Source organism: Asterias rubens, unplaced genomic scaffold (genome assembly GCF_902459465.1).
Source record: "Asterias rubens unplaced genomic scaffold, eAstRub1.3, whole genome shotgun sequence".
Taxonomy (NCBI): domain Eukaryota; kingdom Metazoa; phylum Echinodermata; class Asteroidea; order Forcipulatida; family Asteriidae; genus Asterias; species Asterias rubens.
This window is the reverse complement of record NW_022985710.1, coordinates 47864-192042: the sequence shown is the minus strand read 5'-3', so window position 1 is coordinate 192042 and position 144179 is coordinate 47864. Positions and strand designations below refer to the sequence as shown.

Here is a 144179-nt window from a genome sequence, read left to right as displayed (position 1 = left end):
TTGTGTTCAACTTTAAAAATGAGGAGTGCGTTAAATCATTTTACCACAACTACAGACGTAGAGGGCGGCCTGTTCTTCATGTTCTACAATGAATCCGAGGGTACCGTCTTACATTCAACTAATTGTTGAAACAAAGCCCCCCCCCCCCCCCCCGATCACAACATTTCGCGATCTTCACGTTTAGGTTTTGAGTAACAGCGGCCTTGATGAACACGCTTTGTCAACAGAGTTCGGACCCTTGTCATCGTGCCGACAAACCTTTACCCGATGCTCAGCCGTTAGTCTCCCATGATACCGAGCGGCCAGAGATCGCTTGACCTCCCCGGGCGGCGGGCTGGCTTCCAAAAGCCAATGGACAGGGAGTAATACGGACCACCCACCGTAATTATAGCATGTCGCCATACTGCATGTCGAAAACAAATCCTTCGACTCAGGGCTGGGGTTTTAGTTGTCTCTTTAATGCGTCCAAATTGAAGATTACTTGAAATTAGTAATTTCATCACCATCAATGTTTTCTTCTGTCTCATGATAAATTTGGCGGGTAAATGCAACTTATTTTTAGAAGTTAGTGCTTGCTTAGGAGATTCGGCATAGATCTTCAGCGACAGGTAATTCCGTACGCGTACGGTTACAAAGCGAGATTAATCCCTAAATCTCAACCGTCGCCTCGGGCTCATGGACGGGGGAAGAACAGCAAGCAGATGTCATGGCTTTCTACCCGGGCATGATGCAGTTACACAATAATCATGTCTGACTTATTTTTTTTTAAATTTATTATTATTATTTTTTTTTTTTTTTGGGGGGGGGGTTGATCTTCCATTTTAATGAGCGTAGTGACTGCCCATAGTTTGCTGATTGTTTGTTGATACAGGGAATGTATCATTATGCGAACCCACGATGATTTTTAAATCATGGAACGCATTAAGGCATGGTGTACCTTCATTTTTGGGAACCGTTCGATTGTTTTAATCTACAATAAAACTAACACGCGAACTGGTTTCAAAAGGTGGCCGCGTTGTTGAGATATCGCCGAACGTACAAAGCGAATAATGTACACACGCAGGAAAAATTATTCCTCTAACAAACTAAGAAGCACTTCTGAAATTCAAAATAATTGTTGGCATAAAATCTTTATCTTTTTACGTAACAGCATTACCTCGAAGTGACAGTTTTTTTCCAAAAATTATTTCTACTATAGAAATCCACTGTAATTCACACCAACAGTTTTGACTGCCAGTATTTTTGAGTGATAACAAAAAACCAAATATTCCCTTTAAACATAATGCACTATATGAGGCAGTGTATACTATAGTTTCAGTTATTCAAACGATTGCTTCGAAATAACTTTTTTTTATGGCTCTTTCATATCGTAATTGTTTCATTATGTCAACAATAAATTAAAAACATAAAAGGTATAAACGGACGGGACAAAACGAAACAAACGAGTGCAGAAGGGAGCGATTAATTCCAGTAAAACAAAAAACTAATTCCGACCTATGATCAGGTTACCTTGTATTCCTATAATTAGTCCCGTTACAAGTTTCAGCTATTCCTTCCCGTAATCACACTAACATTTCAGTCATTTTGGACTTAATAAAAAATAATTGAATGTATCAAGTTTAGACTTCAAACCGCCGCGTGCCTGTGTGACTTGCAAGGTTTGCATCGCATGTCAAAAGGAACAGGTTACTGTAAATCATGAATCATGTACGAGAACATGAATTTGTCAAAAGAACTCTGGTATTGGTGTCACAACTCTTACCCGAACAAAAACCTGAATAACTTGTCCACCCATCCCTTTGCCACAGTGGTGTTCCGCCCCAACTTGACAACCGCGCACAAACTAAAGAATTTAAGTCATTACTTATGTTGTTAAAAAAAGAAAATGAAGAATGATTTGTCAATCCAAGTTGTAATTTTACGTTTACGCAAATTAGTCGAAAATAACATTTTATGAGTGACATTCGATCATGGAGCTATACCACTGACCTTAGCCCAATTAAAACCTAGACCTTGATTCAAGCCCCGTGCGAGGGGTTCCCCTAAGCATGGCCGCAGTCAAAATGTGGCTACCGTGGTTCCGCGTGCGGAACAAGGGGCCGATTTCACTAACGTCTATGTTTGCGATCATCGCTAACACACTTGCGATGAGATCACAAACCTCAAATCCATCGCAATTGCGATGTCGCTAATTCTGCGTTTCACTAAAGTCATCGCAATTGCGATGACATTGAAGGGAAATCAAGTTTTCGTACGAGGCTAATAGTAGTGACCTTTGACATCCCGCAACAAAATCGTCGGTCGTCGCTCGAAATGAAATGGCATTGTGCAGTTTATATGTAAATCGTTGTCATGTTGGTGCATACGAACTATTGTGGACGATGTTTAGGCATTCATTTACAAAGGGTTAAAGCATTTATAGGCCTATGGCCTCTATTATAATTTAAGATTTTAATAAACAGTTTTCGTAAATCTGTTGTAACGGTGGGATTGATGAAAATTTGACATATCTGTCTAATAATATAGCTTGCACCTGTCAATTTGCCAATACATTACACATTTTTTCTAAAAATGGTGGTTAAAATAATCGAACCCATATAGTATCTCCTTTTTACCGATATTAAGGGGCTCTTTGCTGCAGTTGCGTCGCTGATAGTTGTCATCGCCAATCTGAGTCTACCAGGTAAAAGACCACACGACTAAAATAATGTAGCGCCACTCATTTTACTCTAAATCACGGACAATTTATACGTCAAACGTACACCGCTATAACTATAAGCACGTAATGGCGCAATGTATCATAAGTTTGCGATGAACTTTTACTTTGTGACCACTAACATGTCATCGCAAGATTGTCATCGCTAAATAAACTTTGCGACGAGTATATCCATCGTTAAGTTTTAATGAAATCGTCGGCTAAAAAACCATCGCTAAGTTGGGATGTATTTTAGATTTAGCGATCGATTTCGGTGTTTGCGATGACCAAAACGCGTTAGTGAAGTCGACCCCAGATCGGGGGAATGCAGCGAATCACAAAACAATCTAGCGATGGCACGGGATTAGGACTTGGGTCAAGTCTAATTAAAACCCCGTTAGGCACCCCATAAATGATTCGATGGAAGCCTCTGTAATGTAGTATACAGTAATGACAACCATGTACATGTACAGCAAGATGTACCTGTCTTGGTTCCAGGCCCGGACGCCGTGAAAAACAGCCCGAAAGCCTAATATGTGGTAGTCTTGAAATCAAGTCGGTAAATTAATGCTAAGCGCGGTGTGGTCATGGGGACGGTACACCCATCCTCGATTCCTGTATGTGTGCGAGTCAGTGGCCACGCACTACCAACGACCGTTGCATGAATGTACAGTATAATTGCAATGTAACTGTTGCATGAACGGAAGTGTGTGTATTTATAACAAAGAGGCAGCGCCCAACGACTTGTCATCAAGTCTATCGTACGCGGTGATGAACCATGCAGGGCAAGGCTTCGATTGAGCTCCTTCGCACTGGGGTAACCGTGGCGCGAAAAATACCCCCCCCCCCCCCTCATTTCAAACCAAGAACACAAGGCGTCTTGTGTGAACGTCAATAAAGACCTTGGGCATCAATTAAGCACTCGGTGATTGAATTTGCTCATTAGCATCCACAGCAGATGTTTGGAGAGGGCTTGTCGATTAGACGGTATGCAGAAGTCTTAAAATAGATCGTGGGTGGGTGAAACAAAGGGTATTAGGCTACTGACGGGAAACATCTCTCTAAACGATCGCTGACATTCCTGACGTGGTATAATTATGAAGTGTGCATTCCGCGAAAAACTTAGTCAACAAGCTTCCCTTGACACTATACTCATCGTACCACCCACCCCCTCCCCCACCACACCCCAACATCCACCCACACTTAAAGACACTGGACACTATTGGTAATATGTCAAAGACCTGTCTTCTCTCTTGGTGTATCTCAACATAATTATGCATAACATAACAAACCTGTGAACATTTTAGATCAATCGGTTGTCGAAGTTGCGAGATATTATTTAAAAAAAAAAAAAAAAAAAAAAAATATACCCTCGCCACCATGGTCCACCGAAGTGGTGGTTTTGATGCTTGATTTCGAAACCTCAGATTTAGAATTTGAGGTTTCGAAATCAAGCATCAAAAACACACAACTTCGTGTGACCATGGTGCGACGAGGGTATATTTTTTTTTTTTTTTTTTTTTTTTAATAATATCTCGCAACTTCGACAACCGATTGATCTAAAATGTTCACAGGTTTGTTATGTTATGCATAATTATGTTGAGATACACCAAGAGAGAAGACAGGTCTTTGACATATTACCAATAGTGTCCAGTGTCTTTAAGTGTGGGTGGATGTTGGGGTGTGGTGGGGGAGGGGGTGGGTGGTACGATGAGTATAGTGTCAAGGGAAGCTTGTTGACTAAGTTTTTCGCGGAATGCACACTTCATAATTATACCACGTCAGGAATGTCAGCGATCGTTTAGAGAGATGTTTCCCGTCAGTAGCCTAATACCCTTTGTTTCACCCACCCACGATCTATTTTAAGACTTCTGCATACCGTCTAATCGACAAGCCCTCTCCAAACATCTGCTGTGGATGCTAATGAGCAAATTCAATCACCGAGTGCTTAATTGATGCCCAAGGTCTTTATTGACGTTCACACAAGACGCCTTGTGTTCTTGGTTTGAAATGAGGGGGGGGGGGTATTTTTCGCGCCACGGTTACCCCAGTGCGAAGGAGCTCAATCGAAGCCTTGCCCTGCATGGTTCATCACCGCGTACGATAGACTTGATGACAAGTCGTTGGGCGCTGCCTCTTTGTTATAAATACACACACTTCCGTTCATGCAACAGTTACATTGCGATTATACTGTACATTCATGCAACGGTCGTTGGTAGTGCGTGGCCACTGACTCGCACACATACAGGAATCGAGGATGGCTGTACCGTCCCCATGACCACACCGCGCTTAGCATTAATTTACCGACTTGATTTCAAGACTACCACATATTAGGCTTTCGGGCTGTTTTTCACGGCGTCCGGGCCTGGAACCAAGACAGGTACATCTTGCTGTACATGTACATGGTTGTCATTACTGTATACTACATTACAGAGGCTTCCATCGAATCATTTATGGGGTGCCTAACGGGGTTTTAATTAGACTTGACCCAAGTCCTAATCCCGTGCCATCGCTAGATTGTTTTGTGATTCGCTGCATTCCCCCGATCTGGGGTCGATTTCACTAACGCGTTTTGGTCATCGCAAACACCGAAATCGATCGCTAAATCTAAAATACATCCCAACTTAGCGATGGTTTTTTAGCCGACGATTTCATTAAAACTTAACGATGAATATACTCGTCGCAAAGTTTTATTTAGCGATGACAATCTTGCGATGACATGTTAGTGGTCACAAAGTAAAAGTTCATCGCAAACTTATGATACATTGCGCCATTACGTGCTTATAGTTATAGCGGTGTACGTTTTGACGTATAAATTGTCCGTGATTTAGAGTAAAATGAGTGGCGCTACATTATTTTAGTCGTGTGGTCTTTTACCTGGTAGACTCAGATTGGCGATGACAACTATCAGCGACGCAACTGCAGCAAAGAGCCCCTTAATATCGGTAAAAAGGAGATACTATATGGGTTCGATTATTTTAACCACCATTTTTAGAAAAAATGTGTAATGTATTGGCAAATTGACAGTGCGAAGCTATATTATTAGACAGATATGTCAGAATTTTCATCAATCCCACCGTTACAACAGATTTACGAAAACTGTTTATTAAAATCTTAAATTATAATAGAGGCCATAGGCCTATAAATGCTTTAACCCTTTGTAAATGAATGCCTAAACATCGTCCACAATAGTTCGTATGCACCAACATGACAACGATTTACATATAAACTGCACAATGCCATTTCATTTCGAGCGACGACCGACGATTTTGTTGCGGGATGTCAAAGGTCACTACTATTAGCCTCGTACGAAAACTTGATTTCCCTTCAATGTCATCGCAATTGCGATGACTTTAGTGAAACGCAGAATTAGCGACATCGCAATTGCGATGGATTTGAGGTTTGTGATCTCATCGCAAGTGTGTTAGCGATGATCGCAAACATAGACGTTAGTGAAATCGGCCCCTTGTTCCGCACGCGGAACCACGGTAGCCACATTTTGACTGCGGCCATGCTTAGGGGAACCCCTCGCACGGGGCTTGAATCAAGTCTAGGTTTTAATTGGGCTAAGGTCAGTGGTATAGCTCCATGATCGAATGTCACTCATAAAATGTTATTTTCGACTAATTTGCGTAAACGTAAAATTACAACTTGGATTGACAAATCATTCTTCATTTTCTTTTTTTAACAACATAAGTAAATGACTTAAATTCTTTAGTTTGTGCGCGGTTGTCAAGTTGGGGCGGAACACCACTGTGGCAAAGGGATGGGTGGACAAGTTATTCAGGTTTTTGTTCGGGTAAGAGTTGTGACACCAATACCAGAGTTCTTTTGACAAATTCATGTTCTCGTACATGATTCATGATTTACAGTAACCTGTTCCTTTTTGACATGCGATGCAAACCTTGCAAGTCACACAGGCACGCGGCGGTTTGAAGTCTAAACTTGATACATTCAATTATTTTTTATTAAGTCCAAAATGACTGAAATGTTAGTGTGATTTACGGGAAGGAATAGCTGAAACTTGTAACGGGACTAATTATAGGAATACAAGGTAACCTGATCATAGGTCGGAATTAGTTTTTTGTTTTACTGGAATTAATCGCTCCCTTCTGCACTCGTTTTGTTTCGTTTTGTCCCGTCCGTTTATACCTTTTTATGTTTTTAATTTATTGTTGACATAATGAAACAATTACGATATGAAAGAGCCATAAAAAAAGTTATTTCGAAGCAATCGTTTGAATAACTGAAACTATAGTATACACTGCCTCATATAGTGCATTATGTTTAAAGGGAATATTTGGTTTTTTTGTTATCACTCAAAAATACTGGCAGTCAAAACTGTTGGTGTGAATTACAGTGGATTTCTATAGTAGAAATAATTTTTGGAAAAAAACTGTCACTTCGAGGTAATGCTGTTACGTAAAAAGATAAAGATTTTATGCCAACAATTATTTTGAATTTCAGAAGTGCTTCTTAGTTTGTTAGAGGAATAACTTTTCCTGCGTGTGTACATTATTCGCTTTGTACGTTCGGCGATATCTCAACAACGCGGCCACCTTTTGAAACCAGTTCGCGTGTTAGTTTTATTGTAGATTAAAACAATCGAACGGTTCCCAAAAATGAAGGTACACCATGCCTTAATGCGTTCCATGATTTTAAAAATCATCGTGGGTTCGCATAATGATACATTCCCTGTATCAACAAACAATCAGCAACTATGGGCAGTCACTACGCTCATTAAAATGGAAGATCAACCCCCCCCAAAAAAAAAAAAAAAAAATAATAATAATAAATTTAAAAAAAATAAGTCAGACATGATTATTGTGTAACTGCATCATGCCCGGGTAGAAAGCCATGACATCTGCTTGCTGTTCTTCCCCCGTCCATGAGCCCGAGGCGACGGTTGAGATTTAGGGATTAATCTCGCTTTGTAACCGTACGCGTACGGAATTACCTGTCGCTGAAGATCTATGCCGAATCTCCTAAGCAAGCACTAACTTCTAAAAATAAGTTGCATTTACCCGCCAAATTTATCATGAGACAGAAGAAAACATTGATGGTGATGAAATTACTAATTTCAAGTAATCTTCAATTTGGACGCATTAAAGAGACAACTAAAACCCCAGCCCTGAGTCGAAGGATTTGTTTTCGACATGCAGTATGGCGACATGCTATAATTACGGTGGGTGGTCCGTATTACTCCCTGTCCATTGGCTTTTGGAAGCCAGCCCGCCGCCCGGGGAGGTCAAGCGATCTCTGGCCGCTCGGTATCATGGGAGACTAAACGGCTGAGCATCGGGTAAAGGTTTGTCGGCACGATGACAAGGGTCCGAACTCTGTTGACAAAGCGTGTTCATCAAGGCCGCTGTTACTCAAAACCTAAACGTGAAGATCGCGAAATGTTGTGATCGGGGGGGGGGGGGGGCTTTGTTTCAACAATTAGTTGAATGTAAGACGGTACCCTCGGATTCATTGTAGAACATGAAGAACAGGCCGCCCTCTACGTCTGTAGTTGTGGTAAAATGATTTAACGCACTCCTCATTTTTAAAGTTGAACACAATTGTTGAAAACATTTCTTTATCGGGGCAACATTTTTAAAGCCAAATAAAAGTTATATTTTTACCGTTCGGTTGTTTTAATCCTCTATCCATGTGTGACGGCCAGGTGTACACAAGTATTGGCCTATCGATAAACCATGGAGGAAGAAAATTTAAAACTAACCCGTGAATTTTCTTCTTTTTTAAATAATTTTCTATGGTAGCCTTATTTTGTTGCTGAAAATCATGAATGGTTTTATGTCCACACACGAGAATAATCTGCGAATGGAATACACAAATTGAGCCACGTTTTATGCTGAAACGTGCCTCGCCTCAGGAAAAATAAAATACATTGAATTCCCCGCTCTCTCTCTCTCTCTCTCTCTCTCTCTCTCTCTCTCTTTCTACAACCACATTCATAGACATTCATTTTAAGGGAGATGTTTCTCAAATCGGGATGACATCCTATGTACGTCCACTAAGATAAAAGACACTCAATAATGACCTCACTAATTTCTTGTCAAAGACACCCAGGACAAAAGCAATAAATTTCTTGACATGACAACAGTGCACGTGTGTATGGCTGCAATTTGTTATAGGCAGTTGATGTCGTTGATCTTTCGGGAGAAGCGTTCCGGCTCACCTCTCCCCTAACCCGCCGTTGCGGAAGCCCCCTGGTCCCGGGGAGCATTTTGCAACCAACCACCCGGCTCCACGTTCGGCTTGGCAGACCAAAGGCGGATGGTGTTATGAAATATTACTTGAACATAAATTTATATTACTCCCCGGTATATCAAAAATCATAGGACCTGACATCCCGTGAAAGGAACAGATAAAAAATGACTTCATGAAAGGAGACATTTAAAACAAAATGTGGACATCAGTTTTTAGAGATTGATAGTGAATCAAGTTGAACGGGTCAATGCTCTTGCCTGACGGTGTTTCTTGTCCCGGATTAATTTCATTTCGGAGCGAGCTTTGGTTGGACAATTTACTGTGTTAATTGGCCTTGGGCGCTCAACTTGCCGAAATTGTGTTTCAGAAGAGTATTTTGGTGATTATACATTAATATTTTCAATTGTGTTACCTTTGTAAACTTTATTTTGATGTGAAGTTGATCACGTGAAATTAACAGTCCCCTCAAATGGATTCATAGTGTTATGTATTGTTTTTCTTGTGAGAAAACAGAATGAAGCTCACATTGGCATCACTGACATGAAAGGGTTGTTCAAGACATGTTTTCTTTATAATTAGAGGGAAATTATTTATAAACAAAGAAGAAGTTTGAAACATAACTCGATAGAGACAATCCATGGTTAATCCCCTAAAATATGAAATGCACAAAGGGATATATCTTCGTGACTGTAATGGAGGAGTCATTCAAATTATCCAGTTTGTCTAAAACCGAATTTATTAAAAAGATATCAAATTAGGGGGTTACATTCTCGACTATAAGTATCTGTTTGTCGAGTATTTTGTCCAAGTTTTTTATTATATGCATGCCAACTGGTTTCAATTGTAGTTTATTTATCAGGAAGATTTGTTGTTTGATGTATATGTTGGGATACACCAAGTGAGAAGACTGGTCTTTGACAATTTCCTAAAGGCGTCTGTGCCTTTAAAGACACCGACACAGTGCAATGGAGCGCCAATCCTTGACTAAATTGCAATGTTACAGCCTGCCCCACCTACGTTCCGTTACTGCCAGGGATCAGCGACAAAAAACACGGCAAGATAGTTCAATGTTCAAATAACTGCTTAAAAAGAATTCTGATTTTCCATGTTTCTTTACCGCTGCCTTGTCGATAGTACACTGTCCCTTTAAAACAACCAAAGGCACACCACTGGCACGAAAAAAAGCTTGATCAAGTTGGGCGGTCACGCAAGGCGTTTGTCCGAAGCACAAACAAACACGGAAAGAATTAGCCAGGGGTTATCAATCACTGTTAATGTCCAAAGATGCGTGCCCCTCCCGCCCTGGCACGTAGAAAATTCGGCTCTCTGGCAACCAAAACAGTCGTCAAAAAAATGGTACATTTTATACGGGGGCGATGTTTCAAGCCCTTTTAGGTGCGTTGTTGTTTTGTGTGGTACGACATTTTCGTCGAGTGATTGATGAGTACATGGTATGGGGAATTCGTGACAGCATAGTGGTCATAAATAACGCTACCTTAATTGCAGCGGGCGCAGTCCGTGATGTCAGATAAGCCGGTAATAACTCACCAATAGAGGTCGCCCTCTGTTGGAGATGGGTAGGGATTGCATACGATCTCTTCGTCAAGTTGCATAATGATCAGTTTCGTACCCTTAAGTAAATCACGCACACACAATGTTCTTTGGCCCCTTTCGAAACAAGGAAGTTTTGGCTCCAGCTCAGGCTTGAGCGTCTTGAAATTTACGTTTGTTTTTTGTTTGTTAACTTAAATGTCTTCAAACAGGCAGACGGAGCCAAAGCCGGCGTGGTATGAGAGTATGTGACCACTGACTCGCCTCAATCTACGGTAGTGTAGATAACACTTGTAGTAGCTTATGTCGAAAACAATAAGGAGAAAAAAAGTTACAGTTACCCATGTATGATTTGAATAACAATTATTTATTTACGAACAAACTACTTTTGAGATAAATATTTTTCAAACTTTGATTTGTTGTTTGTAAAAGAAGTGTGTTTTTGAAGACATTACATTTCTTACTGTTTGCAAAAGCTTGGAACCTTTAAGCTTTATTCATAAGCTTTATTTATTTATTAACCTCTTAAATCTCAGTTTTGTGTTTGATTCCAAACCATGATAGAATTTTATAAAGTAAAAGTAAACCGATAGTTCCGTCTTCGGAGGGCTCCTGGTTTCGCCTGACGTACGACATACTGTTGTTCAACACAGACAGGAGTACGTTCAAGAATAAGAAAGTGGCCACGACCTGGAAGGTGAAAACCATGATGGGAGTCATGTAGCGGTCAACAGCGGCAAGCTCATCGAAATCATAGTCACCGAGAAATAAAATGAAGAGGGATTCGAAAGCGAACGCCATCGTGCTGTACGCTGCCGTGTGCGTCCCGAAGGTAAGCTGGAAGAGCACCGCGAACGCACACATGACAAGGCCGATATACGCGGCGAACGCCAGGGCGTCCTTGGCCGCCGAGCTTAGCACTGCCGTCAGGAGGTACGTTCGCGGATTGAGTCGGAGCAGATGAAGGAACTTGACCGTGCATAGGATCAGGAGTAGACCGAGAAGATACCTAAAGGTTTCCGCTATGGACGCTGCGTCCTGGAAGTTGACGAAGTCGCCCGGACGGGTCCGAAAGATTGCGAATAATTTCTCGGTGAAGACGTGTCTGTAGATGTAGACTACGATGATCCATAGACATGTTAAAATTATGAAGAGTTCCAGCCAGTTCCAAGCGGATTTCCAATAGCCACGCCCCTCCCTCCGGAACTTCATGACCTCAACGGCAGTGTAGAAGACCACGTACATGGAGAACAACATTTCGATGAATATAACAAACACTTGGTAACCTGCAACGTTCCGGTAGAATCGGACCGTCCGGATGAGTGTTGTTTTGATGAAGCCCCCACTGGACGGAATCTCTACCAAGAGCCGGATCACCGCGAAGAGGTTTGTGTTTGCATTGTAGACCGTCCATTCCACCGAGAGCGCCCTCGTGCGGGCATCGAGCCAACGCCCCACTCTCAAGCGCTCCAGAAATGATCTGGTTTCCGTCTCCTCCAGTCCTAGACTCGCCGCGTACCCTCCAGTGCCGTAGGATGTGATGTGACCCCAGATGGTGCTGAATATCTTCTCTTGGTACGCCCATGGGTCGAGTTTGTTGACGGCCGAGTTGGCAGAGTAGTTCCGTATTGCGTTGTGAAGACGCCACGACCCGTTGTACGAGTTGGTGTCTTCACTGTCTGAAGTGTAGCTGGGAAGGCATCCATCAATGATACCGAAAAAGGACGGGTTGACCTGACAGACATCTGAAACAGTTGGCATAAAAAGAAAAAAGACAAATGAAATGACATGCTACTGACACTGACATAACATACTACTCTCTCTGAATCCATGCTGATCAATGTTTCTTTCTTTTTTTCATTAAAACTTTTCACTTCAGATAAGCCTAATTGGTCAAGCATAATGACCCGAAAAACTGCATTGAACGGTGTGTGGGGCTGTGGAGGAGACATTAAACCAAATTGTAAGTGTTTTTTAATGTGTATTGTTGTTGTTTTATATTCACATTTTCTTTTAACCTACCAAATGCGTTTAAAGAATCATCCTATGTACGGTCCTGTATAAAAACGAATATTTACAACATTTAAAGGCAGGGGACACTATTGGTAATTACTCAAAATAATTATAAGCATAAAACCTTTCTTGGTAACGAGTAATGGGAGAGGTTGATAGCATAAAACATTGTGAGAAACGGCTCCCTTTGAAGTAACGTAGATTTTGAGAGAGAAGTAATTTTCCGCGAATTTGATTTTGAGACATCAGATGTCTCGAAATCAAGCATCTGAAAGCATACAACTTCGTGTGACAACTTCATTAATATCTCGCAACTTCGACGACCAAATGAGCTCACATTTTCACAGGTTTGTTATTTTATGCATATGTTGAGATACACCAAGTGAGAAGACTGGCTTCTACAATATTACCAATAGTGTCCAGGGTCTTTAAATAAAAAAAATAAAAATAAAAAAAAGCTATTGAAAGCACTGTTATACCTTCACGGACTCTCAGCTGGCGTAGACGGACTCCTCCGATGAGAAATGACATTGGTATAGGTGTGGTGTCTCCTTGGTAGAGTCCAGGTACCAGATCCACATCCGCCCATTCATAGAACCCGTTGTAATTGGTCACCTGAAACAAAGACAGTTATGTAGATAGTCCTAGCAGTTTGTTTTGCCACGCAATCAAAGTTGACGTTTGTATTGTTTTTCTTATGAAAATAGGCCGGTTTGTTTGTGATGGTGCTTGGCATAGCTTCTCCAAACATTAATTTTGTACAATGCCATCATTTCCCCAAGATCGTTTTGCATTTGAAAGATCTTTAAAACAATGCCTTATTTCAACCACATGTTAATGTCTCCGTACGCTTTGTTTGGACACACACCCACTATAGACTGGTCCCCTTGTCTTCATCCGCAGGATAGGCATTGGTCTTACAGGCCCAAAGATTTCATTGGATACAAGGACTTAATTGGATAAGTGACATCAGCTTTCCATGTGTTATGATTGGTCCGAGGTGATTGGTTTACATCTTCTCTCGTCTGCATGCTTCATGTGCTTAATGTGTGTACAAGCATGCAATGCGTGACGTCAAATGTTCAGGCTATATGACTATTATATAGCAACAATGTTAAAGGCAGTGGACACTATTGGTAATTGTCAAAGACTAGCCTTCACAGTCGATATATCTCAACATATGCATAAAATAACAAACCTGTGAAAATTTGAGCTCAACTGGTCATCGAACTTGCGAGATAATAATGAAAGAAAAAAACACCCTTGTCACACGAAGTTGTGTGTGTTTAGATGGTTGATTTCGAGACCTCAAGTTCTAAATCTGAGTTCTCGAAATCAGATTCGTGGAAAATTACTTCTTTCTCGAAAACTATGGCACTTCAGATTGAGCCGCTTCTCACAATGTTTTATACCATCAACCTCTTCCCATTACTCGTCATCAAGAAAGATTTTATTCTAATAAATATTTTGAGTAATTACCAATAGTGTCCACTGCCTTTAATGCATTATTTAGTTATTCATGGGTTAACATTTCAGTACTCTTTTGCAAAGCGGTCACCAAGGAGGTTATGATTACCGATTCAAATTCATCACTGCTGAAGAATACATCCTTAATATTCTGGGTGAGGAGATACGCGTGTCGGTCCGTCTGGTTGTACGCAATCACTATCACCAACCACATGAACATAATGTAGCCAAAGATCTCTCGCAAGAGGGCGTACATCTTCCGTTCCAATGCTTTACGTTTACGGCACGACTCCATCGAAGTTGCCGTCGGCGGCCTGTAGCGTGCGCCTTTCCACTTGCGAAGAAGCTGGTGGTAGACTTCTTGTGCGTTTTCTACACAACATTGAAACAAAAATACATCAAACAAACAATTAGTTGTACTGGCCCTTAGCCATGCGTGGTGCCATCAGGTACTTTTATGTGTCTGTTTTCAATTAAAAAATCAGTACTCCTTTTTGTTTTTTTATTTTTAATAAAAAAAAAAATCCAAGTTCCCTCACTACACCTGACCAAACAGCATGCCAATTGTCTTGTTACCTTCGGTGTTGTTTTTTACTAATTAAATCAATCGATGACCTGGTTTTCCCATAGAAATTAGTTTTCCCATAGGAATTGTACAGCAATTACCTGGCATTTGACCTAATAGTCACTACTAGGTCAAGTGAACCATTTGGTTTCAAGATGGCTTCTAGTTTACAGGGAAAGTTACTAGAATGTATTTATATTCGTGACAAGGGTATGTTTGGTTGGATTAAACGTAATTGTGTTCTCCAAAAACATTTGGTGTCACGCAGGGTAAATGTTTCGATCAATTTCCCATAATTGTCTTTTTCTTAGAAAAATCCAAGCGGTACATACTATTAGAATTGTTTTGTGGAGTCAATGGGAGATCTTGGAACGACGGCTGTGGCAGAAGAAAAGACGCAGATGTCAAAACCGGGACTCAAACCCACACTGTGCTGATCAGAAACACCACATGGGCCGAGTTCGGATGGTTTTATTTTGGGGAAGTCGAGAATAAGTAAGATGGTTTGTGGAACATTTTTTATTAGTCGTAAACCTGACGGTAGAAAGAGACGTAATTGTCGACCTATTTCTTTTGGATGACTATATTATTACGATTTTAACTTTAAACTTATCATCCAGTTTAATACTCATTCTCTTCAGTGCTGCCGCCATTTTGTTAATAAGCGTTGTTCTCGAAACCCCCGATGAAAGGTGATGTGTGATCTTGTTCAGAGTGTATTGTTCTCGGGTCGTGTCCTCGTAGTATGGGGCGTGAGAACAGTACACTTGGGACAAGAACACACCGCCCGAACTCAACCGTAGCAACGACATGTCACTGATTTTGTATGCTTGACATTTCTTGGGTCGGCTGCCAACAATTGTTCATGGCAAACTGATTCTAAATTATTGATTTTTACTTACCGATTTCAACGTCTTCCATGTCGTCACTGCCGTCCTCGTCTGCATCCCACTCCCTCATTACCATGGAAACAAAAGCAGCAAGGAGCAGCACCTTCATCGGCTGCGTGATGAAGATGCTCTGAAACAGCGATATTCCTAGAGACATTAACCAATCAATGGAGCGCTTTTTGCCGTACTTGAGCCCGTACAGCATGGTGAAGTAAGACGACACCAGAGTGGTTGAGATGACCAAAAACCATCCTATATAAATAAAGCCGTGAGGAAGACCGTTTGGAAGAAACGTGCACGAACAGCGTCCCTTCTGCGACTCCAGTTTGGAGTCGCCACTACCAGTGACAGCTGACGAACTCGGTGTGGGTACAGTCATTGTCGTCAGAACTATGGACCGTAGTTCCCGCCGAGCGCGCTCATATTGTTCGGCAGATGGGAATTTCTCCGGGGGTAGTACGTCAAGAGCATCCACAACCTCGTCCAAGTAGGAAAACAGGAACATGTTGGTGGTCAGTCTGTCGTGGGTGTTTAGTGACGAGTTGGGCAATAAGTGTTGATTTGAAGAGTGGGTCTGAGAGGGTGATCTGCTCTTGTTGCTTATTGTGTCCGAGGTGATGCTCGAGTACGGCGTGCAGGGACTGAATTCATCGATGTTGGAATAGGATAGGTGAACGTCGTCTTGATGAACAGGTGGAGCGTCACGACTCTCAGTGGACGGTTTGTGGTTTGTGTCCACGGCCCTCTTAACCTCACTGGGCTTCGAGGTCCGCCGAGCCGGCCGGGAGTACCTGAAGATCGCCACGATAAGCATGTTAATCGGGAAGGCGAGTATTGAGCTCTCGATCCCGATGAGGATCTCGGTGAACGTAATCCGGAACGTTCCGAGATCCATGACCTGTTCCGTCGGATCGTTAGGAACACCGTAGAACATGATACTGGTCAGCATGACGCACATCAGGAGTGACAGGCAGCAGGAGACTCTCTGCAGACAGGAGAAGTGACTCTTCGGTGGACGGTTGAAGATAGAGAACCACAAATGACCATCTTGGAAGTCCTTCGTGGCACGCGTCGAGAACAGATGCTTAAAGTCTTTCAAGTCTTCCGCACTTGCTGTTGGGAAGGTGCGGTCTATCAGGCCCTCGCCGATGTCAACTGCCAGCCACGAGTTGCACATGACGAACCAAGACTCGTCAAGCTCCAGGTCGTGGACGGTGATGCGACTTGCGTACCTGGATGGACGACACGGTGGAATAAGACAAGTTGAAGTGAAGAGGAGTGAGAAAGATGCAATAAACTCGTCATGATTGTAACCAATGTTGTGCTTGAAAGTGTGTCAATTAATAACGAACACACATAGACTTGGCTTAATCGAACTGTCCAACACCATATGCAAATACGGACTGCTTCGAGGGATATGGTTTTAAACCTCGGTGCGTTGTAACTCATGGTTTGTGCCTTGCTCAATGGCACAAATTTCATGGCCGGGATTCGAACCGATGTTCTGCTGCGGGCAACACCAGAGTTTGGGTCGGTGAACAGACCGCTAGGCCATGTAACCACACTAAACCAGCCCTTCGACTGGTCTACTTCAACAAGCAAGATGTATCGATATAAACTCACACCATAACTAGCAATGTTCTGCCATCTTTTTGCTATTGGAAGTTCGTTCTCTGATCTATCTTTTGTCAGAATAAAGCTGCCATGTCTTTAATCGTCTGTCCTTTTGTCTGCATGTCTGTCTACTGTTTTTGTTTTATTGATGTCTGTCTAGCTGCTTTTACAAGCTTCTACTTATCAAAACTGTCCCATATTCATATCCTGCTCACTGCTATTTGATGTTAGGTTTTTAGTTTTAAGTTTAGATATAAAGGTTGTTCATGTATCTGAATTGAAATATGAAAATGAATGTGAGATAAAGGAAGAAGTAGCGTACCATTCTGGACTGTCTCCGGCATTGTCGTGCCAGATCCTGACCTCCGTCACTTCACCGATGCTCTCCCGTGTCGTGATAATGAAGGAGTCTGCGCTGCCTCTCTGCATGACCTGACGACCCGGGGCGGCAAGAAGCTGAGGTCGGCTCTTGCCGTCTGAACCAACCAGGGTCAGGGTGGCGACGGCGGTGGTGCCGGCTCCCCTGCGCATGCCCGTCACGATGGTGACGTCATAACGGTAGTGGGCAAAGGGGTCGTTGTCTGCGAGGGTAATGACGCCTGCCTGTTGATTAAAAAAAAATGGAAACGGCGCACCATTATTTATTAGGTATGAAAATGTAAATGACCGCAAGACAATCTGTAGTTACAAATGTTTTCTTAAACCGTAGTTCGTTACACAACCCGTTACAATACCTACTTTACGTATTAATTTGCTGTATACCACACTGTTCCTAACTTCTAGTATACTACGCTCACGAACTATAAAACAGTTTGAGTTGGCAGGGCAAAAGGTTGTATACCCGCTGTATTGTTTATAACATAGACTGGTCCGCTGTCTGAAGAAAACTCCCGATTGACTCCCACACAAACGAGCCTTAGTATGTCGTATAAGGTATAAGAAATAATATTGTTTGACACACTAAAGACCCAAAACAGTACACTTACTTATGAGTCCGCCCTGTAATGGGGAAAACAATATCTGGACCATCTTAAAGACTGCTGGACTGCTATTAGGTAGTTGTATTATTAACGCCTGAAATGGACTCCAGAGCAAGTGAGGTTGTTATAATATAAGCACCTTTAGTTCATCTGCCTTGTCTCTCTTGCGAGCCCAGACAGCGACCAGCACGTAGGCCACCAGGATGCAACCGACTGTGGTGACGACGACGGGATTCTCCAGGAACGTCAGGAACAGCTTGGAGTCCTCCAAGAAGTTCACCTTGTTGGGCATGACGAGAAAGCTGGAGCTGAAGTACGTCAGGTGAATGCACAGACAATGTGTGACGTCAGGGGAGGAGAGTGGACCGACCTACAAAGGTGGAGAACATTTTGATTTTAGCTATGTTGTGTTGTTCAGATGTGTGTTTCTGTAGTGTCGCGTAAAGCTTTGTAATGAGATTGTTTGCTTCAAATGAACGGGGTTCATGCTGTCGTTTACCAGACATTTAACACACAGACAAGTCCCAGTACCTTGCATCCCATGGTACCCCACATTTCTTCATCATCGTCCCAGAACAAGCACTGTGAGCTGTAGACTCCCGTCGTAATAGTGATCGTCTCGTCAGGACTCGGTTCTTCATCGTCGCTCGTAGCTGTAGATTCATCCACCGAACACAAAACCTGGTAGATTCCTAGAGAATAAGAACACAATTTATGGACACGCTGTAAGGGTTTCTTTTTCCAATCTGTTTTTGGATAAAAGCAGTGATGGTTTGAGCCTCCGTGGTTTGAGGAAAGATCATAGATTGAATGTCAGCCGTGGAACTGTAGTGAATACAGCACATCACACTCTCTGGTTGACGGAGTCGAGCTTGTTGCTCACTCTACACACACACATACTGGTTTGTCGTGGCTGAGCGGATGAGAGCACCGGAATCAAGCTCAAGTGGGCTCGAGTCCCGGTCGTAACACTTGTGTCCTTTAGCAAAAGACACTCTTAACCATTATTGCTTCGTCCTTCGGATGGGACGTAAAGCCGTTGGTCTTTTGTGTCGTGTATTGGACATAAACGAACCAGGTTACACTTCCATAAAAAGATGGGGTGCATATTGCGCCCACAGGAAAAGGAGTTATACTTCAAAAACGTAGCTCAACATACCTTGTTTTCGTCTATGAGCGTCACGGAGTGACGGATGTTAGCACGATATAATAAGGGGGGTTCATTGCGTCGACACGGTTTAACACTGGGATGCCCAGATGGGTTTTAGTTTCTGGGATTTTGAAGCATCGTGAGACAGTCATTTCAGCTATATTGACCGCCGGGATGTAAAGTCCTCAACGAGTTTACATGTATTCGAGTAAATTGTCAAGTTTCTAAATTACCATTCTCTTGTAAATGGGTCCCGTCGATCATCCACGTGTAACTCTGCCTCAGTGCCCTCTCCTCGTCACCCGTAGGGAGTCGGTACCCTGACTCCCCCAACGGCAGAGTGGCGTTCATATAACAGTCGGCCCTGGTGATATTGCCCGCTGCCTCTGAACTATTGCCCTGGAATCGGAGGCAGCACGTGAGCTGGGTGTCCGGATCTGAAGGCAGTACCACGACACTAACGGTGGCGTTATTTGTGGTAGTGAATCCGAATGCGATGGCAAAGGTTGCGCTGCGATTCATGTTAATCTCCGTGTAGTTGATGCGGGCCACTGTGCGCTTGGGAACAAATATCTGGATCGCCTGCGGTAGATTGCGAACTGCGACAAAGAAATTTAAGTGTATTAGAGGGACATATTGATTGAAAAAGACCTTTAGCCATGCTGCATCCATCTTGGTCATGTTCCTTGTATCGATAACAATTATGAATGATAATAATCGTTTTGCAAATAGAAACCAGACTATTTTATTCCTCAGCATCAATTTGATTACGTTGATATCAATGGGAAACATTCAAAGATGGCTGCACCGTGATAAAGGGCTATAGTGAGTGACGAAAGCAGGGCCCGGTGCCATGACTCCGCTATCGTAAGCAAATAATCGGTACTTACGGCCTGTAGGCTAAAAATTGTGATTGACAGGCGCAGAAAGTTTGTGACAAGCAGAGCCGTGAATTTAGGGCCCGTTAGATATGGTTTTTTTTCTGCACCACCAACATTGCCACCGTCGTAGTTCTTAATGGAGAATTGGTGTTGCTAATTCGATACGAAAGATTAATCCTTAAAAGTATGTAATTATAAATACTTTTAAAGATTGCATTTATATACTAAAGCCACACACATTGCGGCCCGTTAAACAGACGGGGCTCGCCTTTGCTCTAGGGAATGTTCTGTTTTGTAAAAGTGGGCATGCTATCAAGTGCTGGAGGTGTGTGACTTTTGGGAACATTTTCGATCTGGCTGGAAGAGTTCAAATCGCAAAATCATCATTTTTTGTTTTTTGATAACGTAGTCACGATGACGTAAGCTCGACTCACCTTTGATTTCCTGGCGGTCTACCGTTTTTAACTGTAGTCCAACCACTTCCGATGTGACAACCTCCTTCCCCTCGGTCCAGACAAAAGGATCGGTGGCAAACTGCACCATCTGTAAAGGAATGAGGGGTGTGTGTCTCAATTACAAATTGTGGAAGCTGTGATCAATTTTTGGGGATACCCAAAGCGAGAATTCTGGTCTTTTAAAGTTTACCTAGAGTTTCTTCAGTGCCTTTAACAATGTACAGTTGTCTATCTGTTTGTACTAATTTCTTGTTGTAATGAGCGGTGGGTTATTTTTGTGGAAATCGCGCAATATAAGTCTCTAATTATTAATTTTGTGTTTACCTGTGTATCGATAGCATCGGTGTAGTTAGCGGGAAGACACGAATCTATCCCCGTTGTCTCCGGTAAGATAAACCCGATATTCTGATCCTCCGTCATCCCTATTGCCACCTTACTAAGGCTGTCCCGTTCCTGCCGTTGTGACGTCAGAGTCAGTGCTGGTGACTGGATCACTGTTGGTTGTTCGCCTGGCACTTTGCTGAAGATGAGGGCGTCTTGGACATCTTCGATGGCTGCTAAAGTCGCCTTGGCAACGACCTTACTCTGAGAGAAAGAGATGAAATCGCTTGGTAAACCCTAGAAGGGCTGGATATGTACTGTATAACATCGTATGCCATCTTGTATCTTTCGCAACTTCACACCACTGCGAGTTTTTCCAACCTTCGTTCAGGCGGCTTTTGTTACATTGTGTATTGATAACACCAACTATAATACCTGTACCACTTATAAAAAGGCATGCTTTACTCGGAACAATTTTATGAACTTCCCCCCTCAAAGGGTTAAAATAATGTCTTACTGGAAAGTGTAACTTCGTGTCAAGCTAGTTTCATGTTGTGATACTTAAAGGCACAGGCTCGTCATAAGGAGCATTTTGTATAAGAGCGCCTCTCTCATATCTATGAAAAGGTCTATATAGTTCGGGGGTATCGTTGTTTGTAATTACTGTTCTGGTAAGTAGAAACAACACCCTCTGTGTGGACAACGTAATAGGATGGCGACGACGACGAGCAAAATGGCTTCCTCCTCATTCAGAACATCACTCCATCATAGATTATTGAATGGTCGAAAATATGCGAGGCAGCTTTATATTAAATAAAAGTGTTTCTACAAAACGGAGTTCTGTACTTACTCTTTTCGTATACCAGGTCTAAGCAAAGCAACAAAAACTGCGCAATTCGACTTCAGGCTTGAATATGTCACGGGTGCGATGCGAACCCCTACCTTTTTTTTTTTTAATTACGTAATTACTTGGTTTGAATTGCATGGTTAGCGCCCTCTGCGGGCTGCTTCCCGCTAGTACTCATTCTGCTTTTGGGGCTGATGAGCGGTACTGACACGGTGGTACTGACGTGTTGGTGTATACTTGCCTAAAATATTCAAAATATTATTCCAATAGAACTACGAACTCCTGAGTCACTTTGATTGCCGTTTTTGTGCCCGTATTTATTCTGAGGGTTTAAACGTAAAGAATGTCATACCTTCTCCAGAACTTCCCTTTTCATCGCCTTGGTCGCATTAACATCGTCAGCGCCCTCATCGTCCAGCTTTGTTTCATTCGTAACTGGCACTTTTTTAGTTGTTTGGAGTTCGTCCACGCTGCTCACTGCTGCGTCGATGATGTTCGCTAAGCCTGAGACGAGATTCAAGGCTGCTGCGTCTATTGAACTCTGGCAGCTCTCGCACTCCGTTCTCTCCACGGACTGCTTCTTGAGGAAAGCTCCCATTTTGCCAAGTTTTGTTGCTGCCGTCAGCTAAACATTGTCATTAAGAATGGCAAATCCTTCTTTGAATACCGAACAACTATTGTTTTGGCAATCTACTGTTTTGAAATCGTCATGAGGTATGGAAATAGATGTGAGTTTAAATTGATTTGAATTTTATATTTCAATTAGAATTCAGATGATATTTTTCCATGTTGCATGAACATTCCCAAACAATACTTGGCCAAAGTATTGATTAACAGAATTAACCATAAACCCAAGTTTTTAACAAGCATAAAATCCAATAATTATGGAGCCACGTCTAGAAGCCGAGGTTTGTGGTGAGATAACTGATGGACGGACACATATAACGTGAACGGGAACAAGAACGTGCGGACAGACAATTTAATTGAACAAAGATAATGATAAAAGCAAATTAGTATACGTATTGTAAATAGAGTAAACTTGCTGACCACAAGCAGCAGTGAAAATGAACTTTGTCAGATAAAACGAAGAGAGATGACCTATTTTAAAATGGGTAAGAAAGTGAAACAATGGAGCAATGGTTGAAACATTTGACAATTCCAGACGTTTCCGCTTCCAATAGACCTTTATCACGGTGTGGCCATCTTGATTTTACTCCATTCAAACTCATTGTAACCAAACTGAGGCTGGACGAAATAATTGTCTGGTGCCATGTTTGCGCAATGAATGTTAGCATTCATTCCTGTTATTGGAAACAGGGAACATTTACTAATGGTGACAGCGTGGTAAAGCCCTTCACCATACGACTTCGGACAAACTACTACTTTACAACGATTGTCAGTCAGCAATGTTGTTGGGCATGTAGATTAATTCTCTCGTACTCTCTCAAGAGCGTTTTGAGTCTTCAAGAAAATGTGCTTTCCCCGTTAATTGTGACCAAAGTCCAACAAAACGAGGACCATTTACAAACAAGGACCAGTAATATTTTGACTTGCTCAGTGGACATTATAATGTATGCCAGTAGAGATCCTACCTGGATTTCTTGTGTAACTTCGGTTTCATCCTGTGTTATAGCCACTAGTGCATACGAAGTCTGCTGCAGTGAGATCACAGAATTTACCGGCATGTCAGCAATCGTGTTGACCGTAGAACTGCGGATCTGGTTAGTAAAAATAACAGAGTACATTCTCAAAAGAAAACTGGGCCATATTTTATAGAGCAGTTGTCGGCAGAAAAAATGTCGATTAACAATTTGATGGGAAGCGAAATTTATTGAGCATTATACCAGTGACAAACTGTATGTACATATCAAATGGCATTTTTACTTAGTTGCTTAACTTTAAGCAGCCCAAGGAACTAAGGGTAAGTATTGAGAGGCATTGGTGTATGTTAACAGCCCCTTATCCTGTGTTGTTCAACAACTTTCGCTGTGTAATAGATGTTCAATTTGCACAGGGGAAAAGGGAATTTGTGTTTGTTCTTCACCCATACACCGCTGTGTGTTAGCACTGTATACTCAGTACTTTCCAGAGTCCTGTGAACAAAATATCACTGCCAAAACATAGGATGCGAACTGCGGTACCCGCAGTCAAAACTTAGGATTCGACACAACAGCTCTCTCTTTACCAAGTAAGGTTTTAATGCTAACAATTATTTTGAGTAATTGCCTTTACTAGCTACTTCGCGAAAATATGGTCACATTTTGTATTCAATGTTGACTTGAATTAAAAAAATTAAAAAACAACTTTCATGTCGACTTTACCTCTTCACGCAGTGCCTTGTTCTGTCGGCTCTCCGTATCGTCCCCCGTGACATCCTCGCTGTCGAGGATAGACCCAACAGCTCCTATGATCTGCACGGCCGTCTGGAAGTCACCCTTGGCGATAACGTCTAGAAGCTCCGAGTCTGAGCCGCTCGTCAGGTTCAACAGGTTCCGGTTGGTGTCGATGTCACTTCCCGAGGAGAGGGACTCAGGAGGATGGACCTAGTGGTGGGGAAGCAAGCAGGATGACGTGAGTACACATTATACATCTGATGAGTTCGAAAATTAGTATTGCTGTCATTGATGAGCTCACGGGTGTTCTCAACAAAGCACCAGTTTAATAACAAAAGGGAGGTTCAGCTGCACTTTACGCGAGTAACGTGAACGTGGACGTCGGTTATTGTGTTGCTAAAATCTCTCATTTAGTGGTAAATCGTCATGAAGCATTAGGGAAATATGTATTGAAATGGCCACCAACAAACTGTAAATCCAACACAATAATACAGCAAAGAACAATGTAGCAAAATCGTTCTGTATAATTTACTTTGCAAAGGTACGTCGATTATTGATGATAATAACAGTAATAGCTATGATAGATAAAAGGCAATACATAACAATAATGACCGTATAGAAGGAGTTACGCATAATTGACTGTCTGCTTCGGAAAAGGTCCTATGAAAACTCTTGGTGGCGCGCTGTATTGCGATTTCGTTGTGCTGTGTTTTTAGTAACTCTGTACTTCTACGACAATAGCGTATAATGAATACTTAGTATTATGCTTTCTACACCTCGAGCTGGCTCAGGGTGGTACACGAAAGGGAATCCACTTTTGACAGGTATTTGCACGTTGTTGTCCAAGTTATTTAAGTGACGCATGGGAAATAAAATGATGTAACAATCTATAAATTGAAGCGAAGCATTTAGTTTTGTCTTTAAATCAAGATACCCAAGCCTACATTCGTATGGACTGTGAAATGGGTAACCATGTTTCAGCCCTAGGAGTAGGTGGCAACGGCCTCTGGAAAAAATAATTGTAGCCCACACCTTGAAGTGGCCTTCAGGCCTTGTGTGTCAGGCGACTTGCATAAAACAAAAACTCAACGGAAAAAGCAATCCATGAACAAATTGTTTGCCACCTGACGTTTTTAAACTACCAAAAATAAAGAGACAAACTAATTAGCCTATACGTTTGCAAGAATCAGTACATTTTACATTGAACTTTGACCCAAAAAAATGTTCAGCAATAGGCACAAAAGTTGTACAAATTAGCCATCAATTACCGTGACGTTCATCTTGAACTGCACTGTGGCTCCGTGTATGTCCGCTACGTCCACGACCATACCCAAGATGTATCCATTGTTGTGATCACCAAGGGGGAGGTAGACTGGGGGTGCGGTGGAGTCAGCCCCGCTGTAAAGCACAGGGTCTGGGAGAAACAGACAAACAACAGATAATGCTGACATAAACATAAATAACGCACGAAAATAACCTGTATATATAGCTACATTACATGCGAAGATAGCGTCTTCAGCATCTGCCTTGTAGAGGGCCTTGTTTATGTGTTACTTCTTTATTGTTATTGCTTTGTACTATGAAGTATGGAAATGATGGTGAGTTTTAATTGAATTGAACTAACTGAGAAAGCTAGTGCATTCTGCTATACCAGTCAGGCTGATGTAGTTGGTGATACCCACGCCTACATCATTAATGTGCCCCTCCTTAATGTGCCCCTGATGTGGAGATCGACAGCCCAAATCAGTTAATTCAACTCAATTCAATTATTAATTCTTTATTCATCATGTCCAGCATTGTCCAGCATGAAAATCACCTCATGCTGGGCACGATGAATAAAGAATTGAATTGAATTGAATAGAATTAACTGTCAATCCCTCACTATAAAAGTGGCTGTCCTGCTTTGTGAGTATGGCGATATATCATTAAAAAAAAACATTGGTTTATATGATGATGTGTAAACGACACTGACTATAATCGTTGTAATCGCTGAGCAGACGGCTGTTTACTGTAACTTGAACACATAAAACACTTCGTAGTCCCACATTTGCAGGAAATACTGTATGTTACAGCGCCAGGAGCGTCACTGGGTGATAGACATGTGCGCTATATAAGAAGCCACAATTAATTAATTAATTAAAATCCCGTCTTGGTATTTCAGATACGACCAGGCTTTTTTCATACGGACCTTGTTTTTTTAATGTTTTGCATTGATTCTTGTTCAACAACCTCATACCTAGGAAATGTAGAGACGCTTCCGTTTTCTCGGCTGCCCCTGGAATGCGAACAGTGTACTTCAGATACCCCTCGTCGTCCCAAAAACCTTCACAGTCCACGACGAAGTGCGTCTGCAGTGCGAACCCCTCGTTCGGGGTGAACTCGCAGGTACCGATTATGGGCGGGGCGTTCAGCTCGAAGGTGAAGTCGGCGAAACCGGGCGGGCTGTCGGGATGTGAACCTGGGCACATACGAAAGTCACTTTATTTTCATTCGTTGTTGGGGTCATTGTCAATCACTTTTTTAAAGTGAAATAATGAGACATATACGCTTAATTCACAGAACAAAACTAAACTATAACCACAAGTGATAGGCATTGGACAATATATTTCAATGCGGATTGTGTCTACGGCCTAGCATAAATCTCCTGGGAAAAAAACAATAAAAGTGTCAACTGGGCCGAATACTTGGTCATTGGCGTTGACTACTTCGTCCCTTATAGTAGTTGTAATTGAAAAGAGAACATACAATAAGATTCAAAAGCTGACAAGTCGTGTATACTTCAAAAAACAAACCTGTAGCCCTGATCGTTCTATCACTGTAGTCTCCATCTTCGAAGGTCCCGCCGATTATCGCGAGATAAGACGAGAACCGACCGGTCGTCGTCTTCCTTTCCCAATCGAAACCCTCATCAGGGACGTGATCTCGTGAGATTATATCCCAGTGGTAACTGACGGACGGGGTGGATGAAGACACAGCGAGTACAGCCCTCTCTCCTATGCTGAGTTTGTTCTCACAGTTGTGCAGACACCTTTTGGCAGAAAGTGAATGCATAAAATTATTAATAGCTGTACATCGTGGGTTTCGAATCCCACCCAAGTGATTTGCCTGTGGATTTGTTTAACAGAACCCGAGAAAGTACCGAGTATAATAAAAGCGATACAAGTCGGTGTAAGGTGAACCAATTATTCTCGTTATCCTCGATGCAAAACCAACATTAAATCAGCTACATCATTTAGTGTTAGGGTAGACAAATAATTGCCGTACTCTCTGAAAATTCCTTGGTCAAAATTAACCCGGATGCCGGTCCGCGGGCCCCTTGGAGCCTGACCCGTGTCTGGGTCAGTATATCCCCAAGTCTGTATCCTCACTTGATGTGACCCTACATAAGCAAACCTGTGAAAGTTTAAGCTCAATTGCTCATCGGTCAAAAAATAGTGGGGGAAACACCTAAAGGTTTGCACTGTTTTCAACCATTGAGATTTTGACTATTTCAACATGAGCTTCCCTACTATATGACAATATGTATACCACTGCTTAAAAATAAATTAGCTTGAAAAGTATTAATTAGCAGGATGCCAGTCCCAATTGTACTTGTGACATGGTAATGTGGTTTCTTTTGCTAGGTAACCTTTGTTCGGTTCGCTTAATTTTGTTTTGCATAGCTTGTTTACCTAATGCTTAGAATCGGTGGATCTTGCGCCACCACGGTGATGCGTTGAGATTTCGAGACATCGTCTCGTCCCTGTAAACTCACAGTTAGAGTGAACTCGTAGATGTCACCAGGCACCAGACTATTTGCAAGCATTTCGATCGATGGCTCGCTGTAAGGGAGACGATACCCGATATCGAAGCAAGAATCGGCCTCTGTAAACGGTTGAAAAAGGGATACACTTTAGTACACGAGGCAATATGCAACCATTTCCAGGCAATCTCCAAGAACATATTCACATAATCTATCGGAAATTTACAAACCTACTACTGCGCGGGCTGTGATTTATCGCGTCACCACGTGATCCTAAGTGCGCATTTGATTGGATTAAAGTTGTACCTAAAAAATAACTACGTAAACCAAACACTCTTCTGATTGCTTAAACCGCGGTATTTACATGTCAATCTTTTAAGAGTGAGTGGGATCTCCAGTAAACTTAGTTTACACTATTTTTTTTTCAACCGGACAGTCTGGCAACTCACTCTCAATGAGTGGAGTATGTGCACTCTTAGGAATTAATCAGAGAGTGCTGTTTCCTCATAATTGTCTGAGGACAGATTTGATAAATGTCTGCTGTAGTACCGAAGTGTGTTTATTATATGCGGCGCAACTTGTTGCCTCGTGTGACTTAAGGCCCTTTAAACCTTTAAACAAGTTGGCTTTTTATACTAGACAATCGGTTAGTGTCAAATGCCTGTATCCGCGTTTATGTAATCCAACAATTTGAGTCAAACTTTGTAACTTTCATCGTACACATGATGTGCACAACCTTTAACAAAATGAGATAACAGTCTGCCATAATTCTTATGTACTCAACAACATATAAATACAGATGAGACTAAATATTGTGCACCTTGTTCTTGGTTGTCTTGGTTGATGTCATCTACCTTTGAACAGTACCATGCGTACCTGAGGCCTCCTGTCGGATCACTTGGATTATCCGGATTATAGGAACCGGAACCATCCAGTAGTATGGAAGAGCTATATCCTGACCACGAAGAAAATAAAACAAAGAGTTTGTTAGAACACAGTGCCATTTGAATATTGGTGGAAAATGAATACTTGGCTCATGTGTCTTGTATGTAAGAATTATAAGTTTTTTCATAATTTCTGGGACGCAGCAAGCATGGTGTGGTATGCCGTGCGAAATGCTGATTTATCTGCTGCAGTAATAGCTGATCCATGGTGTATCCATGCGTTCGAGGCAATTGGGTGAAAATTACTTAACACACTGGGGTGATGGCCAATCTGGGCCCAATTTCACAGCGCTGTTTAACGGTAAGCAAATTTGCGTGCTTACTGTTGTAGCAGAAAGATTTGCTTAAGCCGTAGCGTATTTCACAGGTTAGCAGAAAAATTGGGCGGCCATATTGCGTATATTTTCATGCGGTAAGCACCGTAAGGTTAGAATGCCTTTTTTGTGCCTACGGTTAGCAGCGCTATGAAATGGAAATCGCACAGTAAGCACACAATTGGCCGCTAAGCAGTGCTATGAACTTGGGCCCAGTTGCTGATCTAAAAGCCAATACCTGTATAATGTCACAGATTGGCTGTTGCCAGCTCGGCGTGTGTATCCCCTTATGTTACTGAGTTCCCTTGTTGGGAATATCATCTAAACAAACAAACAAACAAACAAATACACAAACAAAACACGTACAAACAAACAAACACACCAAACAGTCGCATGCTGGCTGTGCCGAGATTCGAAGTTCAAAAAACTATTTAAAAACAGCCAATTCGCAGGGGCTGCCTACAGGCCAGACAACGGTTGTTGGCGTTGTGATGAAAAGGATGGGGATGGTGATGATGATGATGGTAATGTTTTAACTTGTATTGTCTACTTGTTTGTGGTTCGTCTGACGCCCGTCTTCTATACAAGCGCTGGTTTATTCTGACAGCCTCATACTCTCTCTTCATTTTGGTTTACATACGATTAATTTGTTGTATTCCATCATCTGTGCCTATGATTATGCTTATGGCAATATTTTGAATATTATGTTATTTCTTGAGAAGATAAACGTTAGCTTGAATTGAATTGAATTGATGGGACAAAACTCCAGCCACTGCTTACCGACTGATCGAGCAGATCCTCCGACGATAGAGACCTTCAGTGTACTCGGTTGCATTCGAACCCACAGGCGATCACACTCCCTCCCGACCACATAGCCGTGCCCGCCTGCCTCGACCGTCACGTCAATTTGCAGTACGTAAAGTCCGGGTTCGAGTACTCCTTTTGGGAGATCAATCACCGAGGAATCCGACGCGATCGTCGGCGGGAGTTGTACGGCGGTCTCGGTGCCGCCGGAATCAGATGACAGCACAGTCCACTCATTATGCACGGAGATCGATATGTTACATTCAATGTGTGTGTTGGTTTGGAATGATACGGGCACATGGCGCGGGACACTCACTGGGGATGAGTCGTTGGTCCTTCGGCCAGCGATTCGGGCTAGAGATGGATTGCACGGAAGATTGTCCGGGTCCTAGAAAACGATGTAATTAAATCAAATCATAAACCGACAGTAATAACATGCGGAACTTAACTTAAACAGATTGAACTGGAAAAACAACCTTTAAATTGTGGACAAGAAGTAAGTACACCTTGTTTTCATGAGGATTTTTGATGTTATGAATAACTATGATCTGTGAGCTTTTTCATTTGTAATTGCTTGTTTTTTAACTGGTATCAAACCGATCATTAATATTGTCCAAAATCAAATCACATTCATTTCCATATACTGTCAAAAACACAGCATTACAAAGTGAGTATACAATGTAAAAGTGAACAGAGTAGTGTAAGGTTTAAACAGTCAAAGGAAAATGACAGTATAGAGGTCGATTTGATCAGCCGAGTCGTGTAGTAATCAGCCTGTGGACAGACAGAGACAAGATAAGCGGACAAACAGAGGCGAACAAAAGAAACAAAGGAACTCATTTCAAACATCAACAACGCTTAATTAAAACAATTGAAAATCATTAGGATGTATAATACCACCACGAACATCGTTGTTAAACTTACAACTATAACAAAACTCCAGGTCACGTTGTTACTGTATGAAATCTGATTGGCTGCCACCACACTGACTGCAAATTCTCCCGCCATGGCGAATGACCACGTGGTCGTTGGGGTAGAGGTTGTTGTCTGGTCGCTCCCACCGAATCTCCATAGGAACTGATCTGCCGTGCCGTTCCCCGAGAGGGATGCGTTAAAGACGAGGGTCTGCCCAACGAAGAAGACGAAATCTCCGGGGTGGACTAAAACGTCACCTGTGAATTTTCAGAGACGGTACTCACAATGGCGTGAAATCTATGCAAGGATTGGCGGATGCATTTTCAAATCACATTCAACGTATCTCCTTTTATTTAGAAACATAAATAATTTCACGAAAATTGACTTTTGGGGCGCAAGGTCGCAGCAGACTGTAGATACATTGCTCTTGGTAATTTTGATACTGTAGTTTCTCTGATATATTATGTGTATTGTGTACTTAACTGTTTGTCGTGTCCATTGTATGTCTGCCCTGCTGTTTGCTTGCTGTCTCTTTGTGGATATTGCTTTTGCTCATCAAACATCCCCCGTACAGTTTTCCTGCTCACTCCACATCTTATTGTACTTATAGAAATAATGTGTATCTGAACCTTAATAATTGTAATCTATGACTTCCTTGAATTTTCAAATTCACAAAAGGAAACTAAGAAACTTCTACAATGTATTTTAATTTTTTTTTTGTATCGCATAATGCATTCTGGGGGTGTTATGGGCCACGCCTCTCCACCTCCTTCTTGCAAGGGAGATGTTAAGAAAATGTGTTAACATTCCTTAGTAAAACACATTCCTTGGTTCTAAATCTGAGTAGCAAGTGATTGAAAGTTCTATTGCAACTGCTGGTCATAGTGTGCAATGAATGGGAGACTTTCTGGGACGATAGAGGGCAGCAGACTTACCGGGTAAATCCGTTGTTCTCAGAATTATGCGCATGTTCAGAACTACGTAAACAATGGAAATTTACCCGGTATGTCTGCTGCCACCTAGCGTTGAAAAGTCTCCTATTGTGGCAACAAACATGCTGTGTAACCATGCTTTAAAATGTACGATGCGCGGCCCGTGTTGTCAGAACGAACATACCTGCTCTCTCTTCAGCAGCCACACTCAAGGTTAGAAGGGCTCCCTCTAGTGTTGCTGGTGGTTCACCTGTGCCTAAAAGGAACCCCAACAAATTGATATTGTTCTCATAATGTATGACACTATGAAGAGTACAAACGAGACAAAAGGAGACACTAACTGATGGCACAAAATTCTCGGTATTAGAATTTGACGTCTTGAAATCAATCATATGAAAGCGCACAACTTCGTGTGACAATGGTGTTTTTTCTTTCATTGTTATCTAGCAACTTCGATGACTGATTGAGCTCAAATCTTCATGTGTGATTCCTTATTTTATGCATATTTATTGAGATAAAGCAAATAAGAAGTGTTCAGTGTCTTTCAACGAACAAGAAATTGGCAATTAAAAAAACAAAGAGTTTTAATACAAAAGCCTCATGCAAAGTCGGCAGCACACATACAAGTAAAGTTGTTGACGCCATCAACACAAGTTGCTCCGTACAAACATGGATCAGGACTACAGTCATCGATATCTGAAGTAAAGAGATATGGCAAGAAGGCAAATATTAGAATTAGCTCTTCCATGATCGACCACCAAACCGACTTCATCCTGATTGTGTTTACCTGTTTCACAGTTGGTTCCAATGTAGCCTGCAACACACGTACAGGTAAAGCTGTTCACGCCATCCACACAAGTTGCTCCGTTTAGACATGGATCAGGAATACAGTCATCGATATCTGGAGTAAAGAGATATGGCAATGAGGCGAATTAGACTTAGCTCTTCAATGATCGACCACCAAACCGACTTCATCCTGATTTTGTTTACCTTAAGTTTAAGAGTAGCTCTTCCGCAATCGACAAACTAAACGATCTCATTCTGATTTTGTTTATACCTGTTTCACAGTTGGTTCCCATGTAGCCGGGAGCACACGTACAGGTAAAGCTGTTCACGCCATCCACACAAGTTGCTCCGTTTAGACATGGATCTGGACTACAGTCATCGATATCTGAAACAAAGAGATTAAGCAAAAAATTAACTTTAAGAACTAGTTCTTCCTCAATCGACAAACTAAACGATCTCATTCTGATTTTGTTTACCTGTTTCACAGTTGGTTCCCATGTAGCCTGCAACACACGTACACGTGAAGCTGTTCACGCCATCCACACAAGTTGCTCCGTTTAGACATGGATCTGGACTACAGTCATCGATATCTGAAACAAAGAGAATAAGCAAAAAATTAACTTTAAGAGCTAGTTCTTCCTCAATCGACAAACTAAACGATCTCATTCTGATTTTGTTTACCTGCTTCACAGTTGGTTCCCATATAGCCTGCAACACACGTACAGGTAAAGCTGTCCACGCCATCCACACAAGTTGCTCCGTTTAGACATGGATCTGGACTACAGTCATCGATATCTGAAACAAAAACGGTTGATTTAAAAGGAGGTTAAGATTAGCTCTTCCTCAATCGACAAACTAAACGATCTCATACTGATTTTGTTTACCTGTTTCACAGTTGGTTCCCATGTAGCCGGGAGCACACGTACAGGTAAAGCTGTTCACGCCATCCACACAAATTGCTCCGTTTAGACATGGATCAGGACTACAGTCATCGATATCTGAAGCAACAACGGTTGATTAAAAGGAGTTTAAGATTAGCTCTTCCTCAATCGACAAACCAAACGATCTCATTCTGATTTTGTTTACCTGTTTCACAGTTGGTTCCCATGTAACCTGCAACACACGTACAGGTAAAGCTGTCCACGCCATCCACACAAGTTGCTCCGTTTAGACATGGATCTGGACTACAGTCATCGATATCTGAAACAAAAACGGTTGATTTAAAAGGAGGTTAAGATTAGCTCTTCCTCAATCGACAAACTAAACGATCTCATTCTGATTTTGTTTACCTGCTTCACAGTTGGTTCCCATATAGCCTGCAACACACGTACAGGTAAAGCTGTCCACGCCATCCACACAAGTTGCTCCGTTTAGACATGGATCTGGACTACAGTCATCGATATCTGAAACAAAAACGGTTGATTTAAAAGGAGGTTAAGATTAGCTCTTCCTCAATCGACAAACTAAACGATCTCATACTGATTTTGTTTACCTGTTTCACAGTTGGTTCCCATGTAGCCGGGAGCACACGTACAGGTAAAGCTGTTCACGCCATCCACACAAATTGCTCCGTTTAGACATGGATCAGGGCTACAGTCATCGATATCTGAAACAAAAACGGTTGATTAAAAGGAGTTTAAGATTAGCTCTTCCTCAATCGACAAACCAAACGATCTCATTCTGATTTTGTTTACCTGTTTCACAGTTGGTTCCCATGTAACCTGCAACACACGTACACGTGAAGCTGTTAACGCCATCAACACAAGTTGCTCCGTTTAGACATGGATCTGGACTACAGTCATCGATATCTAAAACAAAAAAGGTTGATTAAGAGGAGTTTAAGATTAGCTCTTCCTCAATCGACAAACTAAACGATCTCATTCTGTTTTTGTTTACCTGTTTCACAGTTGGTTCCCATGTAGCCGGGAGCACACGTACAGGTAAAGCTGTTCACGCCATCCACACAAGTTGCTCCGTTTAGACATGGATCTGGACTACAGTCATCGATATCTGAAACAAAAATGGTTGATTAAAAGGAGTTTAAGATTACCTCTTCCTCAATCGACAAAATAAACGATCTCATTCTGATTTTGTTTACCTGTTTCACAGTTGGTTCCCATGTAACCTGCAACACACGTACACATGAAGCTGTTAACGCCATCAACACAAGTTGCTCCGTTTAGACATGGATCTGGACTACAGTCATCGATATCTAAAACAAAAAGATTGATTAAAATGAGTTTAGACTTAGCTCTTCCTCAACTGACAAACTAAACGATCTCTTTCTGATTTTGTTTACCTGTTTCACAGTTGGTTCCCATGTAGCCTGCAACACACGTACACGTGAAGCTGTTAACGCCATCAACACAAGTTGCTCCGTTTAGACATGGATCTGGACTACAGTCATCGATATCTGAAAGAAAAGATTGATTAAAAGGAGTTTAGACTTAGCTCTTCCTCAACTGACAAACTAAACGATCTCTTTCTGATTTTGTTTACCTGCTTCACAGTTGGTTCCCATATAGCCTGCAACACACGTACAGGTAAAGCTGTCCACGCCATCCACACAAGTTGCTCCGTTTAGACATGGATCTGGACTACAGTCATCGATATCTGAAACAAAAACGGTTGATTAAAAGGAGGTTAAGATTAGCTCTTCCTCAATCGACAAACTAAACGATCTCATACTGATTTTGTTTACCTGTTTCACAGTTGGTTCCCATGTAGCCGGGAGCACACGTACAGGTAAAGCTGTTCACGCCATCCACACAAATTGCTCCGTTTAGACATGGATCAGGACTACAGTCATCGATATCTGAAACAAAAACGGTTGATTAAAAGAAGTTTAAGATTAGCTCTTCCTCAATCGACAAAATAAACGATCTCATTCTGATTTTGTTTACCTGTTTCACAGTTGGTTCCCATGTAACCTGCAACACACGTACACGTGAAGCTGTTAACGCCATCAACACAAGTTGCTCCGTTTAGACATGGATCTGGACTACAGTCATCGATATCTGAAACAAAAACGGTTGATTAAAAGGAGTTTAAGATTAGCTCTTCCTCAATCGACAAACTAAACGATCTCATTCTGATTTTGTTTACCTGTTTCACAGTTGGTTCCCATGTAGCCAGGAGCACACGTACAGGTAAAGCTGTTCACGCCATCCACACAAATTGCTCCGTTTAGACATGGATCTGGACTACAGTCATCGATATCTGAAACAAAAAGATTGATTAAAAGGAGTTTAGACTTAGCTCTTCCTCAACTGACAAACTAAACGATCTCTTTCTGATTTTGTTTACCTGTTTCACAGTTGGTTCCAATGTAGCCGGGAGCACACGTACAGGTAAAGCTGTTCACGCCATCCACACAAATTGCTCCGTTTAGACATGGATCAGGACTACAGTCATCGATATCTGAAACAAAAATATTGATTAAAATAAGTTAAAGTCTTAGCTCTTACTCAATCGACAAACTAAACGATCTCATTCTGATTGTGTTTACCTGTTTCACAGTTGGTTCCCATGTAGCCTGCAACACACGTACACGTGAAGCTGTTCACGCCATCCACACAAGTTGCTCCATTTAGACATGGATCTGGACTACAGTCATCGATATCTGAAACAAAGAGATTAAGCAAAAAATTAACTTTAAGAGCTAGTTCTTCCTCAATCGACAAACTAAACGATCTCATTCTGATTTTGTTTACCTGCTTCACAGTTGGTTCCCATATAGCCTGCAACACACGTACAGGTAAAGCTGTCCACGCCATCCACACAAGTTGCTCCGTTTAGACATGGATCTGGACTACAGTCATCGATATCTGAAACAAAAACGGTTGATTAAAAGGAGTTTAAGATTAGCTCTTCCTCAATCGACAAACTAAACGATCTCATTCTGTTTTTGTTTACCTGTTTCACAGTTGGTTCCCATGTAGCCAGGAGCACACGTACAGGTAAAGCTGTTCACGCCATCCACACAAATTGCTCCGTTTAGACATGGATCAGGACTACAGTCATCGATATCTGAAACAAAAATATTGATTAAAATAAGTTAAAGTCTTAGCTCTTACTTAATCGACAAACTAAACGATCTCATTCTGATTTTGTTTACCTGTTTCACAGTTGGTTCCCTTGTAGCCTGCAACACACGTACAGGTGAAGCTGTTCACGCCATCCACACAAGTTGCTCCATTTAGACATGGATCTGGACTACAGTCATCGATATCTGAAACAAAGAGATTAAGCAAAAAAATAACTTTAGGAGCTAGTTCTTCCTCAATCGACAAACTAAACGATCTCATTCTGATTTAGTTTACCTGCTTCACAGTTGGTTCCCATATAGCCTGCAACACACGTACAGGTAAAGCTGTCCACGCCATCCACACAAGTTGCTCCGTTTAGACATGGATCTGGACTACAGTCATCGATATCTGAAACAAAAACGGTTGATTAAAAGGAGGTTAAGATTAGCTCTTCCTCAATCGACAAACTAAACGATCTCATACTGATTTTATTTACCTGTTTCACAGTTGGTTCCCATGTAGCCGGGAGCACACGTACAGGTAAAGCTGTTCACGCCATCCACACAAATTGCTCCGTTTAGACATGGATCAGGACTACAGTCATCGATATCTGAAACAAAAACGGTTGATTAAAAGGAGTTTAAGATTAGCTCTTCCTCAATCGACAAACTAAACGATCTCATTCTGATTTTGTTTACCTGTTTCACAGTTGGTTCCCATGTAGCCGGGAGCACACGTACAGGTAAAGCTGTTCACGCCATCCACACAAATTGCTCCGTTTAGACATGGATCTGGACTACAGTCATCGATATCTGAAACAAAAACGGTTGATTAAAAGGAGTTTAAGATTAGCTCTTCCTCAATCGACAAACTAAACGATCTCATTCTGATTTTGTTTACCTGTTTCACAGTTGGTTCCCATGTAGCCGGGAGCACACGTACAGGTAAAGCTGTTCACGCCATCCACACAAATTGCTCCGTTTAGACATGGATCTGGACTACAGTCATCGATATCTGAAACAAAAACGGTTGATTAAAAGGAGTTTAGACTTAGCTCTTCCTCAACTGACAAACTAAACGATCTCTTTCTGATTTTGTTTACCTGTTTCACAGTTGGTTCCCATGTAGCCGGGAGCACACGTACAGGTAAAGCTGTTAACGCCATCAACACAAGTTGCTCCGTTTAGACATAGATCAGGACTACAGTCATCGATATCTGAAACAAAAATATTGATTAAAATAAGTTAAAGTCTTAGCTCTTACTCAATCGACAAACTAAACGATCTCATTCTGATTTTGTTTACCTGTTTCACAGTTGGTTCCCATGTAGCCTACAACACAAGTGCAGGTAAAGCTGTTCACGCCATCCACACAAGTTGCTCCATTTAGACATGGATCTGGACTGCAGTCATCGATATCTGAAACAAAAAGATTGATTAAAGGGAGTTTTAGACCTAGCTCTTCCTCAATCGACAAACTAAACGGTCTCATCCTGATTTTGTTTACCTGTTTCACAGTTAATTCCAATGTAGCCGGCAACACACGTACATGTAAAGCTGTTCACGCCATCCACACAAGTTGCTCCGTTAAGACATGGATCTGGACTACAGTCATCGATATCTGAAACAAAAATATTCATTAAAATGAGTTAAAGTCTTAGCTGTTACTCAATCGACAATCTAAACGATCTCATTCTGATTTTGTTTACCTGTTTCACAATTGGTTCCCATGTAGCCTGCAACACAAGTACAGGTAAAGCTGTTCACGCCATCCATACAAGTTGCTCCATTTAGACATGGATCTGGACTGCAGTCATCGATATCTGAAACAAAAAGATTGATTAAAGGGAGTTTTAGACCTAGCTCTTCCTCAATCGACAAACTAAACGGTCTCATCCTCATTTTGTTTACCTGTTTCACAGTTAATTCCCATGTAACCTGCAACACACGTACACGTGAAGCTGTTAACGCCATCAACACAAGTTGCTCCGTTTAGACATGGATCTGGACTACAGTCATCGATGATTAAAAGGAGTTTAAGATTAGCTCTTCCTCAATCGACAAACTAAACGATCTCATTCTGATTTTGTTTACCTGTTTCACAGTTGGTTCCAATGTAGCCGGGAGCACACGTACAGGTAAAGCTGTTCACGCCATCCACACAAATTGCTCCGTTTAGACATGGATCTGGACTACAGTCATCGAAATCTGAAACAAAAAGATTGATTAAAATAAGCTAAGACTTAGCTCTTCCTCAACTGACAAACTAAACGATCTCTTTCTGATTTTGTTTACCTGTTTCACAGTTGGTTCCCATGTAGCCTGCAACACACGTACACGTGAAGCTGTTAACGCCATCAACACAAGTTGCTCCGTTTAGACATGGATCTGGACTACAGTCATCGATATCTGAAACAAAAAGATTGATTAAAAGGAGTTTAGACTTAGCTCTTCCTCAACTGACAAACTAAACGATCTCTTTCTGATTTTGTTTACCTGTTTCACAGTTGGTTCCCATGTAGCCGGGAGCACACGAACAGGTAAAGCTGTTTACGCCATCAATACAAGTTGCTCCGTTTAGACATGGATCTGGACTACAGTCATCGATATCTGAAACAAAAATACTCATTAAAATGAGTTCAAGTCTTAGCTGTTACTCAATCGACAATCTAAACGATCTCATTCTGATTTTGTTTACCTGTTTCACAATTGGTTCCCATGTAGCCTGCAACACAAGTACAGGTAATGCTGTTCACGCCATCCACACAAGTTGCTCCATTTAGACATGGATCTGGACTGCAGTCATCGATATCTGAAACAAAAAAATTGATTAAAGGGAGTTTTAGACCTAGCTCTTCCTCAATCGACAAACTAAACGGTCTCATCCTGATTTTGTTTACCTGTTTCACAGTTAATTCCAATGTAGCCGGCAACACACGTACATGTAAAGCTGTTCACGCCATCCACACAAGTTGCTCCGTTAAGACATGGATCTGGACTACAGTCATCGATATCTGAAACAAAAAGATTGATTAAAGGGAGTTTTAGACCTAGCTCTTCCTCAATCGACAAACTAAACGGTCTCATCCTGATTTTGTTTACCTGTTTCACAGTTGGTTCCCATGTAGCCGGGAGCACAGGTACAGGTAAAGCTGTTCACGCCATCAACACAAGTTGCTCCGTTTAGACATGGATCTGTACTACAGTCATCGATATCTGAAACAAAAATATTCATTAAAATGAGTTAAAGTCTTAGCTCTTACTCAATCGACAATCTAAACGATCTCATTCTGATTTTGTTTACCTGTTTCACAGTTAGTTCCCATGTAGCCGGCAACACACGTACATGTAAAGCTGTTCACGCCATCCACACAAGTTGCTCCATTTAGACATGGATCTGGACTACAGTCATCGATATCTGAAACAAAAAAGATTGATTAAAAAATGGTTTAAAACATAGCTCCTCCGTTAATCGACCAGCGATCTCATCCTAGTTATGTTTACCTGTTTCACAATTTGTTCCCATGTAGCCTGCAACACAAGTACACGTGAAGCTGTTAACGCCATCCACACAAGTTGCTCCGTTTAGACATGGATCTGGACTACAGTCATCGATATCTGAAACAAAAAGATTGATGAAAGGGAGTTTTAGACCTAGCACTTCCTCAATCGACAAACTAAACGGTCTCATCCTGATTTTGTTTACCTGTTTCACAGTTGGTTCCCATGTAGCCTGCAACACACGTACAGGTGAAGCTGTTTACGCCATCCACACAAGTTGCTCCATTTAGACATGGATCTGGACTGCAGTCATCGATATCTGAAACAAAAAGATTGATTAAAGGGAGTTTTAGACCTAGCTCTTCCTCAATCGACAAACTAAACGGTTTCATCCTGATTTTGTTTACCTGTTTCACAGTTGGTTCCCATGTAGCCGGCAACACACGTACATGTAAAGCTGTTCACGCCATCCACACAAGTTGCTCCGTTCAGACATGGATCTGGACTACAGTCGTTGGTGTCTAGAAACGAGGGAAACGAGTGGCAACTGTTGTTTATGTTTAAAAAAATGAATTTTGAATTTATGTTATAATAAATTTAATTTTGATTTGAAAAAATTTAATTGAAATAATTAAGAGCTTCATTTGAAGAGGTAATAACTATTATGAAAACTTTTTCTCAAATAAGTTGGTAACCAAAAAATATTTACAATGTATCTGTCACTGGGTGTACGTTTTTACTCTGAAATACCTGTCGGGGAAATTATTTTGTTTCTTCAGCTGAAAATGCTCAACGAGATACGAGATCAAAGAAAGAAGTTTCGACTCACAGTTGCAAAACTGAAACTCCCCTGTGCTGGCACTCCCAGTGCTGTAACCCATGTATCTGACGTCAAGGGGTGAAGGGTCAGACCAGCTCATGAATGACCCTTGACCATCCCTTCCAACAACCAATCTCCCTGTCGGATAGTTGTAAGTGAACCAGAATCCTCGGTACTCGGTCGTGCTCAAGATGTTATTGGTGTACACCTTCTCGAGGGCCTTCGGGCAGTTCGTGGCCGGACACCGTCGGATGAACGAGTACTTGTTGTTCACGGTGCCGAACACCAGCTCGTACATGACCGGCTGCTCGCTGCTCGTGTTGCTCAGACCGATGTACGCGTTCTGGCTTGCTTTGACGCGGAAGTGGATTTCGGTCATGTCGATCTCGGTCGGGAAGAACTGGTAGTTGAAGCTCGCTGGTGTTGTTCTATTGTCTAACCAGTCGCATGCTGTTTTTTCAACATAAATTGTATGCTCTTTTTGTTATAAGTGTTTTCCGAAAAAGACTAAACACATAAGTATTCAGCTAAAGCAAGAGTACAACTGTATAATCAACAATGTTTTCTGGGCTGTAATTTTTTATTGACTTGTTTTGTCTTTCCTTTTTTACAAATGCCACGGAAGACTTTAGTGATAAAAAAACTTGTGTTTGTTTCTGTTCCGGGCTGTTTCAATCCATCTATGTAAAACTATATAAATATAGGTATTTTGTTTTCTCTCTGTTTTGTTTGAAATACAAACAAATTTAAATGACAGGAATAACTCATACCTGGGGATGTCCGTATTTTGTCGTTGACTGGTTCACCTGTGACGAGAAGGAGTGAATTATTGATAAATTCGATTGTAATAAGAAGGGTTCACTGACGTACTGACTGGTTAAGGGGTGAAATAGTTCCGTTTGTGGTTAACACTACGAGGTTTAACCTGAAGATCTGAAGTCACACTTCGAGGTTTGTGAACAACGCTTGAGACCTGCCTCCAGACAGGCATGTATTTTCACATTTGGCGTACATTCATTCTTCATAGAGATACGCAGTCAAATTCTATTGCTGACGTGCCGGGAGTGTATCTGTATGGGCACGGAAAGCCCATGTCACTGCTCGATTTATCCAATGATAGCCTTGTATCCAATGGAATCACTGGATCTGAAAAACAGGTACCAGTCTTTATCCTTGCGGATAAAGACAGGGGTCCAGTCTATACGAGGTTTGGCAGTTTGAACCTACCTTCTTTTAATTTAAGCCTTTTGAACGCTAGGTGGCAGCATACATACATGTCCATTGGGTTCGTTCGTTTGGCTTCCCTTGGTCTACCCGCGGTGCTCTCGGGTGAGCCCCTGACAAGAGCTAAACGAACGACCACTCACCGCTCTCGTAGTGACGTCGTTTACCTGGCTGGGGGCCAGCCCCCAAGTGACCCACTCCACAAGCAGGGCACTGGGGGCTGACCTGGGTGAACCCCTGGAATGACGTCAAAAGCTATTCGAACGCACCGGGGCAGACTGGGGATAACCCAGGAGGCTAAACGAACGCACCCACTATTTACATCGTCTGAGCAGCTCACATTTCTAGAGCAGCAGGTTTACCTGGTAAATTTGCTGCCACCAAAAGACTCCCGTTGCTTTTCAGTTACAAAATATGCAGCTTGACCATAGGCAAAAGCTGTCATTTGGCCTAAAGTTCGGTATGTTATAAGATTAGACTTTGCGATAACATATTTGGAAAGATTTTGTTGTAGTAGGGTTGACATGACGTGGTTCACTATGGTTCAAACTCAGTGACTTTTCTGATTGGCTTAACCAATTGATTTTACTTACTTACTTACTTAGCTGCGTAGGGCTGGGTGTCCCTTGGCCTCCTTTGAGAACCGTCCCCATTCATGTCTATTTTTAGCTAAGTGCTCTGCCTCATGAAGTGGAATGTTGGCATCTTCCTAGATTTGCACCTTCCAGCGCAATGGTGGGCGTCCTCGTTGGCGTGGAGTGTGGAAGTCATTGTAGTAGACCAGGTTGGGTAGCCTGTAGACTGGCATTCTGATGACATGGCCAAACCAGTTCAGGCGACGTCTGGTCACTACATCTGTTATTGTTGTGTTCATGTTAAGTTGCCTGCGTATTTCTTGATTTCTCATTTTGTCTCTTAAAGAGACACCTAGTATGGAGCGGAGGCATCTCATCTCAAAGACTTCCAGTTTTTGTTTGGTGGCCTTTTTGAGAGTCTAGGATTCCGAACCGAAGGTTGCTATTGGGAGGATGAGTGATTTGTAAATTCTGGTCTTAAGTGATCTTGAGATGTCATGGTTTGACCAGATGGTGTTTTTTAGACGACCAAATGACCAGGCTGCAAGCCTAGTGCGCCTCTTCACGTCTTCTTCCATAGATGGAACATTGCTTCCTAGGAACACAAACTCCTGTACTTTTTCTATGGGAATGCCGTTGAGGGTGATGTCTCTCGGGTCGTCTGTCATAATTTTGCATTTGGCTGGGTTGATTTTCATGCCCCATTTCTTGCAGGCTTTGTCCAGTTCATCTGTTGCCACATGGAGTTTCTCGAAAACAAGATCCAGTAGGGTGGTGTCATCTGCATATCTGATGTTGTTTATGCACGTATCTCCCATTTGTACTCCTGAATCGAGTTGTCGGAGCCCTCTCATCACAAACTCAAGGAACAGGTTGAAAAGGACTGGTGATAGGAGGCATCCTTGCCTAACCCCAACTCCAACCTTAAACCACTCTGAAATTTTGCCATTGACGATTATTGCACACTTCGTCTGCTCATACATGGATTCGATGAGGTCAACCAGCTTACTCTCTACACCAATTGACCTTAAGCATTTCCAGAGTGCTTCTCGCCAGATGGTGTCGAAGGCTGCTTTGAAGTCCACAAAGTTCCAGTGGATGGGCACTCGTCGCTCTTTGGCTTTCTCAAATATCTGTCTTGCAATAAATACTGCATCCGATGTTCCTCGAGCTCTCCTGAAACCCATCTGCTCTTCTGTTAGGTGTGCTTCTATAGTATCTTGGATCTGATTGAGAATCATCCTACAGAAAACCTTACCCGGGATGGAGAGAAGAGTGATGGCTCTGTAGTTACCTGGGTCTAGCTTGTCACCTTTCTTAAATACAGGGGTGATCAGGCCTGCACTCCAGTCCTTCGGAACTTTGCCTTGTGTCCAGGCAGTGTTTATAATTAGAAGTAGGAGCTGGGCCATCGATGCACCCCCTGCTTTCAGGGTTTCAGCTGAGATTTTGTCCAGGCCACAGGCCTTGTTGTTCTTTAGTTTTTTGACCAATTGATCATTTTGATAATTATTGGCCTCTGAAATTGTTACGTCATGTGGTATACTCACAGCAGAAGTAGTTGATTCGATACACACCCAGTACGGAGCTCGCGTCATTGGGGTCATTGTAGTTGACGTACGTGTCACATGACTTACTGCCGCTGCAGGATTCTTCTACAAACTGGAAGTGCGAACACACGATTATTAGTTTAACTCATATGTAAAGGTATTTACTTGGTATGAAAGTACTTTTTAAGACAACACTAACCGGTTTGGATGCTTGGCTGAGATTGTTTAATAAACCTATTAATAAATGACGTCATAAAATATTGTGGAAGCGAAATTGTAAACCGTCATTGTCATGGCACGTTTTGGTTCATTAGTTGGTAGCAGCTGCATGTAATATGTTCGTAAAGCTCACGGTAGAGTTCATAATCGTGAAGGTCCAATATCAAATATTTATGTTGTACAATAAAGACATTCACTGTACAAACCTATAGGAATATCCAACATCCAAATTAGATGTACAAATAATATGTCACGTCCAATATTATCGAACTATTACATTCATACAGACTCGGGTATACCTGTTGAGCCCCGATAGATGTGCAGCTGTTCTGACTGTCCCACGGCGTTCCAGAAGACGTACACACCGGAAAAGTGATCTGGTTGTGGTTATGGAAGTATGTGTAGAGCGACTCGGCAATGTACGTGTACTCATCACTAGTTGGGCAGGATAACTGGGCGATGTCCTCGTAACACTCGAACTGACTGTCGACTTGATTATGGAATAACAAAAGTCAAATGTAATGCTAAATCAATTCAGCTTTAGTACTCTTTAAGCACAAATTTAGTTGGGCACCAGCAGCGGTGTGAACTTAAGAAATTTTGGCCGGTAAGCTGTCACTGTTGAGCAATACTTTTCTGTCTTTAGCAAGTTTTTGTGCTTACATGTTTTATGGAATTGAGCCCAGGGCCCACTTTCATAGCGCTGCATAGCGGCCGATTTTGTGCTTACTGTCCGATTTCCATTTCATAGCGCCGCTATCGTTAGCACACGAAAAGGCATGCTAACCTTCCGGCGCTTACCACACGAAAATAAATGACGTCACAACTCAAATCCATGGAAAACGCGCTATGGCCGACCAATTTTTCTGCTAACTGTTAACCTGTGAAATACGCTAAGGCTTAAGCAATTTTTTCTGCCACAGTAAGCACTCAAATTTGCTTACTGTTTAGCAGCGCTATGAAATAGGGCCCTGTTGTGATACTCTGTTCATCTGCTTTTGTACATTCGTGAGACTACAGTTTGTTTTGAGTTTGTCTTTTCTGAGTAGTAACTTTGTACTCTCTTTCTCGTCCTATAATTGCCCCGCTAATGATTCGTTTGTCTCGTGTCTTTGTACTAACTGTCTTTATCTTTGGTTTGTCTGACCCATGGTCTGACCTATGTGTTTTTCTTTAGTGCGTATAATTGCTTTGAGGCCCTTATACATGTACATGTAATTAAGTGTGTATATTGCACGTGTCAATCATTCTCTGTGTATAAGTCCGTTGACCCTAGTGGGCGGCGCTAATCTGTTATTCATGATCTAGAATGATCTGGGCCCAATCTCATAGAGCTGCTAAGCACAAAAAATTGCTCAGCATGACATTTTTGGCTTGATAAAAACAAGATTACTAACCAAATTTCCATGTGAGTTTCAAGATAAGCAAACAACAACCAAGCAATATGCAACAAATGGTTATTTGATTGGCAACTTACCAAGGAAGAAATCATTGCTTAGCATAATTTTTTTTATAAAAACAGGATTACAACCAAATTTCCATTTGGTGCATGTTGCTTGTTACTTGTATTTAGCCGTTGTTCGCTAAATCCTAAAAATCACATGAAAATTTGATTGGTAATCTTGTTTTAATCGAGGCAAACATGTTGTGCTGAGAAAATTGGTGTGCATAGCAGCTCTATGAAATTGGGCCCAGGTCACTGGACCTTAAATAAGTCCTTAACCACCTCTCTTGTGCGAAATTATAACCGCTACTTGGCTAAACCATCATCACAAGAACCATCTCTGCCCTTACAGGTACCCATTTACCCATGGGTGGAGAGAAGCAATTATAGTTGAACTCAGGGCCACAAAACGACGGGGATTCGAACCCACGCTCTGCTGAACAGAAGTAGCAGAGCTTGAGTTCGGTGCTCTTATCCACTCGGCCACGACACCCCAACGGTTCCAACGGTTTACATCCCAATGTCCATTCATACCTATTTCGATACCCCTATATTCCGACACCCCTAGAAGACGGTGTGTAATTTGTTCTAATACTTCCCAATCTCACCCCTTACCCTAATTTTTACCCTGTTATTATTATAGCGTGTTTTATCACCCATTTTTCAGAACCCTGACCCTAACCCTGTAGCGTGTATAAAATTACCCGTTTTCCGGAAAGGGGTTGTCTGAACTGGTCTAAACTGAGGGATGTCAGAATATTTGCTCATTTATAATGCAATGCCTGCTTTCTGCGTTCTTCACCGTAATATTACTGCTGTATAATGTTCTGTCCTATTTTGTCCATCGTAAATTCATTTGATGTGAAGGTATTTATTTAAGCAAATATATTTGTCAAGCAGCTTTTTTTCTGTTTAACAGCTATATTAAGATGTGTCCATCAGGTTGTTATGACAAGAAATTTAACTGTTTTCTCAGATCATAACATCCATTTTGTTTTCTCGACGCAAGAAATGTTCGCTTAGACGTATATTAAAGGGAACGTACACTATTGGTAATTGTCAAAGACCAGTGTTCTCACTTGGTGTATCTCAACATATTATGCATACAATAACAAACCTATGCAAATTTAAGCTCAACTGGTCATCGTAGTTGGGAGAAAATAATGAAAGAAAAAACATCCTTGTTTGACGAATTTGTGTGCTTTCAGATGGGAATAAAAGACTTTTTAGCTAGAAGTCTTTTATTATTTTAGTGAGAAATTACCTCTATTTCAAAATCTATGCTACTTCCGAGGGAGCCGTTTCTCACAATGTTTTATATTACCAACAGCATTCCAATGCTTGCTACCAAGTCAGATTTTAAGTTAATATTTGTTTTGAGTAATTACCAAACGTGTACCTTCCCTTTAAAAACTGTTAAAACGCACACATATAACACCATTAAATTGGGCCTCTTGGTGGCGTTTTGTTTTCACCTACCTATAACGAACTCGCCGTACAACACCGTCAACACCATAAAGCATAAACTCCATATAGATGTACAGCATTTCCACATGATTTTTTTTATGATAGAGCATTAAAACTATTAGTTAAGATGAAAAAGTCGGGCTAGATGTACTGAATATCCATGAAAGTAAAGTTGTATTTACTAATTTACCCATGTGTGTGAGTAATTCATTGTTTTGTTTTTTCGAACCGTTGGTTTACGCGCAAATCATGTGATGATCATATAGAACTAACATTTTGTATAAAAACGCGCTCCAGAATAGAACAACACAATCGCGCGAACCTTGTAAAGATGAGAAGTCTATTGTTGCGTCACAGTGTGCTGGTGTACGTCTCGCGCGTCTCATTTCGTGCTGTTAAAGTGCGTGATTTCCGTTTCATAGACCTTATGCATTGACGTCATCCAGCGGCCATCTTAGTGGAAAAACGGTGACGAAACATTCAAAACGCACAGATTTGTACACGCGGCGCACAGGATTAGCCAATGAACAACCTCCTTTTGATCTCTAGGTGAGGGCGCCCTACTGAAATGACGTCATGTGCATAAGGTCTATTAAAGACATTGATAACAGAGACATGCTCTAGTGAGTATTACCATTAAGCACAGATCCTTAGCTCAATGAATATTTTAAAGTAAACCATCAAAGTTGTGCATTACCATACCATAATATAGTAGAGATTAGAGATCAATAATAAGGTATACTCTCAGGACCACATTTTGACGGCGAGTGCGCACTGTACTGTCTATGCTACATAGTAAGTTGGGGTGATATGTTTATGGGACCTCTTACACGAGAATGGGACTTGAATCAAGTCTACGTTTCGTCCTGTTAAAGTGCGTAATTTTCTTTTCCGTCACACCGTTAATGTCATTGTTAATTATCACAAAAATACTTTGTATGCGTGCGTGGTGCGTTAGCCTAGGAATGAGGTGCATGAATTGATCTAAATAATAATAAAAGTAGTGCCGTTCAATTGGTGCATGTGGGTTACAGCCCGTGTTTATTACCTTTAATTTAAGTTCAAACGTAATATAGGACAAATTGTGAATGATAAAACCATTTTCATTTGATAGAAACTAATGTAAAAATAAAAATGTTGTATTTCCTAGGGGGTAACATGGCAATTGCTTATAAAGTTCATGTTTTCAACAGCAGAGTGTGGGTTTCATACCCACAGTCATGACATTGGTCTGCGCTTGATCGTAATTAGTGCATATTATTTTTCTTTCAGTCAGGATTCTAGTGAATGAGACACTTGCTTATTTGTACGGACTAGGTGAAGGCTGTATCCATATTTCAGCCAGCAGTAGGTGGCAACGTCTCCCTGGTAGAAGTTTTGTTTTGATCGACAGCCCAAGTTGAATATTAAGTATAGGCCTACGCCCTCACTTTGAAGCGGCCTTCCGGCCTTGAGATGTTGGGCGGCCTCTCATATTTGTTTGTTGAAGTACATTGTATTCTGTGAAACATAGTTTCCAATAAATCTGCCATTCATTCGTCGTGTGACCTGCGGCCGATTTCACGAAACGCTATGATTAATCCTAACTCGAGTTAGGACGAGTAACCCGTCCTAACTTAGGATGGGTTCAATGCGTCCTACGTACTTGGATACGGAACTGAACTCCGTACGTCCTAAGATGATTCCAAAGTTAGGAAAGAGTTTTGTGTAAATCGACGGCTGGGTCCAATGTCATGGCTTTGTTTACCGCAGAATATACTGCACTTACCGAGCCGAATAAAACACACCATTCTATGAGATATAGGTGCCAAACTCCGCGGTTAAGCAGAGCCATGAAATTAGTGGCCGACATTTTTCATTGTATCCAAAAGCAGTTTAAAGATGCTGATATTTATTGTACAAAATGGAACCAGACTACTAGCCCTTCAAGCCTCGGTTTGATAGCATTGATTTGAATGGGGTGTAATCAAGATGGTGTGGTAATGGTCTAGTTAGACTTTTACAATGCGGTTGTAATCATTTGTCTATGATTTAAACCAAAATGCCAAACCAATGCTTGACTGACAAATTTGTCTGGTTTCATGTTGTACTTGAAGAGTTGCTATTCGTGATTAGATAACAAAGGAGGACCATGACCTAAGGCAACGATAGCATGATTAAAGCCATTGGACACTTTCGGTACAAAAAAATAAAAGTTCACAGATTTACAAATAATTTACAGGGTGTACAGAAAGTAATGGTGAAAGACTTCTCTTGGAATATTATTCCATGAAATGCTTTACTTTTTGAGAAAACATTAAAACAGTATCAATTCTCGTTAGCGAGGATTGCGGATTTATTTTAAACGCGTGTCATGACGGCGGAACGTGCGGAAACAAGAGTGGGGTTTCCCTTCCCCTTATTTTCTCCCGTCTCCGATAACCGATTGAGCCTAAATTTTTACAGGTTTGTTATTTTATATATAAGTTGTGATACACGAAGTGTGGGCCTTGGACAATACTGTTTACCGAAAGTGTCACCATGAAATCACAACGGTGCAAAATGTCATAATACTTTACGCTAAAACAGACTCATTTATGTCAGAAATCAAGAAAAAAAAGTTAAAATCAGGCAAAATATCGTACATAAGTTGAAGTTGATGAAAAATGAGTTTAGAAAGATATATTTTTCAAAACGTTGATCGATTTGTTTGCGTTGAAGGGAAACATAATCATATTGGTGAATGCTTGTTTTTATTTAGTAATAATGTTTTTATCAATTTATTACTGTCAGATTGTAATTTTCAGCTTATATGTAATTATACATATTCAATGAAAACTATCGGGGATGTCACGGTCCAATAAATTCAAACTATTGCGATCAGCAAGACAAGTAACTGAAACAATTTGACATTGATTTTATGTTATATGAAAAGTAGTCGAAGCTTTTGAGACGATTTGTTTCATCTTAAAGGCAGTGGACACTATTGGTAGTTACTCAACATAATTATTAGCATAAAACCTTACTTGGTAACAAGTAATGGGGAGAGGTTGATAGTATAAAACATTGTGAGAAACGGCTCCCTCTGAAGTGGAGTAGTTTTCGAGAAAGAAGTAATTTTCCACGAATTTGATTTCGAGACCGCAAGTTTAGAATTTGACGTCTCGAAATCAAGCATCTGAAAGCACACAACTTCGTGTGACAAGGGTGTTTTTTTCTTTCAAAGTTATCTCGCAACTCCGATGACCAATCGAGCTCAAATTTTCACATTGTTATTTTATGCGTGTGTTGAGATACACCAAGTGAGAAGACTACCAAAGGTGTCCAGTGTCTTTAAACTGACGACGAATGATCGTTTTAAAATAGTAGACAGTAAAAAAATAATGTCTAACAACATGTAGAATCGCAACCACGATTTTGACTTGAAACTACGCTATTTAACATAATTGATAAACTCCAAAGTTTACCGATATGTCAGTCTATTTTGTTCCGGTCATTTCTATTCTGAAGAGGAGCTGAAACGTGGTGAGAAGCTAATGATGTCAGCAAGATCAGGCCGCAAGATCAGGCCGCATCACCAGTGCCTTCTTGGCACCCAGTCTGCTCATATTTATCGCATTATTGTCCCTCGTTGATGATGTCAGGGCCAGGGATGTATTTCTGTCTTTCTGTCTTCATGTGTTTCTTGGCCATCTTGCTGGGCGGACGGGGAAGATTCCTGGCACTTCTCTTCTTATCGAGTCCCGCATCTAATAAAACAGTGTCAAACGATAAGGATTATTTTCATTGGAGTGTATTGGGACCGAAAGTGGGATCAAATGATCCGTCTGAGGCCAAGTTGTGGTGAATATATCGCTTGTGTAACTGTAATTGTTTTTGTCTAGTGTTTTAATTGTGCCACTCAGGTTGGTTTAATGCCGTTTGGGGAAAATGAGGACTCGGCTTTCGTTGTACTCTGATATTATTTATTCTGCAAGTCTGCAAATGTAGAAGACGTAGGAAAAATATAAATGTTACTTAAACGTGTAGTCTCACATACCCTTGCATGAAACACGGTTTTTTAAATCGCATTGATCGTCACTACTTAGTGACGGATATGCGCGCTTTGATAAGAAGCCACTCTTATAATAATATAGTGTTAGTTCTAGGGTTGAATTTACCGGAACAGTTGAGTTCATCATCACCATCTGGACAACTGGAAACGCCGTCACATTTGAAGACAGACGGGATACAATACCCAGAGTTGCATTTAAACTCATCGTCATCACAGACTATAAGAATTGGATCAAACATAGAGTTTAATCAAATCATTAGTACTGACGAATGACATAATTATCATTCTCCTAATTAACGCAAGGCGCGAAATAACGTTCCAATTATGTGGCGCCAGAGCTAGTGAAAGCAAGTGCTTCATTCAAGGTTAATGCAAAAGATATCTCTTACACACAAACATTAAGGAGCGAACGATTTTTATTATAATGGTTATTATTATTTGTTCAAGTCTCAAGAGAAAACAAGTAGTTCATGACCATTTAAAAGACACTGGGCACTATTGGTAATTGTCAAAGACCGGTATTCTCACTTGGTGTATCTCAACATATGCATAAAATAACAAACATGTGAAAGTTTGAGCTCAATCGGTCGTCGAAATTGCGAGATAACTATGAAAGAAAAAACAGATGCTTGTTTTCGAGACCTCAAATTCTAAATCTGAGGTCTCGAAATCAAATTCGTGTAAATTTACTTCTTTCTCAAAAACTGTGTCACTTCAGAGGGAGCCGTTTCTCACAATGTTTTATACCACCAACAGCTCCCCTCATTTCAAAGTATAGTTTTATGCTAATAATTATGTTGAGTATTACCAATAGTGTCCACTGCCTTTAAACAATTTGTCGAATTTTGGCCGCTGTGGCAGGAGATTCTGCCCCCCCCCCCCCGACATTATGGCAAACTATTAACATGTACTTGTACAAACTACTTCTGATAGCGCCCTCTTGTGAATACTCCTCCTCCAGCCCATGTTAATTTCCCTGAATTCCCTGTGACATCGGCTCCAAAAAGCACTTGCGTCGTTTTCGACTGACTTGAGGTATTTGATCGAGCTTGGACCGTTTCTAAATGAATTACATTTATAAATACCTGAGACAGTTTCTCCTTTTTGATTGGCTGAGAGGATACCTCGTGGGGTGTTTAAACGGATGCTATACAACCACAGCCAGAAGTGTTTAAACACAGCATAGCATAATTATGTGTGGTCACTGAATCAGCATAAGCAGTATACAACTTGGATTTCTGACGTTATAACTTATTCATCACTTTGTATTTTAACCAAGCAAGCTGAATTTTTCCCCGAAAGTTTAAGGGTATCGAAGCTTGGTCAAACTTAGGGTAGTGTGTTATGATTATATTTGAGACAATTTATACATTTTTGATTTTATTAAAATGTTGACTGAATGCACTGAAGTGAATGTCGTCTGCGGCAGATTCATTTAGTCTGGTTCCCAACCTAGTCGCGCGATTAGCTGTTATGAGAGGCAGAAACAAGATGTTTAGTTTCCATGATTAAATTGGCCCATTAACGTGGATAGAAACGCGTAAATTGCGTATAGGAGTGACTAGCGGCGAGGGGCAAATATAGCAAGATTTCGTTCTCGAATGTACAGGGTTTTGTTTTACATTATGAAGGTAAAGTTATTTCGTCTCGGTAAAATTATCAAGAACCAGGCCTCGGCGGGTTTAAACCACAAGTTTAAAACCTCTTCACCATACATCGATTCCCTCAATTAATAATTAAAACAAAATAGTCATAATCGTTGTCAGAGTATTCAGTATGTGAATGCTATACTGGTAACCTATCGTTGAACCAGCTGTATCTTGAATTCAAATCCTGAATGATGATACAAAAGACGAGAAATTAGTTTTTAGTAGAATTTACCGTAATTACACCCGATTTCATCACCTCCATCTGGACAATCCTCCAAGCCGTCGCATTGCCATACAGCCGATAGACACGCTCCGTTGCTGCAGGTGAACTTATTCTCACTACAGTTACCTTTAGGGATGGATCAAACATGCAGTTAAAGAGAAGGTACACGTTTGGTAGTTGCCAAAGACCAGTCTTCTCACTTGGTGTAGCCCAACATAAGCATAAAATAACAAACCTGTGAAAATTTGAGCTCAATTGGTCATCGGAGTTGCGAGAAAATGATGACAGAAAAAAACTCCCTCGTTGGACGAATAATTGTGTGCTTTCAGATAGGAATAAAAGACTTCTTTCACAAAATCTATGCTACTTCAGAGGGAGCCGTTTCTAACAATGTTTTATACAATCAACAGCTCTCCAATGCTCATTACAAAGTCAGTTTTTAAGTTGAAATTTGTTTTGAGTAATTACAAAACGTGTACCATCCCTTTAAAGGCACTGGACACAATTTTGTAATTTGTATTACTGAACATAATATAGAAGACGGAGGAAAAAATATATGTTGACTCGTCTGCTATCAGAATAAGAATGACTTGATTGACTCCCCGCAGTAGTGCAGTTAAAAAAATCCTAACAGCGAAAGTAGTAGTCGAGCCAATGTTATGCATTCCGCCCAGTAGTAGCTAAAAAGCAGGACAGTTCTTTTAAGAACTGAGAAGTCTCATGAACAAAACTCTACCTGGCAAGATAATACACACATGGTGTGTAATACTGCAAACCAAATATAATAATATATTGATATCTCAAATCATATAAATTTAATAGGCATATAATGTAACTATACTTAAAAACATTTTAATTGGTGTTTTAACGCTGGCCAACTTTGAAAATCAGTGTTCTAATTGAAAGGTTTCCCTAGGGTAAGCAAGAAATGAATAAATAAAAAATGGGCGCAGTTCGAAAGAAAACTTATACTTCAACTCCAATTTATTTCCGCAGTATCAAAAATAACAGAAAGAAAGTGTCACCGCAAAACAAAAACCGACAAAAAAATAGTAGTCCAAATATACAAATAATTAAAAGTAATATTTATGAAGACTGCTGATAAATAATTGTCGACGTTAGGCCTCGCGTTCAAGCACTTTCGATGAATCTTTCGAAATCGCTACGCCGTTTTTCGACTGACGTGAAGTGGGTCGAGCTGTGCCTTTTCTTGAAACAAAAAAATTATAATTTGTAGTAAAAAATAATCACAATTTGTGCCAGAGAACTGGGAAGCTATCGTTGAACCAGCTCCATTTTCAGCTTGAGCTCAACTCCACACAATATGAAAGGAAAATGGGGGACGAGGGAGTAGTTGTGAGGGTTTCGTGGCCGAGCGGTTAAAAGCACCGAATTCGAACCATTAATTGTTTCGTCGTTCGGATGTGACGTAAATTCGTCGGTCCCGTGTGTTGTGTAACGCACCTAAAAGAACCCAGTGCACTTATCGAAACAAAAAGGGGGCTTCGCTCCGGTGTTCCTGGCTGGATTGGCAGTAAATTGCACCACAGTACATCATTAACCATTACATGGTGCTATGTTAAAAGAGTAGGTCTCATAATTCAAACGTAGTCCCACATACCTTTCATGAAGCACTTCATGTTAAAGCGCCCTCATCGTCACTGAGTGACAGATATGCGCGCTATATAAGAAGCCACTTTTATATTATATTATTAGTTTTAGGGTTGCATTTACCGGGACAGTTGAGTTCATCATCACCATCTGGACAATTGGCATAGGCGTCGCAAGCGAAGAAAGACGGGACACAATATCCAGTGCTGCATCTAAATTGATCGTCATCACAGACCACTGGAATGGATCAAACATAGAGTTTCGTCAAATCATTAGTACTGACAAAGGACATGATTATCATTCTCATAATTAACGCAAGCGCAATAGCGTTCCAATTATGTGGCGGCAGAGCTAGTGAAAGCAAGTGCTTCATTTAAGTTAATTTTGTAATGGTTTTTTTTTCAAGGAACAAGACAAAAAAAGTGAAAATCAGGACCATTTAAAATGTGTCGATTTTTTGGCCAGTGTGGCAGGAGCTTCTTTTCCCCAGATATTCTGGTCCCCCCCCCCCTCCCCATATGGCAAACTGTACAGCCAACTATATTGTCTGTCCGTACGTTCTTGTCCCTTTTTATGCTATGTGTGTCTGTCCCAAGGCATCTCAATATAAGCCTCGGCTTCAGATAATGCCTCCATACTTTATTATTTATTTTTCTCTGCCTCGTTAAATTAATAGCTTTGTTTATTGATTACTCCTTTACAAAAAAAAAATGTTGTACTGCTTTGATGAAGTATGGAAATAAATGTAAGTTTGAATGATTGAATGAATGAATAATATGTACAAACTACTTCTGATAGCGCCCTCTTTTCAATACTCCACATCCAGCCCATGTTAACTTCCCATTACGGGAAACGTTGCCTTGGATTGGGCAAGTTGGTATATCAAATGCGTTTGAAACCGTTTTTTATAAAATGCATATGGTTAGAAATACGTTTTAAAAGTAGAATATAACAATCCACACAAATATGCCTCGAAATCGCATGGTTTTCCCTGTACGTCGCGAACTATTAACTTGTTTTAGTCTATAAAATGGCCGACCGTGTTAGTTCACGACGTAAAAAGAAAACAACACATTTTCGAGGCATGTTTGTCTGGATCATTATATTCTACTTTTAAAACATATTATTTCTAACCATATGCATTACGTAACACACGGTTTCAAACGGTTTTCAATGACCAACCCGACCGATCCCAGACAACGTGTCCCTTTAATATTTCGAAACTGGTTGCGTCGTTTTCGACTGACTTGAGGTCTTTGATCGAGCTTGACCCGTTTCTAAATGAATCATTAATTAATAAAAACAAAACAGTCATTATAATCCTTGTCAGGGTATTGGGTGTGTGAATGCTATACTGGGAACCTATCGTTGAACCAGCTGTATCTTGAATTCAAATCCTGAATGATGAAAATAACAGATGAGACATTAGATTTTAGTACAATTTACCGTCGTCACATCCGATTTCATCACCTCCATCTGGACAATCATCCCAGCCGTCGCAACGCGAGATAGACCAGACACACGCTCCATTACTGCATGTGAACTCTTTCTCACGACAGTTGCCTATATGAATGGATCAAACATGCAGTTAAGGGCATTATCCAACATATTTTAAAGCAAAATAACTTAATTGTTAATTTTAACGAGCAATGAAGAGCTGTTGAAAGTATAAATCATTGTGAGAAATGGTTCCATCTTAAGTAACGTATTTTTTGATAAAGAGGTAATTTCTAACTCAAATAATAAAAGACTTCGGGCCCGAAGCCTTTTATAAGGCATCTGAAAGTGAAAGCACGTGCAACAAGGGTGTTTTTTTTCTTTCATTAACCTGTTTTGCAACTTCGATGACCAATTTGAGTCAAACTTTTCACAGATTTGTTATTTTATGCGTATGTTGATTTCATTGGTTGCAATAATTTCATTGGATAAACGTGCAGTGACGTAGGCATTCTGTATCTGTGTTTTGATTGGTCCGAGGTGACGTTTGGCAGCTGCACTTGCGTTCGTCTGCATATGAATGTAGGTGAAAGGTGAAGATGGACGGAAATTGACCTACACTAAAGGCCACTCTGGCGTTGTTCACGAGCCTCAAAGTGTGACTTCAATTGTTCAGGCTAGCCTCCTGAACATTAATCTATATTATTTTATTGATCAATGAGCCTAAACATCTGACGTCACATTTTGAGTTGCGGATGCAGACAGGGGACCAGTCTAGTGCGAGGCAGTCAAGTAGATTAAAACATACCGTAGGAGGGCGCGTTGTAGCGATTTACAACTGAGCGTATAGTACACTTTTCCACTATCGATCACTGACGTCTTGGACAAAGACCAGATTGTGTGCAACTCCACACATAATCTTCCTTAGTACAAGTTTTATTAAGGGAATAAAAGGGTTTTAAGTCCATTAGAGGTTGGATATGGGTTTTTAAAGTGTTTTTTTCTTCCCCTTGTTTTTGTAGTGTTTTGTGGGTGTTGTTTTTGCAAATGTTTTCTGACGTGGGTTCGAATCTCAAACGAGTAATTATGCCTGTGATTTTTTTCACAGAACTCGGGTAAGTACTGAGTATACAGTGCTAACACACATCGGTGTATATGGGTAAAAACCAAAATGAATAATAATAATAATAATAGCTTTATAAAAATAAAACATAATAAAAACGGAAGACGAGAGGGTAGTTTCAGGGGTGAATTTACCGTGACAGTCAAGTTCATCTACACCACCTGGACAATCATTCCAGGTGTCACATTGCCAATTAGCCGGGATACAATCTCCTGGGCTGCATACATATGCATCTCCATCACAGCCACCTGTAGGAATGGATCAAAGATGTAGTTAAACGCAGTGGACACTATTGGTAATTACTCCAAATAATTATTAGAGTAAAACCTTACTTGGTAACGAGTAATGGGGAGAGGTTGATAGTATACAAATATTGACTGCTTCGAGTGCTATGGTTAAAACTACGACACCCGAGGTGATCCCCGGAGCGTTCTAAGCCGAGGGAAAATGGAACGGTCCGGGGATCACCGAGGGAGTCGGAGTTTAACAATAGCACGAGTAAAAGCAGTCAATATTTTTTTTATAACACCCCCAACAGACTATTTATCATCCTCGTACACGTAACGCTCGTACGCGCGTTTCAGGTACACAGATGCACAACTGATTGGGTTCGAGGTGGGTGAAAAGACGTCTGGGTACTGCATGCCGTGTGATAGTCGTCGGACTATCACACGGCAAACGATGCACTATCACACGGCCGCCGTTTCTAGTAACCAATGAAAAGGCTGAATATTTGTAAGGGGCGTTATAATATAACACATTGTGAGAAATGGCACCTTCTGAAGTAGTTTTCGAGAAAGATGTAATGTTCCACGAATTTGATTTCGAGACCTCATAAATTATTTAGAATTTGAGGTCTCGAATTCAAGCATCTGCTGAAAGCACACAACTTGTGCGACTAAGGGTGTTTTTTCTTCCATTATTCTCTCTCAACATCGGCGACCAATTGAGTCCAAATGTTCACAGGTTCGTTATTTTATGCATATGTTGAGATACACCAACTGTGAAGACCTAGTCTTTGACAATTACCAATGGTGTCCAGTGTCTTTAAGTCAAAATATTAGTGCTGAAGAGATAAATGTCATACCCTTCAAGTTCATAGTTCAATTTATTTCCACTCAATCATTTAAAATTACAAGATATATCATTACATGAGAAACAAAACTGAATAGATTAAGTTGGGTAAGTCTCCTAAAAGCAAGCTTGTTGAGTGGAGAATCCCCCCCCCCCCGCCCCGAATTTGTGTACATTCATACGTATCTATATGAGAAAGAACAAGGCAAGAATAGGCTGAAATAATTGAAGGTGCAAATAACGTTCCCTCGTATAGAGTAGTCTAGTCAATCTCTATGCAAGAAATGTACACAATTGCAACAGAGATGTTTTTGTTTTGCGAGAGTCCCCTGATACCCTCCCAAACAACAGGGAAAAAAAACAAGTAGGGGGAAACACGAAGAATTTGCATTGACCGCTTATGTATTTCTTGTCACTAATGTACGAAAAAGCCCTGATAGTAGTTACAATGATATAAGTGACACTTCGTATCTGCATGCAAGTGTCTTCAGAAAACATCCCTAACAACTTAGTTATATAATCACAAAGTAGAAAAGAGGAAGTATGGCGCCTTTAAAAGAACAAACAAACAATCGAACGAAAAATCTGTGACCTGACCCTCCCCCCTTCGATTATGTGGAAAATGATTATACAGTACATACCAAAACCGCGTTCTTCATGACGACGTTGCATTCTCTTCTCGTGTTGTGCTGGCTTGCTCAAGCACATCCCTATGAGAAATGACATTGATATCAAAAAAACAAAGAATAATAATAATAATTATTCACACTGATGACTGTCAACCGATGAGGGCGGTAGGGGGTTCCTTGTGCTATTTAATTCAATGAACTCCAGCGTGTTCAACTTTAGCATGTGTGTCTAGGAAATACTTTTTTTTCTTCTAAATATTGTCAGAGTGTATCGGATTAAAATGTGGTAAGTTGTTCATTTCTGTATCTTTAACTTCAAGCCACTATTGGTGATTACTCCACAAAACATATCCATAAAAACTACTTGGTAAAGACCACTGAAGAGCTGTTGATATTATGAAATAGTTAGAAACGATATCATTTGAACTAAACGTAGTTTAGAGAGAGATGTGACTTTTCACCCAAACATTTGAATGGGAGAAAGGCTTCGGGCATACATGCAGCTTTCCTGCGAACATACAATATTCTATGCAACAAGCGTATTTCCTACTTCATGTACAACTTCGATGACAAGCCCAATTGTTTCATAGGTTTGTTGGTTTATGCGTTTGTTTGGATAAAGTGATGTGATGTAACTGATCTTTGACAATATACTACCAAAAGTATACCCGGCTGTTGGACTCGTTACTCGGATACCAAACTACCTAAAACTCAGACTAAAATACTTTCACAGGATGTCCAAAGCACCCGTAGTCGGGTACTATCGAACACCTTAGCACCCGGAAGTATTACCTGATATGGTGTCAGAGAGTGTCAGAGCAAAGGGAATCCCACAACAATTGTTATTCATGAGGCTTTTTTTTTTCTTTTCTTTTTTTAGGACAATGATTGATCATTGGTTACTGGTATAGAGTAAGAGCATGTCTATTCATTCGCTTTGTTTGCTACGTATCCCAAATGACAAAGTGGATACAATCATCCCCCACCAATGGCCTATATCACAGCCCCGCTTGTTAGTAATAGTAAAGATAACGACAAGAGAACTTACCGATCACCAGGGATCCTACCAAGAGAGCGAGGGCGAGGCGTGTTGCTTCCATTGTCAGATAGTTTGGAGCTTGTCTATGGCTTGCCTTCCACAGCAAAAGGATGCTCATATTTATAAGAATTCTCGGCGTGGGTGTCTGAAAACTTTCATAGAGAACAGGTGCACTTTTTTTGCATTATTCAAACTATTGTTTATGTTTTTCAGCGAATGGTGAGGTTGCACTTTCGGAGTTAAAAAACAAACTTTCAAAATGTTCTAAGTTTTGCTTTCTGTTTTTAACTATAGACACGAGGTTTGGATGATGAAGTTTGTATCCTCCATTTTGAACATCTGACCGCTTGCATCTTTACTCAGACAAGAAAAACAAACAAATTGTTATTAATATTTAAACTTTGTTGTATTGATACAAAAGAGGCAAAGTGACACTTGTTTCTTTTTCAGTTAACGAGGCGAAAAAGTAACCAGCAAAAAAAAAAGTCCGAACTTAATAACAAACTGGGGTTGGAGAGAACCAACATTATAAAACCTCTGATATAAGGTTTGGCGTTTTTGCGGAATGTTTAAATTTAACTCGACCTCTCAGCTTCAACAGAACTTGATTTTCTACACCTCACAAGGTACCCCCGGCAAAGATTTTGGCCCCACCCCCGGAAGTAAGTCTTTTTATACTCTCCCGGACTCACTGTCCCCGATGTGACCTCTTCCTAAAATGAAATTGATACTGCCAAAATTATAATTCAAACAAAGCGACGAAATGAAACAAACTAAAATTTAAACTAAACGTCAGATGTTTTCTGAAACAGTTTTTACTAAAAAGGGGTTGTGTTTGCTGTGAAGTCCTTAAAGGTACTGGCCACGTTTGGTAATTGTCAAAGACCAGTATTCACACTTTTTGTATCCAAACAATGCATAAAATAACAAATATGTGAAAATGTTGGCTCAATTGGTCATCAAATTTACAAGAGAATAATGAAAAACAAAAGTCCAGTGCCCTAAGATAAGTTTTTTTTTAAGATACAATGTTACCCTTATCACGAAGCATTTATTACACTCCGTAAAATGGAAGCAAAGATCTCGGTGCAACCCCTCCCTCCACATCACCTAGAATGTCCTTCTCGTGACCATGTGTCCTGAAATAAAAGTGATACTGAACAAAAAAAAATCAACAAAGCGACAAAATGAAACAAACTCACAATTAAAATAGGTAAAGACCAATGAATAAATAGATCAATAATATGCCATGTGACAAAGCCTGCAAACCAGAAACCATACAATCAGGGCACGTGTGAATGTGGCAGGATTGCCCCCGCCCCACCCACTGTATTAACTTTGCTCTATGGTTTTACATATCCTCTTTGGACATTTCTTGTGTTGTACATTTAGGGGAAATCCCGTGTTACATTCCCATTGGGGGACCGAATCTTGGACGCCGACAATAAGAACCACATTGGTTATCAACAAAAATTGCACCTTATATGGCTTTCTTGCTGCCGCTACATGAAGACAAACAAATCTCTCCTCGGTGTGTACGCATGCGATAAGTTATTGTGTGTACGTTTAGTTGTATCGTGTACGTACACGATAAGCTAAGACTTATCGTGTACGTGTTACACGAAATGAGATGTTGATATGTATGCATCGCTTCCGTGCTTTCTTCTTCATTGAAGGCACGTAGACACTTTTGGTACCTGTCAAAGACCAGTGCTCTCACTTGGTAGATCCCAACATTAATAACAACTCTGTTATTTGGGCTCAATTGGTCATCGAAGTTCCAAACAACCAAAACTTGTTGCACAACTTTGTGTGCTTATAGATGCACAATAGAAGGCTTCGTAAGGCTTCTTAAAAACTACACATTACTTCAGAGGGAGCCGTGTTCACAATGCTTTATACCACCAACTGTACAGCTCTCCATTGCTCATTACCAAATAGGTTTTTGTGCCAACAACTATTTTGAGAAATTACCAATAGTGTCCAGTGAATTTAAGGAACTGTGAAAGTAAAAGTGCAACAAGTTGGATAAGTGTAAAAATGAAACCGTGCACAGTCACAACTAGTCACAGCATAGAGTAAGGACAGAGGTCACAGCAATAACATCACTTCTTCCATGAAACTTGGGATTAATTAATTTCTTTTCTCGATCGGAGGCAAGATCATTGCCTCAAGTTCGCACATCGGGCTTTGGCCATTATATGCAAACAAACAGAAAAGTCTCACTTCTCTTATACAGAACAAACACAAACGGATGAGTATGCGTTTATTCCAATTTGCGTATAAATATCGCTTCATTCATGACTGACTTTATGTGTGAACTCCTTATGATCTTGGTTTTAATTTGACCCTGTCGAGTATCTCATTATTGTTTTTATAACATACCTCTTGCTTGTTCTGTGTTCTGGTTGACTGTAACACGGTCACATGGGGGTGAACTAATAATTATAGCCTCTCGCCTACTACTAGTGATCGCGCATGCATGTTTTGCGGGAAAAGTGCCCGGCGGGCACTAGTCTTTGAAACTAGTGCCTGGTTATAGCGCCCTCTCTAGACGTGAACAGCAACTACAAAACTTTCTTTTCTAGATTTCTGTTCTTATTAAAGTCATTGGACACTTTCGGTTAACAGCATCGTCCAAAGGCCTACACTTCGTGTATGACAACTTATATATAAAATAACAACCCTGTGAAAATTTAGGCTCAATCGGTCATCGGAGTCGGGAGAAAATAACGGGAAAACCCACCCTTGTTTCCACACGTTTCGTCGTGTCATGGCATGCGTTTAAAATAAATCCGTTCTCGATATCGAGAATTGGTTTTCTCAAAGAGTAAAGCATTTCATGGAATAATATTTCAAGAGAAATCTTTCACCATTACCTTCTGTAAACCCTGTAAGTTATTTGTAAATCTGTGAACTTAAAAAAAAAATCTGTTCCGAAACTGTAAAATGGCTGAAAGACAGAGGTGTGTTATAAAACACAAATTGATTGGCATAATTCGGTAACTAGTTTACGTTTATTCCCCCTCGGGTCTGTGAGTGACCAGGAGAGGAGCCATTTCCCTCGGCCGGTCACCCAATGTCCATCTGGGGAATAGAAGTACACTAATTACCTCATTGCATGTCAGTCAATATGTTTATAATAATCATCTTTACTTTCAGCCGGTGGCATACAAAATAAGGGTTCGCCAATATTTTAAAAACTTACATTGGCCTCATGACACCCTTTATTCCAAGCAAAAAGTTGATAAAGGTTGAACGATACAATCTCAATTGTCACTATGTACAAGTTGGGCCGATTTTAAGCACGTGATATCATATATTACGTGGTTCAATGGAAATAATCTTAATGTGGGGTTTTTAATGTTGGTTTTTCTCTACGTCAGTTTTTATTTTAGGTCACACTTTTTTTTTCTTCTTTTTTCTCCTGATAATAAAAACCTAAAAAGAAACAAGTCTCGCTGCGCCTCGTTTGTATCAATAAAGCAACTTTTGAATCAATTTTTGTCTTTTTTCTTTTCTTATCAGAGTAAATAAGCGAAAGACCAGATGTGCAAATGGAGGATTATACAATGTCAGTATCTTAATATCGTGGAAAAGGAAAGCAAACATATAAAATTTTGAAAGTTTGTTTTTGACAATTCGTTCAAATACTAAAATATTGTTTGAATAAACCAAAAATGTGCACCTGTTCTCTTTGACAATTTCCAGACACCCACGCCGAGAATTCTTATAAATATGAGCCTCAATTGCTTTGGAAGGCAAGCCATAGACAAGCTCCCAAACTATCTGACAATGGAAGCAACACGCCTCGCCCTCGCTCTCTTGGTAGGATCCCTGGTGATCGGTAAGTTCTCTTGTCGTTTTCGTTATACTAACAAGCGGGGCTGTGATATAGACATTTATTTTATCATGATGCAGCCATCCTGAACTTCTCATATTGATACCAATGTTACCAAACCGAGGATGATAGAACAAAATAGTCTGGTTCCTATTTGTTAAATGATTTTTAGAATTCGTTATTGTTATTCGATACGAGGAACAATGTACATGACCAAGATGAAGGCAGAATGATAATGATCTCTAGGCCATGGTGGGGATGGTGTTATCCGTTTTGTCATCGGGGATATTTACACTGTAAAAACTGTGCTTAGAGAGTTGAAACACATGATGAGTCCACTTATTTTAAATTATGTTAAAGGCAGTGGACACTATTTGGTAGTTACTCAAATTAATTATTAGCATAAAACCTTTCTTGGTGACGAGTAATGGGGAGAGGTTGATGGTACACAACATTGTGGGAAACGGCTCCCTCTGAAGTGCCATAGTTTTTGAGAAAGAAGTAATTTTCCACGAATTTGATTTTGAGACCTCAGATTTAGAACTTGAGGTCTCGAAATCAACCATCTAAATGCACACAACTTCGTGTGACAAGGGGGTTTCCGAACATATAGCCCATGCATGCAATAGCAAATGTTGATATTTTGCTCATGCAAAAGGCATCATGCCTAAATCCGTTCTCTGATTCAAAAGTTCGTGTGTTACTATCACCTAATTCGCTCAAACTTTAAGGGTAGGCCTATTGGTGTTTTTTAACAGTAATATCAATAGCTCTTCAGTGGTATTTACATATAGTTCGTTTTATGGAGATTAACTTGAGGGATAATTACCGAGGTGTATCTTGCCTTCAAGATGAAGTGAAAGAAAATAACAACCTTATTGTATTTGTTTGATTTATCAACATTATATATTTTTCTTCAAAGGGATGTGCTTGAGCAAGCCAGCACAAAAGGAGAAAAGAATGCAACGTCGTCACGAAGAACGCAGCAGTATGTATTTTTTTTTTTTTTAATAATCATTTTGTTTTAGACTTGAACTAATCATGGTGTTAAATGCACTGAGCACCTTTGGTAATTGTCAGAGATCAGTATTCTCACTTGGTGCATCTCAACATATCATCAATTAACAAATCTGTGAAAGATTTACTCAATTCGTCTGGCGAAGTTGCGAAGAGAACAATGAAAGAAGATAAAACACCCATGTTGCACAAGTGTGTGCTTTCACAAACAAAATGAAAGGCTTCAGGCCTGAAGTATTATATTATTTGATGGTGAGAAGTACCTCTTTCTTAAAAATGTCACTTCTCACACTATTTTATACTGCTCAACAGCTCTCCATTGCTCGTTACCGAGTAAGTTTTTATCCTAAACAATATTGTTGAGTATTACCAATTGTGTCCAGTGCATTTCAGTCACCACCATGTTAAAGGATTACTTTTTACATTAAACTTACACCGTTTTAAGATGATATAAGAAGGCTTCCTTTAAAATACTACTTGCTGAGGTGCTGTAGTTTTTTTAGGAATGAGTAAAACAATGTCCCGAAACAAAATACATCACATAAACTTTAAAATCGTTTATCTACACATGTATCTACAAGATGAAGGTTCACAAAGTAAACGTTAAATCAAAGAATGGTCAGTAAAAAATATTACAATAATAGAAAAGGAGATAAATAGCAACATTATTGAAAAAATAGGAATAGTAATAGTAAGTGTTTCGGCTGAATTTCACCTACTGAACAAGGAATTTCTTTGGAACAATAATATTATTCAAACTGGTACGTATCTTGAGAGAACACAAAAGTCAAGCTTGAGATATTGTGTGAAGGTGTACAATTATGGGGGACTTTGGAACGGAGGGTGGCAGCAGCCTTACCATAGTTCTGAGCATGCGTACAATACCGAGATTAATGGAGATTGCCTGGTAAGTCTGCTGCCACCAAGCGTCCAAAAAGTCCCCGTTGTACAAAACTCTCAAGACTGGGTTCGCTCGTCCCCAGCGCCTTTCTTTAACCAAAGGATGGGCAAACGGTCATTGGTTTAATAATGGGCAGTCCCATCATGCATCACACTCAACACTGCACCATATTTCTATGCACTGTACGCATACCGTACTTCCCGAACAAGAATCTGTTCAAGCGAGTAGCCCATCCCAGCTATCCTGGATAGACTGGCCGCTGGGGCCGACCGAAAAGACTGGGCTGATTTTTAGTACCATTATTTTAGCTCATATAAAAAAAACAGGGTTCGGTCCAACCCCGGGTCTGAAACGGTGCAAAGATCTCGAATTGGCACTGAGACCAAGTGATAATGGGTGTGGCAAAAATGTCGACATGATGCTTATATTATTTCAGAGGACATTTTTTGTGATTTTGAATTGTGTAATTTCAAATCAATTCAAACTCACATTTTTTCCAAACTTCATGAAAATATCACATAGCCATAATAATAATTTTTATTCATAATAAAAGGGATCCAATAATTAAAGCTCTTCCAGGCAGAACGGCCACTTCACTAATCAAGTATTGAGGCATCATCTAGCAGCCTAAGCTTGTGGTGAGATGCCTGATTGACATACGTACATTACATAAACACGAAAAATTACATTGATTTTATAGATATCTTCGCCTTTACCTATTTGCCATTACCACTTTGCTCCAAATCTAGTGAACTGTACTGGTGTGAATGAATTCCTGTGCATTTCTGGACAATGTATCTCGGGTAACTGGCAATGCGACGGGATGGATGACTGTCTAGATGGGGACGACGAATTTGGATGTTCCATCAACGAATCAACAGGTACCTAATAAGCGAAGTCGTTTTTGACGGGAAAGTTATTTAAAAGTAGTGTACACTATTGGTAATTTCCAAAGGCTAGCCTTCACAGTTGGTGTATACTCAATTATTTTGAGTAATTACCAATAGTGTCCACTGCCTTTAATCTCGTTTAAACGTATTTGTGTACCATTTAAATCTAACATTGATGTTTGTAAACTTCTGGATTTTTCTTAAATCAATAAAACAAAATCTTGACCCAGCCTCACGGTTTTGGAAAGACTAGAAACGCTTCTACCATTAACGGCGTGCGTCAAAATGGCAATGTGCTTAAACAAGAACAATAACTTTGCCTATAAACGAGAGAAATGACTGAAAACTAAAAAAAGACACGTTGCCATGTATCAGCCGATTTGATTGTATGAAATCGTTTGAAACCGTTGTTGTGAATAATGGTTAGCTCACTTAATTTCGAACAAAAGTGATTAACAAAGATTTGTAATGAACACCAAGTACTGGAAGTGCTTATTGGTGACCATCTCGACGAAGGTTTCACGTAGCTTTTTCGCCCACTAATGGATAATTATTGTACATCTTGCGTTTTGGGGAATTCATGTAGGTAGGGAGGTTTAAATGCATGTCATACTACGCGAGCAAATAATGTCAAACTTAGACGTCAGAAAAACAAGCGTTTTAGGTGACGTCATTACTTTAGGCTTATTGCTTGCTCACTTTATGACGTCTGCACGTACGTATCTGACGTGAACAATGTTAAGTTCACGTTATGATCAAAAATTGAGATACTAATATACAACACAATTTTCTGACGTTCACGCTTAGGCATTTTGCTCGCGTAACTTGCATGGCTAACGTGACCTCCCTTGTACACCGTAAAAACTGGGATGTTAAATTGATTCTCGTGGTATCTATAAAGGTGACAACACCAACATGGTGTTAATTTTACCTAGCGGGGGAAAAATAACACCATGTTGGTGTTGTCACATGTAGATGCCAGGAAGAATCAATATAACACCCCAGTTTTTGCAGTGTAGTATTTCCCCAAATCAGTACTGCTTTGACTTATAACAGTGTATGTTTGATTAATTCCTATAATAGGTACCTGTGAGGCTTGGAGTGAATACACATGCGATTCTGGACACTGTATCCCATCTTACTGGCAATGCGACGGCTGGACTGATTGTCCACATGGTGAAGATGAAGCCGGGTGTACCTACGGTAAATTCATCCCAAAAACTACTCTCTCGTCTTTATTTATTTACTTCTTTTTTTTAATATGCCTTCAATTTAGTTGTACTCGAGCTGCAGCTGGTACAATGGTATGTTCCCAAAACTCTGACAAAGAATAAGATTATTTTTATTAATATATGGAAAAGAAAAGTTGGTTAACTTGTTAGTCAGTCGAAAACGAACAATAAAAATAAAAAATGATTTCGAACTTATTGAATGGTTTGGCCCAAATTCGAGTCGTAAAGAATTAATTTTATTTGATTATTATTATTATTATTTTTTTTTTTTACCATTATAGTGTTTTTTATTCTTGTTGCCGATCTGTTTTGGGCCTTCCATTTAATGGGAGAGAACTATTTCAAATTACAGCTTCTGGGCTATTTTTTAAGACACAAAACACACTGTCCACAGATTAACATTAAATCAGAAATTTTGAAGATAATGATGGTAGAAACTTTCGAATAAAATATTACCTAATGAGGTGCTGTAGTTTTAGAATTAAATTAAACCAATTTCTTTGGGTTTTTTTTTCTAATCGATCTCATGTAAAAAATTGTGATCGATTTTTAAAATATTCTCAAAAAACTATTCTGTAATAATTGCCTGAATAGCATTTCCTCTTAGGCCTACTGCACGTCAACAAACACATCTGAAGCGATTTTTGCAAACAAAATAGGATCCAATCAAGATCTTCCAGTGAAAAACAAATTAAGATCGTCACTTCAGAGGGAGCTGTTTCTCACAATGTTTTATACATCAACCTCTCCCCATTACTCGTATTCAAGAAAGGTGTTATGATAATAATTATTTTGAGTAATTACCAATAGCGTCCACTGCCTATTCTCTTTGTAGAGCCGACTGGTGCTTACGACCAATCCAGCTACGATTTCTCCTGGGATTTCGGTTACAATTCTGAAGGTGGTTCTGAGTGGTGTGATTACCAGTGTTATTCCGGGGACTGCATCTTTTCGTCCTGGGTGTGTGACGGCATTACAGACTGTAGCCAAGGAGAAGACGAATCTCACTGTGACCGTGAGTACAAATAGTAATGACTTAAAGACACTGGACACTGTCTTCTCACTTGGTGTATCTCAACATATACATAAAATAACAAACCTAAGAAAATTTGAGCTCAATTGGTCGTCAAAGTTGCGAGATAATAATGAAAGAAGAAAACACCCTAGTCACACGAAGTTGTGTGCTTTCAAATGCTTGATTTCGAGACCTAATTCTAAATCTGAGGTCTTAAAATCAAATTTGTGGAATATTACTTCTTTCTCGAAAACAAGGTTACTTCAGACAGAGCCGTTTCTCACAATGTTTTATTCTATCAACCCCTCCCCATTACTCATTACCATGTAAGGTTTTTATGCTGATAATTATTTTGAGTAATTACCAACAGTGCCCACTGCCACTAAGCACAACAACAAATTGCTCAACAGAAAAAGGACCAGCCAATTACCATGGCACGTGTACAACATGTGAATGGTATCCGGCTTATTTTTGCTTTAGCTGGAAAGGTTTTTTAAGCATAATTATCTGCTTAGCTGTGAAATTGACCCGGAACCTGATTAATAACATTATAACCGGAATTGTTTTAAAAGAAACTCACCACACAGTTTTTAATAACAATAATCATTGTGTGATTTGAGGCACTGCGTGGTAAAGTGGTTGTATTAACGTGTTAAATTTTGAATGTGTGCATACTACTTGCTGTATGTAGATTATGGAGTATAGATTTTACGGAATTTTGGGAACTTCTCAGCTAGTTGTGAAAAGAAAACGTTCCTGTATTTGACCTAAGGTAGAAATTTGGCCGGGACCACTACTGTCACTGTAGTGATCGAGGGAGAAGTAAACTTAGTCGTTGTTAACTTCACGAAGTTCTTAATATTGGTCTAAATTATATCATTTTATTCCAAAACAAATCAGACATAATTGGAAGACTAACACGATTGTTTTGGTCTCCTCCCATTAGCCTGGTTCGTTCAGGACTTGCTGCATTACTGCCTCCTGTCCGACGTAGTGGTCCCAAGGTGGATGGCGTGTGATCGTATCACAGATTGTCCCTACGCTGACGACGAATGGCTTGGCTGCTATGGCATCCATGATGGTATGAACAAACACACTTCTTCATAATAATAATTAATAATGTTGATATAGCGCACGTATCTACCAACAAGGTACTCATGGCGCTTAGTATATACATTTTTACAGAAAGATAGGTAGTTGATGTTATGAATTCTGAGACCCAATAATGGGTGCGTTCGTTTAGCTCCCCTGGGTCGACCCCGGTGTGTGGCGTTTTTATTTCCAGGAAGAACGTGGGTAATTAGCTGCACACGTTCGTCCTGGAAATAAAAATGCCACACACCGGGGTCGACCCAGGGAAGCTAAACGAACGAACCCATATAGAAGCATTTTTGGGTGTACAAGGTGGTATGGCGCGTACAGCAGCCACTGCCATAAAGGGAATAGAATTTTAGCTGGGGTGGACAGAATCTCCTGCCATACGACCGGCACGTTAATCCGGACGGCCGTTGGTTCAAATCCCGCTCTTGTCAATTTGTTATTGTTTGTTCAGCCCTAAACCATTTCACTACTAAACGTTCTGAAATTTTCTGAAAATAAAATAATTCTCTCGGTTCAATGAATGGTCGCACTAGATGAATGGAAGTGCCTATAGACTAGCAAGCTTCGAAATCATCAATGGCCCTACGCAGTTTCTCGCATATTAAGCCCCTTTCACACGAGAGCAATTTAGCAAGGGTCACTTGCTAAATTGTAGCATGGTTGTAAGATTTTACAAAATGCATCGGTAGTTGAAACCACATGTAACGCTTTTGGTAATTTCCCAAAACAATTGTTAGCATACAAACGCACTTGGTAACGGCAAATGAGAGCTGTTGATAATATGATATGAATCACTATGAGAAACGGCTCCCTTTGGAGTAACGTAGTTTTTGAGGAAGAGGTAATATCTTACTCAAATAATAAAAAACTTAATTCCTGAGATCTGTGAAATAAGGCACCTGAAAACACTCAACATTAATGCAACACCGGGTTTTGTTTGTTACTTTCATGATTCTCTTGCAACTGTTTTGAACAATATGGAGTCAAACGTTTGTATTTTTCCAAGTGGGAATACTGATCAAAATGTAACCAGTGTCTTTAAACGCTAATCTTTGATAACCACAACCTGCACGAGCGCTTTCTAACCTTCGGAAAAGGCGCTATTTAAAGGCAATGGACACTAATTGGTAAATGTCAATAACCAGTCTTCTCACTTGGTATATCTCGACATATTTTATGCACAAAATAATAAACTGTGAAAGTTTGAGCTCGATTGGTCGTCGGAGTTGCGAGGTAACTATGAAGAAAAAACACCCTTGTCACACGAAGTTGTGTGCTTTCAGATGCTTGATTTCGAGACCTCAAATTCTAAACTTGAGGTCTCCAAATCAAGCTCGTGGAAAACTTCTTCTTTCTCTAAAAATACGTCACTTCAGAGGGAGCCGTTTCTCACAATGTGTTATACTATCAACCTCTCCCCATTACTCATTACCAAGTGAGGTTTTTTGCTAATAATTATTTTGAGTAATTACCAAGAGTGTCCACTGCCTTTATTAAATGGGATTATTTTTTTATTTTTTTCTATCAGACGGATGAATTTGTTCAAATTCTGATTTTTGTCATGGCCTTTTTTTTTCTTATAGGTTTTGGATTCGACAATAAGAAGAGGGGCGCCGAGAAACTGCCCACCCAGCTAAGCAAGATGGCCAAGAAACACATGAAGACAGAGAAGAGTTTGACCGAAGAGCAGAAACAACTGCTTAAAACCATCAACGAGAAACAGTCTGTGATGAAGAAAGGCAGACTTGGGGCCAAGAAGGCACTGATCGATGCGGTCTGATGTTGCTGACCACATCAGATGCGAAAGTTCCAGCCCCTTTTATTGCACCATAAAAATGACCGGAACGAAACGGACTGATGTATCGGTTCCCTTTGGAGTTTTATTTTAAATAGTGTAGTTTAAAATCGATTCCTTATTTTCTTTAAATATATTATTACGTCTTCCTTCCCTTTTAAATCATTCGTCGTAATTGTAATGAAACAAATCGTCTCAAAAGCTTTACCGCTCATAATATACATAAAATCGATGTCATCTGTTTTAGTCACTGTTACTTTATTGTGGATTGTACTCATTTTATGTTATTGATCAACAAAATATTGGATTTTGTTTCATATTAAGTTTCTGTTGAAAGACTAAATATAATAGATATATAAAGGTGTCAACAACACAAGCAAACCTGAATAACTACAAATGAATGTGATTATTATGAAATTAATGCTTTCTCCTCAATTTGATAATTGTTTAGAAAGGGATCTTTCCATTCTGACCTGACCTCGTATTGAGTGGGGTTTTTTTCTAGGAAGGAGCTGATCAGTTATTTAATCAGAACAACAATTAATTTTTCTCAACTTTTTGTCACCACAAACAGAGACAATATTGACTTTTACTGTCATTTTTCGCAATTTCCTAATTCGTTCAATAAATGAGTATTTTAGCGTAAAACGTAACGACGTTTGCACTGTTGTGATTTCCTAATGATGTTTTTCACTGCCTTCATTTTTTTGTTCTTCATTTATTTCATTTGTCGTTGATTGATTGATTGATTCTGGTTGCGAAGCCAAGGACTTCAATCACCGGGCCCCAATTTCATAGAGCTGCTAAGCACAAAAAAAAATGTGCTTAGCATGTGACTTTTTCTTCGATAACAACGGGATTACCGACCAAGTCCACAGTGATGTTCATGATAATCAAACAACAGCTGAATACCATTAACAAGCAATAATATGCAACAAATGGAAATTTGGCCGGTAATTCTGTTTTTATCAGGGAAGAAATGTCATGCTTAGCAATTTATATTCGTGCATTGTGCCTAGGCCTCTACTTGACTAGCGTTGCCACGCGTTCCCACAGAAAGGAGACGGTTTCAGTTTGTCTAGAGGGGGGGACACATAATGAACACAGGAAAAACCTTCGCACACACAGGTAGGGGAAAACGAATCAATTCACCTAGTGCCCCGGGGGGATTCGAACCGTGGTCCAAGAGGTTGAAGTTGAAGACCCTTTGCATACGTCACATTCTCAGAATGTCCCCTCACCCAAAAAGGCAAATCATACAACGATAAGGCTATAGCTGGGTTTTTGTTTGCATAAAAACTTGCGCGTAGTACCTCAACTTCATTCGGCCTGTTCATCTCGCGTTATGCAATAGATCACTTTTTGGTGGTTTTAATCATAACGTTTGGGAGACAGACAAGGTTTTTTTCTGATGACAAGCCTCGGTATGGAAGACGTGCAAGATGGCTGTAACATTTAAAAGGTCCATTTGATTTAACTGCATCGTCACGGCAAGACGTCTTGTTCGGGTTTAGTAAACTGGCCTCAATCAAATACTGCTTGGATGGGTTGCTGAACTTAATAATAATAATAATAAGACTTGGAATGCGCACATATCCACCCTGCTGGGTGTTCAAGGCGCAGTAAACCAGAAACAAAACAAAAACAAAACACAACACAAAGAAAAACAGACACAACAAAATTAGTCATTGAAAACCTGTGGCATAAGATAAGTTTTGAGAAGAGACTTGAATTTACAATAAATGCGAACAACGTAGGGGTGCTTCATCCAAAACGGCAAAATGTTGTAGCTTTTTTTGGAATATTATTTTCACGAGTCATTTTGTAATAAGTATCTGCTGTTAACTTTGTGTGGGAATATCTCATCACAGGATCGAGACAAAAAAAGAATTCCGGCTCGGCTATATTGTGTGAAAAGGGGCAATTTAAAAAGAAAGTTTGCCATCAATTTGACCAACACTAGTTGTTAGGGAGAAACTGCCTACATTTTCGTTTGATCTTTCTTGTGAAACTGTGTGCCATTGTCCATGGGTATAGACTTGATGTTCACCAATGAGGTTTAGGTTCAATCAAATGATAAGGGTTACACTCCATATGACTAAACCCCAACGCTCACATAACCCGATGTAATCCACATTTTTGTACAAAGGTGTTTCCATAACATCAGATATACAGCCCTTCCACCCCCAAAGTAGGACAATGGATTGTATAGCATTGTATCTTATAGCTTTAATCTCACTGCTTTCCCTTTGCACCTTATCTTATTCAATTCATAAAACAAAGGAGTATTGAAACCTGTCTCCAACACAGGACTTAATTATCCCCTTTTAAAATAAGCTGTATTGTCCTAATTTCTGTAGATTGCGTTTACTGGCAAACCCCCAACCACATTAATTAAGCTCGGTCAGGGACATACAAACATACGCCCGTTTGATGTAGCCGCTGCAGGTCATTGGCAGCCCCAGAACAAACCCGTGAAGATACCAGAGGCTGATGGCTCCTAGCCAGGTGATGATAAAAGGATACGAACGCTTCAATGAATTTTCACGTTATCAAAATGAATGAGTGCACAGATCATTCAGAAAGTTAGAGAAGAGTCGTTTTCACGGCACCAATAACAAATACCATGGAACACAATAGGGCGAACCTGTAAGCTATCTATACACACCATAGACCACAATAAACAATTACTGGGGTTAACAAGGCTGGTTGGCTTTTTTAGTCTTTTGATCAACTCATGGGTGTATTGAATGCATTTCGGAGAATGCCAGAGTTTTGGGAGAGCAGCACGTCATGGTTCTAGCCAGTTGCTCTGCTCTCATGATCAGTTGTTGGTTTATCATTATTCTGGTTTATCGCTCTGCATTCGTTGTTTCAAGCTTATCTGTACGTGATGTTGTCCATCAAGACGGAGCCGGTAGATGTACTAATGGGGGTCACGGAGGAAGATGACGGTGGGCAGAAACCGCATTGGGGGCCGTTGAGCTCGTTCAAGGACAGGTCCGATCTTCTCGTGCCAGCCGGGGCAAGCTCTAAGAAGCGTTCGGGAGCCAGGGTATCCACAAAAGGGATCAAACGGCCTGGCTACAGACGGCGGATCGTAGCGCCGTTCTCGTACGTGGACCTGATCAAAAATGCGATCAAGGTAAGAACGAATTGGTAGTTCAAGTTTATAATGAATGATGAAAGTCTACTGTTGTGCAGTTTGCACCCAATTTAGGCTCAAGTTCAAAAACACTTTCTTGTCGAATACATATCTTGGCAAGGTTGTATTTATTATTTGGAATTTCATATAATGTGTCTGCTTATTTTTGGTGTCAGGACACTTCGTACCATTAGCGGAGAAACTGAAAGTGTTTGTAGCGAGTCAGAGCAAACATCGCGCAGCCTGACGTTAAACTTGTACTTAGAGGTGACAGCGTGCACGGTATATGATTGGAGACTATTGCTTGTGTTTATCGTTTTCTTACAAACGCTCTTGTTGCGTAGCGGGGGGGGGGGGGGGGCAATGTTAATTTTGTGGTCCCCATTTTGGTGGGGTTCGGAATATTCAAGAATTATTAATTACACTCCTATGTACGGTGCCCCTTGCCCCCTCCCCCCCCCCCCCTCCACAGAAAGACTCTGCTAGTGGTCGGAACACCTGAGGCCTTTAACTAAATTTTTTGCATTTATACCGTCGATCCTTTTGGTTGTGGTGAGATGTTTGCAATAGCTAATTCTGTTTAAAGGAACACGTTGCCTTGGATCGGTCAAGTTGGTCTTTGAAAAGCGTTTTGTAACCGTTTGTTATAAAATGCATATGGTTAGAAAGATGTTGTAAAAGTCGAATACAATGATCTACACAAATTTGCCTCAATATTGCGTGGTTTTCTATTTACCTCGTCCAATAACACGGTCGGCCATTTATGGGAGTCAAAATTTTGACTCCCATAAATGGCCGACCGTGATAGTTCGCGACTAAAAAAGAAAACCATGCAATTTTGAGTGAAACTTGTATAGATCATTCTATTCTACTTTTAAAATATCTTTCTAACCATATGCATTTCTTTTATTTTATTTGGTTTTGTTTACATCTTTTTTATTTAATTTTTTTTTTTCCTTGTCTCTTATCGTTTATTCTGTTTATAATTTAATGTAGGCGTTTGCTTTTAAAATTTATTTTATATATATATTCACATTCGTTCATGGTGGTCCGTTTCTGTTCCCTATTTTATTTTACTTAATCTTCAATGTATGCTTTAATTTTCTTTCCTAAGACGATTCTATTTTAATTGTTAACTTTGTACATATCAGATTGTTTTTGTATAGGCTATATGAATTTTTCTAATTGATTTTTTGCGAAACAGGTCAACTCGTACCCAAGTCAACTCGTACCCAAAATATTGTACCCAAGTCAACTCGTACCTAGGTCAACTCGTACCCAGGTCAACTCGTACCCAAGTCAACTCGTACCGTACAACGTACGTTGTATGCCGAAACGGAGAATTTCCGTGCGACGTGATTTTGTAAGCGATAGGAAATAAAAATGATGTTCTACCATCATATGGAGCTCACTTTTATTAATAATAATCTCACGAATTTCGTTTTTAATAATGTTTGTTCATCTCATTTCTGCCTTTTTCCGCTAGGATATTCATTGCAGATATCCATTGTGGTTTCTTTTAAATTCCCGTGTTGAAGGGTCGCCGTGAAAGGCGTTGAGCAGATCAGATGCACACTAGTTCTTCGTTATCAAGGAGGTATAAATATTTCGACCTCCATGTTCATATGAGACCAATTATTTTCAATGAAAAAATATACTATGTATAAAACGCAACCCTTCATGTTTACCTTGGTGTTTTTCCTGTTAAAGTGTTCCCAAAAGAAAATTTCATGGTAAGAATTCATTCAATTCATTCATTTGCGTTATGTTCTGATTATCATTTTCCGATAACAAGTACATTTTAACAAATATACTGTTCCACTTTTTCCAACCAAAACACTTTGCGTAAGTTCTTATTATCTTTTTCCGAATAAAAAAAAACAAAAAATTCATTCTAACAAGCCTATATTAAAAAAAAAGTTCTCTGATTAATTTTCCCACCGTAGGGCCTAAGTAAAAAAAAACTGCAACATGAAAAAAAACCAAGAAAACAAAATCATTGCAGCAATGAATAGCTAAATGTATGACAGAGCATTGAGTAGGAATCGTTGTGTTGCTGGATTCGATCAACTTGTTGCAAAAGTGTGCCGACATTTAATTATTACAGAATATAAAGGGCCTTGTTTGAGGACCAGAAAAACTGCTGACTGCTGCTGTTTGTAATTCTCACCTAGCTAGCTGACCTTGGTAAGCTCATGTTATTTGACTTGTGAGGAAAGATTTCTACTTGAGAATAGGTCTACTTACTTTTTACCGGCAGTTACTTCTGAGTCTACCTAGATAGAATTATGAGGTTCGTTCTGCTATCGTTCATTGAGACTATTGACCCATTTCACCTGACTTCATCATCAGAATAATCTTGGATGCGCCATTTTGGTGGTCAATGTCAACTTGTGTTATTCAATGAAGTGCGCATTTTTAGGTGACGGGGCGTTTACACGTAAGCCTATTGACCACCAACATGGTGAGCGTGGCATCAGTCGCCGCGTGTGACGCACATGCAAGGGGTCAATAGCGAAACCTCAAACTGAGAAGTTAGTAAATCATGTTCATATTTAGGGTGTTTTTCTAGTATTAGGGAGTTGAACAAAGAATTGTCTAGAGTGGGGTTCAAATTATTTAGCCCTTCCTAGGCGGTTTCCTTTTTGTGTATATAGGCCTATACACCGGTGCAACCTTTGACTGCTTGCAGTGGTAAGGTTAAGGTCATTATTATAGGCCTACATGTAGCTAAGTACACATTGGAGTAATAGGGGCTTCCAGTGCTCTAGCTTGCCACTATGCCAGGATAATAACCTTGGTGTAGCTATGCTGCAAAGCCGAAAGAAATGTTGTATTGTTGTTCTCAGCATGGAGCTCAGTCACTGTGCTAGAACAGTTTTAGTGGTGACCGATAAATCAATTTTATTTTTATTCCACCAAGGGCCAACACAACTATCTGGTGGATGGTTATTTATGGGGTCACTGTTAAAGCAGTGCAAGCCACCAGGCATGCTTGCCAGGTTTGAAAACTGTTTAAACATTAAAGGCAGTGGACACTATTGGTAACTACTCAAAAAAATTATTAGCATTAAAACATTCATGGTTACGAGTAATGGGGATAAGTTGATGGCAATGATGGGATAAAACATTGTGAGAAATGGCTCCCTCAGAAGTAAATGTAGTTTTCGAGAAAGGATTAATTTTCCGCGAATTTGATTTCGAGACCTCAGATTTAGAACTTTGTGTGACACAGGTGTTTTTTTCTTTCAATATTATCTCGCAACTTCGACGATTGATTGAGCTAAAACTTTCACAGGTTTGTTATTTTATGCAAGAGAGATACACCAACTTCGAAGGATAGTCTTTGACAATTACGAGTAGTGTTGGACTGTCCAATGTCTTTAACTGTGTCTCAGACCATCGAGCTACTCACCAGACCATTGACAGTGGGCAGCTACTGTACAGTCCCAGTACAACATTATACAATTGTTGCACGCTGTGACGGGGTCCATGGCGTTTTGTACACCCGAGGGGGAAAATGGCACCTGAGGCGAAGCCGAGGGTGCCATTTGCCACAGAGGGTGAACAAAACCCATGGACCCCAGTCACAGCGTGCAACAATTGTTTTGTTATACCTTGGTAACATTGTTATTCCTCTTCTCGGAGTTCTGTTGTCATCTTCAAACATTATTAAGACAGAGCAATGCATTTAGTTTAATCATGTTTTAATAAGCAGACGAACAGTTCAAATAAGAAACAACTATTCACCTGTTCTCTCGAACCCTCGTGACAATATTTATCAGTACGAGTAGAGTAAAAAAAAATTAAAACATTTATTTGGGTGCGAGTTGACTTGGGTACGAGTTGACTCAGGTACGAGTTGACTCGGGTACAAGTTGACTTGGGTACGAGTTGACTTGGGTACGAGTTGACTTGGGTACGAGTTGACTTGGGTTTTTTGTATCCTTTCCTGTAATTGGCGGCTCGTCCGCTGTTGGTTTGGTCAATAAATATATATTCAAACGGTTTCAAACACTTTTTTATAAACCAACTCGTCCGATCCAAGGCAACGTGTTCCTTTAAGTTACCAGTTAAACTATGATATGCCTTGGTTTTAGAAGCCATTCGATTGTTTTGATCATTACAACAACTTAAGGGCTATCCCGAGGTGAACCTGGCTTTCCAAAAGGTGTGAGTGTTTTAGAGAAGTACTTTGCCCCATCTTTGCTGAAACAGCACGCGCGTGAAAGACTGCCATTGGCTGAGAGTCGTGGATGGGCAGCGCGTAACACGTGCACTTTCAAAGATGTTTTAAGGATGGTGGAATGACGTCATGTGCAATTCATCTAATTGGAAACCGAATACACAATCTAAGAAACGTTTCATGCATAGAACGTTTATTTTAAAGTGTTGGATTAAGGGAATCATTTTATGAAAGTGCTAATATAAACGTTGTTTATAGACAGCTACAGCAGCACTGTGCCTCTTACCAAGTATGTTTTTACTATCGATAGTTGTTGTGCAGTAATAATATTATCACCATAGGCATTAATTCATGCCTCACCCGAAATCGGTTGCACTAAATACCGACAACTCACGACAACAAAATGTTAAATGCTATGAGGAACATTTGAACATAAAGTCAACCGTGAATTATATTTAAAAGAGTCATATGCATCTAAACCACTTTTAAACTGTTTAAAAGGAGTGTATTTTTAACTGTAAAACAAGGGTTGTTTTACCCGAATTAGAAACGACCGGTTATATGGTGGTATAAGCTGCTTCTTCTTTTTTTGTAAATAGCTAAACAGCTACTCTGGAAGTATCAAGGGGCGATTTTATTATCATTGTCCAAAGTTACTTCGTACCTTGAAAAGGTACGAAGTGTCTTGGGAACAAAGTGGTAAAGGTACGAAGTGTCCTGACACCAAAAATTTGTTTCAAATCAATGAGAGCATATTGCTCCAAGATGAGAGACACATAGAATGGTAAATAATCATCCAGGTACGGCGAAAGACAACGTGGTGATTATAAACCGGTCGTTGCACACAAAATTGACAATTAAAATTATAAATTTTTCCACAGTTTGAAAGTGATTTAGACGCATAATATGACTCTTCTGCATAATTTAACGGCTGACTTTTGTTCAAATTTTCTGCAAAGCATTTTAAATTTGTTGTCGAGAGGGGTCATGAGTCGGTATTTAGTGCGATCCAGAAAAAAATGGGGACTTCTTCCCCATCATCTGTACATAAACCTGCTTTAAATAATGTCACGGAGTTCTTTCTGTTGTAAGTTTATAAAAAACAACAAATCAATTAAATAATCATTATAATTTCATTTCTTATTTTCATCAACAGTCGGCTCCAAACTGCATGCTGACATTGCGAGAAATCTTAAGCCACTTGGAGGAGAACAACGAGTGCTTCCGTGGTTCGTACGTCGGCTGGAAGAACAGTGTCCGTCACAACCTCTCAGTCAACGACTGTTTCGTGAAGCTACTCCGCCACAGCCACAGACCATTCGGTAAGGACAACTTTTGGGCCTTGAATCCAGACCATTCACACCCCGTGAGTTTCATGAAGACGCCTCCTAAGCTTTCGCCCACCACCTCTTCACCCACCACCTCTTCACCCTTTGATGACTCGACGCCGGCGTCCTACACACCACCTCAGACCGGCTCGCCTAGCCCTTTGAGCGGAGATGGCGACGAAACTGCAAGAACATCGCCCCAAATTATAGCCCATCCTCCTGTGGTGCAGTCAGAACCCGTTGACCTGAGAAAACGCGCTGACCCATTCGAGGAAAACTCAAACCGTGCAACAGGATCTCCGAAACCCCACGAGTCCCCCCGCCGAATCAGGACACCGACTGCAATCCACCGGGGAAACTCTCTGACGTTGGGGAACACCTTGCCTATATCTCGTTTCCTGAACTCACCACCACTCTCTCGGGGAGACAAATCAAATGAGCGAGACACATTTTGCCCAGTCTTAACCATGTCTTCTGCCACAAGAAGAAGTTCCGTTAGTACACCTACGTCACCACGTGCCACGGTACATCAGTCAACCAGCCCGCCCTTTGTTGACGATGCCATCGTACACCGAGCAGCGGCTGAGGCCGCCCCACACACGCCCGCCGACGAAGTGATGATGAAAAGTCTCTACGAACATTACTGGAACCGAGCTCTTCAGGAAAGACATGCCCTTTATTGTCAGCATCTTGCCATGCTCAAGGGCCGCCATGACAGGCTTGGTTACCAGCGATCTCCATCAGTGTGTGTTCCACCCACGTACCCACCCGTTGTATATCCAGCTAGGTCATTACTCCCAAACAACTACATGCCATACGGCTATACACCACTGACAACCATAGAAGGGAATTATTTATAACAGATGATAACAATTAATTTTCTTGTTTCATACTAAAATTGCATTCGAAACAACCCTTGTATTCCCAAAGAGAGGCATTACCTTTAGAACGATATCGGACACTTGGTAATAATAATTATTACTCAACAGCGTAAAACCTTACTTGGTAACGAGGAATGGGGGAGGTTGATATAGTATACAACATTATGAGAAACGGCTCCCGGGATTTGTTATCTCAAAATTCTGACGACCAATCGAGCTCAAATTTGGTTATTTTATGCATAATATTATGTTGATAAACACAAAGTGAGAAGACTGGTCTTTGACAATAATACCAATAGTGTCCAATTGTCTTCAAGTTGGACTGGCAGGTCAAGAAAGTCAGCAATAATTTTTACCACATGTCCAGTAAACCTGGTTGCCGATGAGGACACTGTTCCTAAAAGCTCTGTGAAATCTATACTCCAGGGGTTATATCAACATGTACATTATGATGCCATTATTTATTAAACAGCGGCTACACTGAGGATAATCTCAATATTTTAAATATTGCCCCCTTTTTGGCTGAACAGACATCGTAGATACCAATTTATAACCATTTTACACTTAAAATTTGCATGTTTTGGTATAAACAATTCTAGTCAAAAATGCACCTCTCCGCGCGGATTTTCAACCGAGAGTCAAAAAATGACTTATCTATTATAATGACGCCAGTGGCGATTTTCCCCTATTTGGGTTTGAACACAGCTCTCCAGCTTTGGCATAATATTTATTATACTTTTTGTCCAACTTCCGTAAATGTGTTTTCTCGTTTTAGGCCGATACTTTTTTTGTCAGCAATGACTCTTACACCTGAACACTATTGACTCAATTCCTAGCGGCTTTGAAAGTTGTTCATGCGGAATAGTTTCTCCGGAATACCATATTATTATCAATGTGTTAAAGGAAAGGTACAATATTGGTTGTCAAAGACCAGTGCTCTTACTTGGTGTATCTCATTAACATTATGCACAAGTAACAAACCTGTGCAAATTTGAGCTCAATTGGTCATCGGAGTTGGGAGAAAGTGATGAAAGAAAAAACACCCTTGTTGGGCGAATTGTGTGGCTCAGATAGGAATAAAAGACTTAATAATAAGTCTTTTATTATTTTAGTGAGAAATTACCTCTATATTTCAAAATCTATATGCTACTTAGGGAGCCGTTTCTCACACTGTTTGATACTTTTAACAGCTCTCCAATGCTTGTTACCGAGTCAGTTTTTAAGTTAATTTGTTTTGAGTAATAATTACCAAACATGTACATGTATACCCTTTCATCGCTCAGATGACTTTTCAACCAAGTTACTGTTTTTGTTTATAAATGTAATACATAGTCATGTCGTTGATGTTTGTGGAAGACGGACTTTTGTTTTGTGATCTTGTTTCTTTCTTTGTGTAGTGGCATAATTTATCGTAATGTTTGAAAGCACCACCGGGATGATAAAAAAAAATTGTTGATATTAATTGTTGATATTAATTGAATTAATAGCTAGCCTTGGCATAACATAAAGGGTAATAACAAAAACACGACGTGTAGCTCCCTCCCATTTTGAAAAAGGGAGGAGGGGCTAGTTTTTCAGGCTTTTCTTATTTCAAAACGTTCACCAGACACATTAAAGACTAAAGGCTGGGGCTAGGTTTTCAACTAGATTTTTGTTGTTGAGAGACTGCTAAAATTATTACAAGTGTTTTCATTTAGAAAAAGAAAGAAAAAAATAACAGGCGGCCTCTAAAAAGGAAGCGGACGGGGACGCTTAAAGGCAGTGGACACTATTGGTAATTACTCAAAATAATTATTAGCATAAAACTTTTCTTGGTGACGAGTAATGGGGAGAGGTTGATGGTATAATTGTGAGAAACGGCTCCCTCTGAAGTGCCATAGTTTTCGAGAAAGAAGTAATTTTCCACGAATTTGATTTCGATACCTCAGATTTAGAACTTGAGGTCTCGAAATCAACCATCTAAACGCACATAACTTCGTGTGACAAGGGTGTTTTTTTCTGTCATTAATATCTCGCAACTTCGATGACCAATTGAGCTCAAATTTTCACAGGTTAGTTATCTTATGCATATGTTAAGATACACCAACTGTGAAGGCTAGTCTTTGATAATTACCAATAGTGTCCTCCTTCCTTTAACATTATTTTATTTTCCTTATTTATTGATGTTGTTAATAACAGACTCCCGCTCCGCAAAGACAAGTCGGTGCGGCCAGAAGAGTAGATTATTTTGTTTCTTAGATTTAAATTTTGTAAAAATACGTAGTATCTGAATTGATTGGACGTTCAACGAATGTTTTCTATTAAAAAAGTGGTACTTATATGTACATTTCAATTTGAACAGAACACTTTCCGACCATGACGTGATTCATTACAAGTTATACTTTGCGCATGCGACTTTCCGTACAATTATTTATTTTAACACACGTCGGTGCATAGGTAAAACCAAAGTAAGTTTGTCATCCCAATGCAAGTATTACAACCTATTATATTAATTTCAGGTCATTAGAAAAAAAAAGCTGCCCGTTGTTACTGGACTTCGTCGTTACTCGACTGTTACTGTTAGCAAGCCATGGGCAACCCAGTCATAATACGAGGTGCAGATCGACTCATCACACATTTAAATTCCCTAGATAAAGTGTTGATAAGAACGACACACACATGTACTCCTTTATAGGACACTGACATCAATATTAGTAGGGCCCACTACTTTTAAGGACTCCCCCCCCCTTCTCACGGGTAGAGACGCCCACCTGAACCTTATGACTGTTCTTGTTCACACGCCAGAGGGCGCTGCAACCAGTTGCAGTTTGTTTATCGAGTTTTATATCTTGTTTTGACGTTTTACCACTGACTGGCTGGGTGGGGAGGTCGAGGTCCAGCCCACGGTCGGGTCAAGCTAGCTTGCACTTGCAGCCAGCGAGTCCAAATCTCTGTGACAGTGAAATCATTCCGTTCCAGGTATTATAATATTTAATAATCTATGTACTGTGTATAAGTTGTAGCCGTGACGTGACCAGGGCCTTGAGTTGACGGACGTGCTCCACAGGTGTTACACTTGCTTTAACTTGCATTATTTTTTACTAGTTACACTTCACCAGTTTACTGAGTGTTACACGGACGTTTACCATACCATGTGTATACGTTTTTGTTTTATTCAGCCTTTTACTAGAGCAGTAGGATGCAGACGAATGATTGTGTTCCCACCAGGAGTCGGTGCACAGTGTGACAGAGCATTGAGTAGGAATCGTTGTGTTGCTGGATTCGATCAACTTGTTGCAAAAGTGTGCCGACATTTAATTATTACAGAATATAAAGGGCCTTGTTTGAGGACCAGAAAAACTGCTGACTGCTGCTGTTTGTAATTCTCACCTAGCTAGCTGACCTTGGTAAGCTCATGTTATTTGACTTGTGAGGAAAGATTTCTACTTGAGAATAGGTCTACTTACTTTTTACCGGCAGTTACTTCTGAGTCTACCTAGATAGAATTATGAGGTTCGTTCTGCTATCGTTCATTGAGACTATTGACCCATTTCACCTGACTTCATCATCAGAATAATCTTGGATGCGCCATTTTGGTGGTCAATGTCAACTTGTGTTATTCAATGAAGTGCGCATTTTTAGGTGACGGGGCGTTTACACGTAAGCCTATTGACCACCAACATGGTGAGCGTGGCATCAGTCGCCGCGTGTGACGCACATGCAAGGGGTCAATAGCGAAACCTCAAACTGAGAAGTTAGTAAATCATGTTCATATTTAGGGTGTTTTTCTAGTATTAGGGAGTTGAACAAAGAATTGTCTAGAGTGGGGTTCAAATTATTTAGCCCTTCCTAGGCGGTTGCCTTTTTGTGTATATAGGCCTATACACCGGTGCAACCTTTGACTGCTTGCAGTGGTAAGGTTAAGGTCATTATTATAGGCCTACATGTAGCTAAGTACACATTGGAGTAATAGGGGCTTCCAGTGCTCTAGCTTGCCACTATGCCAGGATAATAACCTTGGTGTAGCTATGCTGCAAAGCCGAAAGAAATGTTGTATTGTTGTTCTCAGCATGGAGCTCAGTCACTGTGCTAGAACAGTTTTAGTGGTGACCGATAAATCAATTTTATTTTTATTCCACCAAGGGCCAACACAACTATCTGGTGGATGGTTATTTATGGGGTCACTGTTAAAGCAGTGCAAGCCACCAGGCATGCTTGCCAGGTTTGAAAACTGTTTAAACATTAAAGGCAGTGGACACTATTGGTAACTACTCAAACAAATTATTAGCATTAAAACATTCATGGTTACGAGTAATGGGGATAAGTTGATGGCAATGATGGGATAAAACATTGTGAGAAATGGCTCCCTCAGAAGTAAATGTAGTTTTCGAGAAAGGATTAATTTTCCGCGAATTTGATTTCGAGACCTCAGATTTAGAACTTTGTGTGACACAGGTGTTTTTTTCTTTCAATATTATCTCGCAACTTCGACGATTGATTGAGCTAAAACTTTCACAGGTTTGTTATTTTATGCAAGAGAGATACACCAACTTCGAAGGATAGTCTTTGACAATTACGAGTAGTGTTGGACTGTCCAATGTCTTTAACTGTGTCTCAGACCATCGAGCTACTCACCAGACCATTGACAGTGGGCAGCTACTGTACAGTCCCAGTACAACATTATACAATTGTTGCACGCTGTGACGGGGTCCATGGCGTTTTGTACACCCGAGGGGGAAAATGGCACCTGAGGCGAAGCCGAGGGTGCCATTTGCCACAGAGGGTGAACAAAACCCATGGACCCCAGTCACAGCGTGCAACAATTGTTTTGTTATACCTTGGTAACATTGTTATTCCTCTTCTCGGAGTTCTGTTGTCATCTTCAAACATTATTAAGACAGAGCAATGCATTTAGTTTAATCATGTTTTAATAAGCAGACGAACAGTTCAAATAAGAAACAACTATTCACCTGTTCTCTCGAACCCTCGTGACTTTCGCACAGCGCTTGAAATCGACCAATGGTGGGAACGATCAAGGTGATGTACACCGGTGTACATCACTTTTCATGTTACCCAGCGCGCTGTGCATTACGCGTAGCGCGCATCTTTAGCCATGATACATGCGTATTTGTTGCACGGCACGTGATTGGTTCGACCAATCAAACTTCACAATTTGTACAGAGGTATAACAAGTACAAGTGTGCTATCCCAAAACCACATGTAACATGGTTCCAGGTACAGTTGGGACTAATCTTTACTTGGGACAAGAAAAAAAAAATGACTGGCTGCTGGGACAAAACGGACTCTGATGCTGCCTTCTGCTCTAGGACAATCAAGCAGATGCAATCTATAAAAAAACCTATTAAAACAAACACTGATCGTTCCAAACCAAAGTGCTAGAATGTTTTCTGAACTGCCTCTAGGGGCAACCTCGATGGTCTTGCTAGAAAAGGGCATGAGTTAAAACCCCCAATGAGTAATACACATGCCTGGGATTTCTTTTCACTGAATTCTGGAAAGTACTGAGTAGAGTCGATGTGATATGTGACGTTACATGTTTACAAAAGAGCCACAGAGCCTGGACTTCCTGCAGGCATGATTTGTACACAGCTCAATGAAAAAAAAAATAAAAAATGTAAAAGATAATTTTATAGAGATTACACTGTCCAATTCTTATCAACTGTTGATATGATGAAAGGGGGCTCATCTCAAAAGAAGTCCAGATTTTACTTTCATAACTCTTGGATTTATGTGGAAGTTATGACACAAAATGTCAACTTTCCCATATTATTACCAGTGTAGTACAGTGCCTGCCAGAATACCCAAATAATGTACAAGGTCACACTTATTGTAAACAGAGTTCACATGGTCTATATGCGATGGTAACACACATTGGTGTTAATGGGTTAAACCAAAATTAATATTTCTTACTGTTGTTTCTTTGACAGGCCAACACAATGCATCAGCTCGGTAGAGTACGTCTTCAGATGAAGGGATTACGATGTAGTAATTACCTCATGGGGCTCATTCGTCAATCGAGTCCTTTCAGTGGTGAGGTCAATAATGATTTGTTGGGAATTTCCGTTTGTCATGGTGTTTTCATTTAAACGTCAGGGGTGGATTTTACAAAGAGTTAAGACTAGTCTTACCTCAAGTCAGACGAGTTACTTTAAGTAAGTTTTTGATATCTCCTAGTACTAGTCCTAAGTAAGGACTATGTTCTTAAGTTCTTTGTGAAATCGCCCCCCCCCCCCCCCCCCCACCCCCGGACACCTTTGGTAATTGTCAAGGGCAGTGTTGTAGCTAGACCAGTTTGAGTGGTGGGCTCTTAATCCAATTTAGTCCACCCCACCAAGGGCGAGCGATTCAACAAAAGTAAAGTCATGTTTAGGTACCTGTATATGGGGCAATCATTGCAAAATCAAGCATCTGAAAGCACACAACTTTGCGTGACATGGGTGTTTTTTTTCTTTCATTGCTATGTCGCAGCTTCATCGACTGTTGAGTTAAAATGTTCACAAGTTTGTTATTTTATGCATTGTTGAGATAAACCAACTGTGAAGACTAGTCTTTGACAATTACCAATAGTGTCCAGTGTCTTTAACTCTGTTTGTATGGTCTACTAAGTATTATTATTCACATTAGGTTCCAGTGTCTTTAATAATTGAAACTAGACAAAAGGACGCAATATTTTTCCTCTGCAATCATTTCCTAACCATCTTAACACCACATTTTATTGATTTTATTGTAGTAAGCAGTCAGCACTCCAAAGTGCCTCAAATGCCTGAAATTGTTCCCCTTCCTGACACAGACTTTAAAGCAACAGAGTATGAGGTAAGTTTGTACATTGTTGGCTCATTCATGTCAGGTGCTTTTTCCCTGCCTGTCACCTTTTCTTATTCACATTTAAAGCCATTTGACACTTTTGGAACAGAAACAAAATTAAAAGTTCACTATTTTACTCCTGGCTCCGATGACTGATTGAACCTAAATTGTCACAGGTTTGTGTACACAAAGTGTGGGCCTTGGACAATACTGAAATACCGAAAGTGTCCAATGGCTTTAAGTCTGAGATGTTATAAAACATGGACTGGCATAATTTGGTAAATAGTGCATGCCTATCCATCCCCCTTGGGCCTGTGACCGACCAGAAGAAGGGCCTATTTCCCTCTTCTGGAATAGACATGCACTATTTACCAGTCAATACAATGTACAGTCGACTCCCGTTATTACGAGCTCGCATGTTACGAGGTTCCGGTTACTACAAGGTTTTTTGCCGGTCCCAAACTGCCCCATGCGTGTTTCAATGCATTAAAATACTGATTATACAAGCACGGTAGTAGCGACAACACGGTTATAACGAGGTACTTTGGCCGACCCATTACGAGCAAAACATTGTTAAAAACCCTTTAATAACGAGAACAATACAAAAACCAACAAAGGAAATACCTGTACAGACTGTAAAGTTGTTATTTGTGGCTTTTACAAGACATACAAAAGAGATGTTTTGTTAAGTGGACGCTACCGCTAATCCAAAATCGGGAGTCACGATGGAGTCGGCAATTGTTAATTCCAAACTCTGGACAATGGAGGGATTATGTGGTTTCCATGGTTCAACAAACAATCCAGAAATCTTTAGAAAAGATACCGTTCCACTGAGTTTATAAGCGCACAAGCATTTTCAGAAGAAAGAAACCACCCTCAAACTTGCAAGCAAAACTAGTTGCGTGATCAATAGTATTGAATGCAAAGCAATATTTTACCTGGTATCCCACACTGGCAAAGAACCATCTAACATGGCACAGGTGTTTACCAATGAAAATGAAGAGTCTGGTTTTTTGTTAACTGCTAGCTGCGACTACGTGTATTGCACCTGCCCACACGTGCATAAGGAATACAAAACTGAACAGCAAGATCTTCCCTGGTATCTCGCGTTAGCAATGAAACATCTATTATTACACTAGTGGTTACCAATGAAAATTCAGCTTTTATTTTATTGACTGCTACGTGCGAAGTTTTTCACAGGGTGTGCAATACAATTGCAGCAGCAAGATTTTCCTTGGTATCTCGCAGTAGCAATGAACCATCCAGCATTAAACAAATGGTTACCGACTCTATTTATTGCATTGGCAATAAACTGCCGGCGACCAAAGTTTTGCAAGGGAAACTTCCCAAAACATGAACGCAAGTTAAAATCTCACACATTTTTTCAATCTTGTAAAGTGTTAATTGACTTTAAAATTGAATTTAAAACTAAACTAAATTAGTTAAAACAGTTTTTATTAGCCCAATTTTGTGCTTGTTTGTGCAGTACATCGCACACACTACTCTATGCACACAGTAGTCAATTGCAGCTCTGCTATGCATCTGTGTACACACGTGGGGCCGTTATGTCATGTACACAAGTACACGTGTTGTGTGCATGCACAGTGATGACGTATGTATCTATATTTAGCGCGCTGCGTTTAAGACGAGATTCGGATAATACAAGGAAAATGGGACAGCTTGGCGGACCTCGTATTAACGGGAGCTGACTGTATGTGTATACTAGCCGCCTAGGCCTACTCCTCTTACTCCAATTTCTCTTCCTGTATAGGGTATGTCTTATGATGATGCAAGGAATGTACGGACAAACAACATTAATCCAGGTATCTTAGAGTATTACAAGAAACCATTAATGTTCCACCAGGGTTACATGCAGTGGCTGTTTGACTCGGACGGCAAACGTTATCTTGATTTGTTCTCAGGAATCGTCACCGTAAGCGTTGGGCACTGTCATCCGTGAGTTGAAGATTTTATTTGAAAGTTTCATTTTGAAGTAACAAGTAGTGAGCTTCAGCTGAAACTGACCGAGAAAGCACATTATAGTACGTAGTTAAATTTGGGGTCAAGAGAAAATTAACAAGAATGGGATGTGAACCTGTAGTCTAAAGTGTATTAACCGGTTCTCGATAGAGTTATCTGCATTGTACACAGTCAAACAAGAGAGGTTTCACAACACTACGGATACAAAGCAAAAACGGATGTGTCAACACTTTGTGTGTTTATATTCTTTGCGTTTATATTCCGTGCAACCACTGCTTTCTGGTTTTGTTTGAACGTTAACAACGGATACGAGAGCTTTGTTAATGATTTAGTTGGAATTTTGATCTAGATTTAATGATCGTTTGGATTCTGAACGACTTGTAGGCCAGTGCACCCGGCTACAATTTGTCCATCAGAGGCCATTTTTGGCAGTTTTTCTTGGGGAAAAAAAGCCAAACAAGTTTCCTGGTTGCCTATCATCAAGTTGTTAACCCAGAATACATTTTTTATTTTGCACATCACTCATGGTTTGCTTTCCACAGCCAGCTGAGTGACTACAGGAGAAATACAGACAAGATTGTGTTTCACCACTTTGTTTAGTGCATAAGATGTTCGTTTTGGGGTTCGTTTCTTGTGAGGTTGTTTTCTAGTTCCTAAACTGCCAACTTGACAATGAAATTCGAGTTGGAATTAAGACACTGGACACTATTGGTAACTGTCAAAGACTAGTCTTCACAGTTGGTGTATCTCAACATATAAAAATTTGAGCTCAATCGGTCGTCGAAGTTGCAAGATAATAATGAAAGAAAAAACACCCTTGTCGCACCATGGTCACACGAAGTTGTGTGCTTTCAGATGCTTAATTTTGAGACCTCAAATTCTAAATCTGGGGTCTCGAAATCAAATTCTTTGAAAATTACTTCATTCTCGAAAGCCGTTTCTCACAATGTTTCAAACTATCAACCTCTCCCCATTACTCATTACCAAGGTTTTGTGCTAATAATTATTTTGAGTAATTACCAATAGTGTCCATAGCCTTTGGTTGGTCGACTTTTTTTGTGGAAAAAAATTATCTCTGCTGAGTGAGCTGTAGAGGGCACACTTTGTCGTGAGTTTTCTTTCAATTGGGTCTCATTAAAATTTGAAGTGAGTAGCCAGAGTTTCCTAATAATCCTGATGATAACCTTTCTACTTATAGTCTGTTTTCAGATTTATTTTTACCTTTGGGAAAAATCACAAATATTTAGTTACATATATGTAACTTATATAGTTTTTATATTGATTGTGTTTACTTGTAATTTGGCCAGTGGATGTCAAGTTTCTACGTTTTTAACGTGGACAATAAAATGATTCTATTCTATTCTATTCTATTCCATTATATATGGCCTTAAAAGTGTATTAGACTATCACTTGTACATACAAGTAGGTCAGCCCGCGACTTAATAGAGTATTACAATTTTTTCCAAAGACCAAATATTATACCTGCCCAGTGCTGTTTATCAAATTCAAGAAATTGAAATAACCTTTAGACATGTTAGAAGTAGTGATAGTAACATTTTTGTACTTTTTTTTTGTATTTTCTGCTGTTTTATTTCAGCAAGGTGAACAAGGCTCTACATGAGCAGATTGATAAGATATGGCACACCACTAACATCTACATGATTCCAGCAATCTATGAGTATGCAGAGAAGCTTGTTGCTAAAATGCCTGGAAACCTTAAAGTGAGTATTTTTGTTTCACTACAGAAAGAAATTGACATGGTACACATGCCTCTTATTGCCCGAATTCTGCGCTAACTGTGTAAGCAAAAAATGCCTACTAACTTGGGACTATATAGACACAAGTGCGAAAGCAAAATTTCCTGCTAACTTGTGAAATACATTAGGCGTACTGCTCTGTGTTCCAGTCACTCTACGGACATTTCTTTTTTCTGTACAATAGAAGGCAAAGTACATGTACACTGTATACTTTTGGATTTTAGAACTGTCAATTTTGTTTTAATCCTATATAAATGTAGATATATATACACTTAAAGGCAGTGGACACTATTGGTAATTGTCAAAGTCAAGCCTTCACAGTTGGTGTATCTCAATATATGCATAGAATAACAAACCTGTGAAGATTTGAGCTCAATCGATCATCGAACTTGCAAGATAATAATGAACGAGAAAAACACCCTTGTCACACGATTATGTGTGCGTTTAGATGGTTGATTTTGAGACCTCAAGTTCTAAATCTGAGGTCTCGGAATCAAATTCGTGGAAAATTACTTCGTTATCGAAAACTATGGCACTTCAGAGGGAGCCGTTTCTCACAATGTTTTATACCCTCAATCTCTCCCCATTACTCGTTACCAAGTAAGGTTTTATGTTAATAATTATGTTGAGTAATTACCAATAGTGTCCACTGCCTTTAAAGTAACCTTTGAAAGTTTCACTTTATAAGGTGGTCACACTTTTGGGTTATCACTGAAAATCCAGAATGAAGTATACAGGTAGAATAATCAATAGGAATAGGAACACACATTCTGAGAATTGTTTCTGACGGTAATGCTTCGTAGATTCAAACCTTGGGGCATAAAAATGTGTATTTTTTTACATAACCACATCACTTTTACATGTACGTGATGTAAGTGAAATTTTTCTCACATTGTTTGTACTATCGAAAGCTGCTGTAGGCCTCTAAACCAAACCAATTATAATATAGCGATGCCTATAAAAGACATTGTAAGACATGGCGCAAGTTTTTCTCAAGTCATTATATCAACTTCATGTATATGAGGGCTTAGTGTTGATCCTATGGGTAGTGTCACACAAGGCAATTTATGGGCAACCAGTTCCAGGCAATCTCCAAGAAGAAAAGGCATTCCAATTTGAATGTTCAAATTTTTCTTTTGTGGATCGTAAGACAATGTTTTAAAGGCAGTGGACACTATTGGTAATTGTCAAAGACTAGTCTTCACAGTTGGTGTATCTCAACATATACATAAAATAACAAACCTGTGAAAATTTGAGCTCAATCGGTTCATCGAAGTTGCGAGATAATAGTGAAAGAAAAATAACCCTTGTCACAAGAAGTTGTGTACGTTTAGATGGTTGATTTCGAGACCTCAAGTTCTAAATCTGAGGTCTCGAAATCAAATTCGTGGAAAATTACTTCTTTCTCGAAAACTATGTTACTTCAGAGGGAGCCGTTTCTCACAATGGTTTATACCATCAGCCTCTCCCCATTACTCGTCACCAAGAAAGGTTTTATGCTAATAATTATTTTGAGTAACTACCAATAGTGTCCACTGCCTTTAAAATTGACTTGTGTGCTACCATAGAGGAAGGACAGAGACCTCTATGGTGCTACCAAAGTGATTCTGTAGCATGCACTACAGTTGATTGCCTCCAAGTTGCCTGCAAAAGTTGCCTCGTGTGACAAGGCCCAGTTTTCTAAAAAATTCTTGACTTTGTGTCTTTGATTCTAGAATGTTTACTTTGTGAACAGTGGCACTGAAGCAAACGATCTGGCAGTGACTATGGCCAGGCTACATACAGGTGCATATGACATCATTAGTTTAAGGTAAGCGTTGACAGGTGCAACCCTAGCGCTGTGGACCATTGGGTGGCAAGGGAGGCTAGTGCTTGAAGCGCTCGCCTCTCACCGCTGTGGCTGTGGGACGGTTCCTGAGCCCTTGGACACTTTCGGAACAGAAAAAAAAAGTTCACAGATTTACAAATAGGTAATGGTGAAAGACTTCTCTTGAAAGATTAGTCCTTGACATACTTTTTAGTTATTTTTGCCAGAGGCTGTTGCCACCTACTCCAAGGGCTGGAACAGGGTTACCCCTTTGACAGTCCATACAAATGTAGACTTGGGTATCATCAGTCCGAAGCCTGGCCGGTAGAGCAGAAAGCACTACCTCCCCAATTTTACGTAGCAAGTGTCACGACCAGGATCCAAACCCACACCCTGCTGATCAAACACCAGAGTTTGAATCGGGTGCTCTCAACTGCTCGACCATGACACTGCCACAGTGGTTACTGACTGATTCACATGCTTTCTTTACAAACTGAGAAGGGAGTAACCCAGTTTCGGCCCTATGGTGGCACTTGCCCCTGGTAACAATTGATTTTGGTCGACACCTGTAGTCGGTTAAGTGAAGTGCTTGAAGTGCTGACTGGCCATTGTGATGATGGCTGTTTTTTTTATTAAACATAATTATAACTAGACATTAAGTGTTTGTGAACAAACACGAAGCTGTTCCGTGTTGTTTTGCTTGGATTATGTGCTTCATTGCCCAAGGAATATATAACTGAAAAAAGGTTTCAAAAAAGTTGTGTAGCTCTTGTTATAAGGTCTTACTTCCCGGTTGACTCGTAAGTAAAGGTCAACATGGGCCCACAGCTACCAAAGATTAATCTGCAATGCCAAGGAGTCTATAAAATCGGTTGTGTAGATCTTGATATATAGTCCCACTTCCGGTTGACCCAGAAGTAGAAGTCAACTTGGGGTCACAGTTTTCCAAAGCTAATATTTATTGCCTTAGAGTCTATAACTGAATTTTGAACATTAGCTTTGTACTTTTTTAGATACGGGCTCACTTCCGGTTGACCCGGAAGTAAAGGTCAACATGGGGTCAAAGTTGTTTCAAACTAATCTTGAATGCCCAAGGAGTCTATAACTGAACAAAAATTGATAATCTGTTGTATAGTTCTTGAGACATGGTCCCACTTCCTGTTGACCAGGAAGTAGGGTTTTTTAAAGTTAATATTTTATGCCTAAGGAGTTTATAACTGAAAATATTTTGAAAATCTGCTTATAGTTCTTGAGATATGGTGACACTTCCAGTTGACGCGGAAGTAGAGGTCAACTTGAGGTCACAGTTTTTTCAAATTAATCTCCAACCCCCAAGGAGTCTTTCAGAACAAACAGTTGAAAATTCGGCCGTGAAGTTCTTGAGATATGATGCTGCAAAGATTTCCTAATTAATATGCAAATGAGGGTCACTGGTGGTTAATTAATAAATAATTTTAATACGTTTTATGATAGGAATTAAGCTAAACATCCTAAAGCTTCCATTTGATATTATTTTACGTGTTTAAAAACACATAATTAATTTGTAGGATACTCCTTTATTGAGACATTTCAATTGCACGATTTCTGCACCGTAATGTCTGTATCTGACTCTGTATTTGTATGTGTACGTCACAGAGACCAAAACTGTCATAAAATGTCAAGCTATAATTTCCCCTATAGAACACGGCCCAGTTTTATGGCTCTGTCTGCTTCAACCAAACTCTGCCCATTTATTATACAACCACCATTCTCCGCTTACTGTGCAGGCACTGAAATATCTATGCAACTAGTTCAAAGCAAAGATTACATATGATAAGTTTCCCCGCGCACAAGCAAAAATATCCCTGCTAAGCTGTGAAATATGCTTTATGTAAGCGATAATATCCGCGCTTCTGATGTGTCAATTCTTTGCTTACGCAGTGAAGCAGAGTCAAATTGGACCAGTTTCACAAGATTTCCCCTCATGTACTAACAATCTTTTTTGACTTTACATGTTTGAAGTGTACATGTAGGCCTTACCAAACCTACTTACAGGGCAAAATTTCATGGTTCTCATGACCACCAAAGTCTGCGCTTACGATCACCATTTTCCGCTTACTGTAATGTGCAAGCTTGGAAAATAATGTGCGAGCTTGGAAGCACACAAACAAAAGAAATCCCTGCTATAAGCAGTCTATTTCGCTTGACGTAAGCGAAGAATTCAATGCTTCTGCAGAGCACTGAATCTTTTTCATTAAGCAAGTTCCCATCATGACTCGACTAGTCGCACCTCAAGCCTAACTACGACACTTGTCGAGATAAAATACAGATTCTCAAGATTTGTACCGCTATGTGCCGCAAAGGGCAATATTAATTATGTTGCGAATGGGTGACTAGTGAATTTACTACTCGACTAGTCGCACCTCAAACCTGACTACGACACTTGTCGAGATAAAATACAGATTCTCAAGATTTGTACCGCTATGTGCCGCAAGGGCAATATTAATTATGTTGCAAATGGGTGTGACTAGTGAAATTTACTACTCGACTAGTCGCACTTCAAACCTAACTACGACACTTGTCGAGATAAAGTACGGATTCTCAAGATTTGTGCCGCTATGCCGCAAGGGCAATATAAATTATGTTGCGAATATAAGCAACACAACTGGTTCACCAAACAGGTAGTCGGGACAAATTTTTAATTATGTTGCGAATGGGTGTGACTAGTGAAGTTTACTACTCGACTAGTCGCACTTCAAACCTAACTATGACACTTGTCGAGATAAAGTACAGATTCTCAAGATTTGTGCCGCTATGCCGCAAGGGCAATATTAATTATGTTGCGAATAGTAGTAAGCAACACAACTGGTTCACCAAACAGGTAGTCAGGACAAATTTTGTAGTCGATGTGTGGACACGATTATAACGGAGTAGAGAAAAACAGTAGTCGAGACTCAAATAATAATTTGTAGTCGCGACTTTAACACTAAAGCACACTAGTCGCCCCTGCCTACTTTTGTCACAAGTAAAGCACGGTTTTTCCTGCGAATGCAAATCAAATTTTTAAGTCACTGTTTTCGCAGTGAAAGTTTCGCAGGAGTTGAGCACAATTAGTCAACTGTAGCAAATTTTTTGATGCGAATTGTGACGTGAAGAACACATTCCCTGCTAAGCTGTAAAATACGCTTAGCGTAAGCACAGTTCCCTGATTACGTAAGCACTGCGATTCTTTCCTTTTTCCTTTAAAAGCCATTGGCCCAGGACCAAACTACATAATAGCTTTTTAAACACAAAATCAGCTTAACCATGCCTCATGTTCAAGTTGTGAATCCAGGTGTTCTGCTCAATTTCTGCAATTTTGTAAAGCAAAATGTTTTGCCTGTTTATTATCAGCAGCTCTATAAAACTGAGCCACTCAACCACCAGAGAACTGCAGCATAATAAAATCTCTGCTTTTGTATTCCTGTCAAAGAGTTTTTGTTTGTCATGGTCTAATTTCCGAACGTAACGCGAAATACTGGAATTAGTTTAGGCAAATGGTCCCCGGCGCGAACAAGGTGACTTTACCCGTAAATATTTCCAAATCCCGGGCGGTCTATTTTCGTGGTCCACGCTCGTCGCCTGAAATGAACCTGGTCCACGACGCACCATGCTCAGGCTTGTCAAATTTTGGGAACAAGTTTAGACTTGTGCTAGTCGGTGACCGTAAGAAATCTATGTATATTGAAAAAAAAAACGCAATAACACCGGTCGAAAATGGGATAAGGACTTGGTCAAGTTAACAGTTTTACAATTTTGACAATTCAAATCAAGTTTTACGCCGTACCCATGATCTTTGAAAAAACTTCCCCGGAAATACAGGTTTTTTTAAATAATTACACTGTTTCTATAAGTTGATGCTTTTAAAATGACCATCAATAAAATATATCTTAATCTAAAGCAGTTTTGGGAAGTGTACAACATGTAATTCAATTTTAATCGAATAAATTATGTTTCCGAAAGCTGGGTTTGTTTACACTTCAAGAGCCATTGCACAAAACGTGCAATACATGACGTCATGGTGACGTCGTCCAGAATTCTATGTCGGAAATCACATAAACAGGACCTGACTAGTGTAAAGCTGAAAAAAGTTTCAGGATTGGCGGTCTACTTTTTGAGATATGGTGTTAACTCGGTTTGCTAATTAAATACTCATAAGCTTAATTAAGGCTTATTAATTAACAATTTTAATATTTTTTACGATAAGAATTAAGCTTATGTTCTAAGCTTCAATTTGGTATAATAAACTCACTCTTTCGTATTAGGCTGCCGCAAAAACGTGTACAAACGCTATGGGATTAAGGGAGAAACAAAGAATAATAATAATAGTAATATAAATAATAAAAATCTCGACGAAAACAATACCTGTTCCGACGGACGGTCGGAACAGCTAATAATATTTAAAGGTCATTGATTATTTTGTTCTTCATTTCAGGAATGCATACCATGGAATCAGCCCTAACCTTCTAGGTTTAACATCCCTCGGTAATTGGCTTTATAATGTTCCTGGTGGGTATGGATATCATAATGTAATTAATCCTGACCCATTCAGAGGGCCATGGGGAGGGGCAAACTGCAGAGACTCTCCTGTCCAGGTGAGAAAGTGTTGCCTTTTTAAAGGCAGTGGACACTATTGGTAAATACTCAAAATAATTATTAGCATAAAACCTCACTTGGTAACGAATAATGGGGAGAGGTTGATAGTATAAAACATTGTGAGAAACGGCTCCCTCTGATGTGATGTAGTTTTCAAGAAAGAAGTAATTTTCCACAAATTTGATTTCAAGACCTCAAGTTCAGAATTTGAGGTCTCGAAATCAAGCATCTGAAAGCACACCACTTTGTGTGACAAGGGTGTTTTTTATTTCATTCATATCTCGCAACTTCGACGACCAATTGAGCTCAAATTTTCAGAGGTTTGTTATTTTATGCATATGTTTAGATACACCAAGTGAGAGTACTGGTCTTTGACAATTACCAACAGTGTCCACTGTCTTTAATTAATTGTTGGTATCCCCTTGTTGCAATAATTATATATTTATACGTCAGTGGCCTATAGTACTAATACAATGTTCTTCATGGGGTAAATTTCATGGCATCTAACAGTGTTGACTCCACGCATGCACCAGTGTGACATGCCTAGACGTATACCATGCACGCCATTTTCAGAGTCAAATTGCACTGGTGTGCACGTAATGGTGCAATGCAAAGAATGCGCATCATGCTAAATAACCAGGACTCAAAATGTTGAAACTGGACCACAAGCTATGTGCATCGATGCTTCTGGGGATTAAGAATATACTTTGGCTTTTGCTGTTATACCGATGTGAATTTAGCACTGTACTCAGTACTTTTTCCAAGTTCTTAAAAAAAAATTTAAAAAAAAAAGGCAATTCAATGGGTTTTTTTCTTTTACAGAACTTGTCAAAAGTATTGAGTTTACAGTGCTCAATAAAACACATCAGTGTGAGGGTTAAATCCAAATTCAATTCACTTGTTATTTTCCACATCATTTTCTTGGGGACATTATAGAATGTTAATAGAAAAAAAGTCTGGTTTTCCACTAAAGTGTTTCTTGTACGTACGTCGCATCCTGTTAGAAGGCCTTTACTCTCACCATTGATTGTTTCTTCCTGTAGACGATAAGAAATTGTCATTGTGCTGCCGGTCAGTGCTACGCCAAAGACATGTACATCGATCAACTTAAAGATCTCCTACGATTCTCGGTACCTAAAAAAGTTGCAGGAATGTTTGCGGAAAGTATTCAGGTATTTGAAACATTAATGTTTCGTTGCTGCAAATATATCTTTGCCTTTTTCACTGTGTCGTACTTACAGGCATGCAACTTTTCCTCGGATAAGCTGATTTCCTCTTTTTTTAATCTCAGTTTTGACAATCAAAATTGAAAATTATTACACAAAATCGTTGACATTTGGTTATTTCACTCTTTTTTTGTGAAGTTACAGTTGCATGTCTGTACTTAAGAGCCAGGTTTGACCATTACCGGTAAAGCTTGCCAGGCTATCTAGAATAAAGTTTGAGTAGCCAGCCAGACTGCCTTAGAGTCAATTTGCCTCAGAGTCAAGTCTGACTAGCCTGAAGGGCTACCTATGACCCAAGTTTAACTAGCCCACCAGGCTACAGGAGAGTAAAATCTGACTAGCCCTCTGGGCTACCTAAAAAATCAAGGTTAACCAAGAGCCAAGTACAAGTTGCCCCCAGCTTTCTGGAGTGTTGTGTCTGGTCACTGACGTAAATTTTGTTTCTTGAGTGGTGTTTTCACATTCAGTTTTTAGAGACTAAATCAAACTTATTGGTAGCAGCAATGTAAATTAAATCCCTTTTTGAAAGAATTTACAGTTCTGATTTGAACTAGGATAAAGATAAACAGTGCACTCTTTCAACCAAACCCATATTTTTGTTTTCTTACCCAGGGAGTCGGTGGTGCAGTCCAATTCCCTAAGGGATACATAAAAGAAGCATTTGGATTGATCCGGGAAAAGGGGGGACTGTGTATATCTGATGAGGTGCAGACGGGCTTCGGTAGGACTGGTGAACACTTCTGGGGATTTGAAGCACATGATGTGACACCTGACATAGGTACGATTTTGTTACCCATATTTTGTACATATGTGGTTTCACAACATGAACACGCTCTGACATTTTGTAAAGTCCTGAACGATTGGTTCTCTCTTTATTTGTTACATAATTAAAATTATTTATGACATTCGTTAAAAGAAACCATCCTTCCAACATCATGCATGAAACAGTTCTCAGTTTCAAAATGGTTGGGGTAAAACAATTGGCAAACAATACTACTTCTAATAAGGAATCATAAAAATAGTTGAAAAATGCTGTCAACTTTAGCAGTGCTTCTCATCATGTAAGTTTTTATGGTCTTTTAATTTTTAAAATAATATTAGCACAGAACTTTTGACGGGTGCCGAGGAGAGGTTGTTAGTATAAAACATTGTGAGAAAAGGCACCCACTGAAGTGACTAAGTTTTCCGAGAAAGAAGTAATTTTCCACAAATTTGATTTTGAGACCTCAAATTTAGAATTGGAGGTCTCAAAATCAACCAACTATTAAAAAAAAAGCACACAACGTCGTGTCACAAGGGTGTTTTTTCTTTATTATTATCTCGCAACTTCGATGACCAATTTAGCTCAAATTGTGGCAGGTACAGTGTATGTTATTTTATGCATATAGTGAGATACACCAAGTGAGAAGACTGGTCTTTGACAGTTACCAATATAGTGATCAAGTGTCTTTAAAGATAAATATTTAAGTACATTTTAATGAGATAAGAGGCTTGTAATTAGTTCCTATATATTCATGAGGACTCTATCCGTTTTGAAAATAAGTGCATCATAACATTTTTTTGTGATATTGGAGTTTCTATATAACACGGTAACCTTCTTCCGTTTTGTTTCCTGCAGTGACTTTAGCAAAAGGCATCGGCAATGGCTTCCCACTGGCTGCAGTGGTCACCACTCCAGGTAAGAATTTGAAGTCTGGCAGGCACTCTGAGCAGCTCAGTGAAACCAATCTCCATCCACCCATCCACCCCCACTCACACTCCACTGAGTGAGTAAAGGTGACTGGAAAGGTGTAGCACATACATGTACATGTCACCTGGTTACATTCGTAATTTGTAGAAGGCTCTTAGTATTACTTAACTTTCGGGTCTTAATTGTATATACATATATTCAATCTGTTTGTACATTTCTGGCAGGCCTTTTTTTTTTGTTATTTTTTTATCAAATGCTCACTTTGTATTTTCTATTGTAAAGCTTTTTGAGAATTATTGTAATATTTTTAATCATTGTAAATTATGTCGCAATTCAGCGGTATGCTGCGATGACATTTTTAAATAAATAAACCATTTACATTTATAAACTATTTATATATCTGGGTTAAAAGATAAAAAAGGGTTTCTTTGCAGAACACGATTTTTAATTCCGAGCTTTTGTGTTGATGGTGACTAGCTGTCAAACACACAGCTGGTTGTGAGTGTTAGGGAGCTTTCGGTGAGACCTGCGCCCAATTTCATAGAGCTGCTAAGCACAAAAGATCAGCTCAGCATGGAATTTCTGCCTTGATAAAAACAGGATTACCATCCAAATTTCCATTTGTTGCATATTGCTTGTTATTGGTATTCAGCTGTTGTTCGCTTATCCTGAAATTCACGTGAAAATATGGTTGGTAATCCTTTTTTAATCAAGGCTCAGGTTATCGGTAAGCAAATTTTCATGCTTGCTGTAGCAGAAAAGTTTGTTAAGGTGCAAGCAAAGGTGCAAGTGTATTTCACAGGTTAGCAAAACAAAAATTGGGCAGCCATATTGCGCATTTACTGTGGATTTGCATTGTGCGGTTAGTATGCCTTTTTGTGTGCTTACAGTTAGCAGCGCTATGAAGGAAATCCATAGTTAGCACAAAATCGGCCGCTAAGCAGCGCTATGAAATTGGGCCCTGCATGGGAGCCGTTCTGCTGCCTCAAAAGCGCTCAACCTGGATGATATAAACAATCTCATCAGACGGGTTTAAAAAACAAAGAGAGTGTAAAAATGTTCCATTTCCATGTTTGACTTTCACTTGAAGTTTTGGTCTGTTATCTTATTTCATCATAGAAATTGCCAAGACGCTTAAGTCGGCCCTGCATCTGAACACATATGGAGGCAACCCACTTGCGGGAGCCGTTGGAAAAGCTGTCTTAGAGGTATGGTCAGATGGTTAGCCTTCCTTTTTCCTCCAATGTTAATAATAAAATAATAATAATAATAGTGAAACTTATAAAGCGCACAAATCCATAAAAGTGCTCATGGCGCTTAACTACAAACAATAGCATTAAAATAATATACAATAAGAAAAATTAAAACGTAAACCTAAGTTGAGAGATACCTAGAACATGTGGTATAAAATATAATAGTAATAAAAAAGCAAATGCAATATTTAAAAAACTATCAATACCATCTTGTTTTTAAACTATGAGTTCTTTTTTTGCAAAAAATAGTTATTGGTCTGACATTCCCACCCCTAGCAGTGTCTTTCTCAAATTCTAAATGAATACAAAACACACAAGAAAGGGTATAAAGAGTAACTTATGGGGTTGAATGATCTGAAGGCGCCTTATACACAGTTTCTCCCTACTCAGACGAAAAGTCACTGTATGGTCTGTGCATTTTTTATTTTGACTTTTTTTTTTTTTTTTATCTTGCAGGCCATACTTTTTATGGAGGCAATAGCCTCTCCTTAAGGCCATGTTTTGTGTTTCTATTTGTAAATATCTTCTAACCAGATGCAAGATATAAGAAATAACAACAAATGGTAAGCTTGCAGGTACAATCATGTGTTAAATATCTTATGGAGGAGTGTTAGCTCTGAAAAGAGCTGGTGGGGTCTTGACAGTTCAAACAGTATCTCTCTTCGTCTTCAGGAGAAAAGAAGAGGAACAGAGCTTACTTTTTCAGATCCAGCACTCCTTCTAAAAGCGAATTACACTCGATTGTACCCGCAGGTTCCCTATTAATAGTCTTTTCTTATTTCAAACACCACTAAGCTAAACATGCTTTACAGAGATTTTCTCTTAATAAAAATGTTTAATAATTTATTGAATTCATATTGGGCTCACTCCAGGACCAGCCTGTTCGAGGGCGCATGACAGTAGAAACGCCATTAGAAAATTACACAAAACAAGTTTAAAGGCAGTGGACACTGTTGGTAATACCTCAAAATAATTATCGGCATAAAACCTTTCTTGGTGACGAGTAATGGGGAGAGGTTGGTAGTATAAATCATTGAGAGAAACGGCTCCCTCTGAAGTGCCATAGTTTTCGAGAAAGAAGTAATTTTCCACGAATTTGATTTCGAGACCTCAGATTTAGAACTTGAGGTCTCGAAATCAACCATCTAAGGCACACAACATCGTGTGACAGGGGTGTTTTTCTTTCACTATTATCTCGCAAGTTCGATGACCGATTGAGCTCAAATTTTCACAGGTTTGTTATTTTATGCATATGTTGAGATACACCAACTGTGAAGGCTAGTCTTTGATAATTACCAATAGTGTCCACCGCCTTTAAGTACACCAGTGAAAATAAGCAAAATAAAAATTAAAGCCTGCAACTCTCTTTTAATTCTGGATTTTCCCTAAAGGTGATTGAAGAAGAGAACACCCAAGGAATCAGCCAAGACGTCGGCACCTACATGCTGCTGGAGCTAGCCAAGATGCGAGATGAGTTTGAGATTGTTGGAGATGTCCGAGGCAAGGGTCTCATGATCGGGGTTGAGATGGTGACTGATAAGGTATGATTAGGGAGGGATAACGGATGGTTCTGCGATGGTAATGACGACATTTGGCGTCATCTGCACATGCGTCGGCTTTAAGGACGGTCATCCCTCATTTTTGGGATGACTATTTGTTGTACTGAAAACGACGTTTGGCTGAAAAACCGTCGCAGAACCATCCATCGTCAAAAACGAAAACCCCCTATTGAGAAAACTGTGAATGCATAAGAGTTGTAGGAGTTTTAAAATATATTAATATATTGTTGTAGATACAGGCCTCTAAAAAAATCCCAAAACACAAAAAGTTAATTTGAAAAGGGGCTTAGTTTTTCAGGTGGTCATATACATTTAATGGTGTTGTAAAATTTAAGGGTTAAACTCACTGGAAACATTTGGTAATTGTCAAAGACAGTCTTCTCACTTGGTGTATCTCAACATATGCATTAAATAACAGCCCTGTGAAAATTTGAGCTCAATTGGTCAGGGAAGTTGCCAGATAATAATGAAAGAAGAAAACAAACCTGGTCACACGAAGTTGTGTGCTTTCAGATACTTGATTTCGAGACCTCAAATTCTAAACTTGAGGTCTCGAAATCAAATTCGTGGAAAATTACTTCTTTCTTGAACACTATGTGACTGTAGAGGGAGCGGTTTCTCACAATGTTTTATACTATCAGCAGCTCCCCATTACCGGTTACCAAGTAAGGTTTCATGCTAATAATTATTTTGAGTAATTACCAATCATGGCAATAGGTCCACTGCCTGTAAGGAGTAGGATTCTGTTCATGCCAATCATAGGGAATTATTTTTCATTTATTTTTTGGCAAAAGCTGAGACAAAGCTTGCCAAAGTTTTTCCAGAAAACCCCTAAACTATTGATATCCACTGTACTGTATAACCAAGTTAGTTGTTTTTGCCATAAATTTGAAGAGTGGTTACCAAACGTTTACCTACCCTTGAACTAAAAAATTCTCTTCCCAACTCATTTCTAATTTAATTTATGTTGGATCCGCAGGAATCGAGAACACCTCTTCCACCAGACCAGATGGGACCAATATGGGAAGATGCTAAGGATATGGGCGTCCTCATTGGCAAGGGAGGTATCCATGGAAACGTAAGTTCTCAGACATCCATCGGACTGATCATCAATCAATCTATCAGTCAATCAATAGATAGATCGATCAATCAATCAGTCAATCATATGAAAAGTTGTTTATAGAGCGCCAAAATAAAGTATGCGCGAGCTTTAAGGAGCATCTTGAGTGAGCTTGCATTTCTAAAGAAAAGAAATACAAAACGGTCTTCCGCAACACCAATATCTTGCATATTGACCACTGAGGAATGTCATGACAGAGTAGATAGACATCATAGAGTGATTGCGGCCTCATACCCTATTTGTTGAACGACAATGCAATCTTGACCCTTCACAAACTGGAGCAATAACTTGACAGAAATCGTCTTAGGATTTTCAAACTTAAACATGTTAAATAACAATGGTTATAAATTGTAGGGTTGCGAAATTCGCTCGGTCCGTTATCGCATGACCATAACCCTGTCATTTTGAAATGTCCCTTTAAGACCTCTTTGCCTGTAAACTCATTTATTCCCTTAGTAGTGGTGACTTAAAGCCATTGGACCCTTTCGGTAAACAGTATTGTCCAGGGCCCACACTTCGTGTATCACAACTTCTATATCAAATAACAAACATGTGAAAATTTAGGCTCAATCGGTCATCGGAGTCGGGAGAAAATAACGGGAAAACCCACCCTTGTATCCGCGCGTTTCGCCGTGTCATGACATGTGTTTAAAATAAATCCGTAATTCTCGCTAACGAGAATTTATATTGTTTTACTGTTTTCTCAAAAAGTAAAGCATTTCATGGAATAATATTTCAAGAGAAGTCTTTCACCACTACCTTCTGTAAACCCTGTAAGTTATTTGTAAATCTGTGAACTTTTTTTTTTTTTTTTCTGTACCGAAAGGGTCCAATGGCTTTAAAGACTATAATAGCCCAGTTCATACTTGCAGTCAGATTTGGATGTCACAAATTCGCAACAAATAATTTGCGTCAAAATTTGTATCTCAATCACAGAAAGTATGAACCAGGCTTAACAGTTGAAAATTCTAAACAATGCTTTGTTATGTTTATCTCATGACACACAGGTGTTCCGAATCAAACCGGCCATGATTATCAGCAAAGAAGACGCAGACTTTGGTCTGTCCGTCCTGAGATTAGCTCTGCAGAACCACTTAGAAAGGAACACCTGAAGATTCTTCAACAGTCGGCCGTCTTCCTCAATGGGACCTCAGGTACAAATTATCTCAGTTTTATTTGATCACCGCCTTATATGATTCCAATGTACACTTGTTTTAATGATTATAATTAAGGGAATGATGGGGTAGCGCCAAGTTCTTAAACTGCCGTGTTAAACCGGCAGGGTCGTTGGCCCAAGCTGAAGGCGAGGGCCTCTAACGCACGGCCACGACCCTGCAAAGTTTTAAACAGCAGTTTAAGAATGAGACACTACCCATCTTTTTTTTCCCATTCATGAATGCAAGTTATTCAATTCACAAATTATTTGTTGATATTTTTGTATTTTTATGCTAGTATGAACAAAAAGCTTTATGCTATCGAAACCTGCTGGTACTTCTTTTTAACCAAATAGGCTTGTATTGCTGTTAATTTTACGAATGACTACCTTCAATCTCTATGTATAAATAATTAGGTTTTATTAAATTATGGTGCCTTTCTATAATATTAGTAGTATTTGAATTGAATACTGCACTTTGCATTTGACATGTTTTTTTTCCAGTATTATTGTTTCTATTCCTATAGCCTGGTAGCTTTTACTAGCTTGAAAAACAACTCCCATATTCATATATAAATGCAAATAATATGGTAGATTAAAATTGTATTTTTCTATGACTGACAGAAAACTTTAGTAGTAGATAGCACCTTTGCATTTTAAAGTACTATTTTTTTCCTTCTAATAATTGTGTCTGCTTATTTCTAAGGCATTTCTATTGAGGCAAATTATGCTAGAATACTGATTTGTGTTGAAAAAATTTAAGGTCACAAATTTTGATGACTATCAAACTTGATAATTATGTCAGTTTCATTGAACAAATTGTGACAGTGGCCTTTCTAAATGCATTCATATTTTATCATTTGTAATAAAAGGAGCACTTTTGAGCCACAGAGTGCTTATGTGCCACTGGGATTTCATTTTCCTCAGTTGGACCAGATCAGATGTCAAAAAGTGGTTTTGATTTCAACGTGTAAAATGCATTCTATCTTTTGTTTACATCTCACACATAGATTCTGGTTATTATTTTGTTTTACTAAATGCAATGCATTATTGATTTCAACAATAAATAAAACACACTTCTCAACAATTTATTCATCCTTTTTATTTGTTTATTTTATACTTCAGGCCTAACCGTGACAGATCAACCATTTACCTCGATTCATTTTTGCTTTTATTTCTTATCGGGCAGGTGCAGGCCTTGTTTGCCCCCTTGTGATTTTATCCAATTTTAGCCCATTAATTTTGACCAAAATGCAAGGCTTACCCTTGTGATTTTATCCAATTTTAGCCCATCAATTTTTACCAAAATGCAAGGCTTACCCCTTGTGATTTTATCCAATTTTAGCCCATCAATTTTGACCAAAATGCAAGGTATACCCTTGTGATTTTATCCAAGTTTAGCCCATCAATTTTGACCAAAATGCAAGGCTTACCCTTGTGATTTTATCCAATTTTAGCCCATCAATTTTGACCAAAATGCAAGGCTTACCCCTTGTGATTTTATCCAATTTTAGCCCATTAATTTTGACCAAAATGCAAGGCTTACCCCTTGTGATTTTATCCAATTTTAGCCCATCAATTTTGACCAAAATGCAAGGCTTACCCCTTGTGATTTTATCCAATTTTAGCCCATCAATTTTGACCAAAATGCAAGGCTTACCCCTTGTGATTTTATCCAATTTTAGCCCATCAATTTTGACCAAAATGCAAGGTATACCCTTGTGATTTTATCCAATTTTAGCCCATCAATTTTGACCAAAATGCAAGGTATACCCTTGTGATTTTATCCAATTTTAGCCCATTAATTTTGACCAAAATGCAAGGCTAACCCCTTGTGATTTTATCCAATTTTAGCCCATCAATTTTGACCAAAATGCAAGGCTTACCCCTTGTGATTTTATCCAATTTTAGCCCATCAATTTTGACCAAAATGCAAGGCTTACCCCTTGTGATTTTATCCAATTTTAGCCCATCAATTTTGACCAAAATGCAAGGCTTACCCCTTGTGATTTTATCCAATTTTAGCCCATCAATTTTGACCAAAATGCAAGGCTTACCCCTTGTGATTTTATCCAATTTTAGCCCATCAATTTTGACCAAAATGCAAGGCTTACCCCTTGTGATTTTATCCAATTTTAGCCCATCAATTTTGACCAAAATGCAAGGCTTACCCCTTGTGATTTTATCCAATTTTAGCCCATCAATTTTGACCAAAATGCAAGGCTTACCCCTTGTGATTTTATCCAATTTTAGCCCATCAATTTTGACCAAAATGCAAGGTATACCCTTGTGATTTTATCCAAGTTTAGCCCATCAATTTTTTACCAAAATGCAAGGCTTACCCCTTGTGATTTTATCCAATTTTAGCCCATCAATTTTGACCAAAATGCAAGGTATACCCTTGTGATTTTATCCAATTTTAGCCCATCAATTTTGACCAAAATACAAGGCTTACCCCTTGTGATTTTATCCAATTTTAGCCCATCAATTTTGACCAAAACGGAAGGCTTACCCCTTGTGATTTTATCCAATTTTAGCCCATCAATTTTGACCAAAATGCAAGGTATACCCTTGTGATTTTATCCAATTTTAGCCTATCAATTTTGACTACAATGCAAGGCTTACCCCTTGTGATTTTATCCAATTTTAGCCCATCAATTTTGACCAAAATGCAAGGCTTACCCCTTGTGATTTTATCCAATTTTAGCCCATCAATTTTGACCAAAATGCAAGGCTTACCCCTTGTGATTTTATCCAATTTTAGCCCATCAATTTTGACCAAAATGCAAGGTATACCCTTGTGATTTTATCCAATTTTAGCCTATCAATTTTGACTACAATGCAAGGCTTACCCCTTGTGATTTTATCCAATTTTAGCCCATCAATTTTGACCAAAATGCAAGGCTTACCCCTTGTGATTTTATCCAATTTTAGGCCCATCAATTTTGACCAAAATGCAAGGTATACCCTTGTGATTTTATCCAATTTTAGCCCATCAATTTTGACCAAAATGCAAGGCTTACCCCTTGTGATTTTATCCAATTTTAGCCCATCAATTTTGACCAAAATGCATAGGCTTACCCCTTGTGATTTTATCCAATTTTAGCCTATCAATTTTGACTACAATGCAAGGCTTACCCCTTGTGATTTTATCCAATTTTAGCCCATCAGTTTTGACCAAAATGCAAGGCTTACCCCTTGTGATTTTATCAAATTTTAGCCCATCAATTTTGACTACAATGCAAGGCTTACCCCTTAAGATTTTATACAATTTTAACCCATCAATTTTGACCTAAATGCAAGGCTTACCCCTTGTGATTTTATCAAATTTTAGCCAATCAATTTTGACCAAAATGCAAGGCTTACCCTTGGTGATTTTATCAAACTTTTGTCATTTACTATTTGACCAAAATGAAAGGCCTACCCCTTCTTTTTGCTGGTGATTTTATCCATATGAGGCCAACAAATTGAAGAGCTACATGTATGTTCCCTTTAACCTACACAGTAAAACTTGAATCAAGAATGTACTTGGATGCTATTCAATAGACCCTTATACATTGTCACCATCTTGGTCATGCTCCCTGTGTCCAATAATAATCAAGATGACCACAACGTGATAAAGGTCTGTATTGCACTGTTCTACAATACAAAAATAATTTGTATGTACATTGTCCTCGCATATCCGGAAGACTCTTCTTTACAAACAATGGTGGAGAAATAAAAACTGAGGCCCGATTGCTAGACAGGTTATTTTGACGAGTTCAAACTCACGCAAGATGTTCCAAATTATGTTATCAATGTCATTATACACCGTTAAGGGGGGGGGGTAGAAAGGGTTTTGTTCAAGTCCTTCCTTAAGCCTTCGATTCAATGACAGACGATCGTTCAATCTTGAATCAGTCCTCCATCCTTGAAGCTCTTGACTGGATGTTTCCTCAGCTCATCATCTAAGATGCTGCTCTTGTATACTCCTCATCTTCAGTCCCTCCAGGTTATCTCCACTTCATCTGTCCGATATCTAAAGAAAGTAAACAAAGTCTTTCACTGAAATCCAAGGGTACACATTTTACTTTATCGCAGGCCTTAAGCCCGCGAATGCAATGCAAAATTTTACAACACAAATTTGCAACAGGTATTTTGTAACAGTTAACTTGAGCTCAACTCCTGCAAATAATTAGCAACAGATAACTTGTGCTTGACTCCTGCGAAACATTTGCTGCAAAAACAGCCATGTGAGGTCAAAATTAGTATCGCATTTGCATAGAGTAGGAACCTAGCTTAAAGACAATGGACACTATTGGTAATTGTCAAAGACCAGTCTTCTCACTTGGTGTATCTCAACATATGCATAAAATAACAAACCTGTGAAAGTTTAAGCTTGATTGGTCGTCGGAGTTGCGAGATAACTATGAAAGAAAAAAACACCCGTCACACGTAGTTGTGCACTTTCAGATGCTTGATTTCGAGACCTCAAATTCTAAACTTGAGGTCTAGAAATAAAATTTGTCTCAAAAACTGCGTCACTTCAGAGGGAGCCGTTTCTCACAATGTTTTATACTATCAACCTCTCCCCATTACTCGTCACCAAGTGAGGTTTTATGCTGATAATTATTTTGAATAATTACCAATAGTGTCCACTGCCTTTAAATCACTCCACTGCAGGAGAAAAGCCTATTCACCAATTCACCATTTCACTTTATCCTAAGCTGTCTGTTGCCATGTAATGCCCCATCATCTGTTTTGTCTAGCGCTTTTTTTTCCTGTTAGGTTTCTTGTCCAGTTAGTTGTTTTTTCTGTCCACTTCTTTTCATACCCCTTTGCTGGGTGACCTGCTAGGTGACCCACATACCCTTGGGCAGGTCACAAATAAATACCAACTCTGTAGTTTTTTTTTACTTAAAGCCATTAGACACTTTCAGTAAAAAGTAATGTCCAAGGCCCACACTTTGTGTATCACAAATTCTACATAAAATAACAAACCTGTGAAAATTTTGCCTCACAAAATTGGAGTCGGGAGAAAATAACATGTCATGTCGTGTCATGACATGTGTTTTAAATAAACCCATACATGTGTTTTAAATAAACCCATACTTCTCAACATAAAGAATTTATATTGTTTTAATGTTTTCTCAAAAAGTAAACTATTCATGTAATAATATTTCAAGAGAAGTCTTTCACCATTACCTTCTGTAAACCCTGTAAATTATTTGTAAACTGTGAACTTTTATTTTTCTTCTGTGTCGAAAGTGTCCAATGGCTTTAAATTTGAAAGAGCATGAGGTATTAACAACATGGCAGTGTATTACAGTGACGTATTTATACTTTCTTCCACATACCTTTGAGTACACCAAGTTTCCTCTATGGGTGTAGTCTGACCGGATTTAAACATCTCCCAGCCAGCTTGTGCAATCATCGCTCCATTGTCAATGCAATATCTAGGGAGAAAAGTAACAGGGTCGAAGCAAAGTCCAAGACAGACATCATTTTGGGATACAAAGGCCAACAAACTTGAAGTACATTGCCCCAGATGATCGGTTGCAGAGATGGGAAACAAAATCATGACTGAAGTCGCTCTGGAATTATCAGTCTTGATAACTAACATACGATGATCACTGCTTTAGTTTTCTACCACTGTGAGCGAAACTTACATTGTAAACAATGTGATGACAAATTCAAAATTGGTCTGCCAAACCAGGCAAGAACCAAATAGAGAGAAGACAAGGAAAGATTGCTTCATTTTTGTATTTGCGAGGAAAACCTCAGTGATTGCAGAGAAAACTCGTGCTGTTAGGCAAGGACTGAAAACCCAATCAACATAGTGCCCCCGGGTCCAAGAGGTGGAAGGCAAGTAATGATACACTAACCGGACCGCCAGATCTATATCGTGCTCAGTCACAAACAAGCTGATTATAATAACAATAATGCAAGAGTTCTTTATAAAGTGCACATTCCTAGACAAGCCATGCAACTGTAACTTCACCAAAAAAGAGGAAATTACCAAATGTCAATGATTTGAACAGTATTTTTCAATACTGAATGATAACATTGAAAATAACAAAAGAGGAAATCAACTGAACCAAAGGAAAAAGTTGCATGTCTGCTAGACAGTAGATCAAGACGCTGATCAAATATCCGACTTGCCTTTCATCAGTCGCACAAACCACTGCTCCCCTCTCTTCAGCCATGTCTCTCATCATCTGCTGTAACCTTTCATTACCTTGAAAGATAAAATTAAAAATGTGGAAGATTTAAATTGAAATAATTCTGAACGAAACTAATCGACCCTTTGTGAAACCCCTGGCTTGGGCTCCAGCTCTCATCTGTTTGAAGCTTTGTACTTATAGAAGCAACCATCAAAATAACTGATGGCGCCTGTGGTTTTAAAAAGAGCCTTAGACAGAGCTAGCTGCAAACTTTCCCTGATTCTACAGAAAGTCAAAAGTTCCCTAAACAAACTAATCTGTCCATGTTCTGATGAAAAGTTTTGACAACCTTCCTGATTATGGATTTGTTTTCCCTATTGTATTAAAGACACTGGACACTATTGGTAATAGTCAAAGACCAGTCTTCTCACTTGGTGTATCTCAACATATGCACAAAATCAAACCTTTGAACATCTGAGCTCAGTTGGTTGTTGAAGTTGCGAGATTATAATGGAAGAAAAAAAACCTTGTCACACGAAGTTGTGTGCTTTCAGATGCTTTCATTTTGGGACCTCAAAATCTAAGTCTGAGGTCTCGAAATCAAACTCAAATGTTTCAGTGGAAAATTACTTCTTTCTCGAAAAATAGGTTACTTAAGAGGGAGACGTTTCTCACAATGTTTTATACTATCAACGGCTCTCCATTGCTTGTTACCAAGTCAGTTTTTATGCTAACAATTATTTTGAGTAATCACCAAAGGTGTCCAGGGGTGGCTTTCACAAAGGTAGTCCTAACTTAGGACTAGTCCTAGGCAGTGCTAAGAGATAGGACCAGTCCTAAGTTAGGACCAGTAACTCATCCTAACTTAGGACTGGTCCTATCTCTTAGCATTGCCTAGGACTAGTCCTAAGTTAGGACTACCTTTGTGAAATCCACCCCAGTGCCTTTAAATGTTATCTCCCCGCTTGCTAGTTGGAAACAATCTCTCTGATTGCTAGATGTAAATGTTGGCGGCTCTGCTGTAGAGGCCGAGTGCTAGGTTGATTGCTTCTCATCTTCAACATTTAGAATAATTAAAAAACAAGACTTTTAAAAGCAGTGGACACTATTGGTAACTACTCAAAATAATTACCGGTATTATCAAAAAAAAACATTTCTAGATTACAAGTAATGGGGAGAGGTTGCTGTATAAAAACTGCTCCCTCTGAAGTGAAGTAGTTTTCAAGAAAGAAGTAATTTTCTACGAATTTGATTTCCCTCCCTCAGACATGTCAGATTTAGAATTTGAGGTGTAAAAATCAAGCATCTGAGAGCACACATCTTCGTGTGACCATGGTGCAACAAGGGTGTTTTTTCATTCGTTAGTACATGTATCTCGCAATTTCGACGACCGATTGAGCTCAAATTTTTTACAGGTTTGTTATTTTATGCATATGTTTCGATACATCAACTGTGAAAACTAGTCTTTGACAATTACCAATAGTGTCCAGTGTCTTTAATGGAGCTGTTATTTTAAGAAGTGACTTACATCCGACACCGCCAACTATGAGAACTTCTCTTGAGTTACAATGTGCCATGGCTCTCTCTGTGATCTCAACCAGCATGGCAAATAACGTCTCCTGTAAAATAAACAAATCGGAGAGTCAAAATGTTCAAAGTGGCCTTTCCAAAGATTGACTTCATCCTTTGCGCTAAACCCCTCATCAAGTTGTAGTCAAACCAGTTGTGGGTGAGTCGAAACACTTCCATTTGTAGTCCATCAATACAGTTTTGATTTGAAATCAATGCCTGATGAAGGACTATGAATAATCAAAAATGAGCTGGTGTGGTCTCCAAACTTAAAATCTGTCTTTAAAAAATGTTTTTTTTTTTTTTTAGTGCCTTTACATGTGCTATACATATAGGACTATCATGTGGGTTGTGATCTTGGCCTGATCCATTAAAGGAACACGTTGCCTTGGATCGGTCGAGTTGGTCTTTGAGATGTTGTGAAAGTAGAATACAATGATCCACACAAACATGCCTCGAAATTGCACAATTTTCCTTCAGCCTCGTCGACAAACACGGTCGGCCATTTATGGGAGTAAATTTTTGTATTCCCATAAATGGCCGACCGTGTTAGTTTGCACAGTAAAAGGAAAACCATGCAATTTCGAGGCAAATTTGTGTGGGTCATTGTATTCTACTTTTAAAACTTCGTTCCAACCATATGCATTTTATAAAAAACGGTTACAAATGCTTTTTATAGACCAACTCGTCCGATCCAAGGCAATGTGTTCCTTTAAGCGACCACTAGACACAATACAGCGATCCAAGCAAAACATCAGTTTGAAAAAAAAAAAAACATTTCAGTTTCTTGTGGATTTAGATTTTCCTGTGGATGACCCTATCTTGTGGATTTTTCTCACAACAGACGTCTTGGACTGCTCCATGCAACACACACACGACATAATGCAGCAACAAGTCGTAAATTTTTGTTAATAATTATTAACTATTCAGACACATGTGCTGACTTTTTCAGCACATATTATTCACAGTTGTGATTGGCCAATGGTCAAAGGGAGGCGGAGTTAAATTGGATCAGTCTATTAACTTAAATGGGGTGAATTCCTTGTTTTGATAAACCAACCTGCAGTGAGAAGCAGAGATCCTCTGGAGTGCATTGACCAGACTTCAGCTTCTTGTGAGCAATGTCCTGCAAATCAGAAATTAATGTTTATTAGGAGAAATTGTTTAATCAAGTCCTCTGGTGGAACCCGCCGGGAAGAGGGAGGAGAGGCCGACCTAAATTTAACTGGCACCAGACCATCCAGCGGGACCTTCATAGGGTCAATAAAGGCTGGAGCAAAAGTCGGGTCACTGACTGCTGACCGATCTGCCTGGAGAGCGTTGACTGCCTCATGCGTTGGGTGACGCAGGAGCTTCTAAAGCCCGGTTCATACTTCCCGCGAATGCAAAAGCGATACAAATGTTGACGTCACAAATTCGCAATGAATAATTCGCAGCAGTTCAGCTCTGCTCAACTCACTTGCGAATATCACTGCGAAAGGATGGTTGTGACGTCAAATTCACATCAAATTCGCTACGCATTCGCATTCGCATGAAGTATGAAACGGGCTTTAGTCTAAGTCTTAATTGCTTTAACATCACAAGGCAGGATTGGCACTTCAATGTGAGGACTAAAATTAACTGATTTGGGCTAAAATTAACTGATTTGGGCTAAAATTAACTGATTTGGGCTAAAATTAACTGATTTGGGCACAAATTAACTGATTTAGGCTAAAATTAACTGATTTGGGCACAAATTAACTGATTTGGGCACAATTTAACTGATTTGGGCTAAAATTAACTGATTTGGGCTAAAATTAACTGATTTGGGCTAAAATTAACTGATTTGGGCTGTCGACTCAAACTGTTGCTGAAACAAGGTTACCCCCTAACTGGCCATACATAGGTCAGCGGACCACTGTTAAGGGAGAACACTGATAACGGAGCTGGAAATAATAAGCATACAAGGGAGAGGCACAAACCAAAGCACAAGACAAAAATCAGTTGCGTTGGTTGAATAAGGGAATCAATGTGTGGTGAAGAGGTTATCAATTAGTGGTTTAAACCCAACGAGGCCTAGTTCTTGATTATTTTTCCGAGATGAAGTTGAGGTAAATTATCAAGAACCAGCCGTCGATTTCACAAAACTCTTCCTAACTTAAGACTAATCTAAGAACTTAGGACGAGTCCCAACCCTGCACTGTAGCATGCAGACCTTTAAGATTAGTCCTAAGTTAGGAAGAGTTATTTGTCCTAACTCAAGATAAGACGAGTCCTAACTCGATGGCAGGCCTCGACGGGTTTAAACCACTAGTTGAAAACCAATTCAACACACTTTCATTCGCATTCATAAATACCTTTTCGGTCAAAAAACATCAACACTTTTGGTCAAAAAGTAAAATAAATGCAAAAATTATAATTGTTCAATGATTTCTTTCAACACAACACCCCTCCAGCTATGAAATGGTAAGGCCCTCCTCCGCCCTTGGGTAAACAACTCCTTATACGGGAATGCTGTGCGCGTCGTGGTGTGGCACAACTTTCTTATAAGCACAAGTGCAAGGTCACGTGTAACGCCCATGTTTCAACACTTTTTACTAGTCATAAACAAAGGTTAATACACACTCACGTGACGCGCTCTCCATCAATTGGAATAGCGAAACTGTCTGAGGTATTTATGAATGTAGGTTTATGTCCCACTGGGGACAAAGAGGTTTAAGTACAGTGTAAGATAAGTAATGTGATTACCTCGATGAAGGACAAGATGCCAGAAAAGGAAACATCCATGCCTTTGACTGTGTAGGGAAGCTCTATAAACTTCTTGCCTCTATCAAAACAAAAATAAAGATCAAACATTTTTGAATAAATTAGAGACACAGTGAGGTCTGCTTTGCTCGATGGTTCTAAGTAAAGTTTTCAGGCAAAGTTTTCTTCACCGTGGTCATCATTCTGCTAGAAAAGTCAACTGCATTGGACTGAGAATTATATTTAGACCACACCTGTATATCAAAATGTCATACCTCCTGCACTTTCATGTTCGACAGTCCAGACTCCAAACACTGCCTCTAGGTTGAATTGACCTTTAATGCGACCACAATATCATTTGTTACAATTTCCCCGTCAGTTTTCCTTTACAGACCATTATCGGCCTTCAATAAGTACATCTGCATCCCACGTTGCTTCATAACCATTTATGTTTAGGTCATTGTCATCCTTTATATTTTACTTACTTTTTGGCCATTTGTTCAATGTTGAAACCAGGACTTGGATCATTTGATAACTGCAGAAAGACCACACAAATTTTTTTTTTATAAGAATAACTAAGTTTTATGTGATTGAGGAACTGACTTTTTTTGGACTCCTTAAAGCCATTGGACACTTTCGGTAAACAGTATTGTCCAAGTCCCACACTTCGTGTATCACAACTTATATATATAATAACGAACCTGTGAAAATTTAGGCTCAATCGGTTATCGGATTCAGGAGAAAATAACGGGAAAACCCACCCTTGGTTTCTGCACGTTTCGCCGTGTCATGACATGTGTTTAAAATAAATCCGTTATTCTCGCTATCGAGAATTGAAATTGTTTTAATGTTTTCTCAAAAAGTAAAGCATTTCATGGAATAATATTTCAAGAGAAGTCTTTCACCATTACCTTCTGTAAACCCTGTTAATTATTTGTAAATCTGTGATTGTTTTTTTTTTTTTTTTCTGTACCGAAAGTGTCCAATGCTTTAAAGATTAGTGCATGCAGATCAAATTCACTCAGAAGTCGGTTTAATTTGTGAGTGATAAGATCAGAACCCAGGGGCTAAAGTCCTTGCTGACAAACAAGTCTGAGACTAGGATCCAACTTGAGGGAGGTATACTAACCCAAAGTGGCCGGTGGGAATCCACAGACACTGGACACCTTTGGTAATTGTCAAAGACCTGTCTTCTCACTTTGTGTATCTCAACATATGCATAAAATAACAAAACTGTGAAAATTTAAGCTCAAATGCTCAAGGAAGTTGCATGATAATAATGAAAGAAAAAACACCCTTGCCACATGAAGTTTTGTCCTTTCAGATGCTTGATTTCAAGACCTCAAAATCTAATTCTGAGGTCTAAAAATCAAATTCTCGAAAACTTTGTCACTTAAAGGCTGTGGACACTATTGGTAATTACTCAAAATAATTATTAGCATAAAACCTTCCTTGGTTTGGAGTAATGGGGAGAGGTTGATGGTATAAAACATTGTGAGAAACGGCTCCCTCTGAAGTGACGTATTTTTGAGACAGAAGTAGTTTTCCACGAACTTAATTTCAAGACCTCAGATTTAGAACTTGAGGTCTCGAAATCAAGCATGTGAATGCACACAACTTAGTGTGACAACGGTGTTTTTTCTTTTATTATTATATCGGAACTTCGATGATCGATTGAGCTGAAAGTTTCACAGGTTTATTATTTTATGCATACGTTGAGATACAGCAAGTGAGAAGACTGGTCTTTGACAATAACCAATAGAGTCCAGTGTTTTTAAGAGGAGCCTTTTCTCACAATGTTTTATACTATCAACCTCTCCCATTACTCGTTACCAAGTAGGGTTTTATGCAAATAATTATTTTGAGTAATTACAAATAGTGTCCACTGCGGTTAAAGGATTTGGGTACTTTTTCAAAATGTCCATAGATTAACGTTAAACTTACAGGGTTCGAAGATAATGATAGTAGAAAGCTTACCTTCAAATATTACTTACTGAGGTGCTGTAGTTTTTGAGAAATGAGTAAAACAATGTCATGAAAATATGTTTGTAAATGATTAAAATAATTTTTCGTCTCATGAGACGAAAATTATTTTCATGACATTGTTTTACTCATTTCCCAATAACTACAGCACCTCAGCACGTAATATTTTCAGGGAAGCTTTCTACTATCATTATCTTCAAACTGTGTAAGTTTAATGTAAATCTGTGGACATTGTGTTTTTTGTCCTACAAAAGTTACATAGACCCTTTGAAGGGCATACTTTCGTACTCTAATGCGACTGCAGATAAAGCCAGGTTCATACTTCCTGCAAATGCGAATGCGAAGTGAGCTTTGACATCACATGGCCGTTTATTTCTAGAAAGGTTTAGCAGGACTTAAACTCATCTCTACACTTCCAAATTATTTATTGCCTTTATGTGACATCAAGAATTTTATCGCATTTGTGTTTGCAGAAAGTATGAACCAGGCTTTAGTCGTATCGCATTTGTGTTTGCAGAAAGTATGAACCAGGCTTTAGTCGTATCGCATTTGTGTTTGCAGAAAGTATGAACCAGGCTTTAGTCGTATCGCATTTGTGTTTGCAGAAAGTATGAACCAGGCTTTAGTCGTATCGCATTTGTGTTTGCAGAAAGTATGAACCAGGCTTTAGTCGTATCGCATTTGTGTTTGCAGAAAGTATGAACCAGGCTTTAGTCGTATCGCATTTGTGTTTGCAGAAAGTATGAACCAGGCTTTAGTCGTATCGCATTTGTGTTTGCAGAAAGTATGAACCAGGCTTTAGTCGTATCGCATTTGTGTTTGCAGAAAGTATGAACCAGGCTTTAGTCGTATCGCATTTGTGTTTGCAGAAAGTATGAACCAGGCTTTAGTCGTATTGCATTTGTGTTTGCAGAAAGTATGAACCAGGCTTTAGTCGTATCGCATTTGTGTTTGCAGAAAGTATGAACCAGGCTTTAGTCGTATCGCATTTGTGTTTGCAGAAAGTATGAACCAGGCTTTAGTCGTATTGCATTTGTGTTTGCAGAAAGTATGAACCAGGCTTTAGTCGTATCGCATTTGTGTTTGCAGAAAGTATGAACCAGGCTTTAGTCGTATCGCATTTGTGTTTGCAGAAAGTATGAACCAGGCTTTAGTCGTATCGCATTTGTGTTTGCAGAAAGTATGAACCAGGCTTTAGTCGTATCGCATTTGTGTTTGCAGAAAGTATGAACCAGGCTTTAGTCGTACACTTGTTTTTCCTGTCCTATATAAATATTAGGGACAATTCTATGTCCGCTTTGTCTCAGTGTACTCTTAGCAGTCTTACCTTGAGTATCCTTGCAAACCTGTCCAAGCAGTTGCCAACGGCGATGTCGATGGTTTCTCCAAAGATGCGATATCTATGCTGTGAGTAAGCAATCACCTGAAATGCAGAATGGAAATATTCAAACATGTAATCTTAAAGATGCTAGGTCTCATTTTCCAAGTTGTTGTTTGATATTTTTAATAGAACCGAAATGAATGAATAAATGAAAAATTCAGATTGAATCTTGAAAGCAGTGCACTCAAACTGAATTAATGTTCATTCCACACATCAGGGCATAAGATGAATGAAACCCATTTACACTTTATAAATCCAAGCAATGTTAAATAAATTGGGGCCATACAAAAACAAACTTACTAGAGCGGGGCTTGAACCTGCAACCTCCAGATTAACGTGCCAGCGCTCTACCAACTATTTTTTCACTATCTTTGTTCAGGGGTACCGGTCAGAGGCCGTGCAACCTATACTTCTGTAAAATCAGGGCTCACACTCAAATATAGGATACAACATGTACAACCTGGGAAGTGGCATGCCAGTGCTCTACCTACTGAGCTATCTAGCGCTATGTTGGCAGCCCCCATATTTTTTCGAGGAAGCCAACCATCTTAATAAGACTAAACCTACCTGTGTGTTGCCGCCACTGACATACAACACTGTTGGGTTCTTAGAATCAGTCACCAGTCGTCCCATTTCTATATCTGATATCCTGGAGTTAAAGAAAATTGTCATAAATAACTCACAGACCAGAAGCAGGAGTCAGAAACAAAAACCGAAGCGTGGGTCAATGATCGGTCATTACATAATGGCTTTCCAATAGTACTTTGTGCTTTGCTGTATCAAAAAAATACAACGAGCCAGAAAAAAATTGCAAAAGTCAGTGAGAAAACAAGAGTTTCATTGACAGAACAATTTGTTAATAACTAGGAAAACAATTGTTTTTTGTCTGAAAATACTCCCAGCAGGAAAAGGATCCCAAAGCAAACAGGTTTTTATAACAAAACTCCTACCCCTGTATTTGTTTGTATATAAGGAGTTCTCTTGATAATCCACGGCACCAACAACAATTGGCATGTCGCCCTGTGCTTTAGCTGTGGTACCCTTTGCAAAGTTCAAATAAAAGTTTCACATTTTTCCTCAACTACATAGCCCTTAAGTAGGATTTGAAACTTTGCATGGTGGAAATACGATATAGAAAGATTTGCGGTAACACCATGTAATGACTATCTCTAATGAGTTGGGGTGGTTCTGAAAAGAGCCGTTGGTTTTAACTCCCTTGAACTACATGGCCCTTGAGCAGAGAAACATTGCAGTAACCCTTGAAAAGATAAATTCAAGGCATGTTTAAGGATACGTCCGATGCAATGGTTGACTCCTATGATGGGAACATCCCAAAGCTGAGCGATAGTTCTTGCTACGATGGCAGTTGAGATTAACGGTGCAGCCATACCTGGTCCTGAATAGGGTTTTTTTTTTTTTTTGGGGGGGGGGAAACATCGAGATTTGTTGAGTAAGTTGAAGGTGGCTGAGGAGGGGGAGGGAGTTGGATGGGCTTGAAGGAGGATCAATGAAACAGTACCTGATTCTGTTTTGGAATGAAGACAAATAATCTTAAAACCCCAGTGGTTACAGGATCAGCATTGTATGGGAATTCATGAATGCGACCAAACAGATTAATTCAAGTCATGTTTGGTACTCACAAAATGGATATTACGTATTTCCACAGATCATCGGTTACGAAGATGGGGGACTTAAATGACCGAAGTCAAAAAGGTTCTGTTCGATCTAACTAACAAGCCCGCAATGCCATTTTTCTGCCAAGGTCTGCTGATAGTAACAAAACAACATCCTAAGTCAGGAAGATATCCAGGTATTGTAGCATTAACACCTGTAACTAAAGGGACGTGTTGTCTTGGATCGGTCCATTTGGTCTGTAAAAGGTATTTGAATCCGTTTTTGGGGGAAATGCATCATAGAAAATGTTTTAAAAGCAGAATATAATGAACTAACACAGCACTTCAATTTTGTGGAGTAAAAATTTTGACCAACCGTGAAGATAAAGGAAAACCACGCAATTTTCAGGCATATTTGTATGAATCCTTATATTCTACTTTTAACACTTCTTTCTAACCATATGCATTTTTTATAACAAACGGTTACAAGCGCTTTTCATAGACCAACTCGCCCGATCCAAGACAAAATGTCCCTTTAAGTATTTGTTGTGTCAGACCTTTTGTGTAGCAGACGCAGTCAATGTCACTTGGTGTCAGTCCTGCCTCCTCCATACACCTACAGATAAATGATAAAAGCATCACACAAAAAAAGATTATAAGCCGTAAGAGATGTTAGTTCAGATTTTCTTGTGACAGAGTGCAGGGACATGGCAAAGCTTTGTCACAAGAATTTCTGAACTAACAGTTGGTGAGCAGGACTATTTGTTGACATTCTTCACAAGTTTTTGAATCAAAATATCACTTCAGACAAGTTTAGGATCTAGCAGAACGCTACTTGAAATTTACCCTTTAAAGCCATTATACACTTTCCGTAAACAGTATCGTCCAAGTCCCACACTTAGTGTATCACAACTTATATATAAAATAACAATCCTGTGGAAATTTAGGCTCAATCGGACATCGGAGTCTGGAGAAAATAACGGGAAAACCCACTCCTGTTTTCGCGCGTTTCGCCGTGTCATGACATGTGTTTATAACAAATCCGTAATTCTCGCTAACAAGAATTTACCAGTATATTGTTTTACCGTTTTCTCAAAAAGTAAAGCATTTTATGGACTAGTATTTCAAGAGAAGTCTTTCACCATTACCTTCTGTAAACCCTGTAAATTATTTGTAAATCTGTGAACTTTTTCTTTTCTTTTTCTGTACCGAAAGGGTCTGTAGTGTTCACGTGATCACACTGTAATACATGTAATGTTATACATTTATGCAAATGAGTTGGCCTCGTGTAAGAGTACACGGAGAGAGGGTGGAAAACCGAGGAACAGAATAAAGACACATGTTGATGCACATAAGATTGAATTCGTCTATAGTATTGGTTTAATCCGTATGTCTAGTAAGACTCTACAGGGTCCAATGGCTTTAAACCTCTAGAGGTAAATTTTCTTCAAACAGCAGAAGTTTTATAAATGGTCATGCGCACCCACTAAGAGTGCAATGTGCACTGGCTGCACGCATAAAAGGGTGCCTCTGGCAGCCTTCCACATCAACCTATACAAGACAACGGAGCACAGGGCTCAGCTGGTCTATTCCGGAGGGAGAACAACTGAAGGGCCTGGAGAAAAACCCAAGCAGAAAATCGACGCACAATTCTACTCACATGGCCTTAGCTGGGTATCGATCAGGGTCACATTGGTAAAAGGCAAGAGCTTTATTAACATGTTTAACTTTAAGGACTAGCCAATCACCCCACCCAAAATGCTCTCGGTAGCATATGCATACAGATACAGTTTGTTTTAAAAACATTATTATTCCTAATAAGGTTACCTTTTTAAAATGTCCATAGCATGGGCTTGATGGTGTCGAGCAGTTTCCCTTGGCATAAAACCTGAATGATGAGACAAAATAACGAAATAGACAATGTGACAACATTTAAACAACTACGTAGCACAGTTTGCACCAACAAACACATTAGTGCTAATACATGCAGGGGTTGGTGATTTAATTATTGAAAAAGAGTCTTCAGTTTAGATACATTTTGTTTTAAGAGCACCGGACACTATTGGTATTTACTCAAAATAGTTGTTTTCAAAACAGCTTTCTTGGTACCGAGCAATACGTAGAGCTGTTGATAGTGTAAAACATTGTGTGAAAAAACAGTACCCTCTGAAATAATATAGTTTTTGAGAAAGAGGTATTTTCTAACTCTAATAATAATAAAAGACTTCAGGCCTAGCCTCACAACTACTACCTAAAAGGTGTCCAATGCCCTTAAGGCCGAGTAAAAAAAAACATGTTTCACGTCCGGGTTTTTCAAAAAAAGGAGGAAGAGGGGCTTTTTATTTTTTATTTTTATTTCAAGATGGCCGCCATTCTTTGTTAAAATGTCAAATATCCATTGTTTTGTCTACTGCTGAAATACACAAAACATAAATGAAACAATTTAGTCGAGGCATTCAGACAAGACATTCAGATTGTATTTGCTGTAATCATTTAAAATAACCCTATTTAAAAAAACAAAAAAAAATAATGTGCATAAAAAAATAAAATAAAAAATAAAATAAAAAAGGAGGCGGCCTGTAAAAAGGAAGCGGGCGGGGACGCGAAACATGTTTTTTGTTTTACTTGGCCTAACACAATTGGACAACATTGGTAAACATCTCCCTGCATCGTCACCCTGCTTTTTTAAGTGGTGATGCTTGGTGAGCTGGAAAACACAGTCTAAACAACTTAAACACTGAAGACAAAAAAATTATCTCACCATGTCCTGGAGGAGAAATGAAAGTGTGTCTTGGGTTAGACAAGACGACTCCGTCTCTGACAATCCCAATACCCAACTTGTTAGCACTGCCCTCAAACCCTATGACTGTAGGCATTGCTGAGGCTTGGGATGAGTTCTGATGTCACTGCTGAAAACTAGGGAGAAGACTGAACTAAAGCCTTCACATGTAAAACATAGTAAGAACATTTCAAAACAATATTTGTAAAATTTTGTGGATTATAATACAACCTCATGACATAAGATCATAAAGATAAAGAAAGCATAGAAGAACTGCAGCCGATTTCTGGAACGGTAGGATTAAAATAATACTATCTCGAGTTAGGACGAGTAACCCGTCCTAACTTAGGATAGGTTCAATGCGTCCTAACCTATATGGATATGGAAGTTAACTCGTCCTAAGACCCAAGTCCTAAAAAAGATTAACCCTAAGTTAGGAAGAGTTTGGTGAAATCGACGGCTGGTAATGCTACGCTCGGTTAGAACTTCTTTTCATTTTACCCCTGTCTTTCAGAAGGGAAATTTGTGATCTTATTCTGTTTTTTAAATGTAAACACGGTCAAATTTACATAAATCTTGATAGATATGTAAGTTTTAATGTCACACAGGGCCGTCCTGCCACTAGACTGTCTTCTGATCCCTTCAAGTTATCAGTCCCATAAGTCGTTTTATTTTCAGCGGATTGTCCCCATGTGGAACCAGCTTCCGCTGTCAGTCAGATCTAATGTGTCCTTGTCATCATTCAAGTCTCGTCTGCTTCAATTTTACATGGACAAGTTTGTACCATTGCTCTTGTTGTCGTCTGTAATTGTCAATCCCGCCTTCAAGCGCCCCCTTTTTTCTTTTCTTTTTTCTTTTTTTTAACTGTTGGGTGGGTTTCAGGGGACATTCTTTGTGGCAGGACGGCTTTGTAGAGGTGCTGGTCACCTGTTCCTCCTCACCAACCACTGGCTTAGTATTTTTAAGCTATTTTGATTCATTGTTTCTTTATGTATCGTCTTGTATATTTATATTGTTACGCCAGTGGAAAGTCTAATAAAACTAAAACTAACACTGGTTAACGGTAACCTTCAGTTCATATCTCTCTACATGCAATGCAAGCACACAACACTAACACATATAAAGCATTAAAGCCATTGGTAATTATTGGTTAACTTTGACCAGCGGTTGCGCGCAGAGCATACCAGGTGGGAGCAGTATAGTTCTCATCATTATTATCAGAAAGGCGATTTCCATTAAGGATTCTGAATGGTCATGATGATGAGAACTAAAACAATATTTGCAAATTTGTTTTTGTAGACTAGTCTAACACAACTCAATAAAAAAAAACTTATTACATAACATACGCCAGTGGTGCATAAACATGATCCGTGATCGAGGGGCCAAAAGTTTTGAATATGATTTTGTCAATGATGACCTTTGCTGGTTCAATTCAATCATGGATACAAACAAAATCCTATTCACTATCAAAAGGTCAAAGCAGTATTTTTTCCCCTTCCTTATATTATAGATTAGTTAGAGAAAGGGCCGGAAAAGTTTCCGCATGGCACCACCACTTTTCCATTCGATATGAAATAATGTAGATATCCCTTTTTGTAAAAATGGGTGAAAAGGTGGTGACGCATAGCACATAGCCTATCGTATACGGAAAGATATCGGTGGCAACTTATCATGCTTGTCCACACTGACTGAGTGGCTCTCTCTCTGCCTGCCCTGCTGCCTGCGGGTCCTACTACTTGCCGTCAACTCGCCGTCAACTCACTTGCGCCGTCAACTCGCCGTCAACTCCTCCAATATACATTTGTAATCCACAAAAGAAGCATAGAACTGTAAAGTATCAGCTCAAAGAGCATTCGCGTAAGTTTTAGGTCATATTTCGGAATAAAAATTGATTTTTTTTCTCGTGAAAAAAAATTCTCGAAGCCAAAAAACTGTCGGCCGCCATCTTGCTTTTTCACAATGACTAGTCTTGGCCCAAGATGTCAATGATTGGTACTTTTTTTTTATCATCACAAACAAAGTCGTTTTTGTGAATGAATTTGTACCGAAAACCATGAGAAATATGTAGTTTAGCCCAGACTTAACACTTCCGTGCCCCCTTTTTATAGATTTTTCATGTAAATTTAATGAGTTGACGGCACGAAAATGAGTTGACGGCGAGTTGACGAGTTGACGGCAAGTAGTAGGACCGCTGCCTGCACAAACACAACACTCACCTGCAGTTCTCTTTTCATTTGATTTGATTTTGAAAGCAGATCTCGCTATAATTCGATATACACTTTAATATTGGACTCAGTGCAGATCACTGTATATACTGAGCCTCATTTTTTAAAATTAAAAACAAAAATTAAACTTACTTTTTATTCAGTAAACGATGTGTGTACCATCAACGACATGTGTACTGCTGTGTGCACAGTTAATTACATGCAGTAAGTTTGTTGTGTTCGCCAAATGCAAAGGCGCCACCAATCGACAGATCGCTGCCAAGGCTCGCTACAAAGCTTTGAGCAGTCTGACGCTCGATCCTGTCATTTGCCAGTAAAACCCGATGAACATTCGGCTTTCTCACACTTTTAAGTCACTTGAAATGTATGCTTATTAATTTAACTTACTAGACGTGATAAACTCTCAGTTCGTTTTAGGGATTTTTTTCTCTGCTGATAAATAATTACCCCGCCTTTTTTTATGTGAGCGCTACAGCGCCCTCTCTGTTGGCTTGATAGAAGCCACACCCTATTTCAATTCCCTGTGTCCGAGAACACTATCATTGTTTCAACAAACCCCACAATTTTGTTTTTTTTAAACGGTGAGAAGGGCTTCAAATTGTCAGCTTAGGACATTATTAAATAGATTAGGGCAGTTCTGGCATGAAGTCCTAGCCTGCAAAGAAAACTGAAACCTTTGGTGAACATCCAATTATTAATTTTGTCGTCTTTAGACATTATTTTTATTTATAATTATTGTGCGTGGGGTGATTTATTTTTTTTACTTTTGGGGGGAGGCTGGGGTATATCTGGAGATTATTTATATTCCGCGAAATAAAAAATCTTTTTCTTCCCATAGTGTTTTTTTTTTACAGTGCATCGTACTCTCTATAACTGCGAAAACTAATTGACCAAAAGTTGTTTTTAAACTCAACGGAAATGCACATGATAACTATTTTTGTTCAACAAAACACTACTAAATATTTTGTTTTAACTGTTAATAATCTAAACATACTTGTCTTAAGCAGTATAATCTTAATAACCCTCAATCAAGTCAAGCCGCTGACAGCTGTCCCTGACTAATTATTGGTTTTCATCTGCACATCTGGGGAAAAAAATCCACTGGACCTGTTATTTCAGTTTAGCTTGTACTGGGGCATCTGCCATCACCTCAAAGTGGAACCGTAGACTTTGGCGCCCATTTTTAGTCTGGGGTTAACAAAATATAGCTGGTTAGTCCATCAGTGCGTGTCTTGGAGATTGCTGTCCATAACAGATTGCTGTTTTGTTTAGAAAAAAAAATAATTTTCTTCTTTTCTTTCTTCCAAAATTAAATAAATACCATCCACATCTCCTCAGGATTCTTATTGCATCCTTAGAAAAATTAATTAGAAAAAGCAAAAACAAAAATTAATTTTTCATAATTTTTGAACTCAATTATTGCGGAAAAAACACAGGACCAGCAATCATCATGCCACGATTGCACGTTATAAAAACTATAGAGGGCGCTTTCCAGGAATAGTCATCGAAACGGTTCAGACCTAAAACCTTTCTCAGAGTCAAATTTGTTGGTGAAAAAAATACCTCGCTCTCTTAAACTATTTCAAAGGGGTGGTTTTCAACTATTATTCTTATTACTGAATTAGTGTCGAAGTTACCAAATTCATGTTTGAATGAAATTATAAAGAAGTTCGATTTTCACTTATTGTGTATAATTCATACCAAAGTTAAAGGCAGTGGACACTATTGGTAAATACTCAAAATAATTATTAGCATAAAAACCTTTCTTATTACGAGTAATGGGGAGAGGTTGATAGTGTAAAACATTGTGAGAAACAGCTCCCTCTGAAGTGACGTATTTTTTGAGAAAGAAGTAATTTTCCACAAATTTAATTAAGACCTCCGATTTAGAATTAATTTTTGAGGTCGAAATCAAACATCTGAAAGCACACAACTTCGTGTGACTATGGTTCGACATGGGTGTTTTTTCTTTCATTAATATCTCGGAACTTCGACGACCGATTTAGCTCAAATTTTCACAGGTTTGTTATGTTATGCATAGTTTTGTTGCGATACACCAACTGTGACGACTAGTCTTTGACAATAATACCAACAGTGTCCAGTGTCTTTAAACAGACGAAAGCAAAACTTGTGGAAGCATTCCATTCTAGCAACAGGAACGAATACAACGAAATAATTATAATTATAAGTAAACTGCTCATTCCAAAATCTGAATAGTTACACTTTTTTTATTTATCCACTTTAGAATAAAATTACAACTCGATTAATTTTAACTTTCAGTAGACGTCATAAAGAGTATTTCTCACGGGACAAAATTACAGGCAACCACTTCTAGCAATCAGTTTTTTTTGCGACAGTCAGATACTTGCAGGAAAAACATGTATACTGCAGTACCACCATTATGAAGTGGGAAGTTGGTTGTCGGTAAAATGTGTGTGAAAGGCATTAACAGCTAAAACATAATCATTTCAATTTGACAAAAATAATAATGATTATAATTTATTGTCATTTTAATAGTAATGTCGCCCCAATTAAAGAACATTTTAAACTACCGAATTCTAGTCAATCAATTCGATTCAATTAAATTTACTATTTATAACTTGGTGAAACAAGGCGCATACTAAACACAATTTAAGTACGAAAAACTAATATTTGAGTCAAACACAATCATGAACTTGCCAAAGTTTTAGCAAAAAAAAAAAATTAATTAAGAAACCGTGGCGCGGTCGTAGCCATGTGCGTCTTCAAGCGAAAACTCTCAACAAATAATTAGTTTTAGGCGGAAACAAAGAATAATAATAAAAACAATAAAAATCTAGACGAAAAAAACCTGTTCCGACTAAAACCTGTTCCGACGGTAGGTCGGAACAGCTAACAACACCCTTGTCACACGAAGTTTTGTGCTTTCAGATGCTTGATTTCGTGACCTCAAAATTCTAAACTTGAGGTCTCGAAATCAGATTTGTGGAAAATTACTTCTTTCTCGAAAACTACGTCACTTCAGAGGGAGCCGTTTCTCACAGTGTTTTATATCATCAACAGCTCCCCATTACTTGTTACCAAGTGAGGTTTTATGCTGAGTTATTTTTAGTTATTACCAATAGTGTCCACTGCCTTTAAAGGGGACTGTACAAAAGTTCAATTAAGGACTGTGGCTGTGCATGAAATTATGAAATTATAGAGTTCATAATTCAATGCTAAAGTCACTCAGCCACAGACCGTAATGACCTTGAAGACTGACCCTCTTTAAGTTTTAAGAAAAGTCCTACTTAAGTGGACATTTAAAACAACTGCCCACAAAGTAAGTCTGCAGATGACCCTTATAGCCGAATGTCAAGTAGTTGAAGTTATGACAGCCTCTCATCGAACCAAGTAACATAGATGAAGATCTTCCGGTAGACTTGTAGTAGTCCGTCGTCAGCTCGATGAAAACACCACCATTATCAGCCCCAAAGAGTTGGCTGCCTCAGGTATCTTCAGGTCATCTTCAAAGCCTATAGGTGAAATCACATCTTTTATCAATACCATGAGAACAAACTAATATGATTTTTTTTCAGTTTAGTTTTAGCCAGTATGATGATGACACAGCCCGTAACAATAGTTTGTGTTTTTTACCACTTTAAATAGGTATTGTAATACTTATTTTGTACCACTTAGTCAGTGTTTGTGCCACTTATTAGAGATTCAGAAGTTTGATAATTAATTCGAAAAAATACCGTTTTTGTTGTGACAGTTTTTCACATGGTTCTGAAGTTTATTTGAAAGAGTCCATGATGGAGATACAATCTAAAATGGTTTGTAACCCATCTCTCTTTGAGTTTATTATGTGGTTCTGAAACCATCCGATGGTTTATTGACATTTCGTTCAGATGCTCCAATTGTCTTCAGAAGTTTTACTGGTTTTATGCTTACAAAGTGGACACAATTGTTAGCCTAAGAGCGTAAGAGCAATTATAAGTGACTCATGTAAAAGTAGTTTAAAGCTTTTCTCCGACTCGAGGCCATCAGTGAAGACAGGTTTTCAAGTTGTCATTCAATCTTGAACTTACCATGTATCCCAGTAGATGTTCACGTCCACAACATTCACCATACACACTACAGTCTTGGCTGGACGAACTCCTCAGCAATTGGCAAGAGGAACTCATCAGCTGTAAAAATAAAAAGATGATGATATTCATGGCTTGACTATACCAAACCAAAACAAGTGTAATGTGTTGGTTTTTAATTAAATTAGGGCCGTGTCATACAGGGCAAAGAGTTCAAGGCAATCTTAAAGTTAGAAGAAAAGGCATTCACACTGGAATACCTTTTACGTCGTGTAGCAAGACTTTTCCTTGTACACACTTTGTTTGTTGTTGTTGTCGCATTTCACTTTCTCTATGGGTTTGAGAACTGCATGATTTTGCCATGAAGTAGAAATAAGTCTCAAAATGCAGCTGGCTTTGTGGAAATCGGAAATATCAATCCTGCCAACTTACCAAGCGTCCTGGTGGTGTATTTTTATTGCCAATGTCACTCGCCGATGCACACTGCACATAATCTACGTAGAGCAACTTTGGTCAAAGGCCTTTTACGGCAGCAGAAACTGCTGAGCTCTGAAAAACAAGAAATTACAATAACATTTATTTTCTTTTCCGGAGGGATTGAGCACCACTATTAAAATTATTGTCAATCATAAAAAGTTCTCTATGTAGATTTGAATTTAAACTACTTCTGTACTCCACCAAAGTTGTATTAAGTGAACGGAACGTCCATGTTTGTTTTCCACTCTCTTTCTTCTCAAGTAACCAGGTGATTTTTCTGTGCTGAGAATTCTGCAAATTATTGTCCTTCAAGGCTCGAGCGTTAATTGCTTCTAAACGATGTATCATTTTTTGTTCAATGGGTTTATTTTGTTGAAAGAAACTGTAAATAAATTGTAAAGTTGCGGGTGCAAGAATTTGTAATTCTCTTGTGAGGGAGTGTTGGCTCTGAAAAGGGCCGATGTGGTTTAGACATCATTTTGAACAGTCTTCTGGGTCTTATATTCTGCTGTTACTTGTACCAAACATTGAGCAATTTAGGTCAAAGGCCTTCGTGACAGCAGCAAAGGCTGAGCTCTGAAAAACAAGAAATTACAATAACGTAATTGTAATGAGCTATCTATAATTTGAAGAATGAGATTGAACTTTTCAGGAGGGATTGAGCTCCACTATTTGTCTTTCATAAAAAGATTTTCCACTCTCTTTACTCTCAAACAATCAGAAGATTTTTCTGTGCGGAGTAAATTTCTGCAGATTCTTTGTACTTGAAGGCTCATTGCTTTAAAGGGTTTTATTTTGTAGAAAGAAACTATAAATAGATAGTAAACTTGCGGGTACAAGAATTTGTGAATCTCTGGTGAGTGAGTGTTGACTCTGAAAAGGGCCGGTGTGGTTTAGATATCATTTTGAACATTCTTCTGGGTTTTATTTTTTGCTGGTACTTGCTAAAACTTAAGTGATACATTACCAAACCTTGAGCAATATTGGTCAAAGGCCTTCGTGGCAGCAGCAACTGCTGAGTTCTGAAACAAACAAAAAACAAAAAAATCACGATAACATATTTATAATAAGCTATTTATTGTTTAAAGAATGAGCTTGAATTCTTTTCCGGAGGGATTGAGCACCACAATTAAAATTATTGTCAATCATAAAAAGTTCTCTATGTAGATTTGAATTTAAATTACTTCTGTACTCCACCAAAGTTGTATTAAGTGAACGGAACGTCCATGTTTGTTTTCCACTCTCTTTCTTCTCAAGTAACCAGGTGATTTTTCTGTGCTGAGAATTCTGCAAATTGTTGTCCTTCAAGGCTCGAGCGTTAATTGCTTCTAAACGATGTATCATTTTTGGTTCAATGGTTTTATTTTGTTAAAAGAAACTGTAAATAAATTGTAAACTTGCGGGTACAAGAATTTGTAATCTCTGGTGAGGGAGTGTTGACTCTGAAAAGGGCCGGTGTGGTTTAGATATCATTTTGAACAGTCTTCTGGGTTTTATATTTTGCTGGTACTTGCTAAAACTTAAGTGATACATTACCAAACCTTGTGCAATATAGGTCAAAGACCTTCGTGGCAGCAGCAACTGCTGAGTTCTGAAACAAACAAAAAACAAAAAAATCACGATAACATATTTATAATAAGCTATTTATTGTTTAAAGAATGAGCTTGAATTCTTTTCCGGAGGGATTGAGCACCACAATTAAAATTATTGTCAATCATAAAAGGTTCTCTATGTAGATTTGAATTTAAATTACTTCTGTACTCCACCAAAGTTGTATTAAGTGAACGGAACGTCCATGTTTGTTTTCCACTCTCTTTATTCTCAAGTAACCAGGTGATTTTTCTGTGCTGAGAATTCTGCAAATTTTTGTCCTTCAAGGCTCGAGCGTTATTTGCATCTCGACGATGTATCATTTTTGGTTCATTGGTTTTATTTTGTTAAAAGAAACTGTAAATAAATTGTAAACTTGCGGGTACAAGAATTTGTAATCTCTGGTGAGGGAGTGTTGACTCTGAAAAGGGCCGGTGTGGTTTAGATATAATTTTGAACAGTCTTCTGGGTTTTATATTTTGCTGGTACTTGCTAAAACTTAAGTGGTACTTTACCAAACCTTGAGCAATATAGGTCAAAGACCTTCGTGGCAGCAGCAACTGCTGAGCTCTGAAACAACAAAAAAACAAAAAAATCACGAAAACATAATTATAATAAGCTATTTACTATTTGTAAGAATGAGCTTGAATTCTTTTCCGGAGGGATTGAACACCACAATTAAAATTATTGTCAATCATAAAAAGTTCTCTATGTAGATTTGAATTTAAATTACTTCTGTACTCCACCAAAGTTGTATTAAGTGAACGGAACGTCCATGTTTGTTTTCCACTCTCTTTATTCTCAAGTGACCAGGTGATTTTTCTGTGCTGAGAATTCTGCAAATTGTTGTCCTTCAAGGCTCGAGCGTTAATTGCTTCTAGACGATGTATCAATATTTTTGTTCAATGGTTTTATTTTGTTGAAAGAAACTGTAAATAAATTGTAAAGTTGCGGGTACAAGAATTTGTAATTCTCCTGTGAGGGAGTGTTGGCTCTGAAAAGGGCCGATGTGGTGTAGACATAATTTTGAACAGTCTTCTGGGTTTTATATTTTGCTGTTACTTGTACCAAACATTGAGCAATTTAGGTCAAAGGCCTTCGTGACAGCAGCAAATGCTGAGCTCTGAAAAACAAGAAATTACAATAACGTAATTATAATGAGCTATCTATAAACACTTTTTGAAACGTACCAACTCACGACTTGGACGTACTTGTACTTTGCACGTGTATTTACTATACGCATTGCAGGCAAAGTCTGCCTCGATTGACGTCACAAAAGGGGTAGGCGGAGTCAGCCCCAAACAACTTTATATATTTTTTAAACATATAAATCGTGACAAACAATTACTAAAAAAATTGTTTTATTGTTCGTAAGCATATACTCTTATGTTTGAAAGAAAAAAAATGCTATTTCCAGGTGACTTTAACTGATACATTACCAACTGGTGTTGCTCTTCCATTAAGAGTACTTTGTGAGAGTCATTAAGGCAGACATCAATCTCAAGAAAGAGGGATGAATGCCTTGTAGTCACTGAGTTGTCTTATCGAGTTGTACCTCCAGAATCTCTGTTAAGTTGGCAGCCGCCACAAGAGGTTGTGATGAATGTTGGAAAAGCGTTGGAGGGAAACGGTTTATGATGATGCGGCTACGTAGGAAAACGGCTGTTAATGCTGCAAAGGCAAACGGTTGTTAATGCTGCAGAGGAAAACGGTTGTTAATGCTGCGGTGGAAAACGGTTGTTAATGCTGCAGAGGAAAACGGTTGTTAATGCTGCGGAGGAAAACGGTTGTTAATGCTGCGAAGGAAAACGGTTGTTAATGCTGCAGAGGAAAACGGTTGTTAATCCTGCCGAGGAAAACGGTTGTTAATGCTGCAAAGGAAAACGGTTGTTAATACTGCGGAGGAAAACGGTTGTTAATGCTGCAAAGGGAAACGGTTGTTGATGCTGCAGAGGAAAAAAACGGTTGTAAATGCTGCAGATGAAAACGGTTGTTAATGCTGCAGAGGAAAACGGTTGTTAATGCTGCAGAGGAAAACGGTTGTTAACGCATGCATAGGAAATATAATAGTTAAAGGTTGCGAAGAAAGGTTGTTGGTAAAATAATAAAAGGTTGCGGAGAAAACGGAGGTTAGTGGCCCTGCACATGATGGTCAGGCCGGGTTACCTAGAGTACCCAACCTCACTCATACCATGATACAAGACTTTTATATTTACCTCATACTTAACCTTCTCTGCATTGTCTTCCTTCAAGGAACATCTCTTGCTTCTAGGGCTTGCATTGGGTTAGTTACTTAGTCTTGGTTCGGGATGTTAGTAATTTTTGAAGCATGTTGTTTTGTTCGTTCTCAAAAAGAAACATGTGTGTCTCGGAACCAAGACTAAGTAACTCATACTTTACCAACCCGTACGATGAAAACTACCTGCGAAAAAGATCACATTTAATTCTAGGGGGTCTACTCTAGGCCTCTTTCTATAATATCTTACCAATACAAACCTCAGCATCATTCTTTGTCCATTTCTTGCTAGTCTGCGTCTTGTGACATTCGGCAGAGGCGTATAAAGATCTTCTTTCTCTTTCTTCTTCATTTTTTTTTCTTTTTTCGCGCAGCGTGTTTGCCTTCAACAAAACTTGGTCAGGTGCTGCGCTACTGTCTAGAAGCGCTTGAAATCAGCATTATTTGAGATTTTGTTGGACTACAGGACATACATCTCTTAAAACCTTGTGGCATTCTTGCTAAAGTGGTTAAACTTTTCATTGATCAGATTGTGTTGGTACAAGAAATATTAAACAAATTTAGCTTTTCTAAATTTGTCTTAATATTTCCGGAATCAACAGCAATTTATTTATAGTGGGAAAATGCACGAGGCACTTAAATTGTTTAATTTTATATTTTTCATTATTTGAAAAGGGTAAACTTTAACTTGACTCGATTTAGAGCAAATTAAAATAAATGCACAGTTTCATAATTGTATCCAGGACTAGTTCCAGCTTGCTTAGATCTATATGTGTTTTTGTTGAATTTCTTTGTGTTGCTTAAAATTGTATTTTATTATTAAAATTATTCCAGAGAATCTTAAGACAATTAAATTGTCTTAAACGTTCTCTGACAACAAGCACATGGGTTTATAAGTTTTTAAACAATAAATTTAAGATATGTTAACTTAAACATGACAACTGTTGACTTGAAGTTCGACCCGTGGGAAATTTTTAAGAGCTAACAACTTGACTGCATCTTAAAAAACAACCTATTTCATAAGAAACAACCTATTTTATATAAAGGCCATAAGGTTTTTACAAGAAAAAATAATGTATGTAAAGCTGATTATCAGAAATGTTAAACTTAATTCAGCAAATCTGAATTATTGTTAATTATTTTCAAAAACTCCACACTGACACCAGTCTTATAATGACAACAGTAAACTGTTTGTTGTAATGTTATGCTGCTCCTAAATATGCAAAATATAGTTTATATTGTTTCATTGCAATAAATTATTGGTTTTTTTTGTTAATAAATCAATGACAATATATTTTATTAAAACATGACAACTGTTGACTTGAAGTTCGACCAGTAAGAGAATTGTAAGAGTGTGCCAAAAACTAACAACTTGACTGCATCATTGGACACGACCAATATGCACCGTATAAGAAAGGTCCCTCAAAGAGGAGTGTGTCACCAGTGACCAACATTAACAACATCAACAAGTTCCTGTAATTAATTGTAAAATACATTGGGGGTAAACTTATGTTATAGGTTTTCTCTTACCATTTGTTGTAACCTCTATGTCTTTACATTTGAAGAACTTCCAGATCCATAGACAAAAACCACACACTGCAAACTCCTTCATCATCAACTGAAGAATAAGGATGAAAAGGAAAAAACACAGTGACAAAAACATTTCAAAAACATGTATTGATCGAGAACCTTATCATAGTCTTGAAGGTGGAAGGTGATATTGTCAGCACATTGAGTATCTAATGGGGGTTGGGCTGATACCCCCCGTCACCATTTCGGTTCCTGATGCAAGGGTGGCCCGGTGCCCTTTCATTTTGAAGTTTTACTTTTGAGTATAAAATTTACCGCAATAAATGTTGTATTTTATTAGCTCTTATGAGAGATATGCTTTTTTTAAGATTGTTCAGCCAAACATAGTGTTTTTGTTTTTACCTCCATGTAAATTTTATTTATACAAAATGAAACAACAAGAGAGCTAATTTGAGGCTGGTTTATGACACGTTTAATCGAAAATTACAAACTTAGTTAGCAAGAAGTGCCCCTTTGTACTTGTGATTTTTTAATCAAGTTTCCGTGTCCTGCCACCACTTTTTTCACTATTTTATTACAAAAGGAATATCTCACTTGAGTTGGAAAACAATTTATTTCTTAGTTGTTAGGTATTGCCGTAATGGAACACTTACCACGCGGCATTGCGTTCTCTCTGCCCGTCTCTATCGACCGGGCGTGTGGCGGGTTGAAGATGCTTGGGCCGGGCTAGCCCCACCGAGCCAGATTATGCGAACATTGGTGTTCGCCAAGAAAACAAATTGTGAACATTTTTTGTTCGTTTTGTTTAAACTGCATTCGCGGGTGTAGTTTCACCGGAGCACATCCAAGCCTATCGCAAGCCCCACGCCGAAGATTTTGGCCTTTTTAGGCTTTGTTCTAACTGTCACTGGTGGAGAAAAAAGTGTTCTAGTCGCGTGAAACTTGCGAAGGTCCTCGGGACTCAACAGTGAAACTACTGGGTCATCATTGCTAAAGTTATGCAGTTGAACGACTCTCAAAATGATTGCCACTCACTCATCAACAAATGTTAAAGAAGCTCGAACAGCTTCTCTATGGTAGAAAGGTGCTGGCAAAACGAATTTGGTGAACACAGATTGTACGGTGAGTGGCTAAAATTCAAGAAAAAATAAATGAAAGCGCGAAGGTTCGAATCCCTCGTTGGCCCTTCTGGTATCAGCCATCTTGTCTCTCTGCAGTCCAGCACAACAACTAACACTCATACCTCCCCTGTACAGGGAAGAAGATGCAAGAACTAAGACTCTTACATATTAATTTGCATATAACACTAAGTGGGTCTCCTATGCATTGTATTTGCTTGGCGACTATAGCATGTCAGAGAATGAATGGAGAAATTTCTCATTCAGAATGAGTCTCGTGCCATGGCTTTTGTGTTGGCGTGAATTGGTCTAGCGAACAACAGGGGTCTTAGTCAGTATTGTCATATTCTTAAAGAAGGGTTTGCTACATAACAACCAAATATAAGGGTCGTGGTTTCGAATCCCGCCCAGGTAATTATGCCTGTGACTTTTTTTTGAAGAGCTCGGGAACGTACTGATAAACTATGCTTACACACATCGGTGTATATAGGATCAAAACCAAAAATAGTATTCTTTATCCCCATTCAAATTTAACATTTATTATTTAACATTTAAATTTAACATTTACCAATTGTCTACCTACATCAAGTTAAAAAGAAATTGCAAATGAAATCGCACACGCGGGATTAAGTTGCTACACCACTATAGGCAGAGTGTTCTATAGGTTGTTCTGTACTCTTACTTTGTTAAAGTCATGTTGCTTATTAAAGATGCTATGTCAGATTTTTTGCCCCAGCCATTAAAAAATAGATTGTTTTGAGTGAATGGTATTTCAAAGAGTATCACCCGCTCTAACGAAAAAAGTTTAACTTTTACTTTTAATGGTCAGGAACCATGACAAATATTTAAAACGTTTCTCACAAAACACAAACGAATTGGTCACATGATATATTGTCGGGATCCCGACAAAAACTAATTTCGAGCACTTTATTTCACTGCTACTAATAATTGGCGGACTTTTTCGAGCAATGGCTCAAATGAAAGCTTGTAACTTTCTCGACCCCCATCAAAATACCTAAATGAATTTTAAATCAAAATGTTTGGGTCAAATCGGCAAAAAATCTGACATAGCATCTTTAACATTCCACAATTCTCATGTCTACCAGGGTACTCAGTCAATGTCTGAAATTACAGTTTCGAAGAGGATTTTCAAAAAGAAAGAAAACCAGCCAAATTACAGAACAGTCAAGTTTTGTTTGTTTGTTCCTTATATAGAGTTAGCAATTAACATGATTATGATTATTTGCTTTAGCAAAAGGGTGGTATTTTACTTTAAAAAAATGCAGATGTTGTGGTTGCTGCCCGCGAATAATATCGTCTTCTGAAAAATGTTAAATATGAAGTAAAACAAGTACTGGAAAATACATTTATGGTTCATGCCGTTGCATAATGTGAGTGTAAATTAATCAAACTATGAGCTTTTGACGAAAAAACAATAATGATTTATCCACGTGCTTCCTTAAATCACTTGATAACATAACTACGATTAACTGTTTGCGGGTAGGTTTAATGGTGACCCTGTAAGACGAGTTAAAAAATAGAGGAAGATTAACATTTTGAAAAAAAATGTACACTATCACCCAATTTTTTAGAGCAGCTTACCAGCAGGATAAGAAGATCATGGAACATGTGACATGGTTCGTAAACCTTATTCTGATTTGAAGGATTTGGGTTCGAGATGGTGATGATAGAAATCTTACCTTAAACACACTGTATGCAATTGATGTTTGCTTAAGATTTTGTTAGCATAAAAAGTTACTTGTTGGCGACCGATGGTGACCTGATGATAGCATAAACATTGTGAGAAACGGATCCCTCTGAAGTAACGTGGTTTTCGAGAGGAAGTAATTTTCCACTAAAACATTTGAATTTGATTTCGAGACCTCAGAATTAGATTTTGAGGTTTTGAGCATTTGAAAGCACACAACTTCGTGTGACAAGGGTGTTTTTTCTTCCATTATTATCTCGCAACTTCGACGACCAATTGAGCTCAAAATTTCACAGGTTTGTTATTTTGTGCATTTGTTGAGACAAAGTGAGAAGACTGGTCTTTGGTCCGGTGTCTTTAAAATACTACTTGTTGAGGTGCTATAGTTTTTGAGAAAAGAGTAAAGCACTGTCACGAAAAAGAAAAAAAAACGTTTTACATGCTAAATAATATTCGTCTCCTGGAGGCGACAATTATTTGGGCTTCTTGTTTTACTCATTTCTCAAAATCTACATCACCTTAGCAAGTAATATTTTAAGGGAAGCTTTTTACCACTATTATCTGCAAAGTGTGTGAGTTTGATGTTAGTTTGTGTACATTGTGTTTTGTGTCCACACAATAAAAGTACCCAGCCCTATTTGAGCAAGCATTTTGTTTGTGCTCGGCTGCTTTTTTTGCCCGAACTTGGGCTGAGATGACAGCAGTTTACCTGAACTTGATTCAAGTCCCGTTCTTAAGGGGGAGGTCCCTACATCCGCCGTCAAAATGTAGCGTTTGTAGTCCTAGGTTGGGGGACTTTTTTGACGTTAGGCGATGGGACTGAAATTTAAAGAACTCTCACGGGATTGGGGGACTTTAGTCAAAGTCTACAGAACAGGGTTGGTGATAAGTATGATTAGGAACTTTGCATGGTGGAAATAGAATATAATATGACTATCTCTAATGAGTTGGGATGGTTCTGAAAAGAACCGTTGGTTTGAACTCGACGTTTCGATCAGTATGCTCTGATCGTCTTCTGGAGAAAGCTGGACTCTGATGCTGCATGCTGCTTAAGTATTGTGGAGGCGGATTAGCTTGATGATGCACGAAGGCGGGAAGGAGAAGGGTCAGTGATCTAAGGAATAATGTGGTCATTCGGGTCTGCGTAACAATGATACGATTTAGCTGGAAGTTCGATGACATAATAGTGTTCTAAAGTCAACTTTGATGTATAAGGCCCTATATACCTTTATCATGGCGCAGCCATCTTGATTTTCTCCCATTCAATGCTCACATTCAAATCAATGTAACCAAACTGATGCTGGAAGAAGAATTAGTCTGATTCCTTTTAGTGCAATGAGTATTAGCATCCATTACTGTGGTTGGATACAGGGAACATGACCATGGTGGCAGCATGATAAAGGTCTATACCCTCAATACTTGAAGAAAATCTCGACGAACGGATCACCATACTCCGAAATGTAAAACTTTTGACATAAATATGTTGCTGGTTGGTACCCTACACGCATTGGCTCTCAATTATCTTTATTATACACATAATGAATGTTTATGAGTGCAATGGTGCAAATATGTTCATGAGTTGAAAGATGGAATGTTCTATTCAACGAGGCGGAGCCGAGTTGAATGGAACATTCCAGCTTTCAACGAATGAACATATTCGCACCATTGCACGAATTGAAAAACATTCATTATTTGTTTTATATAACATCCAAGTAGATCTTTGTCATTTTGATTGAAAGATACAACTTTCAAAACAAACAAAGCGTAGGCCTCCAATTTTTAATTGTAGAAGACGAATGCTAGTAATTTTACTAATATGCCTTGCTGCGTTACCGAAGACAACACGCACGCAGTGATGTTTTTACTCAGCTTTTTCGTTCCATCCGAAAAGTACCATTGCACGCTGGCAGCGTGCAATAGACCTTATTGCAGATAGCAAAAATTCGACGTCCCGCAAAGGATTGTGGGAAATATTTTGCACCTCTAGTTATACGGTCGTCAAAATAACGCACGTAACGTGTTCTACAAAGTTTTTTTGTAAACAATAAGTTTGTAAACATTGACATTGTTTGTGGTGGACGGTCATGCTTCTGCTGTGGCGGAAGACAGTTTCACCCACGAATGGGTGTACCTCCACGCTTTATTTAGCCATGTCAGTTGTGTATTATTAATATAAAAAAAACTACGACAATAATGCCATCGGACCAGTGTGTGTGCTTTGCGACTCCACGGAAGAACGAGGGACTGTACATGTACGTACATACGTAGGTAGGTCCATGCATGTTCTTTTGACTTTGAATGAACACCAAAGAGTTAATATCATCAAGCAAATCATCAAGCATGTCAAACCCAACAAGCTGTAGGCTACAATTTGAGTATTGTATAGGCTAGATGTTTATTGTATGTGTGATTGGTGGTAGAAACTAAAAAAGAAACATAGGCCTATTCAATTATATATTCCTCAACATTTTTTAGAGATGACAGATATTGATATTATATTCAGAATATAATATCAATATTGTGATGATACTGCTCATTAATTAGCTCATAGTCATATTAGTCATGACTGACTTTCAGGGCAGAGTGTTTGGTAATGATTTCCAAGGCAAAAGATCATTCATAAATACCTCAATCAGTTTCGCTATCTGCATTCCTGTTGTGGTGGAGAGCGCTTCACGTGGGGTCAGGGTGTTTAAAGTTAACGAGTGATAAAGACCAGCTGGAGCTGTTTATAACCGGTTGTTTTCGGATATGTTTAGATGCATAATATGTGCTGGTCTTGGTGCTAGCTGTTTCACCGATACGGGCGATGTTTGTGAGTTGGTCGCGCTGGGTGTGAAAGCAAAACAAGAAACGTCTTGCACCAAGACTAACTACGCACACACCACACAATGCATCCGAAAACTGTCTCAGTCATTAAAATGCAACACATGTCAGGTCATCAAATAAGATACGTAAATGAGGAAACAAGGGCTGAACGACCACAACCCTGCCTGTTTTAAACGCCTTTTTAAGAACTTGTAACCACTCATTTATTCCCTTAGTTTTTGTCTGCTTTATCTTTCAGATAATTACTTGTGCATCAACATGCTTCGTGACAGGACTCATATTGGAAGCAGCTATTCTCCCAGTTCTGTGTTCACTCCAAAGATGTGATCTGTACTGTTGTTTTGTGGACTCGACCAACCACATCCTACTTCTTTTGCTGCAGGAGAGCTCATTGACCATCTTCTGAATTGACTAAAGGCTGTGTGTGTGTATGTGTGTCTTCATGCTCTTGAGGCCATTTTTGACTGATGACACGTAAATTGGCGATGAAAAGATAAATGTTAATTGCAGAGTGAACTGTGACGCAAGCGAAGGTATCGCAAGTGCTTCTTAATATGCCTGTGCGTGGCGTCCTGCGGTTGTAGGCTACAATTCTCAGAGAAAGTAGAATAATACAATACAATACAAACAATAACACTGTCCAAACGTCCATTTCCACTGTCTTGAAGAGTTTAAAGCTTCATTTATTCTGGTTACTTAAATCATACAATAATACTTCATAATGCAAAGATTTAAATAATACCAAGGGTTGCAATTGCAAAGATCTAGAGGGTTGTAGTTAACCGCCTCAGTACAGTCAACGTGAACAATACCTGAGGCAAACAAGGGTAGATAATAATTGAGTGAAGTAAACTGCAATGTAAGTGTTTTTAAGGGGCCATGAAAATACCAAGTGTGTTATAAAGTTAATATTACCAATTTAAATATTTGAAGAAAAAAAATAAAGGATGGAAATTGTAAATAAAAAAGTGTTTGTAAACAAATATATTGAACAAAAAGTGTGACAGTTTTGGATTTATTTTCAGCAAGAGTTAAATTATGTGTACCCACAGTTATCAATGAAACCTTTAAACTCTCACCATAAAATGGGTCAAATAATTACAGATGCTGGTTAGATTGTGAACAATTGTTTTCACACCAACCCCGGGAGTTAAATTCACAACATGCATGATATAGCATTCACAACCAAGAATTTGTCACAGGTTTTATACATAGCTGCATGTTTATCATGGCACAGTCATCTTTAAGATTCCATTCCAACCTGTGGGTGTAGCAGATAGTCTGACCCCTCTTCTAGAGTCTTTTTGTGAACAAGGACTCTGACATGCATGACGTGTTTGCCAAAGGTGGCTGCAGCTTAATAAATATCAATTGTTTTAATGTTGGCTTTGTGAAGTCATGATACAGCTTAATACATTACAAATTGCCTCTGGCAGTACTGAACCCATTATTAGTGGGCCCTGAACCACCTGACCACAGTGCCAGTCAACTTACTTGTTAATTTAAATCCAAATTTTTAAGATGCAGAGTTTGCAGAGAATCACATTTAAGTGCTCACAATACTTCTTTGATGGCAAGGTTTGAAATGACTTTTCACCCAATTAAACTACAAAATGAGACCTATCGGTATAATTAGTTTAGAATCAGGTTTAACAGATGTACAAATATAGCCTATTATTTATAAAGAATATAAAAGCGAGTTACCGTATAAATAGTCCTCTCAATATGGCTTTTTATTAGTCTATCATAACCAAAAATGTATTAATTGGGATAGTTGCCCCCAAAATAATAAAGTTAAATGGTAACAATTTCCAAGTAAAACCAAAAGGATTTATTTTTTGAGGATGCCCAATGCAGAATCTATTTTTGTTAT

The 144179-nt window shown here is 39.3% G+C and overlaps 7 protein-coding genes and 1 long non-coding RNA gene across 13 annotated transcripts; 3 read left to right on the top strand and 5 right to left on the bottom strand.

The window, feature by feature from the left end:
- Nucleotides 1–10987: 10987 nt before the first annotated feature.
- On the bottom strand, nt 10988–31291 carry LOC117305984 (polycystic kidney disease protein 1-like 2). The gene is made up of 21 exons (XM_033790834.1): nt 31285–31291; nt 30707–30954; nt 29759–30170; nt 28527–28675; nt 27650–27840; nt 26771–27006; nt 26215–26436; nt 25247–25392; nt 23967–24188; nt 23238–23363; nt 21998–22270; nt 20802–21062; nt 20457–20565; nt 19375–19740; nt 18523–18683; nt 18131–18361; nt 17334–17614; nt 15410–16629; nt 14052–14314; nt 12955–13090; nt 10988–12207 (listed from the first exon to the last, which is right to left on the bottom strand). Exons 1-21 carry the CDS (start codon nt 31289–31291, stop codon nt 10988–10990), a joined length of 6480 nt encoding a protein of 2159 aa, XP_033646725.1.
- Nucleotides 31292–32227: 936 nt separating this feature from the next.
- On the bottom strand, nt 32228–42640 carry LOC117305983 (fibropellin-1-like). The gene is made up of 43 exons (XM_033790832.1): nt 42589–42640; nt 41534–41569; nt 40773–41213; nt 40351–40464; nt 40149–40262; nt 39947–40060; nt 39747–39860; nt 39545–39658; nt 39343–39456; nt 39141–39254; nt 38939–39052; nt 38738–38851; nt 38537–38650; nt 38152–38265; nt 37950–38063; nt 37748–37861; nt 37546–37659; nt 37344–37457; nt 37142–37255; nt 36940–37053; nt 36738–36851; nt 36533–36646; nt 36331–36444; nt 36129–36242; nt 35924–36037; nt 35722–35835; nt 35521–35634; nt 35319–35432; nt 35117–35230; nt 34915–35028; nt 34715–34828; nt 34514–34627; nt 34312–34425; nt 34110–34223; nt 33908–34021; nt 33705–33818; nt 33502–33615; nt 33300–33413; nt 33097–33210; nt 32892–33005; nt 32687–32800; nt 32417–32530; nt 32228–32325 (listed from the first exon to the last, which is right to left on the bottom strand). Exons 1-43 carry the CDS (start codon nt 42638–42640, stop codon nt 32228–32230), a joined length of 5073 nt encoding a protein of 1690 aa, XP_033646723.1.
- Nucleotides 42641–50556: 7916 nt separating this feature from the next.
- Nucleotides 50557–54787, bottom strand: LOC117305982 (very low-density lipoprotein receptor-like). Its single transcript, XM_033790831.1, has 4 exons — nt 54769–54787; nt 53157–53273; nt 51382–51492; nt 50557–50970 (listed from the first exon to the last, which is right to left on the bottom strand). Exons 1-4 carry the CDS (start codon nt 54785–54787, stop codon nt 50840–50842), a joined length of 378 nt encoding a protein of 125 aa, XP_033646722.1. The 3' UTR covers nt 50557–50839.
- Nucleotides 54788–59220: 4433 nt separating this feature from the next.
- LOC117305981 (low-density lipoprotein receptor-related protein 8-like) lies at nt 59221–71918 on the top strand. Its single transcript, XM_033790830.1, has 8 exons — nt 59221–59307; nt 63772–63907; nt 64824–64889; nt 66569–66700; nt 67793–67912; nt 68777–68956; nt 69903–70037; nt 71641–71918. The coding sequence occupies exons 2-8, from the start codon at nt 63799–63801 to the stop codon at nt 71835–71837; spliced, it is 939 nt and encodes a 312-aa protein (XP_033646721.1). The 5' UTR covers nt 59221–59307; nt 63772–63798; the 3' UTR covers nt 71838–71918.
- A 2634-nt stretch (nt 71919–74552) lies between these two features.
- Nucleotides 74553–82315, top strand: LOC117305991 (forkhead box protein I1-like). The gene is made up of 2 exons (XM_033790844.1): nt 74553–74997; nt 80340–82315. The coding sequence occupies exons 1-2, from the start codon at nt 74746–74748 to the stop codon at nt 81369–81371; spliced, it is 1284 nt and encodes a 427-aa protein (XP_033646735.1). The 5' UTR covers nt 74553–74745; the 3' UTR covers nt 81372–82315.
- A 1923-nt stretch (nt 82316–84238) lies between these two features.
- On the top strand, nt 84239–107442 carry LOC117305989 (alanine--glyoxylate aminotransferase 2, mitochondrial-like). 5 transcript variants are annotated; one of them, XM_033790840.1, is made up of 15 exons: nt 84379–84438; nt 84551–84778; nt 87320–87422; nt 88123–88205; nt 89968–90152; nt 91774–91897; nt 93649–93743; nt 98194–98353; nt 99398–99526; nt 100193–100358; nt 101199–101258; nt 102390–102478; nt 103915–104064; nt 105062–105160; nt 106210–107442. In XM_033790840.1, the coding sequence occupies exons 3-15, from the start codon at nt 87329–87331 to the stop codon at nt 106312–106314; spliced, it is 1539 nt and encodes a 512-aa protein (XP_033646731.1). In that variant the 5' UTR covers nt 84379–84438; nt 84551–84778; nt 87320–87328; the 3' UTR covers nt 106315–107442. The 5 variants fall into 5 exon arrangements, with proteins under 5 accessions (XP_033646732.1, XP_033646731.1, XP_033646733.1 ...); XM_033790841.1 differs by lacking the exons at nt 84379–84438; nt 84551–84778 and adding an exon at nt 84239–84350; XM_033790842.1 differs by lacking the exon at nt 84551–84778.
- A 2612-nt stretch (nt 107443–110054) lies between these two features.
- LOC117305988 (probable tRNA N6-adenosine threonylcarbamoyltransferase) lies at nt 110055–126985 on the bottom strand. 2 transcript variants are annotated; one of them, XM_033790837.1, is made up of 14 exons: nt 126905–126985; nt 124530–124708; nt 123596–123656; nt 122326–122384; nt 121450–121551; nt 120723–120796; nt 120102–120197; nt 117277–117326; nt 116795–116873; nt 115128–115193; nt 114027–114117; nt 112497–112572; nt 111692–111790; nt 110055–110373 (listed from the first exon to the last, which is right to left on the bottom strand). In XM_033790837.1, exons 2-14 carry the CDS (start codon nt 124642–124644, stop codon nt 110334–110336), a joined length of 1008 nt encoding a protein of 335 aa, XP_033646728.1. In that variant the 5' UTR covers nt 124645–124708; nt 126905–126985; the 3' UTR covers nt 110055–110333. The 2 variants fall into 2 exon arrangements, with proteins under 2 accessions (XP_033646728.1, XP_033646729.1); XM_033790838.1 differs by having other exon boundaries at nt 124530–124684.
- A 2867-nt stretch (nt 126986–129852) lies between these two features.
- LOC117305987 lies at nt 129853–131822 on the bottom strand. The gene is made up of 3 exons (XR_004520770.1): nt 131251–131822; nt 130822–130920; nt 129853–130266 (listed from the first exon to the last, which is right to left on the bottom strand). It is a non-coding gene; the product is annotated as an uncharacterized LOC117305987 (long non-coding RNA).
- Between the last annotated feature and the right edge of the window lie 12357 nt (nt 131823–144179).

What these genes read in the sequence shown, in the direction of transcription:
- LOC117305988 (XM_033790837.1), bottom strand. Translation starts at nt 124,644, where the DNA reads ATGCCTACAGTCATAGGGTTTGAGGGCAGTGCTAACAAGTTGGGTATT. An exon ending in GGTTTGCAAGGATACTCAAG is followed by an intron (nt 117,327 to 120,101) that starts GTAAGACTGCTA and finishes GTCTTTCTGCAG; the next exon opens with TTATCAAATGATCCAAGTCC. An exon ending in GTTTGTGCGACTGATGAAAG is followed by an intron (nt 111,791 to 112,496) that starts GCAAGTCGGATA and finishes TTTTCTCCCTAG; the next exon opens with ATATTGCATTGACAATGGAG.
- LOC117305984 (XM_033790834.1), bottom strand. An exon ending in CCTGGAGTTTTGTTATAGTT is followed by an intron (nt 30,171 to 30,706) that starts GTAAGTTTAACA and finishes ATCGTTTTCTAG; the next exon opens with GACCCGGACAATCTTCCGTG. An exon ending in CATGGAAGACGTTGAAATCG is followed by an intron (nt 14,315 to 15,409) that starts GTAAGTAAAAAT and finishes AATGTTGTGTAG; the next exon opens with AAAACGCACAAGAAGTCTAC.
- LOC117305981 (XM_033790830.1), top strand. Translation starts at nt 63,799, where the DNA reads ATGAGCCTCAATTGCTTTGGAAGGCAAGCCATAGACAAGCTCCCAAAC. An exon ending in AGACGAATCTCACTGTGACC is followed by an intron (nt 68,957 to 69,902) that starts GTGAGTACAAAT and finishes TCCTCCCATTAG; the next exon opens with CCTGGTTCGTTCAGGACTTG. An exon ending in CTGCTATGGCATCCATGATG is followed by an intron (nt 70,038 to 71,640) that starts GTATGAACAAAC and finishes TTTTTCTTATAG; the next exon opens with GTTTTGGATTCGACAATAAG.
- LOC117305991 (XM_033790844.1), top strand. Translation starts at nt 74,746, where the DNA reads ATGTTGTCCATCAAGACGGAGCCGGTAGATGTACTAATGGGGGTCACG. An exon ending in TGATCAAAAATGCGATCAAG is followed by an intron (nt 74,998 to 80,339) that starts GTAAGAACGAAT and finishes TTTCATCAACAG; the next exon opens with TCGGCTCCAAACTGCATGCT.
- LOC117305989 (XM_033790841.1), top strand. Translation starts at nt 87,329, where the DNA reads ATGCATCAGCTCGGTAGAGTACGTCTTCAGATGAAGGGATTACGATGT. An exon ending in TTAAAGCAACAGAGTATGAG is followed by an intron (nt 88,206 to 89,967) that starts GTAAGTTTGTAC and finishes CTTCCTGTATAG; the next exon opens with GGTATGTCTTATGATGATGC. An exon ending in AGCGTTGGGCACTGTCATCC is followed by an intron (nt 90,153 to 91,773) that starts GTGAGTTGAAGA and finishes GTTTTATTTCAG; the next exon opens with CAAGGTGAACAAGGCTCTAC.
- LOC117305982 (XM_033790831.1), bottom strand. An exon ending in TGAAATCGGGTGTAATTACG is followed by an intron (nt 51,493 to 53,156) that starts GTAAATTCTACT and finishes CAATTCTTATAG; the next exon opens with TCTGTGATGACGATGAGTTT. An exon ending in TGATGAACTCAACTGTTCCG is followed by an intron (nt 50,971 to 51,381) that starts GTAAATTCAACC and finishes CTGTTTTATTAG; the next exon opens with ATGCGGGACTCGATAAGAAG.
- LOC117305983 (XM_033790832.1), bottom strand. Translation starts at nt 42,640, where the DNA reads ATGGGGACGGTTCTCAAAGGAGGCCAAGGGACACCCAGCCCTACGCAG. An exon ending in TGGAACCAACTGTGAAACAG is followed by an intron (nt 38,266 to 38,536) that starts GTAAACAAAATC and finishes TTTTTGTTTCAG; the next exon opens with ATATCGATGACTGCAGTCCA. An exon ending in GGGAACCAATTGTGAAACAG is followed by an intron (nt 38,064 to 38,151) that starts GTAAACAAAATC and finishes TTTTTGTTTCAG; the next exon opens with ATATCGATGACTGTAGTCCA.